Below are 134,824 nucleotides of genomic sequence, written 5' to 3'. Positions count from 1 at the left end.
TCTTGGAGTTTCGTTTGTTAAAAAACAAAATCAACCAAGTAAACTTGAAGATCAATTTGGCTATATTAAATAATCCAGAAATTGGACAGCATCCAAGGACTCTGGAGAGATTGTACAAGATGAAAGGGTTTTTTTTATAGGAAGCAGGGTGAGATAAGGGAACTATTAACAGAAGAAAATAAAAAATTATTTTTAGAGCAACACTTCTTGGGGATGGGGGAGAAGGCAAGGGTTTTTTATCATGTAAATTGCCTCTTCTTTCCATGGGGGAGTGAAGTAGAGAAAGCCCACATGACCAATTTTCCATTTTGAACCTTTTTCTTCTCATGGCACAATAAGCTAATGACTAAAATTCTGCAGCACAACAAAAAGTATATTTTTTGCCAATCTGACAAAATAAAATAGGTATAATTTTGACTCATTCACACCAGACAGCAATTATTATGTAGGTGGTTGTCATTTTTTTATTTGACTATCTAAGGGAAAAGAGGTCAGTGCCCCTGATTAAATAGATACTGCATGTTTTAAAAATTCCTGTGGCACACCAGTGTACCTCTTGCAGCATACCGGTTGAAAGTTGCTGAATTACCTCATAGGTGTTTACCAGAAAAATTCAGACTGGTTCACTAAAATTATATTTATGGGAGAGATTGAACTAGCAATGGGTCGGGTAATAAATCTAGGTTTGGTATTATGAGCTTTAGCACAAGTGAGGCCATTTGGGGCCTGTGGTTTTTCTCTTTAACAGTTTGTTTTTAACAACTGAGTTAGAACAATGTCTCAGAACCATGCTTTATGCATTCTAGGGATGCATGAAAATCATAAATAGAGCCGGTTTATTTTACTCTTCCAAAGAATTTTTGAAGATACTGTTAAGGAGAAAACCACAGATCCAAAATGACATCATGTAGGGGAGCTCACTTTAGATGCAATATGGCTCCAGTAGCAAAGGCATCTGGGAAGTGTTTCTGTTTAACTCTCTGTAGCCTCAGGCTTGGCTGACTACCCAGAACACCAAAAATAAACATCGTGCCCCCAGGAAGGTTAGTGAATGTACAGAGTGTGATAAGTGCCTGTTGTTAACTCAGGAATGCATTGTTCTTTTTGGTGGTCTGCTTAACTACCCACCCTACTCCCTATAAAAAGGGATCCTTTCCTAAGAGGGTGTGGATTCTTTCAAGCACCCTGGGAGCAGCTGCTTTGCCCCAGTACATTTCTTCTATAAAAACTTTTATGAATTTGAATAAGGCTACTGTCAGTTCTTTGGAATCGACCCTGAATTTAGACTTTTGGGACTTTCTTCCAACAGCATGACTCATGCTAAAAGCCCATAATACCAAACATACATTAATATCTGATTCAACTGAAGTTTCAACCTCTCCCAGAAACTATCTTAACCAGTCTGGAGTTTTCTGGTCCAGCACCAGCAAGATGATTTTTCACCTGGAACCTCTCAACCCCCTTAGAAAGTAGAGGGAATTTGTGTGATAAAAACCCTTCCCATTCTCTTCCTCAAAGAAAAGACGTCTGAGCCAAAATAATCCTTTCTTCTCTTTTGTTAATAGTCCCTTCCCCCACCCTCATTCCTATAAATACCTTCCATTTTGTACAACCCCTTGGAACCCTCCTGGTGGCTAGGTGGGATACTATCTGATTTATGAATCACTTAATACGACTAAGTAGATCTTCAAGTTTACTCAGTTGAAGTTTGTTTTTTTAACAATAGTCTGACAAAGGAGCCAAGATCCCCAAACTGGCTCGGGCTCTATATTCCTTCCAATACCATTTATGAGAATGCTGAGCCTTTTAGATAAAGAAGCACATAAAGCAGTTCCATTTTTAGCTTTTTGAGGAAATTCCAAACTGTTTTCCACAGTGGCTGCACGAGTCTGCATCCCCACCAACAGTGTACAAGGGATCCCTTTTCTCCATATCCCCCCCAGCACTTGTTTGTTGATTTGTTTATGATGGCCATTCTTACTGGTGTGAAGTGATATCTCATTGTGGTTTTAATTTGCATTTCTCTGATGGCTAGTGATGCTGAGCATCTTTTCATATATCTCTGGGCCCTCTGTATGTCCCCCTTTGAGAGGTGTATGTTCAGGTCCTTTGCCCATTTTTTAATTGGACTGTTTGTCTTCCTAGAGTGGAGTTGTATGAGTTCTTCATATATTTTGGAGATTGAACCCTTGTCCAAGGTATCATTGGCAAATATATTTTCCCATACGGTTGGTTCCCTTTTCATTTTGCTGATGTTTTCTTTAGCCATGCAGAAGCTTCTTATTTTGAGGAAGTCCCGTTTGTTTATTCTTTCCTTTATGTCTCTTGCTCTAAGGGAAATACCCGTGAAAATATTGTTGCGTGAAATATCTGAGAGTTTCCTGCCCATGTTCTCCTCTAGGACTTTTATGGTGTCACAACTTATATTTAAGTCTTTTATCCATCTCGAGTTTATTTTTGTGTAGACCCAGCAATTCCTCTCCTGGGATTATACCCTAAGAATCCCAAAACGCCAATTCAAAAGAACTTATGCACCCCAGTATTCAGAGCAGCACAATTTACAATAGCTAAGTGCTGGAAGCAACCTAAGTACCCATCAAAAATGAGTGGATCAAAAAACTATGGTACATTTACACAATGGAATACTATGCAGCAGAAAGAAAGAAAGAGCTACTACCCTTCATGACAGCATGGATGGAACTGGAGAGCATTATGCTAAGCGAAATAAGTCAGGCAGTGAAAGAAAAATACCATATGATCTCACCTGTAAGTGGAACCTAATAAAAAAAACAAAGACGCAAGGAAAATATAACGAGCAACACTGAAAGAAAAAACAAACCAGCAGTAACAAGAGGGAAGGAGGGAGGGGAGTAAGGGGTGACTGAGAGGGAAGGGTCAAATCAAGGAACACGTATAAAGGACCCATGGACAAAGCCAAAGTGGGGAAGGATTGAGAGTGGGAGGTGTGGGTGGGTGGGGCAGGGGAAAATGATGGTGGGAAAATGGAGACAAATGTATTTGAACAATAAAAAATAAATAAATTAAAAAAATATGAAATGGGAAAAAAAGATAAAAGAGCATATAGTTTAAATTAGTAGAGTATGCAGTAACTTTGGAGAAGAAAATATCCTCCAGAATAACTAACCTTATAAAAGATCTGTAAAGTATATTTGTTTCCCACTAGAGAAAACCTTTTTTTGTATCCTATGTAATAACATGGAAATGTGTCCCAGGAAAGGGACTTTAAATGGGAATCAAGGCAGCTCCATTTTCTTCTTCATGCCCTGCCAGCTCAGCTCAAGTCCTGCCTCAGCTTTAGGATGATTCAAAAGCCTTTCAAGAAACAAAGTGCTTTCCAATGGCGCACAAAATGGTATTTTGTATAACCACAGAACCAGCTCCAACTGGTCCTATCCTGTTTTTAATAAGACACTGAATTGCTTTTCAGAGGATAGACCAAACCTGAAAATCATGCCAAAAATGAAGCACATACAGTGGAGAGAATTGTACCCAGAACCAAAGTTAACCCCTCAAGCCCCCAACATCCATCCATGAAACCACAGGACGAGTATATGACCAGAACTTGGAACAGCAGAACCCTTTCAAGGAGCAAAGGGTTCATTGTCCAGAAAGATCCAGTGCTGAAGCCCCTTATTATATCTTACCATGAATGTTCCAATCCTAAAACCCTCTTATTGAAACCTACCCACAAGCACTTCCACATACCAGCCTTGTCCCCGCAACCCCTTAAAACTCTCCCGAACTGAACCGTGGATCTAGGTGACAGATTTGAGCCTTGCCTTCTGTCTCTTTGCTAGTCAACATCACAATAAAGCCTTATCTCAAAAGTCAGTGACATAGGATTGGCTTCTATGTACACTGGGCAGCAAGACCTTGCTTGGTAACACTTGGAGTTTCTCAATCCATAATCATAAGATTATGGAAGAAAATGGAGCAGGAAATAATGGTAAATAAATGAGAGCAAGCTTTAAGGACAGCAAAACAACTTAGTGGGTCTAGTCTAAATATTTTGAAAGACAGGAGAAGGATTTTTAAAAAAAATAACAATTTTCATTTTTCAATAAGCCAGGACGTAAATCAATTGTGAAATAGTTCTTAAGTAAGCATAAAATATGGGTTACACATTTTGAAATGCTTGAAATGCTTGAAAAAGTACAATATAATGAAATTAATAGGTAGAAACACCATTTTCCCTTCTACTCTACTTTCTTTTGCTTTTCTTTATACCCTCTCTCTAAGATGTACAGTGCTTCAACACCTCTGGGTATCATCTCAACCTTAGGTGTTTGTAGGCCCCTATGTCCTGGATGTAGGTAAAATAAAATTAATTTTATTATGAGGGTATATATTTGGGTGAGAGAGAACTGTAAGAGGAGGAAGCCACTGCTTACTCATTGTCAAGTTTCAATGGTTGGGCTTCACAACATAGCCTTTAGCCCAGTTTCCGTATTTGGGATCTTGGCTGGAGAAATGTCCTTCCAAGGCTTATTGGTCAAATTGCCTTTGGGCTTGCAAATTTTCCCTTTTCTGTTACCCTTTTATTTATTTTTTTGCTTTTTTTTAAAGGCAAACCAGAAAAGTTCGTGCATCGACAGGTTACTATATGAGATAAAATATGTCTTGGAGAAAAATGATTTGCAAGGACCCTGTAAACGTTTAGGAAGCAAAAATATCTGTAAATTATATTCCCAGAAAAAATGCATTCGGTCCATCACCACAACCCTTGATCTTTTAGCCCAGGGTAACTTTATTTCTATTTAGGCCACCTGGAAACCTTTCCATTCTTCATTCTGTGAGAAAGGTATTATGGAAATAGATGCCAGAAAGGTGTTATTTGGCCTAATTATAAAGACCTGAAACTGAATTCCCCATCCTTGGTCATGTATCTTTAAGAATAGACAGGCCAGAATCTGTGTTACCAGAGCATAGGATAAACTCACCAAGAGAAAGCAGTTCTCCAGGAGCAGCAGCTATGAAGGCTGCCAGAGCAATTGGAGCAATGGCCGTCTTAATGTTCTGGCTCATGCTTTCGAAGACAAAGCTAAAGGGGCCGCGCTGGGCATCATGACTCCCCCCCAACTACCAATATGTCACTTTTGCTCTTCAAACCTGTGTTGCAGATTACCACCAGTAAAGCCTTGTGTTAAAAAAAAAAAAGAAAGGAAAAAAAAAAAAAGACAAAGGTAGACTCTAGTTTTGGAATAGTAACTTTAGCTAGACAATTTTATCTTGACATTCAGTAACAATTGTACATTCAAATGTTAAATCTTACAGCTGCACTTCAGATTTTTCTACTCTTCATTTAATACAATAGTCAAGTAATATCATTGTGGTAAACTGTGTAAGTTAAAGGAAGTTTCCTCATACTTATAAGTTAATTGGACCTTGAATTAACTTATAGAAACTTACTGAAATAACTGGGCTGATTAAAAATTAATATGGCATATTTGTCCGACAAAATATTTACCTTTTCTCCCACTCTGCACCCCCAGAGGCTAACAGAGAAAAAGTTTTCTAAAGCATGATCATGAAATACAAAATTTTGCAGTTTTGTTTCAGAAAAAAAAAATATTAATTTTTGAGGGGAAATTTTCAAGGTTTCCAGTTCTTGATATTATTCACTAGTCATGAAAACTTAGATATATAAATTTAATCTTCATTCCTCATTGGAAAAGTAGATATAATATCTGCATTGCCTGCTTTACATTGTGAGTTTGAAAAAATGTATAAAAAGCACTTTTAAATGATGAAATATAAAATAATGTTTGTTTGCACTTTACAAATGTAAACCCTGGCCAGTTACAAACAGATACTTACTTTCTTTATTTTGGTCAACTCAATTCCAACGACTCCCACACAGAGCAATGTGACTGCCTTTATACCCACTCTGCACATTCCATTTCAGCATTCCTACGGACTTAGTCCACCGCTGTGCTTGTCTGAAGACACACCTTTATAATCCAGGATAAAATTCACTCCCTTTTACTCTTTATTTTTCAATAAAAAATTTGAATTATATGACATTTTTATTTTACCTTTTAATAAGACATTTTCATATATATCATTTTATTTCTTCAAGCTGCCTGTTTCTAAGAGCAAGAGGTCGCTTGTGAACGCAACCCACCATAACAATCCCTCTTTACATCCCAGCCAAGTGTATGTAATCATCACAAATTCTCTATGGAAGTCTCAACCAAAACAGTGGCATATCCACATTTCCCTAAGGTGCTGTTTATTTTTTTAATTAGTGTTTTAAACAAAAGTGCTAACTTTTCTAGACTTACTTTATGCCATAGAAAGGCTATTTTATTTAAAACTCTAATATACAATTCCCAGTCAGGTTAATGATATTAGAAACAACAACAAAATATCTCGGGAGTACTCTTCGATTTTTATTCTAATTTGATTTACATTCCAATGGAAATTATAAAATGTATTCACTTTACTTTTAAAATGTGACTTAACGTCTTAATGCAAACTATAGAACATGATAAATTTGCAGATCAAAATTGAGCTAGTTGCTTAAAGTAACAGTTTTTTTAACAAGTTTTTAAACCACCATCATCTACCTCCAAACCAAGCATAACTTTCTAATTAGTGATCAGCTGTGCTGTAATAGCGGGATAGCGCTGGGACTTGAGTGACAGAAAAATTGCAGAGCTTCTTCCAAGCCCAGATCAAGCAGCTTTTTATGCCTTCTCATAGTGGCGAACAGCAATTACATCCCCAAAAGTAAGAGTCTGAAAGATTTAAACCAAAAAGTAAGAGTCTGAATCATTGAAAGCAAATCATTTTAGACAGGAACATCAGTAGCTGAAATTTTTAAAAATTATCATATTTATGATTTAAATAGTATGCAACAGAATAATGACATTTACAAACATTAAATGCTGCACAGGCTCTTCATTTCTTAAAACAAAAATGAAATAAAACGCTTCTATTTATTGAGTAAATAACATGTATATATAGTTCATGTCTGTAAAAGGAAAATGAAACAAAAACTGAGATTAGCTATCTAGACTGAGTTCAAAAGAACTCCTTTTGCCTTAAATTATCAGTGTACTTGGAGCGAATTTGCTATCTGTTATGATAGTGAGTGAAATTTTAGTAGGTTTTCAGTTCATGGCCTAGATAACTTTCAAAGAGGTTATAGAAAGTCCAAATTATTTGGACAACTGGTATTTGTTCCAAAATCAGCAGGAAATGGTAAATGCACAAATGTTCTCGTAGCTTTGGCTGCCTTTGGCTGCCATTGGCTGCCATGTTTCAGCCTATGTGACCCTTGGTTCAGTGGATCCAGCGTGGAAGGAACATGGTTCTTATGTCAAATCCAACTTGAAGAATTGCTATAAAACCTCTTTACAAAATTCAGAGCTTTTTAAATGTTCATTATTTTCATGTATCAATATGATTTTCAAGAGGGTGCCTTTATTTATCATCCATTGCTTTAATCTTTTTCGAACTTAGTATTTCCTGATATCACAGTCATACAGCCAAAGCTGAACTATCCACTTTTCTATAGTAGGGGTAAAAATGGAGATAAAAGCATAAAGGAAAATAAAGATTGAGTTTTTCAGAAATGAATCCTTTCTTTTGATAATCACTGCAAAAAAAAATGTGGGCAAATATTTGTTAACATGAACAAAAAACTGTCCCTCTGCTCCCCACTTCAAGCCATGAAAGAAGTGTGAATGTCTAAACACAATATCTCAATCTAGAACAGCTCCGATTGTACTTAAGGGAAAGAGAGTAAATAACAATCAATTTTCTTAAATAACAAAAACAAAAAAGCCTTCTGCTATTATCTGAGAAGGAATATGTAAAGCAACCCTACCCCTCCAAAATAAAGCAAAATAATACATTGACTGTTCCAACATGATCAAAATATCATTATTCAGTTCACACACACACACACAAGTGTCTGGGATGCTAGATTACAGCATAATATTTTTCCCAGTTTATAATGGTACACATAATTAGAGAAATTATTTTTAATTATTTTCTATTTTATAATTTTTACATGACTACCAGTTTTGAATAGGTATGTGTAATCTTATACATTAAAAGAAAGACTGGAAGTAACATCAAGATGGTCCTCTCTGAGGAGAAATTAGAGAAAGCTTTTACATTTTTACATTTGTTATACTTTTGTGTTTTATTATAAATTATCTGCACTGAACTTACATAACTTTTATAAACTAAAATATAAAATGTTTTAATATCTCTTATTTATTACAGGAGTTGTAAAGTAATTTTTTCTGAGATCTAGTAAGCTTGATATTCTTATAGGAACATCAATCATCTTTATATGTATTCATGATTGTTAGTTTTATATTTAGATATTATTTGAGGATTAAGCATTCATTATAATCCTACAAAAATTCTTTTGACACAAAGTTTTAGCTAAACCAATGGCAGCATTTTTTTTTTAACTACACTAAGAATTTTTATCTTTTTCTATAATTAAAGAAGCACAGTTGAGGAAACAATTATCTAGGATGTGTTTATTTCTTCTGTTTTAGACATGGGTAAAGAACCTTGCTAATGACTTAATGTTATTAAAGAAGGGAAGGTGGGAAGAGAGAAGGGGGGAGGGAGTGAAGGAAGCAGAGGGGTTGGGAAGGGGAGGGAGTGAGAGGAAAGGAGATTAGTAAAGGGGGAGGGGAGAATTGCTTACCATGACCATTTTGCCGTCCTTAATTTCTCTTACAAAATTTGTTTCTTTGCCATCCCATTTCTGTACATGAATGAGTTTGTCTCCATCTAGGCTAACAACAGACTGAGAACAACAAAATGCAGAACATAAAAATAGTTACAAATTCAATTTCTGATATAAAAGTCCAATGAAGTGATTTTTGAAAGAAGTCGTATAATTGTGAGCATCTAATTATCATATTAGTAACATATTCCCTGTTACAAAAGCTTCATATATTAGAAATAAAATTCTGAACTAGTGCTTTCAGGCTACTCACCCTTCTCCTTTAAAAAATCCTTAGAATGAGTTAGGCTTTATTTAGTCTATGTTTATTTAGCTTATCTAGCCTATTTATATTTAATTTAAACGGATGCTATTTTGAAAAACAGGTTTGATATATAATATGAAAACATATGGTAAAAAAATAGATTAATGTTTTGAGCAATAGCAAATTCCTGTAGTTCAGAATGTAACTTATACGTGCTAGAATGCAAAATTAGCCCTGATGTTCTCTGAATTGAAATACTGAGAACATTCCCTGCATCCCAACATCTAAAAAATAAATAAATAAATAACATCAGGAATCTCTCTTTTTTTATTCACTCCCCCTTATCCTTACCTTGGCGAAGTGGCTTCTTACCTTACAGTTTCTGTCATCTGCAGTAGTTTCATCAAACTCTTCTCCCAGATGGAAACTAATCTCTGTGTTCTTGAATGTGCTTTGAGTCCTGATCAGCACTTTATCCCCTTCCTGACTGATGATCACTGTTGGTTTAGTCACATTTCCCACCTGCCTAGTGGCAAAACCCACACCTAAAATAGCAAAGAGAAGCAATACAGTCAGCAGCAACTTCCAAAATAGTTCACAAAGCAGAAAACTGTTTTCCTATTTTGGAATCCAGGTCCTAAAGTATAAGTTTCGCTAGAGTGTGTTTAGCCCACTTATCACTCAGTGCAACTACTGAGCTATAACAATATAGAAGATGCACAAGAGAAAACAACAAAGGCACGAAACTTCCCATCCGCTACAGACTATCAGATGCACCATTATTTGGCCCTGGGCAAGAAAGCAGGGAACTGCCACCTTAAAAATCCATTCCCTGGGAAATGCCCAGCCTAGCATCTAATTATGACAATGTGACCTGTCTTTATCACCTGCCAAACTAATGGGTGAAAGAGGAATCTGCAAGTATTTGACACTGCAGGCTAAGAACATGTCGTTTGATTTTTACCCACCTAGAGCCTTCATATACTCATCAAAGTTCTGACTGTCCGTCAGCTTCCAGGTAGCACAGAAAGCCTCCACCATCCTTGCCCTTTTCCCTTTAGCTTTGAAAGCTGATTAAAAAAAAAAAACAAAAAACAAAAAACAGGAGCGAGGATTTCTGAATCCTATTGCAATTCAAAAGACCCCTTTGCACCTCACAGCAGCTCCAGCCTTCTTATTTGGAAAAGTGGCGGGCAGAAAGCCAAGGACTTAAATTGCAAACACACCCCTCCAGTGTGCGTCCCAGGAGGCTGCTGCAAGGGGAGGGGTAGGAGGGGAGGCTCAAGGGAGGTTCCGATCCTCTCTGATTGGCTCAGGCCACTGGGTTAGCGGAGTAGGTCGAGGTCCTCTCCGTCCTCGGACTGCAGCCCTTCTGCCTGAGAAAGCTCGGCGAGGATTCAGTGGAGCTGGAGGCAGGGGACGAATGGCAAAATAAGAGAGGGTCTTTCAGGTTCCGCTCGAAAAGTTGGCAAAGGCAATTTCAGACTGTGAGGAAAGAAAAAAGATGAACAATAGGACATTCAGATTGATTTCCGTTAATGGCAAAGCTGGTTCCACAAATGAGAACCCCCCTTAAAGAAAACCACTGAAATGCCAGACTTTTCAGACAAAGAAGGCTGAATAGCGTCTTTTATTTTCTCTCATATTTACAGGAAGAGCAGAATACAAACTAGGATATGCCAAACTAGGAAAAGAGGGGGAAAGTCTGAAATGCCTTTTCTAGATTGTACAGCTAGAAGGCTATTCTGACTATCAATGGGACACTAAGTTTGGCTGCTTCCCAACACAAAGTGAGTTAATTTAAAGATCCCATTTTCTTTCTAAGAATGTGAGAACCGAACTGAGATGGAAAGGGGACCCAAGGAAGATTATGGTCATAATTCACTAACAAGGTATAAACATAAAGAAAAGAATGTTGTTTTCTTCCTTCAACAGATTATATAACGCATGTGGAAAAGTTGGACAGATCATTTATTAAGATTTTAAATAACCTGCATAATAGAACTTTTTTGATTTTCTAAAGCTACAATTACATACATGCAATCTACAGGTAAGCTGGGAGTTAGCCATGGGGGAGGTTAGGGAACAGAGGAGCTGTGAGAATCAGAAGAGCCTTGACTTCGCGTTGTCCTGGCTCAAGGCACTGCAAGATTGGCAAAGGTCCTCAAGAGTTTCAAGTAGAGGATCTAAAGGAGCTCTGGGCCTCCTCTTCACATAGACGTTCTTCGTGCTCTGCTAGCATCAACCACGAATGAAAAGCAGGCTCCCTTCTTGCTTTCCAGAACAGGGAAATAGGATTTGGCAATCCCTGCTCTTCTCTTTCCTCCCTTTAAAATTCACCCACACTGCCTTTCACTTCTGTCCACAGCAAACACGAGACAAGGCTCAGGACCCGTCTTACTCTAGCTGCCAGCTCCATAAGCCTACTTTGGTATCTCAAAGGTATCTCAAAGGTATCTCAAAGGTGCTCATTGAACATAAACTCAATCCTTCCCCACTCCTAACCTTCCTTGCGGCTTCCACATGTTTGTGAATGGGACCATCAGCCACTCGACTGCATAAATCAGAAAACTTGAAATTATTTCTAATACATTACCCTCAAATCAAAGTCAAGGCCTATCTATTTTGCTTCCTGAGCATTTCCCTAATTTGTCATTGTCCCCCATCTCCACAAACACAGTCTTTTTTTCCAGCAACTGCTCTCTTTTACTAGTCCTATGACAATAGCCACTTAACTGTTCTTTCGCAGCCACCCTGGATCCCCAGTCCTTTCGGTGCACTGAAGTCTAAGTGACTTTGTAAAGCATAAATCAGCATTTTCTTGGTGACAACTGGTACTGAGCACCTTTTCACGTGCTTCTCTGATGTTTACATATCTTCTTTGGTGAAGTGACTGTCTAGATATTTTGTTCATTTTTAATTGGGTTGTTTGTCATCTTACTGAATTTTAAGAGTCCTTTATATATTTTAAATACAAGTCATTTGTCGAGTACGTGTTCTTCAAGCATGTGTTTCTTTTCCTTTTCTCAACTGTGATAACAGTTTCATTAGTGTGTCAGAATTTATCAGTTATGCACGTTAAATATGTGGAACTAATTTGTATCAGTTATTCCATAATAAAAGTATTTTTAAAAATCTGTATTTTCTCTTATCATTTTCCTGTTTAAACTCCAAATGGCTGTTTCCTGTTTTCAGGTTAAAGAGCAAAATTCCTAACATTGCCCAATCCAGACCTGCCCCTAACATTGAAGGACTTCGAGTAAGAATCCAAACAAAAGTTCACATGCCATATGTCTAACCAATAAAAACTATAGATCAAAGGATGCTAATAACCAGCCAGGACTCAAAGCTCACACTGTCACCTGTTCTGACAGGCCACCCTGCAGCTGCCTGTAGGACTGAACATTAACACAGATGTGGTGGGGTGGGCAGGCAGGAGCATGTCTGGAACCCAGGGTTGCCACCCAGTGCCTGAAATCCCCCTACACCTGGGTTTGGGACTCATTTGGACTTGATGTTACTCTGACCTGAATCGGGAGATGCCAGAGGCCACCGTAAAAAACCCCGAATAAAACTATTCACACCCTGTGACATTATCTGAGCCTTCGAACCAAGTCCCTGAAGCCATGAATTTTTCATAAATTCTCTTTTTTTAAAATCTAGATGACTACTTAATTCATTTATGAAATCCATTCTCTATAGTAGAGGTCTTCAGACCAATTTATTTTCTAATATCAAAATATTCTTATACGTTCTATGTAGTGTAACATGTTTAAACAGTAGAATGTTTAAGTATTATTCTAAAATATAAAAAATTATTAATTTTTCATAGTCTTAAAATGTAAGATCATCAAGAGCACAACCCATGTAACAGATATCTTCATCTTAGTTACTTATAGATTGTGGTACCGAAATATTTGTTCATAATCCTTTATTCTTTCTATTCTTTAGATAAGGAATATTAGCTGATGATCAATTTATTCCAACTTAAAGCACACATTCCTATAATTCTGATTCTTTCATATTTTATATAAAATATAAATGCTCAGCAATTCAAAGACAGGTTTTCTTTTTGTTTTTATTATTTTTGTTGTTTGTTAATTTAGTAATAAATGGAAGAAAATATTACTATACAGATTCCTAAAGTAGAAATTTTAGCAAAAACCACTTAACTACATTGTAATTCTCTGAATTGACACACTTAACCTTACTATTTTTAGTCATTCTGTAATCAATAGATTTATACCTAAGAATGGTTGTTTTCAAATAGTAAATTTGCTCTGATTATTGAAGATTTTAATAAAAGAGAAAGTGAAAAAATAGAGAAGATACTGTTTTTGTACTAAGAAGATTTATACTAATAGGTATTTTTTTCCCAATTTTTCCTAACTTAGGAGCAATTTATGATTGTTTTTGTGGCTTTTATAATACAAATGTACCTAAAGGCTTAAAAAGGGAAAGATTGTGACAGATGGACTCTTTTCTCAGGCAATAAGGACTCTCAATAATCCATTGTAAATATTTTTTTAACAGCGAAGTAAAAGTAATAAATAAAGAGTAGTTGCTTTGGGAAATCTCAGCAAAATTTCCATATGGGGCTGAATCTCCTGACATCTGCTTTATGACGATTTTTCCTTCTTATGAAAACAGAAGGTATTATTAAATTTTTATCACTGTTCTTGAGAAAACGAAGCCAAACAAAGCCACAACACTTTCTTATAAAATATCCAAGAGAAGTTAAATGACATTCAAAGTACTTGCCTGAGGTTCTTTTTCCTACCAGATTATACAATAAAAAGGGTAATAGAGTATTTCTGTAGTTGGAAACATATGATTACATAATATGATTGCAAACTCTCTCATGTTAGACAGTAGACAAGATCAGACAACCCCCTTTTCTGAGTGAGCTCAGTTGTCTGTCTCATGCTCACTCATCCTTGTACTCCCTACACCAAACAACAGACCAGCTAAACAAGCTTTAGGTGCAAGGAGTGATGATTCCAGCCTTCAAGTGGGGGTTAATGCGGTATGAGTAATGGAATTGGATGAGAGTAGGGGGTGTGAAAAAAAACAAAACAAAACTTGTGAATTATGTCCCTTGATGCTGTGAAATTTTTATATTATTGCACTTTTTAAAATGCGAAGTAGACCAGAGAGAAGATGCACCTCCAGGTGTGGCATTCTTGAAGAACATTGTTGTACTTCTCTACTGGAGGATGAAAAGCTAACAAAGACAATAGGATGAAGTATTGACTACCTTTCCTATACCCTCATTGTTTCTTATTGTCTGCGGTTTTTCCTCCTTTTATTTCCCATTAACTAAGTATTCCACTTCCCATTTTTTTCTTGGGTATAAAATGTAGAGGAAGTCCTGGACCTGCTTTTAGACCTGACAAAGTGACTTGGTAGAGAAGTTTGTTCCACGTTTTTTATGCAGAAGTTTTAAAACCTTCTCTCCCCAGCTGTTTGCTTATATTCCACTATTCTGACAAGAAAACTCCCTTCTCCAGCACTGTAGTGAATTTATACTTGTTTTTTAGAGGTTATCTCAAATATTATTTCCTCAGGGAAGACTGTTTCAGAATCTTAATTGTGTCACCCCATGGTTTTATTTATGTCTTTTTAAACATACTTTAATTTTAATTAAATACTTCTATAATCAGTTGTTTAATATCTTTCTCCCCCATTAGGATATTAGCTCTCTGTAGCATCTATTTTAGCATATTTTTTTATTCTCCATTGTGCTTTAAGTCCATTGTCTACAAGAGTATAAAATCCACAATGTTTGTTCAATGAATGTTAACAGTATAAACCAATATATAGAGTGAACCCAAAGAATCAGGGTATTTCAAAAAAAAAAAAAAGCAGGAATTTGAACTATTGTCATATGATTTTTTCCAAGTTTCTATCTCTTCGCAACATACAGCATATAATCCGCCAGGAAGGATATCTAAACTTCTTCCTCATATCTCTCTTGTTAATTTTGGGAGAAAATTAAGGCTCGTTTTCAGGATTTTTTTCTTTGAAGTAAAAGCTCTTAGGGTAGTCTGAGAAAACATCCAAGTACATAATGGATTTACTAAATGCAAGAGTAGGAGACTTTTGTGACATGCTGTATATAGAAACTTGGTGCCAACGAGTATGCATGGAAATTGTACTTTCAATGGACTGTTCAGTCTGATTATTAAGGATTATTATCACTTGTAAATAAAAAATTTATAATTTTTTTTTGGTCGGGGGGGGAGCTCTTGAAATCTTTGAAGGTCTCTGTTGTTAACTCTGCATATGAAATGCCAAAATAGGCTTTAAGTAATGATTACCAGACAGGTAGCTAAAAAAAGAAGGTATTAATCTGGGATTAGTTGAAGATTAAAGCAACCACTCTAGCTAGGTTTAATTAGTACAAGGCAAAATACAGGGAGTTCAATCCTTACAAAATTCTTAGAAGAATTGAAGGGCTAGGTTTTATGCTGAGTTGAACTTTTGGGAATACTCCCAGAACCCTCCACCACATCACAGAAACTGACCTGTGAAGGAAACAGCTCTCTCTACTATAATTACGAAGCTCAGGAATCAGGAAACTGTTTTCCTTCCTGTTGGCTCCAGAAATACCCTCCTGTAACTGTCGTCCAGGAATGACAGAGCTTCACTCAGAAATATTGATTCAGAGCCATGTCACTGGGCTAGATCCCAAAAGCAAAATTAATATCTGGGGTACATTTTCTCTGAACACTAAAATGAATTCTGAATTCAAATCTTACACAAGTACATATATATGACAGGCATGACCTAAATCAAGTGTAGGTATAGGAGTTTTGGAACTGTTTCACTATGCTCTCTCTGCAAAGCAGAGAGAACCACAGAAAGCAGTGGGAACAGAGATCAGGTGAGTCAATTTATCACACCCCATCTGCTACTCAGAGTTGATTGAATACATTTTAATAAGGGCATTTTCTAAGAAGGGAGAATTAAAAAAAAAGGATAAAGATTTTGTATGTCTGGCAGTATCATACAGTAGTTACTAAAACTGAATAATCATTAGAGTCACCTGGGGATATTCATAATAATACATTTTAAAGTTTTCCAAGAGATTTTGATAGAGGTAACCTGGTGTAAGGCTGGACATTGTAGTAAAAAAAATAAAATCTTGGTTAAAATCCTATGTATGCTAATACATTTAATGCCTTATGAGTTATAACATAAATAGTATATTTCAGCCTGTCAGAATCATGTGAGCAAATGTGCATTCTAAAATTTCTTCTATGCTTAAATACAAAATAAATATAAAAAGCCAATAATGCTGCGCTTCCCTGACCCTACCCATGATTCCAGCAATGGTGTGTAATTCATATACCAAGGATGCCTCCACATGAAAAATAATGTGTTAGGTGCATATGATAACCACTACCCATAGACACAGACAACAGTGTGGCGATGGCCTAAGGGAAGGGGTGAGGTGGGAAAGCTGGGTGGAGATAAGCTAAGGGAAGAAAAATGGGGACATCTGTAATAAAGTTAAAATAATAATAATAATGTGCTGTATGTTATTCAGGAAGAAGAAACATGACCCAGTTATCCTAAGGATAAAATATGTAAAAGAAACCTAACACATAAAGTTCTGTGTTGCAATGGAGCATATCCTAAATCATAATACAAATTTCCAGGATTCAAAAATTTAATCAACTCTCTCTTAATTTATATTGAGACATTTCTGAGAACATAAAAAAGTCTGTCTCAAGACAGCATATTGTCAACCTGCATCTTCAGATGAGGAAATTTTCATACTCATTTCATAGAAGAAACATAATTTTAAGCCTTTCCAACATATTATTTTCAAGATAATTTATTGGAACAGCTCTTGACATAGTGTGATGAATAATACTACAAATTGAGCCATTGAGATTTGTGCTATTTTTTTCACCCACACTTATTGGAAAACATAGTAGTATAAGCATATCTTTGAATGCTAAAGATATAAAATTAAAATAAAATAAATTTGGGGTAGAAATTCTTAATTTTTTTTATTTCTGAAGCAAGTATTTATGCTGAAAATATCAATTGAATACATTGTTATCATTGTTATTTTTATTGTTGGTTTTGCACAAATAGAAGTAACTTTACAAATGTTAGTACCCATAAATTTGATGAAGTGTGAGACTCCATTTGAGATTGTCTTTAAAAAAGCCAGAATTTCATAACTGTAACACTTTTTTTATTACTTTCTTATCCATTTGGAAATACTTATTATTTTAGAAATAACACTTCTGACATAAAAATGAATGACTGTGGAGAAATTGTAGTAAGTTAAGGTGTTTCTACAACTTAAATACTCTCACCAAATACATACATACATACATACATACATACATACATATATATATATATATATTTTCTGCCATTTTGGTACACATAAGAAAGTGCTCATTATTGAAGAATGAAATGACTCTATGTAAAATAGGTATAATAATACATTGTGTATATTGATATGGTTTTATAAATAGGGCGTACAAAAAATATAATTGTATAAATAATACATTATAATTTTTCTTATAAATATAATCTATAAATTATGAAAAGCAGAAATGTGGAAAGACTATTAAATTGGGGATTATTTGCCACTTGTATCCCTAACCTGTAATATTTAAAACAAAACTGAAGGTGGAGAGATAGCATAATTTGGAAAGACTTTTCATGCCCTGTGGAAGTCCATGTCGTTGTGATGGTTACCTCCAGATTTCCTGAGATGAGTTTTCATGGGTCACTTCCAGATTCCTGTTGCTGTCAGCCATAGGAAATTTCAGTCTATGGCCTTGTAATCCTCATGCGTTCAGCGTGATTTATATACAGTGTGTCAGATAAATGCAGAACCGCTCTTTATTTCCATAGAGAAAACAGCTGAAAGGAGACATTTGCAAATATGGCATTTTCCTAAAGTTTTGGGAAGACAAAGTTCACATTGCAAAAAGTTATGTTTGAATGCTATAATATCCTCACTCCTTTCCCCATTTTTTCCTACAATGAATTCGTATTCATTTCTTTTTTTCATGTACATTAATATTTTTTAGTTCAATTTATTGGGGTGACATTAGCCACCTCTTTTATTTCCTTGACACCTGTCAATCCATGACTACAATGTTAATTACTAAAGTATTTCCCAACAAAAGTCAGGTCCTTCTCTAAGAGAAAATTCTGATGCAATCTTGTTATTATCTGGAACACAAAGTTTGTTTATACTCCTTGGTTAATGTCATAATCTTATCATTTGTCTATGCAGAGCCAATTTTCATTACTATAATAAATACGCACGAGTAAACCCTTCACCCAAAACAAAGCCTAACATTTGACAACAGCAAAATGTTATTTTTGCATCTGTTTTCCTGCTTCTTTCTATTAAAATCCCCCACCTTCCTGAATCTCATGTTAATCATTTCCTTGCTTTATTTTTAGTGTATCTATATATTTTCCTAAAATATATATTAGTGTCGCTATTTTTATAAAATGTGTTAACACCATTATATAACATCCTGGAAATTAATGTTTATATCTGCAATATTTTTGTTTGTTTTTGTTTTCTTTGGTTGTTTTACACATAGCTTCAATTGTAATTGCTGGGTTGTAGGTTAGCCTTCAGTTTTAGACAACAAAGTCAAATTGTTTTCCAAATAGGATTCGCCCATTTGGGCATTCACCAGTGGATTCACACCTTACCCATCACAGTAGTGATAGACTTATAATGTTGGCCAATCAAAAGCATATAACTGATAATTAGATTTGTTTTGATTTGTATTTTCCTAACCACTACTAAGGTGAACATTTCTTCATGTGTTGTTTCTTCTTCCATGAAATGTCTGTTTATCTTCTGCTCATTTTCATGTAGGTTGTGTTTCCCTTATTGTGTATTATTGATCATCATTATCTCAGAGTGTGGGTATCATGATTATTTTCTTCCAGTCTGTAACTTACACTCTCTTTTACATAGCTTCTGATGGCCAAAACTTCTTTCTTTTAATATTGCCAAATTTATCAATGCTTTATTTTATAGTCAGTGTGCTTTGTGTCTTGTTTAATAAAACAGCCTACCCAAGGCCCAAAAATAACCATCTATATTTTCTACCAAGAGTCTTAAAGTTTTAACATTTGAGTCTTCAACTATCTGGACTATTATAGTTGTTTCCTCTTTCCTGAACTTTCTGTCTTCCCCCTCCAACACCTTAAAATTAGAAAAGGATCAAAGGTAGCATATTGCACCCTAATAAGTATGGTTACATATACTTAAAACCACTTACAGCAGTATTTTATGAATATGGTAGTTTTTCCTCCTTATATATCAAAAACAACAGAGTTAGGCAGTAAGGCAATGAAGAATATTTCAACTCATTGCACAGTTTTTTCTCAACTGGTAGCTCTTCCTAGCATCCTCTAGCTAAGTCAGCCAACCTGAGAGGGGGGTTCTACCAGTTACCATCTGGGCAGTGCGTTTAGTTAAAAAAAAAATTAACCCCCATGGTGTGTAACAAATCCCAGGTCTGGATAAATGTTTCTTTTCATTTAAAAAAGAGAGGCAGAAAATAATCTGTAGCATGAAATCTGTGGGCATATATACTAAAAAAGTAGAGAGCCATTATCTTGACGATAGAGAATAAGAGTACATCCCTGAAAAATGACTTATCAAAACAAATAGAAGAAAAAATAGAAAAATATCTATTTGGAGTATCAATAGGTACAAATGGCTTCCATAGAACAAGAGCAAAAAACAAGTGGAATTAAATAGATTGAAATGAAAAGATGATCCAGATGAAACACTTTAAAAAGACTAAATTAAAAAATAAGCTGTATGTAATCATAAGACCCAAAGAAATTAATAACTAAATAAAAGGAATTAGATCAATTGAGGAGACAGTAATAAATAGAATTATATTGTTTAAAGAGAATTTTCAGAATGAGGAGACATTATGAATAGTGGAAATGATAATGTTAGACATGAAGAGAATGTAAGTACAGCCTGATAAATATAGATATTACTAAGAAAGACATGGAAACAATTGAAGTAAGATATGTAAGAAAACTATAATTGAGAAAAGCTTTGTATATTTGAAAATAGGTGTCAGTATATAGATCAAAATGACACACCACTTATTATAATGAAGGAAAAGAGAACCAAACTCTTTAATTCTAGCAATATTTTTGAACCAAGTATAATTCAAAGAAATAAATATAGAAATAAGGAAAAATGCAATAAACATTCAGAGAAAAAGATGCTTAAAATGTTATAAGAAATATAACTGACCATAGTTTTTTTCCATTGTAACATTTATATACCAAATAAATATAAAACAATGTTAGAGTTTGGGGGGATAAAGTGTGTCTCAATTTTTCATTGCTATTTGTAAATATAAAAGAGATTTGCTTTTTTAAAAAAATTAATCAACCAGTCTCCTTATGATAATGTTTTCATGTGTTGCCTGTCTTCAAAAAAAAAAGAAAAAGAGAGAGAGAGAGAGAGAATACATTCAGCAATGAACTTGAGAACTCAATTTACTCTAATTATATTTCTCTTGCAAATTAGTACATTCTAATTGTATACTTCAATCTTAACAGCCTAGTTGACTTGTGTCTGCCACTGAGACAAGATCAAGCTTTGCTCTCAAATCATGTTTTGAAATCCTCAGGATCAAGTATAGATTCTGAATAATGACAAGCACTTTAATTAAGGCATGGATTTTCAACTTACAGGAGAAATACCCATACATATCCCCTCCCTAGGGGGAAGCATCTTGGGTATAGGACTGGTGGATGTGTTCAGTTTAAGGAACCATGATTGCCATTGTTTTGACTTACAGTGTCAAGGGAAAATATTCAGTTTTTCTCAAAGAAAAACAGGTCATATAGATTGAAGGAATATCTCAGTTCAGGATTTTGTAGGGATCCTTCAGCAGATGATTGTTCTCTGTGTCTTTAAACATCTTTTTTATAAACTTTAACATATCAGAATTCAGTTAAAATTTATAAATTTTTTTCAGAAAGGATTGAATCATTATTACATGCAGTCTTTCAATTTAGACACCAAACGTTTTTAGCTCCAAGTATTCAAAAGTGTAATACTTCTTTTAGTAACATATTTATTTTCAACATTTATTCTGTGTTCTTAATCCTTTTATGGTCTTCAAGATAGCCTTGGGTTACAAAAATAATTAAAACAAAATGAACCAAAACTCCACAACCCAGGGATTAGCATTCTTAATTTGTTCAAATCCAATATTTAAATAAATTAATATAATAATCTCTGACTGCCCTATATTATAATATTATGAGAAGATCCTCTTGTTTTGACTTGGAAAGGTTACTAGTCAGGTTCAAAACATAGGATTCCTTCCACCGACTACCTTGTTATTTATCCTCAGATATATTATTTAATCACTTTAGCATTTGAATCAGTCTGGAAATGATGGTTGTTGGTCTGGATCAGTTTGTTTTGAGATGTTAACAGTCACCCAGTCATTTTGAAGAGGCCTCATGTCTCACACCTCATGAAGTAATCACCCAGATGCATTCAGTATTCTAATGTAGGGCAAACAAATATATAGATAGATAGGTAGGCAGATAGATAGATAGATAGATAAATGAATAAAATTCTACTAAAGTAAAACTTTGAGATAGAAAACACTTTAAATCTTCTGAAGATGGAATTGGGAAAAGGAGAAGGAACTAAATAGCTATGATTGATTTTCTTGGGTAAATCAAGTTAGATTTAACATGGAAATTTCATAAATTTGCTTCAATGTGAGTTTTATTGAAAATCTGATTAGTTAATAGGGAACTGTATATTAATCATTTGCAAAACTACAAAAGCATTCATTTTAAGCTGTGGTAGTGATATACACTCAATTCACTCTTACCTTTTAAGTATTATGACTAACAAAATGGCCCTAGTAATATCAAAGAAAATGCTCATCAAATACTAATTTTATTGTTCATATCAATTTTGAAACAAGTAGTACATTAAGGAAGCCACATTTACAGTTTCACCTTTCATAAAATTCCATCTTTTCACTTCCGATATTTTGTAGCTTTTGTTATATCCACTTTGGCAACCATAACATAACAGTGTTATTTAATTTAGATAAAATCCTTTCAATGTAATGTCATAACAAATTAAGCTATTCACTATTATTTTTAAAAGTCACTTATAAAACATTAATTACCCAACTGACCAGTTTAATAATTAATATTAATTAGTCATCACTCACATTTCTGTAGTTGAAATATGAAGTAAAAAGAGGCAGAGCTAAAATATTTTCTTCAGTTAGTACCCCCCCAAAAAAAAAATAGAGGGAAAAAGGAACAAAGAACAGATGGAGTTGGACAAATAGAAAACAAAGAATAAGATGGTAGAATTTATATCTATCCCAAGTATATACTGTCCATAAAATAATGTATTTAACTATAAAGTCACATATGTTAAAAGTAAATGATAGCAAAAATATCATGTAAATGCTAATCATAAGAAAGCTGAAGTACTTAGTTACTATGAGACAAAGTAGACCAGGACAAAGAAACTTACCAGGGATAAACAGGGACATTTTATAAAGATGAAAGGGTCTATATTTCAATTACTATTTCTTGCAAAGGAATTAGTTTGTTGGACATACGGATGTATACATTTGTCAAAACTATCGAACAGTGCACTTTAAATAGATATATTTATTGCATGTACATTATACCTTGATGTAGTTAAAAAAGAAAAAGAAAATTATGGACATTTGCCAACTGAACCATAAGTAGGTTAGAGTAGTAGTATACTATAGTGATTCAGAACATAAGCTCTTTGGCCAGATTGCCAGGGGTTAAATCCTCCCTCTACTCCTTACTATATATAAAATTAACTAAATTAGTTAGCTTATCTGTGCCTTAGTTTGTCTTTAAAATAAGTATTGTCATAGCTAAATGGTAATTGAAAGGATTACACAAGTTGATACAAATGAAGTGCTTATGATAGTATCACAGCAAATACTCAATAGTTGTTAGCTATTATCCTATCCTATATCCTCTGCTTAACCCTGATTAACAGTGGATTCTTCTGACAATCAGTAACTGTTTTAGTGCAGCAAAAAGAGAAAAATAAAAGACGAGGAGTAAGAAATATAGCTCTTTATTGGAAATCAGTTTTTAAACTAGGAAGTTACTAGAATTAATTTCCATGTCTGGATTTTTTTAGCTTGAGCAATGACAAACTTCTTCTTGTAATTTGATTTGCATAGTTTGCACACACCCTATGAGGAAAGATGGCAACCAAATACAACTTAAAATTGTTGCCAGGAATTCTTATAACTTGGTTGAGAAACTCTCAGGAGGAACCTATGGGCTCCCCCCTGTCACATTCTACACATAGGATATGCTCAGTATGTATGTTTGAATAAATTAATGAACAAGAGAGTGTGGGAGTGATTCAAAGTATGTGACACTGGTGACCCTGCTTTATGACTTTACAAAGGAAAAACACCAAAGGAGAACAAAATGCGATATTGGTCCCAGGGGGCTTGTTTCTTTAAGAAACTTCTTAAAGCACTGTGTAGCTCTAATATTTTCCACTACAAGACACAGAAGCAGCTCTGCTGTTCTAATTGCTGTCCTATTGAGTGATGGTTTCCAAATATATTTTATTTTGTACCACATCAATAAAATATTTGTCCATGTCATATATGTGTATTTATTTATTCATAACTTATTTGTACATAACACCCTATTGGCATATTATGAATATTATAATGCATATAAAATGTAAATTGAAAACAATGAAATGAAGATAAAATAAATAATATTTGTATATGTTGTCTTGTCCCCTATTACTATTAGCTACTATTGTATATATCTCCATATTACTGTTACCTACTATTCCAAGACCAAATATAGATATATACTTTGGATTGATGGTTATTTTTCATAATAATAGGTGCAATTCATATTTCAAGTGGTCTTCTTGTAAATTTTGTGAACCTTAGCTAACTTTTTCTGCTAAAATTATTTTTATGTTTCCAATTTATACCTTAGAATGTGGCTGACAACTCATACTATGAGTAGAACACACATTAACACTTACTTTTGTTGTTAGCTTGTACATTATTAGTAGTATTCTAAATCCTCAGTTTTGTAAAGGCATTTTTCCAATCTCTTAATCTCATTTTATAATGCTTAGTTTAAATAATAATAAATAACATTATTTATAAATTCACATAATTGGGTCCACGCACAAGATAGTGAATCATGGTAAGCTGAAACAGGATGAAAAATGAGACTGCCACTATGGTGTGCTCCTTCCTCAGGACACTTTGTGACAAGTGACTGTCTGACACGTCTGAGTAAATGATTCATGTCAATCTGTATATAAACCTTAGCAAAGATTAATATATGTTTCATTTATATAAAATTATATATGAATGTGAGTACTAATATTTTCTTTTGGAAGCTCAATAGATCATTTTGCAGGCACACTGGGATTCATGTCACCTATATTCCTTCAGAAAACAATCAGAAAAGAAGGCCCATAGCGACATATAAAAACAGAAGCCTCAAAGATAGTGGGTATATATTTGCAGTCCAAACCTAAATATAATAATGTATATCTTTGTTTTTCTGTAAGTGAACTTGATTATTAACTCAACTTTTCATACTTAGCTAGTTACAAAAGTTTTTATATAGTCACCTTTTCTACAAGCTTGGTGAAATTTGTGATTATTGATGCATTTTAGGTTTTCATTAAGTCAGTTCAAGGATTCTCACTTCTTACTTCTTGAGACTTCATCTAAGATCTGAAGACAGGAGATGAGATGACAGAGCCAAGGGCCAGGAAGGAACTGGTTGTCACGTCAGTATCACAAATATCTAGTCCTCAGCCACCTTCTTTGACATTGACACTATCCCTAGTACATCTGATGCTGATATTTCCTGTCACACATGAGAGGAAGCACAGTGTCAAGAAAGTTGGTTGGGGCAACTTATTGAATTGTGATTCCATTCAGTGCATTGAGGAAACAAAAGAAAAAAAATTGGATTAGAAGGAGTGAATCAGCATTTATCTTTTATAAATGGTAAGTTTAAGATGTCTATTGTGCATTCGAGGCAAATGTCAAGTAGACTTTAAATATGGCTGTCCAGAACTCAGAAGAGAGGTTTATGGTTAAAATATACATTCAGGAGCCACCAGAAACATATAGTTGATCTTTAAATCACGGGACTCAATCAGATCATCTAACTTTTAAGCTCTAAGGAGTGAATGTAGAAACACAGATAAGTGATTCATTAATAAATCAGTTGAAGTTCCAGACAAGGAAGCTAAGAAGTGGCCAGTGAAATGGGAGGAGAACTAAGGCAGTGCCATCTATCAGAAGCCAAGGGAAGAACCTCAAGAAGGTATGACTGATTAATTTTGTCAAATGTGGGTGAGAAATCTGGAGAGATAAAAAGAATTTAAATTCAGATTGGGTAACATGGAATTCATGGATACTTTTGGTAGGAGATATTTCTGTAGACTAGGTGCCAGTAGATTCACCCACTAAGAGAAACTGAGGGAAATTAGATGCAGTGAGTATAGGAAAGTCTTCTAAAAAGTTTGTCACGCAGATTGGTGCAGCTGATACAGAGATCTGATGAGATCAGTGGGAAGGAATAAGGATGGGCTGTAGGAGAGACAATGGTAAACAGTCTAGGATGGGATTGGCTGGGAAGCTGAAAGCCTCCAGAGCACAGGGAATTTTGGGCAACAAGATTTGAAACAAAAGAAGTATTCTTGGGCTCTTGGAGGGGCGCTGGCTCTCCCTGTCAAAAGTGACAGACAAATACCACATGATATCACTTATAAGAGGAACCTAATGAACAAAATAAACTTTTGAGCAAAACAGAACGAGACATGGAAACAGCGAACAGACTGCAGCTGCCAGAGGAAAGGGGGAAAGGGGGAATTCTGGAAAGAAGGAGAAGGGACTAGTCAAAGAACATGTACGAATGAGCCATGGACGTGGTGAGGATGGCCTGTGGGAGCAGGGGGTGGGGCAGGACGGAGTAGGGCAAAGGGAGAAAACTGGGACAACTGTAAGAGAATAACCAAGAAAAACTTTAAAAATAAAAAAAAAGTTTTTCATATTGGGAAAGTGGTTAGGAGATTATATGGAGTTATGGGAACTGTTGTTTTATTTTGTTTTTAATATGAGTGTCATTGCAGCATGCTGGTGTGCTAATGAGAATTGTACAGTAGATAAGGAATGATTGTAGGAACAAAGAACTTAGGTGAGCAAGTGAACACAAGGACATAATTTATGACACACTGAAGAAAGTATAGCAATAAATCATGGCGTATAGTCCAATTATTGATAAAGTAAAGAAACAAGAGGGATAAGGCACAGGACAGAAATGGTAGAGTAAATTGATTGGGGGTCCCTGGTGGTTCAAAGGGTTGTTAGGTCAGCAATATTAGAAGTAGTGAACTGGAAAGAAAATAAATGATTGTTAGATAAGATGATGGAGTATATGAGGGTTTTGCTGATGATGGACTGTGAATTCCTACAGGCTGGTACAGTGAAGTTTTAAGGGATTGCAGAAGCACTATGTTAGAGCCATAAAGGATGAGATATGAGTTATAAAAGATGATCAGGGAGGCTTGGACACCATAGGAAGTAAGGTCACTCCTAATGATTGTCTGCAAGGAAAGTCAGTTTTGTCCTTATTAAAGTCTCTTGGAGATGATATGTTTGATTATTTGTAGAAGCAAAAAAGCAGAGTGATGGCATGCAGTGGTGGTCTCAGCAGAGGTACTGAGCACCCCAGAGGTCTGCCTTCGAGCCTGCTATGGGCGAAGTCAAAGTTCCAGGAGATGCAGTGACGTTGCAAATCAAAACGCAATAGGATAATACATTTTGTACTGTTTGACCAATATGTTTTTCATGCTGCAACTTCTCTTTTACCCCATTACTCTTCAAACTAGACTTCAAAGCACCTCTTTCTACCACTAAAAAAAGGAGGGCTGAGGGAATGGGGTGAGACCAAAAAAAAAAAAAAAAAATTAGACACTAAGGCTTTTGAGTTGAAAAGCCTGAACTTTTGAATTGCTTGATGGTCACAGGGAAAAATTAAGAAAAAGGGTATAATTTCAGGACATAAGACCTTGAGAAGGAAGAAGGACCTGAGAACTACAAGCAAGTGAAGGAGGTGTCTTAGGAGTAGTAGGGACATTTCTATCATTGAAAGAGAGGGAGAGGGGAGCATGCGGGGGGCTGAAGCAGGGAAGCTAGTGGACTTGATGGGAGGACATGAGGAGATATTTGCCTGATTTTCTTTATGAAATATAACAGATTCATCAGCTAAAAAAAACCTGAAATGCGTTGAAATTAACTAGAATTAAGATATTATTACTTTGTAGAACTCCTATTTGAAATGTAGATGAGAAAGGGATTCTATGGAAAGTAACCTCATGGGGTGATCTGATCCTAAATTCCTCACTGGGCACGTGGGTGAGCATGCCCCAGGCATATAACTTCTTTAGTGAAAGGTTTATCTTTGCCTAAAGCAATCCCTGGTCATTGTCTCTGCATCTAGATTGACACAATTTTGAAATGGCCCTTTTTAGGCACCTCCTTCTCATATCATGTTAACTATCCTTTAATCCAATTCCCACCTTGCTTTTTCCCACCTTCTTGTAATCCTCTCTAAATTTCTGCCTTCAGTTCAAATGTGTGAAAGAAACTGCTGTTATTTCTCTGAAGCATTTGAGATCCTGCTCCCTGGCCTGTGTCATAAATTTAGTTCAAATAAACTCTAAAAATAAATTCTCTACAGGTTTCCACATTTTTTTCCATCAGCAGGAACTGAGTTTGAAATTAGCAAAATAAAATTACATTTTTTTTTAGTACAACTGAGTCTTGTGGACTAATAGTGGTAGCCACTATACATAGGAGCCTTTCTCTAATGAATGCATGCATACGACAGAACCAAATTACCTTGAGGGATAGATGGGAGGGAATTTTCATGTGGGGGTGAGGCAGACTCCAAAGCCAATATTAATTTCAGATAAACCACTGGCTGTGAGCAAATTATTGAATGCTTTAAATTTTCCAGGTAGTGGTATAGGAATCTCTACAAGGAAAGAAGCCCCAACAAAGCCATATAAATTACTGTTACAGGTATTCAATTCTCTAAATCCCCAGAGAACACCTAGGAAGGAGTGCAAGTTATATATAGAGTCTACTCCTTAGGTTCTGATTTCCTTTAAGAGCTGTCTACAATAACACAGCAAGACAGAGAGCCCCAGTTACCTCATGGAGCTGCCATCAAGCAGTGGCCTGGCGTCAGCACTGGGAGACAGACCGTGCTTTGGAAGGGGAATTTGGACTTGTGGTAAAGCCAGAAAGAATCACTTAGTCCCAGAGAGAGAACTGCTCCAGACAGCTGCTTAGCATTTAGTATGGAGTAAGCATTTTTTGTTTTGTTTGCCTTTATAAAAACAGCATTTTGTTCTTAGTTGAAAGTCTTAAAAAGAAACCACAGCTAAAAACAACAGAGACCACGCAGGCTTAGGAGGACTCAACAAATCAAAGAGGGGCCAGTGACTCCATGCAGCCGAAGCTCAGCCAATATTTTCTTGAAGTGGACAACTGATAACAATAGCCTAAGAGCCTGGGCAGTCGTCATGTGGATGGAGTGGATCTGGTTAGAACTTTGGGTTGGGAAGTCAGCTAGATTGTCTGTAAACTCTGAATGCCATAAAGCTTGGTTGGCAGAGTGGGAGAGGGATTATCCCAAATCACACTTACTGTCCTGGCATAATTATTAACAATGTCCCCTTTCACTTTCAAAAGTGTCAGAAGCTAAGGCAAAGGGTGTAAATCACCCTATCTATAAGCAAAGCCAACACTCATGAAGGACGGCTTCCGTCGGCATCATGGCCAACGTCCCTATAGGAGGGAGGACAGAGATGGGAGAGGCCCAGGCCAGTTAGAGAAGGGCAATCCCCTGTAAAATGACTGGCAATTCTAGTCAAAGGGGTTGCATATGGAACCCACTATTTAGACTTAACGCTGGAGAGGGCAAGAAAATGTAACCAAGAGAACCACCTTTTTCATTGCGTAATGAGGAAGTTACTCCTCTTGTGAAAGAAGTTCTATACAGAAAGCTGGTTCTTGCCTTTTTTTATTACAGACAGAGCAAATGCATCTAAACCAGAAGTCATTTATTTTTCAGAACACAGAGAGTAACTAGAATAAGATAATATTTTAAAATATAAGTTTTGGATTCTTTTTTTGCTCCTTGGCCTTTCTTTCAATCAAATTAATAGGTTTCCTATTGGTCAACTAAGTCACCAGGAGATGTTTGCCCACAGGAAATCATGGAGTGGGGTAGGAATGGAAAGCTGGGATGGAGCAGTGGATTTGCAGTTACAGAAATCAAATAACTTGGGTTTGGGTCCCTGCTGAAGCCCCATATCCCCTACTATCATCCTCTTCTCCTCAGGCTGAGTCCTGTGATGTAGTACCAGCAGAAATCCTACAAATGATTGGAAAGATCTGAGAGACTAGGAGTTTGCTCCTCATTTCTCAGGTGGAGTGAGAGGTGGTAACAAACATCGTTGGGTTCCCAATATACTCAGCAGCAGAACAGAATTTTAGAAGAGAGGTGACCATTTGCATTACCTAAGTAGATGTGTCTGACACAAAATTTTCCTGAGTGAAATATGTTCCAAACAACTCAAAGAAGTGTGGAAATTGGTAAGTGTGAAGTGAACCCAGAAAGGCCTTGGAGAGGGCATGGAGGTAGAAACCTCAGCAGAAACTTGAAAGGAATGTGACTGCTCAGCCGGCATGCACAGGTGATGAAAATCAAAGAGTAACACACTGTCACCTTACTTTGTTCCCTCAGGAGCCACCATCGTAACCTGGAATGCGGCCCAACAGCAAAAATGAGGGTGGAGGATGTGCTCCAATCAGGGACCAAACCCACAACCCAGGGATGTACCCTCCCTGGGAATCAAACTGGCGACCTTTCACTTTGAGAGACTATGCCCAACCAACTGAGCCACACTAGTCAGGGCCATTTTATTTAATTTTAAAAATTTACATAAATTTTATGTATGTCAATAGAACTAAAACTATTCAATTCTAGCATCCAGTCTTCACCCAGTTTGAACTGGAAACAATTCATGTTACATCTAAAAGTAACATAAATTGCTTAATGTTATAAAATATTCTCCAGCCATCAAGTGTAGCTGTTGTGAATTGTTATAACTTATGGTTAATGCAGGAACCACAAGTTATAACATGCAAAGAAGCAAGAAACAGTATGTCTGATATTAAGGGAAATGATATTTTATAATGCAAGAGTCTACTGTAGTCTAACTGCCTGTGAGACAGAATTTGACAAGTGAATTTGTCTTTTATCTTGGTTAAATGGTCCTCCTCAAAATCTCCTGCACTCAACCATTGTTTGTCTCTGTCAATGGCAAGGAAACAGCACACAAACATTCATGGAAGTTAAGCATTGTTGCCTTTCATTTGAAGAATATAGGCTATAGACAACGATATCTGTGAAGAAGTGATACCTTGGGGTCTGTATAGTATTAGTCATGAGAATGATATTTAGGGTCACAAGTCATTCTACTCCATCTGGAAGCATCAGATCCCTAGAAATAGAGATGTACTTCTTTTTCTCTAACTAACATGGAAACATTCACATATACACACATGTAGAGAAAATACTAGTGATCATTTAGTTTCCAGTGTTATCATCCTGTTCATACATTCTTTAAAAAAAAGTGTGCAGTATCACAAAATTTTTTTAATTCAGGGAAATAAAGTTTTTGCTTATTTTTTGTAGACTTTCTGCTTTAATCAGTGTAAGTATCAAATTCTCCTTCAAATGAACTTTTCAGGGTTCAGAAGGCAACAACCCTCTTTATTCCTTGCCACAGCAGGGAAACCAAGTGTCAGCCATTGACAATCCAAGTACATTCTTTGTACAGCTAGAGCATTCAGTACAGGAGCATGTCTCAAAGCAGGCTGACCAAAGTACTCCAGGAATTATTTGCTGGAACTGTTGGGGAGCAACAGTCTCTTTCCCCTGTGGGATGTTTAAGCTGGGAGGTAGGAGTGCAGGGTTGTTTGTTGCCTTGTCAGTCACATGTCTAGTCCTAGTGTGAAAAATCAAGCCAGGGAGTGACAATCAGCACCAAGAGTGACATGGCTTGACCTCCAGGACAGAGCCATGAATAAGTCAGATACAGAGGGCTAAGAAATGTAATAAGAGACCAACAGCATTATTGAATGTCCTGAACCTCCATTTCCAGAGGTAGTACCTCTGGACTTAAGGTTACATGAATCAATAAATTCTTTATGCTCAAATTCAGACTGAGTGTCTGCACCTTGTAATCAAAGAGCCCTGATAATATTTTAATCTATACTAACTTGATTAAGATGATTAAATACAGATACATACAATAGGTACCATCTAGACATGTAAACAGTAGGTGGAGGAAGGAGAAGCAGTGGTGGTTAGTTCTGTCCTTAGTAGTGATATGAGATACAAATTGCACCACCATAAAAAGTGTGCATTGCAGACCTCTCACAGCTAGCCGTATCAAGTGATCTGTGAATCTATGCCTGCACCTTCTTATTGGTTCATGCCTTCCAGAGAGCTCAAACCTTGGGCTTGTGGGAAAAGTTGCAGTATTCCAATTATTTTATTTTAAGAGTGAGATATTTTTAAATTGTAAGAAGAAAATTGAGACAATAATCTCTATGAAAAATAAAAAATATTTGGGGAAATTTAAATTATCAGGTTGTGTGAGCATTTCCACATATGTAAGAAATAGTAAAATAGAATTAAACTAGAGATTTTTCCCTTTTTTTCCCAAATCATTACTACCAATCATAGACTATTGAATCATTAAATTTTTAAATTCTGGTAATCAGTTGCCTAAAAATATATGTAATTCCAACAATAAAGTTGAATTATGGGACTTTTGTTCAAGATGGCAATAGGTAAACTCAGCTTACCTCCTCACACAACTATATCAAAATTACAACTAAACTACAGAAAAAACACTATTCATAACTGCCATAAATAGAGCTAAATGGAAGCCTTACAACTATAGAATTAAAGACAACACACATGGAGAATGATAGGAGGGGCAGAGAACAAGAATGGTCTGGCCCCACACCCACGTGTGCAGATAAGAATTGGATGGATATATCGGGAGTGAGGGGTTTCTGCTCCCCCACTAGGACCCATAGGAACACATAGCCCAGGGTTCCAGTGCCAGGAAGAGGAGTCCTCCTAACTTCTGGTTGTACAAACCAAGGGGGATTGAGGCTGTGGAAGAAAAACTGCTAGACTCCCAGGCAGTTCCTCTTAAAGGGTCTATGACTCACTGAGCTCCAACATGGTACAGCTGATTAACACGCACCAGAGGCATATGGGGAGAAACTGAAGTGTCTGGCATCCAGGCAAGAGCTGGGGCGCGGCTTTCTCCCAGGCAAAAGTGCTGGCAGAGGCTATTGTTTCTTTTCTAGCCTTCTCCCAATAGAGTAGGCAAGCAGGTGCCATATCTGAGACTCCATCAACCTGGTTCACACTGTATCTCCCAATCTGGTGATTCCCTGAGGCTCTACTCCACCCAACTTTTGGACCCACCCAAGCTGTTTCCAGTGGCTTTTCCATGCAAATGGTTTGTCTTGGTTCATGCTTCAGATTTTCCTAAATTCTCTCAAACAAGCAGCATCTGGCCTTAGCGTGCCCTGTGCCTACTGCTAAATGGCCCTAGGCTCAGCTCTAGCGGTGGCTGCCCTTGGTTCACAGCTTGGACCTGCTTGTGCACTTCCAAGTCCAGCACATGTAACATCCAGCTGCAGATTGTTTTGTAGCTTATTTGGGTGGCCCTGGACGGAACACAAGTGGCAGCTGACCTTGGACTTACCTCCCGGCAGGCTCCAGAGCCTGCATACCCAGTGGACAGACACAGACCACGTAGGAGCACCACCACCCAACCACCTGCACAAGTGACACACTCAAGGGATGGACTCAGTGGGCACAAGAGCCTTGCTGAAGGATGTTCTGCTCTGTGGAGTGGGTCCCTGCACAGCTGCTCCTTCACGGTGGTCAGAAGTGGGTGGTCAGTGGTACCAGCCAGTCCTTGCAGCTTATTGGCCTCAGTAAATCCCTCCCATTGATCTGCTAACAGCAATCAAGACTCAACTACAAGAGTGGGGTTACACAGCCAACACAGTGGGTGCACCTCAAGTACCCAGTTTCGGTGATATGTGAGGCTGCGCCACTGAACCCTACAGCACACTTATTACATTAGGCCACACTTCCAAGCCAGGATGTTATAGCCATTCTACATAATACATAGAAACAAATACAAGAAGGCTGCTAAACTGAGAAGACAAAGGAACATGGCCCAAAGGAAAAAAAAAAAAAAACTCCAGAAAAAGAACCAAAAGACAAACAATCTATTAGATGCAGGGTTCAAAACACTGGTTATGTGGATGCTCAGTAACGTTAGTAAGAACTTGAACAGCATAAAAAGAGACATTGAAACTATAAAAAAGAAGTAGTCAGAAATGAAGGATAAACTAACTGAAATGAAGAACAATTTACAGAGAATCAACAGAAGATTGAATGAGGTCAAGAATCAAGTCAGAGATTTAGAATATAAGGAAGCAAAAAATACCCAATAAGAACAGGGAGAAAAAAGAATCCTAAAATGAAGGTAGTGTAAGGAGCCTCAGGGACAACTTCAAACAGACCAACACTCACATAATAGGGATGCTGGAAGGAGAAGAGAGAGAGCAAGAAATTGGAAACTTATTTGAAAAAATAATGACAGAATACTTCCCTAATTTGGTGAAGGAAATAGGCATGCAAGTCCAGGAAGCACAAGAGTCCCAAAAAAGATGAACTCAAAGAGGCCCACATTAAGACACATCAAAATTAAAAGGTCAAAAGTTAAATACAAACAGATAATCTCAAAAGCAGTAAGAGAAAAGCAGTTAGTTACCTACAAGGGAGCTCTCATAAGACTGTCAGCTGATTTCTCCATAGAAACTTTGCCGGCTAGTAGGGATTGGCAAGAAATATTCGAAGTGATGAAAAGCCCAGACCTACAATGAAGAGTACTCTACACAGCAAAGCTATCATTTAGAATCAAAGGACAGATACAGAGCTTCCCAGGCAAGAAAAGCTAAAGGAGTTCATTGTCACCAAACCAGTATTATTAGAAATGTTAGTTTTCTTTAAGAAGAACAAGAAGATTAAAAAATGTGAACAATAAAATGGCCATAAAAACTTATCTGTTGATTATTGAATCTAAAAAAACAAAATAAGTGAAGATGAAGAACAGAAACAGAATCATAAACACAGAGAACATTTTGATCTTTGCCAGATAGAAGGGACATTGAGAGGATGGATGAAAAACGGGTAGAGATTAAGAAGTACAAATTGGTTGTTACAGAATAGTCACAGAGATGTAAGTATAGCATAGGGAATAGAGTAGCCAAGGAATATAAATACATGGCCCGTGGGAATGGACAGTGGCACGGGGACTGCCGGAAGGAGTGCGAGGGGGTGGTCCGCGTGGAGGTAGCCGAGGGAGAAACACTAAGACAACTACAATAGTATACACAATAAAATATAATTTAAATGTTTTAAAACTTGTATTAATTCACTACCAAAGAGCCAGAGGGAAACATACATTTGAATAAAGTGTTTAGTTATGCTATATTGGAAATCAAGATTTAAGTCTTTTCACTACTTTAAAGGAATTAAGAACTACAGTAGAGAAAAGTTTTACATATTAGAGCATCATGATAGCCAGCTTTTTTATAAGTATGCTGCCATTCTTATCAAATATTTAAAAAACTTAAACTAGGTAACTCTTACTCATTGGAATCTTTTATTCTGATCATGTTTTCAAAAAATTCTATAATATACTCTGAAGATAGCTATAGGTAATATAAAGTGATGTATTATTACATGGTGTTTTTCTGTTATTTTGCATAATTTATCAAATATAAAAGTATTTTTTGGTTAAAATGTTTTATGTCTATTATCTGTATTTTTTGGAAATTATATACTCTAAGTAGCTATAGATTTATTGTAAACATGTTAAATAACCTAGAAGATTCTCCAAGAATTTTATATAAAATAATAAACAATATGGTTAAATCATATAGTTATTTGAATAGTAAAAATATTGTGGGTTTTTTGCAAATAAATATATTTATTGAATTTAAGCATAAATTTATAAGCAGTTGTGCTTTTAAAACTGCATAGCTAGAAAATTTAGAGACCTGAAGCATTAACAAATTTTTTTTAAAAAATTATTTTACCTCTAAAGTACACACCTGAAATAAATTTCTTAATTTTCAAATTTCAAATTTTCAAAATAAGATACAGAATTTTAATGAAATGATAATAAAACATACTCTAGCAAACATTGATCAGTTCACAGCTTTTGCTAAAGGGGCAATCTAAGAGCATTGAATTTATTGTGGGTCTCGAACCGGGACTGCTAGATTTATTTTCCAATGTTATTGAAAACTGTATGTTAAGGACTACTTAAGATTTCATCAATACATGACCCAACTTGCTTATTAAAACATGTCACAAAAAACATTTTCACCAGCATGAGAGCAACAATAACATATTAAGGTTAAACTCTTGATATATGCCAGGAACTATGCTAAGCGTATTAGAGTAATCTTACTGAAATCATCATTAATCACCCTGTGGGTAAGTGTCCCGCTTATTCCCAGTTTACAGTGGGAAAATGGAGACTTGCCCAGCGCTTGCCCTCTGTGTGAGAGGTACGACAGCAACACCCATCAGCTCCGTGTGCTGCACGGCTCATGCTTTTCACCTGCATGCATATTGCCTTAGCTTGACTAATTCAACAGTCAAAAATTAAATCTGTATTTTATTCACATTCTCTTATAATTTCTTCAAACTTTTGTTTTTCCTCCTTTGTGAACTATTTTCTGGGATTGCCACATTTCTTTTTTAATCTGAACACTAATGCTTTTCTTATTGTTTTAGGTAATTTTTTCCCAAATTTTTATCCTTCATTTTGGTATAAGAAATTCTTTCTTAAGTAGTAAAACTTAGAGACTTTTTTCAGAATAAAATTATGAGAAGTGCATCTAGGCCAATTCCATATAATATTTGAGGAGAATCAAGGTCATACACTCATGTAATTGCTTTTTTAAATTTTATTATATTTAATTGATTATGTTATCACAGTTGTTCCAATTTTTCACCCTTTGTCCCTCCTCATCCACCACCCCCCACTGTAACTTGGAAGGCGGCAGCTAAGAAATTACTATATTACCTGTTAATACAAATTTGATTGGAATTTTCAGAATTATTTTATTATAATATTATTCTCAAATTATATTATTTTTTAGTCTTTTGTAAGGTTTACTTAGAATTAAAATATGTGTCTGTCTTGCTCAACTAAAACATAAAGACCTAAAAAATGTATATGTACATACATGAACTATGCCTAAGTGATTTAAGATATGCAGAGATATGATATAATATGTATATCTGACTTTTCTTTCTGTGTTACCTAGATGCTGTAAAATAAATAAATACAACCAAGACAAAAACCCAACGTATTTTTTTGACTTTCTCTGCCCAATTTCTATTTTGGAAAATATCCTGGCCTTAATCCAGATAGGTGGACAAAGGTTAAGTATTACATTTGTTTTACTGTTAGGCCTGCTGTGAACTTCTCAGATCATACTTTGTTCTATGTTAGATGAAAGTAAGTAGGAGTAAATGATTGACAAAATGAATTCCAAGGAGGAAGTTCAAACATTTGCCAAAAGCCAAAGATTTTTTTTTTTGTTTTATGCTGTGCCTTTCCAATTTGTTGTCTATAAACATAAATACTTACAGTCTAGGATTCATTCTATCCTGCAGAATAGAATATGGTTTTCCCTTATAGGAACACTTGTGTTAATGTGAAGGAAAACTTAGGTTCTGTAATTGAAGTATGTTTCCAAAACATGCTTCATTTACAAAACAACAGCACAAATTCTTACACTCTTAACTTGCATTTTTGTTTAGGAAAAAGAGATGGTGTTAGAAAAATAACTGAGTTTGGCAGCTTTCATCTCGTTCCTTCATTTTGCATTATGAAAACAATCTCTAAATCTGGTTGCTCCCCACCCCCTCCACACTTCTCTAAACACACACACACACACACACACACACACATTCACAAACCAAGAATTTAGCCCAAGATATACAATAGAAATGGCTTTATTTGTAAAGATGTAATATTAACGTTTCCTGAAAGTACAGTAAACTGTAGGAAAGCCAAATTTAAATAGGAGCATTCAAGCATTTTTTAAATGCTTTTTGTTTGTTAGCATTCTATGATTAAAAAGTAAACAGTAAAGTAGAATCCATAGAAGCTGCATTCAAATGGAAGATAAAAACTGCTTTGTAATGTAAAATTTTATTTGTCTCTCTACTACATGACCTCAGGTATATCAAGTTCTTTACATGGAAAAATGTCTTTCAACAGCACACTTGACAAACTGTAAAGATCACCTCACATTGCCAAATGGACTTTGAGCTGCTTCCTAATTTACTTTTTCCACAGTTTGTTACTCAGTGTTACACAAACTAATGTCCCATCCTAGACTAATCTGACTTTTCAAAAATTTCACCATCCTGTGTTTCAATTTTACTATTCCTGTACTATTACCCCCCAAAACTGTCGAAATCAAATTCTTCTACTGTTAGGAAAAAAAGTATAATATGGAAAATATGGTGCTCATAACTATTATGTCTGAAATGTGTTTGTTTTCCAGTTGATATTGGCAGAACCAACTGACTCTAAATGCTGTGTGTTCTTCAACATTATTCAGTAGAGACAGAACCACTCCTGGTCAAGTTTCCTAGGCAACCATTTGGTTAAAAATCTGTAATTATATTTTTTCTTTTTCTTTCTATTTTTCTAGCCTGACTAATTACTTCTCCTTATTTTCTAATATCCATTCCTCCTCACATTTCTCTTTATACATTATCTTTAGTATTTCTTCTCCTCTTGCTTTTCTCTTAGTCTCTTTGTTAGTGTAAGTAGACAGACATGAGCAGAGTAAGAATGATAGGCCAGGCACAAAAGGTCACTAGGGTGCGAAGCCCCAGGCTGCCTAGCAACTGGCAAAACTGGGAAACAAGTATTATGGGGTGGAACCTCCACCCAAGGGTGACTATCCCTCCCCTAGCATATTTCTGATCATGCAGTTTAGAACCCCTAACCTTTCATATTGCTGGTCATGTGGTTCAGACCCTACCCTGACCTTTCCTCCCCTGGAATGTTGCTAGTCCTGTGGTAGATCCTCTTAGAGGGGGAACAAGGGGGCCAGAGGATAGCTTCATACAACTCCCAAACAAGCCCATGCACAAGCACTCCGTTATGCATTAAGCCCTCAAGACAGCGAGGTTCTGGCCCCCATCAAATAATCTTAAGAACATAGCCTTGGGTCTGTTGACCACGGAGATGGTCGAACTAGAGATAACATCTAGACTTTAGCTGAGTGTCAGCTTATGGCCCAGAAAAGTAGCAAAACCAAACTAAGCAATGCCATGGCTGACATCTGGGTCAGCTGCAATGACTAATGGCCACCTACCCTAGTGCAAACCAGTGAATAGAGACCATGACTGAAAGGACACATCTGCAAGGCTGATGGATAGCCTTTTGCCTCCCCCGAGTCCTCCCCTCAAATCCCCACCTTTGGAAACCAGATAAAAGTCTTTAAGATGAAGGACCCAGTGCTCTCTTCCTCTTTTTCTCTAGTGCCTGTGCCTTTCCTCCCCCTTTTTTCTTTCTTCAAGGCATGTACTTTTACTCTCTTTCTCTTAAGTTCCAAGGGCCCTTATTTTTGCCTCTGTAACTTGTTTCCTGAGTCCATACAGCCCAACCGCCTCATTTCTTCTACTCCTGTGACTGTCTAAATAAACTTTTACTTGTATTTGAGTTGTTGACTCTGAATTCTTTCTTAGCTGAACTCAGGGACCAAGGTCTAACTCAGACAGCAACTTCTGGTGCCATTCACTGTTAACATCTTTGCTTCTATTAATTATCTAATTTTTTCCCTTTAGGAAAGAGATCAAAACAAATATTTGCCTTTAAAGTTAGCCTGTCAACTATCACCTGGTCACCCTTTTGTTTCTTTAAAAATAATCAAAAGTCGACCTTTCATGATTATGGAAATCATGTTCATTTAAACTACCAGAACACGGTTGTTAAAATCATTTTTAAAATCCAGCTTATTAAAATGCAGAAGTCTTAATTATAGAGACAACAGTGATTCAGATTCTAATTTCCACATCTGCCTGATTCTCTGAAGGCTGGGGGAATGTGAAATGCTATTTCTTAAGGTGAAGAAATTTTCATCTGAGGACAGGCTGCTTTTGTTAGCTGATTACCAGCTAGGGTCAGTCAGATATGTAAGGAACACACAAAGTGTTCTGGGAAGGGAATTTGTGAATGTTGACTAGTCTTTTGTATGGATTTGGGTTTCTTATAGCATACAGACCTTGTTCTCTGATGTGGAGCTCTTTTTGATGGAATTGGCTAGATTTTGTTAGGTGCCATCCATTTATAGATTGAGAATAAAGTATGAAATACTTTCATTTACCTAACTTAAAAAAAATAAAGATGTTTGATAAATTTTATCCTGCTTCATTACTCAAAAAAATTTTTTGAAACATTCCTATTGCCTGCAGTGTAAAGTCAAGATGCCTTCACCTGCTTTCCCCAGGTCTCTAGAAATCTGTTCTGAATCTCATTTCCAGTTTTATTTGCCACATATCTCACTACTCTCTGCACCTCAATGTCAACCACACTAGCCCATTCCTCTCCAAATATGCCTGGGGCATTTCTGCCTCCTCTCAGCTCCTTGGCCCCAGCTGAAACGCTCTCCCAGTCTCACAAACTGTGCTGTACATCACCTGCAGTTCAGCCTGTATTCAGAGAGGAAGTAAGTACTTTGTCCACAAGAATGCTCAAAAAGGCAGCCACAAATGGTTTCCCTTCCTCCGTTTTCTGACTATTGTTGCCAAAAGCCCTCAAATGTGGTAACTCCAGAGCCACATGATGAGAGGAGGAGGAACAGGAAGGTTATTTTGAGAGATGAAAGACTTAAGGGAGAGAAGTGTCCTTATATGGTCACTGGCCACTGAGATGAGGTATTTTCTTACCAAGTGTAGTATGGTGTTTGGGGACATATAGGTAAGTCAGATAGGTGTCTATTGGAGCTGCCCATTTCCACCTCTTAAAAGAAATGGTGAGGAGAGAGTGAGAACAGCTTTAGAAAAGGACACAATTGAATGAAGTTTAGTAAGTAAAAGTTGTATATAGTATTACTTGCTATATAGGTTTTGATCATTTCTTCAATTTAATACTTAAAAGTTTTATTATCACTCATTCGCTAATACAGTTGTGAAGACTGCATTGTCCAGTTTGTTTCTTCTCAGCCGGAAAACTGAGTGGCACAGAAAACTGTAAAACAAACAAAACAAAGTATGAATTTGCACATATGCTACCATTGCTTATATTTTTATTGTCAGTTTTAGTCTCTCAAAATACCTCTTAAAATTTGTCCAAAAGTTAGAGAACATTAGAATTAGGTAAATTAAGGGGGTTTCTCAGTAACTTCATCCTGTATATAAGAAAACTGAAGTTCTAAGAAATAAAAAATGTTATTTTGCAAATACCTGTGAATGGAAAGAAAGAAAACACTCTTTCTTCTTTTGGATTTTCTGTCAGCCCTCATGACAGAATCATGAGGCCCCTTGGCCTTATTTTCTGCTAAAGGATGAATATGTTATCTCCCGGATCTTTGCCCTTCAATGGAGGAAACTTCTCCTCACACTCTCTCTTGACCAACCGTCTAAATGTGCATTGCTTTAGGGAGGCAGGTATTCTCATTGAGAGAGTGGATTTTACTTTGTTAATTACAGTAGAGGGAACAACATTTGGGGAGGAGTCCCAAGGCCAGTGTGTCTGTGAGGGGAAAGGGGAGATAGATAGAAAGATGCATCCACAGAGGGCAGGATGGTGTTGAGAAGCAGGTAAGCTTCTGTGAAGCTGCCCCAGAACCTTGTTGCTAAAGTAGCCATCTCAGAATTTAGCTTTCAATGCAGAGGAAACTGGTGTTTCTTGTTCTCCCTCTATATTTAGTGCCTTTTTTTTTTTTTTAAATCCCAGACTTGACCAGAGGCACCAAGAGAATCTCATCCTTGCTTAAACAAAAGCGACCAGAAGAAATGAGGCTTGGGGGCAGCCTAGAGGGGTGGCATCAATGGAAGTAAGAGAACCTCAAGAGAAAGGGGAAAAGGAGGAGGAGGTCAGAGCTCTTCTGTACCCTTTGCGTGTCCTTCAAATAGATTTTGTTTTAAAGTCTTATCTTTAAGCACATCCTCAATTTTCATCACTATCTTAACCTTGCAACTGACCTGTGCCTCAGTTTCTTCACCTGCAAAATGAGGACAATGCCTACATGTTGATATCATATGAGAAGACTTAATATGGGGAAAGCGCTTATTACAGAATCAGTATCTGGCACCTAGGAATCACTATGAAAATGTCTGCTCTTATTTAGGGAGATGATCTAGGTTAGTGGTAAAAAGCACAGATTCTGGAGTCAATCTGCTTTAGTTTGAAACTCGGTGTGACCTTGGGCAAAGACTTCTCTGGGTCTGTTTTTTCATGCATAGGGCTATTGTAAGATCTAAATAAAGCAATAACACATGCAACACTCAGAACAATTTTTAATGCACAGTAAGCAGGATCCCCATCCCCTCTGTACTCACCCACACGTGGCCTCTCACCGCACATGGGCCTTCCTGTTCAGTGACAGCACCCCAGAGCGATGCAGAGGCTGCGCTCAGGGCCTCTTGCCCCCGGCAGGTACTTTGCCAAGATTCCTTGGCCAGCATCCCCTTTGTGCCCGCAGCTTTCCCACACAACAAACAGTGGGATTTGTGGGAAAAGTTTCCCATTTCTGTGCCTGCCCCTGGAAGACTAGGAATAATCACTTAGTTAACCTCCATTCTGTTTTCATGAGCCTTGTCTTTCCCCAAAGTGGAGGAGGAAATTGTTAAGTGATAGAAGGTAGTTTAAATTAAAACAAGAAAAAGCTATACGTTCACATACAATTTACTTGGGTTCAAGGTGCAGGGGGCTTTTCAAAGTCTCACAGTCAAATTCAAAATAGTACCTTTATATTTAAAACCATCAAAGGAAAATTTTAAATATAAGATTGTAGATTAAGAGCCATTTTTAATTTGATTTACTCATTTGTGTACATGACTATTTAAAATTTTAAAAAAGGAAAGAATTCTAATCACATGGAAGTAAATATTCTAGCCTTTGCCTTCCTAAGATATATACTTAAAAAAGGCATTAAAGCACTCTCTTTTGTTATTTAAAAACATAGGGTATCCTAAATAATCAATAGGCAAAGATTAGCACACTTTTTATCACTTTCCATTATAATTTCCTTTCTGTACACCTCTCAGAAAAATTGTGGTTGAAATACTATAGTTTGTGTTTGTTCTATTTTGTTTTTGCAATAACCCTGGTCAACATGCCTAGAAGAATTGGTAAAACAAAATAAAATAAAACAAAGCTAAACCTTAGGAAACCTAATTGAATTTGACTTTTGTGAAGTCAGTCAGAAGTATAATGCCAGCACCACCTAGTGTCTATTTGGAGTAAATCTCATAAATGAAAACTAAAGGGGAAAATAATTTATTCAAAGGCATACAGTCAAGAGTAGGTTAAATTTAGGTCAAAATCCTGGAATAAATCTACATTTATTGACTGAAAGTCCCCTGATTTTTCATTGTTTCCCACAATATCAAATAGAGAAAATATTTAAAAAGCAAATTTAGTCTGCTAATCAAAATTCAAGTTAGGTGAAAATTTATCATAGAATAGGAATGTTTGAATGTCTAATACATATGAAGAACCATGAGAGCCTTCACAAAGCTGCCAAAGTTGATTTCTTAACACTGTAAGCCGTGGCAAGGCTTTTTTCCCCAATTTCTTGCCTTGAGAAGAACAGGTGACCCCAAATGACTACCTCTGGTACTTCTCTGCTAGTCTGTACTGCCAAACATTCAACCTCTGAAGTATGTCTATGTGGAGCAAGGGATAGGATTCCATCTGCCTATGTGGCCCTACTTTTAAGATATTTATAGTTAGTTCATGCCAGATTTATTCTGCGTTTCCTGCAGAAGATCGGCGCGCCCTTTTGAAAATCATGGTTGAATGTGTTGTCTCTTTTCTTTCTGGTTCAGCTTTTATCTCCTTGCCTCACTCTTCACCCCCCGCCCCCCACAGAAGATCTGCCAGCTCCCCACCGCTTTTCCATCCCTTCAGGGTCCTGCAGGTTAATGGCTAATTACGCTTACCATAGAAAATCTTTTCCAGAATAAGATAAAAATATGAATGAATGAATGAATGAGAGAATGAATGAAAAACTCTCAAAGAAAGAAATAAAATTGCTGTGCTAAGAAATACAATGCCCCATGACGGATTATGTGCTATACTACCTAGATAAAACTTTTCAATTTCCCTAGGAATCCTGAGTGAAACCCAGATAGATTTAACAATTGAAATAAGCCAATAAGAGAAAAACGAATACCATATTATTTTACTTATAGGCAGAATCTCATGAGCAAAATAAACAAACAAACAAAACAGAACAGACATAGATACAGAGAAGAGACTGACAGCTGGCAGAGGGGAGGGGGGTTGCAGGGCTGGGTGAGAAAGCTGAAGGGATAAGCAAACAAACAAATGACTCCAAAATCTCATAGACAGAGACAACAGTATGGTGATTACCACAGGAAAGGGGATGAGGTCTTGTAGAAAAGGGTAAAGGGGGATAAATAGTGACAGAGGGAGACTTGACTTTGGGTGGTGAAAACACAGTATCATATACAGATGATGTGTTACAGAATTGTGCACTTGAAACCTATATAATTTTATTTGCCAATGTCACCCCAACAAATTAAATAAAAATGTCTAAAACACACACACACACACACACACACACACACACACACACACACACACAAGACTCTAGGATGTGATGGTTTGGGGCAAAGGGCCTTTCGGTGCAAGGGTGCAAGAGACGCGGCACATTCTGGATCTGAGAGCCCAATCTCAGGCCGCTGCTGCTGCTTTCTTACTTGCATGAATTCTCAAAAGCAATCCCTAAATCCATTTTCTTCATCTGTAAAATGAGAAGCATTAACAACTGTTTTGCATGATTATTATTATGAAGCTTCAAAAGAATCTACTAGGGTGTTTAGTAATCACCAGTCACACAAAGTGTAGCTATAACAATAAAATTATTCTTATTGATGTGTGCTCAATAAAAAATTCGTGCTAGGATTTTAACAGGTAGCAATAGTACCTTCTCTTAGGCCTTTGTTTGAACCAACACTTCCATTTTAAACAGCTGAAAATTTTTGTTCTCAGAGTTGTTATCAATAACTCTGAAAAAGAAAAAAAAATCCACTCTAATTAGTTCTAGTTTTAGTTAAGTAGTTGCTACTCATGGAAAGGAAAGAAATCAAAGAAATAAAAGGAAAATCTACTTTGATAAATAACAGAAAAAAATCGACAGATGTAGGACATTCACCTCAAAGTCACTACCACTGTTTTCGCTCATAAAATTAATAATAATAGTAATAATAATAATAACTTGCTATGTATCAGGCACGTTCCTTAATGATTTATCAGCATCACTAATTTAATTTCCATAACAATTCACCATTTTTTCACATTGAAGAAGTTGAAGCACAGAGAGTAAAATAACCAAAGTCATAAGAACAAATGGCAAAGCTGTAATTTGAACTTGAGGTGTCAGTTTCCATTGATAAGGTGTCAGGCTAGTGTACGTCAGTATTTCTTCCTCTTTGTCTCCCCCATCATCTGTCCAAGGTGCTCAAGCCTCCTGAGTAGCAAAACTAGAGCAAATGGACCATTTCTTTTTGCCTCCCACTGTAGTCATTCACATTCTAAGGAAATTCAAATCTTTCCAGATGATCACAAAAATATCATTTGGCACATGACACAGAACAGTTTCTTTTTGTTCTTCTTTCTCTTTCTTTGTACAGAATCAAGTTTGCAGATAGCTGGTTTATAATCCTCTTTTGCTTTGGTTTATCTCACAGTATTAATTATGACTTCACAATCACTAACTAAAGCAAGAGGCTTGTAAAAAGAATGGCAAAAATGGTCATGGAGATTTTCTTTAATGAACCACAACCAGGTAGCTTTGTTGAAAGTGTCTTCTTGCTATAAAAAATACTGCACCATACATTCCCCTGAATAGCTTGATGTTTGAAAAAAAGTTGGCAGGTGAATTCAACTTCTTTTTTAATCCTCCCACAAGGATATATTTATTGTCTTTAGAGAGAGAGGGAGAAAGGAGGAGAGGGAGGGAGAGAGAGAGAGAGAAGCATCAATATGAGAGAGAAACTGATAGATTGCTTCCCTTATGAGCTCTGACCAGGGTGGGGTATCAAACGCACAACCTTTTGGTGTATGGGACAATGCTCCAATCAACTGAGAAACCCAACCAGAGCAACTGTTGATCTCTTCTTGTTTTTCTTTGTCTGAATTCCTTCCCAGAAAAACAAATTCTGTTGGCAAATACTGAACAAGCTTGATGCCTTGTGTAATACAAAATACTTATGTATATAATGGGATGTTTACATGTGCATTGGGATGAATAAGTGATTCAGCATATACAGCATTCAGAATATATGTCATCATAGTAGTAATGAGGAAAAATATGGCTTCATTTCTGGTCTTCCAAATGAGAGATAAGCACTAAATGACACTGTGACCCAAGAGATATGTTGCTTTTATTTTCTTCTACATTTTCATGGAACAAGTTACTCACTTAGATACTGACACGAAATTCTGTTTTGTTGCAGTAACTGTCATAAAACATTAGTGAATGACTCATTATTAAAATATTAGCCACTCATTAGCAAGACTGAATTGGCATTAATGTGATAATTACCATGAACTGTCAATTTCCATCATAGTGTCTTCTTTGTGTTATAGCAGAGGAAGGCAGAAGAGAGCCGAAAGAACAAATCCAACTGCCCACTGCCTTCCCTACCAGAGAATGATGATGAAAGCATCTGGAAGAAAAATGATGGTGGTGATAGGTAATGTTTATTGAATAATTGTTCTTTGCCAGCAATTAGTCAAGTGTTTTACATATACAGTAAGTTCTCACTTAATCATCACTAACAGGTTCTTGGAAACTGCAACTTGAAGTGGGATTATTTGTAATGACATCAAAATCCATGGGCTAATTGATATAAACAAGAGTTAGGTTCTTATGGCATATTTCTGGTCACAAAAACATCGCCAGACTTCTAAATCAAGACCCAAAACACTGCCCTGACTGGTGTGGCTCAGTGGGCTCGGCATAGTCTCCGGGGCTGAAAGGTTGCCAGTTTGATTCCCAGCCAGGGCGCATTCCTGGGCTATGGGCCAGGGCCCCCAACTATATCTGTGTTTCTCTCCCTCTCTTTCTCCCTTCCCTTCTCTCTAAAATTAAACAAAATCTTTTTTAAAAAGGACCCAAAGCACTTTTAATGTTAAACATTGAAATAAATGTGAGCTATACATAACCTTCAGACATATTAATAGAAACAATTAAGAATTATTTTCCAACTCACTTGTTACCAGTTCAGGGGTACAGGTGGCTGGAGTCTATCCCAGAAGCTCAGGGCACAAGACGGGAACCAACTCTGGACAGGGCGCCCTTCCATTGCAGGCACCATCACACACATCCCCTGCACTCATTTGGACTGAGACAATTCAGATATTCGAATTCACCTAACGTGCCTATCTTTGGGATGTGGGAGGAAGTGAGAGTACCCAGAGAGAACCTACAGAGATGGTGAGGGGGAGATGTGCCAACTCCACAGAGAGAGTGGCCCTGGGTGGGAATTTTATTCTTTCATCAACTAGCCCTATAAATGATGAACTATTATTAATACCATTCCAAGAGGATAAAATTGAGACTTAGAAACATGATGTAAATTGCCAAAGATCACACAGGTGTGAGTAGCAGAGCTAGAATTCAAAGCATGATGTTTAGCTGAAGCCCAAACCCACGTGCTTGGTGGTTAAACTGTACCCAGGATGTCTCAGCCTCAGCGCTACTGACACACATGGCCAAGTGACTTTCTGATGCGAAGGCCTGCCGTATGGGACTGCAGGATGCTTAGCAGTTTAGCAACATCCCTGGCCTCTGCCCACTAGAGGCCAGTAGTGCCTTCTTTCCCCAGACCCCTCCCCTGCTTGTGGCTGCCAAAAATGTCTCCAGACATTGCTAAATGTCCTTCAGGAGACAAAATTGCCACTCCGCCCAGGTTGAAAATCACAGTGCTACTCTATGCTTTCTTTACAATGATTATATAATATCGTGCGATTAAATAACTCAGAAATATAATTTTAATGGCTAAAATATATTTTATTGAATGTTAAATTAGTGCTACACCTAAAATACTACTTTTGATTTTGATTTTTTTTAAATCCTTACTTGTAGATATGTTTATTGATTTTTAGAGAGAGAGAAAGAAACATGGATGTGAGAGAGAAACATCAATCGATTGCTTCCCATAATCTCCCCAACCAGAGATCTAACCTGAAACCTATGTATGTGCCCTGATCAGGAATCAAACCCATGACCTTTTGGTCTATGGGATAATGATCCAAACAACTGAGCCACCTGGCCAGGTTGGTACTTTTGATTATTTTATAAGGAAAAATTTATATTTTAGAACTTAAAACAATCAGGTTCTTTTAAATCTATCTCTTTGGTGTATTTTAGACATAAAGGTAAACTTCATCAATGAAATAGTAAGCAGGAGGTGTTTTATACTGCAAGGACTATTAAAGCCCTCCTTTAAAATATGTTGCCATTTTTCACCTGCTATCCTTTAGAAGATAAAAATGAAGGAGACTTGTATCAGTAACAGATTTAACAGTGAAAGAGTTTATTTGATTACTGTATACAGACATGGCCTAAGTTAGAATAAAATAAAATAAAACTGCATGCATAAGTACTTGAAAATAAAAATAAATTCATTTTTTAGTTTTTTTCCAAAAAAATCAAATTTTAAAAAAATTTGTAATTTTATTATTTTTCTAAAATGTCTAATAAATCAATGCTAAGGCTTTGGTTTTGGGCTTGTTTATTTTAAAATATGTACTTAAATATATATTAAAAGCAAGTATTTTGTTATTTCTACCTATATCAGTCACCAAATATTGTAGTGCCTACTCTTATGTTACCTACTTTAGGAAAAGATATAAAAATTAAGGTCTGCATTCCTGAGAAAATTATTTTAAAAACAAGTCATATATACACAAAGCCTTAAGAATAAGAATAGACAGTGTAAAGCAACTAATAAGGTGTTTTACATAATTCACATTAAAGAAAAACATACACATACACACACCAAAGTTAAGGAAGATAGTGAAATTCATTTACTAGGCATGTTACATATAAACTATTTGTCACAATTTTGCATTTTAAGAGTCCACATGAAAAATCACAGTATGTACAGACTAGAAACAATGTATACCAGACAAAAACATCCTAGAGAGGTTTAGCTTGTCAAGCTTTTACAATTTTTTCCCCAAATCATTTTAGGGTTTGGGACCAAAAAAATGGTTAAAAGCAAACATTCTATCCTTGTGGTTTTGACCTATTATTCTTTTTTACCATAAAATAAAACAAAACACACACAAAAAGAATAATTTCCTACAAATTTCACAAAGTTTTAAGTTAATGATGTTTGGTTTATAGTTACTGAGAAATGTTTTATCCACTATCATAAAAAACAGAATTAAGAACACATCTGGCTAAATAAATCCAAAAGAGAACAGTAGATTTTGTTGAGTTTATAGACAATGATAAGTATTTAAGTGACCATACATTTTTAACCTTTTCCTTGGGTACAATTTGAAGGTAAGCTGCCTTTTAATAACCTACATGGGACATCATGGTTGTGATCCAAGTGATTAGCATCACAACAAAATTATCTAATACACACACGTTGCTTAGGGCTGCAATGTTACCATAGTTACAACCAGATCAAACATCTCAGGAAAGCAGAACCACTAAAGTCTTTCAACTTGCAGAAATTCAGCACTTTTGATAGGTTATAAGCCTTCATTTTCCTTCATTTAGGGGCTTTTCCAATTGGTTTTGTGTTGTTTCTTCGTCTTTCTTTTTTACATCTAAAAAATAAATAATTTTCATTCATATATTGAATATATTAATATATATTTTGTATTATATTATAACAAAATCATTAGTTTTTTCCCTTGATGCACCCAATCATTCTCTACTTAGTTAAGACATACTTTCCAAACATGGAAACTACACAAACAAGTCAGACCCCAACTTTGGATTTTATTAGCAATTTGAAATGATAAATTTTTAAACCCTTAATAATATTTGTAGTTAGATCATTAAAAATAGACCTTATATATGCTTATTTATAGCTATTAAAAAACATTGTCTATTTGTCCATTTTTCTATCTACACCTGTAAATGCATTTCCTTTTGTATATTCTTTAACATGTCATGTTATATATTGATTATATTTTTAGTATTTTAAGTTTCTTAGTTGATGTCTTTGACTTTATTTCAAAATGATTTAAAGGAACATATAAAAGTAGTAAAAATATTCTCTCAGATAATAGTTTCTTTTAGAGAGAGGGGAAGGGAGGGAGAAAGAGAGGGAGAGAAACATCAATGTGTGGTTGCCTCTTGTGTGTCCTCTGTTGGGGACCTGGCCTGCAACCCAGACATGTGCCCTGACTGGGAATTGAACCAGCAACACTTTGGTTTGCCAGCCAGCACTCAATCCACTGGAGCATACCAGCCAGGACAGATAATGGTTTCTTAAGTGACTAAAATAAAATGATGAAAACTACTAACTCTCCTACAGTATATTTGTTCTCTTTTCCTTAACTAAGTAATGTCAACACATATTAAGGTTTGTGTGTGTGTGTGTGTTTATAAACTTTAATTAGGCCTTTTGTATTAACAAGTAAATTCTCTGCCTCATTAGCTGAGGATGGCCCGTCAACAGCTACATCATGTTCAGATAATCACACAGCAGTCCCCCCTTATCCACCCACAGTTTCACTTTCTGCAGTTTTAGTCACCAAGGTCCAAAAATATTAAATGGAAAATTACAGACATAAATATTCATAAGTTTTAAATTGCACATTGTTCTGAGTGTGATGAAATCGCATGCCATCCTGCTCCATTCCACCTGGGACATGAATCATTCCTTTGTCCAGCGTCACCAGGCTGTACACTCTTCTGCCTGTTAGTCACATGGTCGTCATCTTGGTCATCGGATCGTTGCACTATTGCAGCAGGGCTTGTATTCAAGTAACCCTTATCTTACTTAAAATGGCCCCAAAGCCATTCCCATAATTTTTATTCCAGTATATCATTATAATTGTTTTATTTCATTATTAGTCATTGTTGTTAATCTCTTCCTGTGCCTAAGTTATAAATTAGACTTTACCATAGGCATATATGTTCAGGAGAAAACATAGTACGTATAAAGTTTGGTAATATCTGTGGTTTCAGGCAACTACTGGGGATCTTGAAACATAGGTCCTGTAAATGAGGGGGAACTACTGTTATATGACATTTTCAAACTTACAAAACTAAAAACATTACACATGTTATTTTTCTTTTTATTTTTTCCATCTCTACTTTTGTCTTATGTGTACACTTTTTTACTTTTACTCATAGTGAACTGCATGAGAAATGCAATGGCTTTTAGAAAAAGGGGAGATACCCATGGGACTCCAGGATCAGTCCGCAGTCCCTGGCCTAATGATAATATATTTACTTCACAGGGATCAAACCAGGAACATTTGTAACTTTAACAGGTAATAACTTCCTGAGGCAAAGAACCAAGAGCCCTCTTCTGGGGCTCACATTAATGGGGTAGATGTGCAGAAGCTTCTGGCTCTATTTGCCTCATTGCCACCAGGAATAAATTTCTACATGCACATACAGATCCACTTTGACATCTAAAATGGGATGATCCAGCGATTCCACTTCTAGGAAAACATTTGGAGAAACCCAAAACACTAATTTGAAAGAATATGTGCACCCTTGTATTCATTGCCATGTTATTTACAATAGCCAAGATCTGGAAGCAGCCCAAGTGTCAATCAGTAGATGAGTGGATAAAAAAGCTGTGGTGTATTTACAAAATCGAATACTATGTGGCTGCAAAAAAAGTAGGAAATCTTACTTTTTGTGACAGTATGGATGGACCTGAACAATACTACGCTAAGTGAAATAAGCCACTCAGAGAACGAGAAATACCGTATCATTTCACTTATATGTGGAATCTAATGAACAAAATAAACTAACAAACAAATTAGAAATAGACTCATAGATACAGAGAACCAACTGACAGGTATCAGAGGGGAGGGGAGCCAGGGAGCTGGGTGAAAAAAGTTAAGGGGTTAAGAGGAAGAAAAATAAAACAGGCATAGATATGGACAACAATAGGGTAATTGCCAGAGGGATGGGGGGTGTGGGAAGAGGTGGAAGAAGGCAGGGGGGAGACAAATGGTGCCGGAAAGAGACTTGGCTTCGGGTGATGAGTGTACAATGCAGTGTACAGACGATGTGTTATAGAGTTCTATGCTTGAAACCAATGTCACTCCAATAAATACAATTAAAAAAAGAAACGAAATAAAAAAATGAAATGGGGTACAAGGCACAGATATTTTGGTAATGACTTAAAACTGAAATTATCTTTAACCTCTTTGCGTGTGTTTTTAAATGAAGAAACTCTTTTAAACCTTTATTAAAATTATTATTTTATTTATTTTCAGAAAACTAAGCTCTGCAAGCTGCATGAACTGTGTGTAAACCACGGGAAGAAAGAGCCGACTTTCTCTCATTGGCTTGACAGCTCTCCTTTTTTCTTAGTTCAACTACTGGTTGAAGAATGATCATCTTTTATACAAATACCTTAAAGATCTCATCTCTAGTTGATAAGTAAACTTCTTCTAAGAGAAATCACTAAGTTTATAGAATACTGCAGTGAAGCAGGGGCTTCCAGAATGATTTGTCAATGGATGGCAGAAAAAAATTATATTTTTTCTGAGTACTTCTTGATTAATTTTATAAGTTCATTGAGGGAAAGGATAATTCCAATCACCAGCACTGTGCATGATAATACACATCCAATAAATTAATAAGTGTTCACTTTCTACCTACACACCATGAGATAAAAAGATGAAATTGCGCACTTTCAGAAAGCCTGAAAAATCTACCTAGCCTTAAACAAAAGATGAAATATTTTTGTAAACAGCAAGAAAAAAACAAAAACGCTTAAAAGGGAGACTTCCAGAGAAAATAATTAAAGGAGCAGTATTGCTGATTTTAATGGAATTTTGCTGTTACCTTCTTTGACGGAGAGGGCCTGCAGTTTGAGGGGCAGCTCTGAAGTTCCACCTGACTCAGTGGGACCCTGGATGTCTGCGATAGCATTCCGGCGGCCTGTCCTTGCTGAAGATGCAAAATTGTTGACCACAGCTTCCACATCAGTCATTTCTGATGAATCTGTCCTCATAGCATCTACAAATAGAATGTGCACATAGACAAAAGGGTGAGCCTATTCTGAGGCAAATATTCACACCAGTGGCTGAAAGGCATGGGGTGATCAAATACACAACAGCCTTGAGAGCCTAGTTGTTGATCGCACCCTGCATCTGTATCTAATGTCCTGGTGCTGGAGTTTCCATCTGCACATTTGCTGAATAGAGCAGGAAGTTCTCAGTGTGAGCCAGATTCCTACAGATAACCCCTGAGCCAAAAAGAGGTAGTTGGATGTTTTAGGGTACAATAATCTCTTGCCATTTGTTCTGCTTTTCTACCGAAAGATCAGCCAAAGGGGGCTTGGAAGGAAATGAACACTGACTTGTTTGACCATTTCCCATACAGACTCTTCCCGCCAGGATTTTCTTTGGGTACTTGTTAAGCTTGAAACCAAATTACTGTAATTTGTGGGGAGCAAACAAAACACATGCTGTTCCTACTCTTTAGAAATAAGAAATTCTACTTTATCTCAAAGGCTTTTTCCCCCAGTGACAGCTGTGTATTTCTATCTGTTCTCTCCCTAGACCTAATTTTCAATGCCTCATATTCATGTTGGGGAGAGTAGGACCTGTATAATCTTCTCTTGCCTTCAAGTGGACATGGTAATTACTAGTACTTTCCTAAGCAATATTTTTCTTCCCAGCATCTGCCTGTCTCTATGAAAAGCTTCTCAAGAGATCATTCACTATACAGGGAAGGAAGTAGCAGATACTGCTTATTCTAAAACTCTTTCATATGATTTTTTTCTTTTTTTAACCTTTAAAAATTAAATTGCAGTTGATGTACACTAATATATTAGTTCCAGGTATACAACCACATGACTGGACATTTATACAATTTATGATCACCTTGATAAGTCTAGTACCCATCTGACATCATATATAGTTAAAACAATGTTATTGACTATGTTTCCCATGCTGCGCTTTACATCCCCATGACTCTTCTGTAACTGCAATAGTACATCTTAATTCCTTTGCCTTTTTCATCCATTTCTCCAACCCCCTCCCCCTGGCAACCATCAAAATGTTCTCTGTATTATATGGTGTTTTCTAATGAGTGTTTCCTAAGAGGTCAACACTAAACACTGTATCAAAAGCAGGAGGAACAGGAACAAGCACTTACTGATAAGCCATGAAGTGTTAGGCTCTCAGTGGGGCATCGAGAGTACAGAAGAATGACATATGCCCTGTTTTTAGGGGACTCGCACTCTCAAAGGGGAGAAAGAAGGCATATATGCAAAGACTCATAGCATCATAACACAGAATGTGCTGAGTGTCAACCAAAGGATGGATAGTAATCATTTGTGGCACTCGAGGGCAGAAATATGTGAACCTTCGCCTACACAAAGCAAATCAAACTTCTCATTATAGCTGGAAGAGAGCCCTTTCCAAGCAGTTAACTTCAATTCAGGAAATGCTAAAAATGAAGGGAAATAGTCACAAAATATGGTGCACTTGATATGAAAAAATGCAATTCTTTTGGTCTGTAGTACTCAAGACATGCACGTTGAGCTTAGCATTGGCCTGAGGAACCCAGGACTAATTTAGGCTACTCTCCAGATATTTTCACCCTTTTAGGAATTATGGAAAATTTGAGAACAATGCTAGATTTTCAGACACAGTTCTGAAATCAATTAGACTTTTAACTGTTTAATATTTGCCAACCGTCTGGCATTGGCAGACAGTACAAGATAATGTACAGAGCACTGGGCCATTACTCAAAAAGAACATTACAGGCTCACCAGGTGATATTGGTTAATCCATTTAATTTCTCTAAGTCATGGTTCCTCCCCCATATATTGAGTGTAAAAAAATGGCCTGACTGATTCACAGGATTCTTGTGAAAAACCTGAGATAAAGGATGTAGAAACTCTTTGTAACTATGAAATTACATGGTTGATTATTGGCATCGCCGTTCATGGCTCACAAAGTTTTATTTACTCTACCACTCTCTTAGAGTCCCCTTTAACTATCTTCCTACTGGAAGACCTGTTAAGTTTTCTAAGAGGGAAACCAGCATTTATTCAATACTGCATGACTATTTTCATGTCTATTATCCTCATTTAAACCTTCTAAAAATCCTATGAGGTGGTAAGGAATAGCCCTCACTACATGGATGTGGAAACTGGTGCTCAGGGAGGTTAAGTGACTTATTTAAAGTCACACAGCTGCTAATCTAGCATGCGAGGATGTAAACCCAGTTGTTGTTGATTCTGAAAGCAAGATGACATAGATGACCACAAAATTAACTTTCTAAATCTCTGAGATATATACAAACAGCCACACGATAGCTACTTTAGATTCTGTGCTACATTGCTTTTTAAAATATATACATAAATAAATGAATGTGTGGTTATCTTGTGAGCACCCCCATGATGCATGAATTTCAATGAGATCTCTTCTCTACTTGGGAGCAGTGTCCATCACCAGTTTGGAAACAGACCTCATTTGCAGGCCTCTACTCTGTCCTCAGCCAATTCACAGCACATCAGAAGCCATGGCCATGATCAAATGTTAATTTCTGTGCAACACCTTCCTGTATAACTACAAATAAGTTAACTCTGCTAAGCCTGAAGGAGCAGTGCCATGAATACCTTGATTATTTGGCTGCAGAGTCCAAAATCTTAAGATTGAAGATAGAAATAGATATTTAAAAAATTAAGATAAATAATTATATGCCATATAATTTATGTTAAATAAAATGGGTAAATTTTTTTTAAGCAAAATGGTATGTGTTAAAGGAGTATCAAGTTAACATTTGCATATTGAAAGAAAATTTCCAAAAGGTGGCCTATAGACTAGGTCATCAACAAGAAAGAAGAGATTCTGGGCTCCAAATTTATTTCAAGGTTTCTTTGCTGCTGGCTGCTATTTTGGAAGCTTTTGCTTTTAGCTTTGTTATTTTTCTAAATTAGTTCTTTTATGGATTGGTGTTATAGAACAAGCTCATCACAAAACTAAGATTTTGTCAAAGTTAACTCATTAACTATTCTTTGAAGATAAAAAAACAAAACTGGATATGCAGGGAGGCCAAGCAACAGGCTGCTTTTCTCCAGAGCTTTATGTGGTCATTTCCCAGCTCTCTCTTGGCACCATCTTCCTTTCAGAGCCCAGCGCTGGCGCAGAGTGACCAGGATGTCCTGCTCCCCAACACGATGAGCAATTCACTCAGCCCAGTCCCACAGGGCTATGACAAGAGGAATCTGGCTGCAGTGAAAAGTCATCCAATCTTCCCAATAGAATGTATCTGTGACTTAGAGGTCACTGGCAGGAGCATTTGAGCCCACCAGGTGATTCTTAACTGGGTTCTTTTAATTCCCTGGCCGGGAGGATTATTGCAGCATTGAAAATCATCTGAAAGCCCATAAAGGACAAACTGGTTAAGAAAGCTGTGTATATTATATTGTGGAACATTATACAGCTTTTAAAGAATGTATTAAATCCAATTAGATCTACCTGTGGAGATGTGTTCATGATAGATTTTGAAATAAAACAAGTTTAAAAATTTTTAAATATTTACAGTGAGTCTATGTTGGGGAAAAGTAATGAATATAATGTGATTTCAACTTTGTAAGAAAAATAAAATCGTAGTTGGGAATATGAGAACAAGGAGAGTATTAACTATTTTTAGTACCTTCTTACTAAATACCTTATTACTATTTAATAATAATGAGCATATGTTATTTTTGTAATTTAAAAGAATTAAAACATAGTCACCTGGCAAAATTATGAATACACAGATATTCTAGCACAGAAAGGTTCTAAAAACAGCACTTTAGTAATTTAGTCAAAAATAGAATATCTCTAATTAAAAGCCTCTCTGTCTTCCAAATAGTCATCTTACTTGTCTGTTATTATCCTATGTAACAAAGACTGTCTATGCTTGATATATATGAAAATTTCTCTCTTCAAATGCTTTGTGTCACTTTGTGTCATTTGAAAAGTATATGGCCTATAGGAAGATGAGGAAACACTCTTAAAAAAAGAGAGATTAACTTGCAGGTTCTTTTAATTTTCTGAGCTCAAAAAGCTATGTTTGTGTTTGCTAACCAAGACAGCTGACTCACTAGCGACTCTTCCTTTTTATTCTACAGAATTAGCAGAGGAATTTGGATGGGTTCTGCTCTGTCAACCATGGCTGCTTAGAGGAGATAAAACCATTTAGACATTTGGAGATTTCTCAAAAGTCCTCGCAGGCCCACAACAAGGTAATGTGGTTAAGACTGCCTATGACATACTCCTATATGTATGGAAAATACACAAATTTCAGATGCCTTAACAAAAGACCATTACGTACATATATACACACATACAATCCAGCATCTTTGCAGTCTCTGAAGTATTGAAAATGCAACAACAGCACCACTGAAGAAGACAAAAATGTTTAAGCTAAATGGAGATCTGGTTTATATATATATAAAATCACTAGTCAGCTCTCAGAAGACTCAAAAGAGCCTGCTATGAAAAGTGTATATTATATAAACATACTTTTAAACAAATAGAAGGTTTTGCAAGCTATTTTCTTCCCAACTGAGACAGTCCATACTTTGAGCTCACAGTTATTCTTTACTGAAGCTTCTTTACTTGAATCCAAGCCTGCAAGGAGAGGGATATCTCTTTTCTACCCTTTGAATCCATAGCACTTACCCCATCTCCCCCAGTGAAACCACTACTTATTCAGCATGTCCGACTTGCAATCAACTTCTTATCCTCTGAATTAGTTCTCTGGGGGTATGGGTCAGGCTATCTCAAAAAACACTTAAGGTAACAAATGAAGAAGGAAAAACGTGCATTTTGGAAAGTCAGTGTTCTTCCTGGACCAAGGACAGAGACAGATACCGACATACACCGGTCTCAGTGGGTAACTGTCTCCAGCTTTTAATATCCTAATACCTTATGCTAGACTCCTTTAGTTCTCTGCCTACAGATCACTCTTTTGTATGACTGTTTGGAACATACAAACCTCTTCCAAACAAAGAATTATAATAATTGCCTCTTAATATGGACCAACAGAGACATAATTGTTTATCTAGTCAACATTTATTGAGCTCCTACTAAATTATTAAGTGCCAAGCCCTGTGCTAGGCCCACAAGCTACAAAGGGGAACCCACAGTCTAGTGAGATCAAACACATTCTGATCTTTTCAGTGACATTTCTTGAACTCAACTCTTATTCTTTGCAAATAAAGTAAAATAATCCATTCTAAAATGTGAATCCTTCAACATATCTCTTATTCACTTAAACATGAAGAACACTTTAGACTAAATAGAGATTACATGGAATGTGTGTACACGTATAAAAATTATTTTTTAACTTAGAGACCTTCCTCTTTTTAAAAGTTCCTCTGTATATGGCATTGCTCTGATTCAAGTAAATGCCAAAGGAAATTCTACCTTTTGTCTGCTGACACATATACTTGTTTTTCATGCTTAGGTTCTTGCTTGATAATGACTTAAACAGACCCTTCAACATACAACCAGTGGACCTATGGAGGCAATTTTCATCACAGAAAATCTTTGATACCTCAAACTTACAAAATTGAGAGTGGAGAACCAATTGATTTTCCTATAATCTTCCAGGTAAAGTAATGAACAAATATGACCTCCTCTACGCAATGACACCTATTACACTAAGATAGGGTCACTCGGAAAAATCATATGGATGGATGTGAACAAAAACAAAAAAGGTTAACTGCATTAAATGGAGTAACCCCCTTGAGCTTATGGGGATGGGGGTCACATTTACCTGGTCATCCTACTCTCCTTAGTTTGCTGCTAGAAAAACTCCTTTAATACATCAAGGGTTGTTAGCATTTATGTTGTCAGAGGGCTTCTCTTGACCCGTTGCAACTTCCCAAAAGGACCATAAAACTATTCCCATTATTGCAGGATTTTAATTTGAAAGGATCTTATAGTACAACCTTTCAGATCTTAATACTTAAGTGATGCATCAATATTGCCCAGCCAGTTTGTGTCAAAGTCTTTCCTAAGTTCCCACAGGACTCTTTCTACCATCAGCATGATTTGCCCTGCTCAACCTCCAAAACAGGTTTCCCACTTTATGAATATATTATTTCAGGGGGAGGGGGCGGTAATACATGCATGCACACGTGTGTGTTGTGTCTAGTGGGTGATATGGGGATACAGAAATTGTTATAAACCATAGCAGGGAGCATCCTTCCTATCTTACATCTTACATAGTTTTGCCTTTTCACCTCCTACCTTTTCACTTCTATCTCTCTGAGAGGTCAGAATTGAGAGGACTTAGTATGGATTAGAAGGAACCATTCTCATTCTTTTTTTCCCCACCTACCTCCAACCCTTGCTATTTGACAATGTTCTCTCATTCTCGTTTATTTCTCACATTATCCTTTCTAATCAGTGACTCAAATATCATATGTTCTTTTTTATTAAGCTCCTAGAGCTTAGGAAAAGAAGTATTTGGATTTAGCTCAAAAAGTACTTAATACCAACTCTGTGCAAAACACTGTACTAGTTACTGCGAAATTAGCCACAGTAAGGAAGGACGTCCCCTGCCTCCACTAAGAGATGAGGAGACTGCAGGCCAAGCAGCGACTCACAAGCACAGGGGAGGGGTTGGTTAATTCCAAGAGAAAACGGAGTAGGGCTGCCCAGGGAACAGAGCATTTGAGTGGGGTACCAGAGAATGAATAAGCAAACCTCAGTGAGAGAATGCTCTCAGAGCATCCATTTCTCATCCTTGCCCTCCTCCTTTGAAGGCAAGGTTCCTTTTGAAATTTAGGAACCATTTTGGACACTGTTCCTAAATTTCAAAAGGAGCACAAAGACTCTCCAAGCTCACAAAAGCCCAAGAACTGTTTCTGCACTAGTGAGACAATGATACAATTTCCAGGTTCATATGACTTGCTTGCATCTTTCTCATCTCATAATGAAAGCAGGGAGTTTTCAATGCAAGATCTGAGAAGTCAGTTCCCTTTTTAATGAGACCATGGTTTTAAAATGATGTCAAGAGGAAGGAGAAAAGGAGAAGTTAACTCTGACCAACATGGTCACCCTAGAAATGATCTGCGTGGTATATGGACTTTATATTCACATATAATATAATGTTACAATAATAATACTCTATTGAAAATAGAACATATTTGACAGCAAACTGTTCTGAATTAAAAACTGTATGCCCCAACACCATACATAGTTGTTACAATGTATGATGTTACGGATAATGTCAGGTGAATACTAGACTTACTGAGGGGATCACTTTGAATTATATGCCTAATCACTATGTTTTACACCTAATATAATGTTGTATGTCAACTCTATTGAAAAAACAGTAATTGTTAAAAAGCTGTATGCCCCTTTTAATCACCCATCTTTTTGTACTCAGCATGACTTCAGGTGCTTTTCAAAGCCTCCTTATGTAATTTAGACTTGCGTATGTTCAGAAGAAAAGCTTTCAAGTGATGAGTTAAAAAAAAAAGCTTTGAGCAATGACATTACTAAACTACATTAATACACCCTTGGAGTGACAGGCCTCAAATTAGTCCCGATGTGTTAAACAGTCTATACATGTAGTGCAACAGAAAGCTTGGTTGACTAAAAGTGAATGTACCTGAAGTTGAATCCTAAATTGCCTTCTAATAGACTTGTGACTTACAGTAAGATTTCTCTGTTAATTAAATTTCCACATTTATTAAAAGTAAGATTTAATATTATCTAGTTTACCTAACTTGTAACCAAACAAACTGATATACACGTGCTTAGTTAATCACACAGATGAAATTTATTTATAAATCAGTCATATAAAATTTGTTTAGAAGTCAATTATATTAATTTATAGGCACTATAATAGATTATCATTATAAACATCAATTATCTTGTTAAATTCTGGAGTCTATGTGGCTTCAGAGACAGCTTCTGATATTGTGAATTTTAAAGACAAAAAGAAATTAACATAGAGACATTGCCAGAAACTTGGCGTTCAGGAAAAAAAAAGAGAAAGCATTAAAAAAAAAAATCATTTACAATCCTCCCACCACACACACACACTCACACGCAAATACCGCATTGGCTACTTTTCTGCAACATCTGCTCCAGATGAGCCGCCTCTCCTAGAGGGCCGCATCTCCCTGCACACTCATCAGAGTTTCTTCCCCAGGGTGAACCTTTCATACACTTTGAGCAAAAACATGTTTAAGTGTTTCTTTAACGGTTAAAATGGGATTAAACTTCTGAATTTCTTCATGATGCTTGAAAAACAATTCTTAATCCCAGGATTTGTGAGAAAACTCTGCTTTCTCACTGAGGTTCACCCTGACTCCCCCATTTCAAAAGCGTCTCCTCCTGTAGCTTCTGATCCCTTTTTCCTTGTTCTGCTTTCCCCTAGGACTTAGTAGCTTTAACATATATGACTTATTAAGACTGCACTTGCTTTCTAATGTTTGTCTCCCTCCACTAGAATGTAAGCTCCACAAAAGCAAAGGTTTTGTACACCGTTAATTAGGGCAATTAAGAGAGACTTCACAGAAGCTGTAGAACACATCCTAGACCTTAATATATGGAAGAAATTTCTACAGGTAAGAAGGAAATTGAAAAGGCTTACCAAGGCAGAAAAATACCGTTAGCTAAACCATTAAATCGGAAGTGTAAAAGCAAATCCCAAATAAAGGAAAAGGAAACATCTGATTGTAATAATGTTATGCCATAGAGAGCTGGAAAAATATGTTGGACCATAGTCATAACTAGAATCCATGTTGCAAAGAAAATGAATACTATATAAAAATGAAATTTCACTTCTTCTTGTGAGCATTGGAGAACAATATAAATTTCCAAGTCATATAATAAAGGTGTATATAAGATGAATTGTCTGAGAAGAGAACTGATGTGAAAGACAATCATTAGAAGGTTATTTAAAAGGGAAGTTTCATAAGCAAATCCATCATAACAGTGATAAGCTGATTACAAAATTTATATGTAAATGCAACAGACCAAGAATAGCTTCTTATTTAAAAAAGAAGAAAAAAAGGAGGCCTTAAATTATCAGATGTAGAGATTCATTATAAAGTTTTGAAGCCTTACACTTTCAACTATAAAGATTCATTATAGAGTATTAGTTAATAAGATAGTATGGTATTCTTCAAAGATAGACAAGTAGAAAAATGGAATAAAATAGAGACCCCAGAAATAGACACACATGCCATGATTTGTGACAAAGAGTGAAACTACCAATGTGGTCCCTGAACTATTTCTAGTGGTCTTGGAAAATTCACAGAGACGAAACACCAGAAAACTAGATATTGATGGGAAGAATATCAGTCATGGAAAAAAACATGGAAAGTATATTTATAACAAAATTCTAAGATTACTAAATAAACACTTTTGAGTTTTAGTATCTTCCCTTGAATTCTGTATTTAAATATTTTCATACAGCAAAGTTGAAAGAACAATGTATAATTTTCACTTGACTTCAATCATTGTTACAAGTTTGTTCTTTAACCTCTCTCTCTACATACACATGTACAATTTTCATTCAAACATTTGAAAGCAAGCTGCTGATAACATGATACTTCACACTGAAATATTGTAGCATGTATCTCTTAAGAACTACATTATTCTATCTATCCATATTACCATTGTATTTCCACAGCATTCTTTTTGTCATGTTGTAATTCTGAGATAAAAAGAACCTTTTTCTCTTTAGAAATTCCTTTGGGAGAATTATTGTTTTTTCTGTCTGAAAAGATCTATTTTATCCTTATTCTTGCAAGGTATATTACTTTAGATTTATGTTACCTTCTAAAAGCATGTCACAATACCATCCTACTTTATTCCATTTTTGTTAAGAAGCTACTGACTGTGACGGTTAATTTTTCTGTGTCAACTTGCCTGGGCCACAGAATGCCAAGGTATTCATCTGAACATTGTTCTGAGTGTGACAGTGTCAGTATTTTATGGATAAGATTAATGTTCGAATCAACAGACTGACTAAAGCAGATTGCCCTACCAAATGTGGATGGGCATCATCCAATCCACTGAAAGCCTAAATAGAGTAAAAAATTAATTAAGGGAATATTTGCTCTCTCCGCCTGTCCTTAGAACTAGAACATTGGTCTCCCAGTGCCTTCAGACTCAGATTATATCACCAGCTATCTTGCTTCTCAGGCCTTCAGACTTGGAACAGAATTACATCATTGGCTCTCCCAAGTCTCCAGCTTGCTGGCTGCAGGTCTTGGGACTTCTTTGCCTCCATAATATGTTGAACTAATTGTTTTTAACAGATAAATATGTATCCTTTTGGTTTTGTTTCTCTGGAGAACTCTGAATAATACATTGAGATACAACTATTTTTTGTGTGTGTGGTTTATAGTCTTTTTTCTACTATATTTTGAAGATTTAATATCTTTGGTGTTTCTGAATGTCTGGATAGATACCTTTTTTTCTTCTTAGTATTTGTTAGGATACCTAAATTTGAGACTTTCATCAATTCTAGAAAGTCTCAAGTATTATTTGAATATTACTTTCCATCCTTTTTCTGCTATTTCACTGGGAATTTCAATTAGACATATGAGATAAATACTCTCATTCTGCTGACCAAGTATCTCAACCCTTCTTTCATATCTTCCATATCTTCTGTCTCTCTGTACTGCATGGAGCATAATGTCTTTCAGATCTATCCTTCTGTTCACTAGTTCTCTCTTCATATGGGTCTAATCTTCATTAGGTATACACCAAGTTTTAATTTCTAATTATATTTTTCATTTCTAGACAATCTGGCCCTTTTTCAAGTCTGCCTCATTTTAATATAGTATCTTATTATTTAGTCAAATACACTTAAAATATCCTCATTTATCCTTTTCAAATATATTAAACCCATGTTTTTATATTTCATTTAATTCAAACTTCTGAATTCTTTATAGTCTGATTCTGTTATTGTTTCAGTATTGTTTCCAAGTGGCTTATTTCCTTGCATGTTTTTTGATTTTAGGTTGGGAGCTTATTTTTTTTTAAACTTCTGTGAAGTTACCTGGGATATGAATTAAAGTGTTTTCCTCTCCGTGAACATCTGGGGTCATTACCAAATTGGTTAGCTTTCAGTTCTGACATGGAACTTTTTAGGCTACACAGTTTCAAACATTGGAGGTTCTACTTCTGGTAATAAATGACGAGTAGAGCCTTTTCCCCTATTTCTACCCAAGGCAAAGCCAGGACTGACAAGTATCCTTACTGCCTTTCTTTGAAAGTTAGGGTTTTGCCATGTCACCCTTTGGCTGAGTATGTCGCTCTTCAGCAGTCTGAGTCTTATCTTGAGGACCCAAACTGATTCCATACCTTGAGTGGGTCCTAAGTTCTTCTCTTGTCCCCAAAACATGACTCTTTAAAACAGAAGTTTTGAGACATTAGGGAACTCAAGGAAGCCTCTGAGTATAGCACTCGCCTGCCTCTAGATTTGCATTTCTTGTTTTTCTGAGTTTACGAAGTATTTTCATAATTATTTACCAACATGAACATTCATTTAAAAAGAGTTTTGAAAATATGTTATCCTACATTTTAGTGTATTGTGTACTAGGGCTTTTAAAAGGACATTAAGTCTTCCATAGTTCCAAAAAAGAAAGTTCTAGCTAAACTTCAATAATTTTGTACCCAAGTGATATCAAGATACCCATTTTGTGCAGTCACAAAAAACAATGTGCAATAATGTAACTGCATTAATTTTAACAGAACTTACTTTAACTCAGAGCGCTCCATTTTTCCTTCATAGCAAAAAACCAGTCATATGATTCAAAGTAAAATCATTCACTTCCACATTAATCCACAGGATTTATTCCTCCATGTGGAGTAAGATCTAAAATTAAGGTTTAATATTGCATGCTGCCCTGACATCTAGTAAAATTGAGAGTGTTCCAAATACTGCCTCTCAAGTCAGCTCTCATGGATAAGGTACCCTAGCCAAATAACACCTTCTTTTTTTAACCAGAGATCAGACACAGTTCCTGCTTATTCCTGAGCAGTGCTTTTCAGGTTCTTTCCAGCTTGCATAATGATTCAGACAAGCTGATCTCATCTTCTTGTCGGAATTAGGAAGCACACACCCTCTTGTTACTACCGTTTGCTTCCTATAACCCTTGGTTATTGACTTTGTTCCTAAGTACAATTGCCATGTGCCTCTCCCTGCATGACTTATGGTGTCTTCCCTGGGTTAAGAATATATGTGGCTAATAAACTACTGTTGGTCTCATTTGTCCAGTATCAAGTGTTGTGTGTTTAACCAACTCCATACCCCCAGGGCAGGAATCTATCCCTCACCAACATGGTGAATAGGAGCCAGTAAAAACTACTGGTGTCATACTACAAAGTGTATGACATGCTCGGTCATGAACAAGGACCCCTGGCCAACTTTAATTAACAGCTCCTGGTGAACTGCTTTTGTGATCTGGTGAATGCTGCCTGAGATGGCACCACTAATGCTGGCAGGCTGGAGCTATGTCCTGTGTGGCACTCTTTTGTCTCTGTGAGCCATTGTCATCACCTTCTACTCTAAAACCCTCTTGCCCCCCAAACAGGAATGACTGTTATTTGATATTCCCTGGCAATCCCCGGTGCTGTCAGGTTTAGTCTGTATTTGGGAGGTGGTCTCTGAGGCTCCCACCTGTGAAGGCAGTGGAAACACAGTGCCTTAACCAGTCAGAGCTTCAGCCCTGCTTACCAAGGGTTAGGTTAGGCCACTGCATCTAACCTGGTGACCATCACTGGCTGCTTGAGGAAGCTATACAAACACTGCTGGTAATTGTGCACCTTTGGAAGAAGACCAAAGACAGTCCTCTGTGAGGCTAATGCAAAGGAAGGAGATGACCACCCCAGAGAGAATTAAGCATGGCATCGCCATTGTTTTCACACAAGGGTAGTGACCTTGCTGATCTCCTGTGCCGCTGCTTCCCTTGCTGCTGTCGCTTGCACTCTCCTGACCCCCACAGGTATCGAGATGCACATCCATGGTGGCCTGTGGCCCACGGGCTGATAAAAACAAAAAGGGTAAGGGAAGGAAGGAGCACTGGGTACTCAACTACTCTCCTAATGCAAAATCCATAGCCAATGGACCTAAGCTTTTTTATTTAACCCTTCTCCACAAATATCAGAGATAAAAGGTAGGGGAGATTATGTCCACAATTCAAATGAGATGACAAATTAAATTTTCTGTATACTAGGAACTTGCTCTAAATTAAGAGTTAAGCCCTGTTATGTGTGATTTAAAGACATGAGATATGAATGATTTTATTACCTTGTGTCTCCTCTAGAGTCATAGACACTAATAAATTTAGGAGAAATTAAAATAGCACAGAAACACCTAGGCATAAACTTACGGGAACCCAGAAGCCATGTAAAACCTACTATGCCATCTACCATATGCATGAGTCACTTCTGTGAGAATATTTCTTTCATTGAACTACATATTCTCCATAGTGTTTAACCAAACTCAAAATATTGCTCAAGCATTTATTTAATATGAAAACTCTAATTCAATTTTGAATCTTAAAAACAAAGTCATATGATTGAAATAATATGTACAACTTTGAATAGAAATTATTTTTTGTTTTCTTTATAATTCTCATTAACTGTCATATAATATACATAGACAATACAACTACTAATCTGTGAACACACATATTCAGGTGCCTTAAAATTCTCTCCCAAAATAATATAGAAGCAAAGTCTTTTTAGCTGGTGGTGTAATTTTATCTACGGTCTAATTACTGTTATTTTCAGTTATGTTAGTTTTAACTTTCAACTAATCTGTAATGACACAGCAATTAGCATTGAATATAGTTAAGATATCAACTTTTGTTTAAAGATTCTAAGATTTTTTTGGTTTAATTTTAGACTTTATCGCTGCATTTTATCTTTGCAGTTTTTTTGTTAAAATATGAAAATAAATTTGCATTTAATAGAATGACATTTTCTGCTAACAAAGGAGAGAAGGCCCCAAAGAATGCAGCAAAGGAAACCCAATATTAAATTCCCTGGAGGTAACTGACTGTTGACTCCACTGTATTTATCATAGCTTTTAGTCATTTTTATACAATAAGACAAATAAATATGCATTTTACTATAAAATTTTGAAATTTCCCCTTGACAGCTATAATTATGACCTTCTCCAAGCTGCCCCAGCTATCTACATCTTGGCCCAAACGTCCTTTTAGCTCAGTAGCTGCTAAATGAGCAAGCACTCAGCTTCATCCATCTGCTCTAACAGTGACCTCTCCCAAATTGTTTTAAATAAGCTTTGATATTTTCTTTTTATAGCTTTGCCAACATAATCATATTACATCCTGACACCGGGCAGTGTAAATTAATTCCTCTTCTGTCTTATGAGCCATGCTACAGAGAACTAGATTTTTCACCTTAACACTTAATTAAAATGTGGAAAGGAGCAGACAAAAAGGTAAGGTCTCTGGAAAAGTTTCTGTCTATGCCAGCCTGGGGACTAACAGAGTGATTTTAAAGTAAATTAGCTCTTTTTATGATTTAAAAAAAATCTTAATGGCCCAATTAGCTGTGGGTGGCTGATCTCTGCTTTGCTCTCTTGGTGAGGAGCATGGAATTTTGCAGCCTTTTTAACCTGTGATTTTTTTCCATCAGTGGCAGTAGGGCTTTTTCAGGAGATTGCTGTGAGAAAAGCATTTCACGCACCCACGCATGGAAGATTGTGGTGTAGCAAGATTTATTTGGGTGGAAATAGAAGGCTGCCCCTGAGTCCCCTCTCCGCCTGTTCCACCATGGAAAAACTCCAGCTGTGTCTTCAGTAAGGCCAAAACAGAGGGCAGTGTCCAGAGGTCCTGGCTCATTGTTCTCGCATTAGCAGTCTCAGTCCCCACCCAGGTAGAGTAGCACTGTTACCAGCTGCCTTGCTGTACGCAGGCTCCTACTTGAAGCCTGTGTTTGGAGTCCATGCAGCCATTGGTCAGTAGACCCACATAGTTACACTGGAGAGAATGCAAAAACAGAGCGAGCTTGGTTCACTGAGCTTGGGAGGGACCAGAAGCTTTTTACAAAATAACCAATCAACTTCCCAAGCTTCCAGTTGGAAGGCAACCAATCCATTGTTTCTCCATAGACTGACAAGCCTCTATGGTTGCCATTTTGGCTCCTATTGCACATGTGTTTACCTCTCCCTTTACTGTTTTATTCCTTCCCTCAGTGATCTTTGGGGCAACTGGTGGTTCCCTGGGGAGTAGTGAAGCTTTAACTTCCTGGTGGAACAAGTAGGCTTATGTTCCCTGTTGTTTATGCTCATCAATGTCTGATTCCCTATGCTTCCTTCTTTTATTAATAACTAGCTAATTGCTTTTGGTAACACTATGACATGATTTATGACATTTTAGCCAATTAATCACATCAAAGTGAGAAAGAGTGAGTCTATTCTCCCACTCCTCATTGGTGATCAGATTAGGAAAGGGTGCATCTGTGCTGCTGGTGCACATGCCCAGAGAGGGTGTCGGGGGAGCTGGCTTCCCTCTATTAGTTTAAACCAAAATGATCAGAGGGAAGAAAAGACTGAAGAAATAGAAAACAAATCTTAATGGAGGGGGAAAGAAATAGAGAAAGAGTGAACAAGAGTGGGTAAAAAGCCTATAATCCTATTCTGATGAACTAGAGCAGTATTTCTCAAACTTGTCTGCTCAGGAAGCTCACCTGGGATATCTGTTAACAATACAGACTGGTAGTGCCTTACCTAGAGCCTTCTATTCAGTGTGTTTGACACCATATGCATTGGGAGTACTGTAGGAGATTCTTGTTTTCATACAAGTTTGACAACAACTGAACTGGAGTAAAGGTTAGGTAAGATTCTCCTCCATCTTTCTCTAACAATATACTGAAAGAAAAAAATACATAAAACCATTAATTATTTTCTTTCAGGTTCGAACAGTATGTATTGCCCAAAAGAATAAACTATTTACTGGTCATTTTAGTGAAGTATACCAATGCATACACACAACCTGGGAGATCGACTCATCCAATTTCAGATGTATTCAAAATTGCCTTGCAGTAAGTTAAAAATTAAACGAATCACAAAACTACCTTTGTCCAGACCTGATAACCAACCCTGAAGTTCACCACTAAGTCAGTTTACTATGTTCTTCACTAAACATTATATGTGGGTGACTTGTTTTATACCCCCCTCCAGAAGACCGTACCTCCTGAGAGGCAAGAACAAATATGTTCTAAGTATAGACAGTGAACAGTGGGTTTTCAATGAGGACTTTCTGAATAAATTTCGTATCGATCTGACTATGCAGTCCGCGTCATTCAAAGATCCTGCCTATGAGGATGGGAAGCTTATGTTACTGAGCGTGAAAAAACAAGCTGCTATTTTCAGTGAACACCCCAGGTTGGCGGTATATCCGGGGAAAGAAGGACCTTTCAAGTCATCCTGCCACTGCCACCCATGTCCCATCAGATTTTTCACGGTCATCCTCTGACACTTGATTAAGGATGCTGAAGGGTGTGAGTTGAAAATCATCTCCCATAATTCATCGTAATTAAAATAACTGAAGAAAATACTAGAAAGCTGACACCATTTGCCATAATAAAAAATTGGTATAATTGCAGACATTCTCCATGATCCTCAGTAGCAAGCGTGGATGAGGAGTAAAAGAAGTACGGATACACTGAAACTAGCAGGAAGAATCACTCACCGAAGCTTTTTACCCCTGGCGCGTGGGCCTGAGACGCCAGGACATCCTGGGTGATATTGACTAAGGTCTCTCTGGGTATCTCAAAGATACTGGAAAAGAATTAACTAAGAAAAAGGTATGATTAAAAAGCTCATGTAATTCAACTCATATTTGGGGGTCATCCTTGATAGATGTTCATCTTCTGAAAGAAATCAGAAGCCATTTTTTGAAACACCATCAATGTAAAAACAGTTATTGGTAATACAACAAATACTGAGAATGAATAAATAAAGGCAGTGATGTAAAGATGGACAACACTGCAAGACCACATAGGACACACTTTGGAGCACAATATCTTTACAGCAATATGCTCAGAGTCCGGTGAACTGCAGTCTCCCAGACCGATTCCTTCGCACCCTTCGCCCTCTTCTTTCATCAATGGTCTCTTGTACCCCTCTCCAGCCCCGCCCCACCCCACCCCACCTCCTCCATAGCGCTTGCAATGCCCTCTCTCTCTTCATCTTAGCCAAAGCAGCCCTGGGAAACTACAGGGGTTGGCAAAAGTAGGTTAATAATATTAATACATAATATAGTAATTAATAAATAATATAAAAATAAACTGTTTTGCACATCACAACTGTAAACCTACTTTAGCCCACCTCTGTATTAATTCATTCACAGGGGTATGCTCTATATGTGGTCCCCTACAGGGAAAACTCCAGACAAAGTCTTACACCAAAGAAGCAAGTCATTACTGGTGGATGACATTTCCACAAATTAATGGGAAAGGAGTGTTATTTGGCAAAGATGAGAAATTTTTCTGAATCATCAACATTTTATCTTCTGCCTATTTTTAAGGTGAGTGGGGGTGTTGGAGTCAAACAGGCATTCCGAGAACCACCAGTAACATAGCATCAAGCAGATCTCCTAACCTTTTGGAGCCTCGGTTTCCCTAGTCTTTGTCATGCAATGTTCTCTTAATATCTAAAGTATCCCTTCATATTCCATTGGCAGTGTATGCAGGGGAACCTAGAGTTTTTATAGTTTTTTTTTCCTAGTAATTAAGTACCTTTAGCTATCTTGTCTTTCACTTCTCTTACCATACACATATCTACTTAAATAAAACTCACCTAAATTTCCCAATCATTCATCAAAAATAACCAGGAACTAAAGAGGAAAGTAGTGGTCCAAGCATATTCTCGTTCATTTATAACTACTTAAAAGACAATTTATTTCACTTTGAAGACTTATGGACTAGGTGTACTCATTAAAATAACCTCAGAACTTGGAATTTCCTTAGCTAGATGGATAAAAGTGGCTAAAAAACAATCTTACTTGCATTAAAAAATATGAGTTCAAAGAAAAATCTAATCAGTGTGTGTGTGTGTGTGCGCGTGTGTGCGCGCACGCGCGCGCACGTGTATGCGTGTGTGTATGAATCATAGGTCTTGTTTCATTTGAATGAATAGTGCTCTGGTTCCAGTTACTCTTGTGTTACCAGGCAACTGTCCCTAGGCCTTTTAGTCTCGAAGGAGTTGATTCTTAAATTCATACTACACACTCCACCTTATAGTACTTGCGTTCGGGGATCTTCAGGGCAGTGAAAATAATAATACATCACAGGGGAGCATATTGGCATTTTCAGAAGCCTCTATGAAGAGTGTGGAAATAATAAAAAATGATACAAATGTTCATTTTTTTTGCTTTTGTTTTTACCTATTTGTGTGTGTGTGTTGCTTTACTCAGCAAATCCTCAGCACAGCATGGAGAGAAAGCAGAGATGTCTATCTCTTGTTAACTTGAATTGCTTCTATATTTTAACGTTGTATAGCCAACAATACAATTCAAAACCTGTGGAAAATAAATTGTAAATTGGAAGGCTTTCTGAGTTTAAATCACCATGTTTTTTTAATGTATTTTTAACTTAAGATAAGCTAGTCCAGTCATAGCAAAATTTTTTCCCTGAGTATTTTTTTTATAAGCATTGTTCTACTGAGGCCACATAGAGTGGTCATTTTACTGCTGTGTATATGCAGGAGGTAAACTCTTCTGAACCTGAGAATCTTCTCTTTCTTGTAATTCTACCTATAACTTGCCTCCAGATTTATCTGGGAAACACCTATTGAGTCATTCTCATCTCATATACATAGCAGTAATTACAACTATAAATAGAATTTTTAATATTTTTAAAACTGAAATTTTAAATATTATCTGCACTCTGGCCTGATCTCTCTGATTTATTTTAGTGGTAACTTCCATTTTTAAAATTAAGAATAGTGATGGAAACATGATTCAGCTCCTAAGTCTATCACCATCTGTAACTGGGGTCAGGTGACTAACTTTTCAAATCACACTTTTAACAATCTGTGAGGTTCAGTAGCTGGGTGAAGATTAATGTGTGTTTTTTTAATTTAAAAATATATAGAAAATTTTTTTAATTTTCATTGTATTTTTGTTGAATTTATTGGAGTGACATTGGTTAACAAAATTATATAGGTTTTAGGTGTACAGTTCTATAATATGTCATCTGTATATTTTTTTGTGTGTTCACCACACAATAAAGTCTCCTTCCACCACCATTTAGCACTACTTCATTACCCTTTGGGACAGCATGCATGGACTGGAGAGTATTATGCTAAGTGAAATAAGCCAGTCAGAGAAAGGCAAGTACCATAAAATTTCATTTATATGTGGAATCTAATGAACAAAATAAATGAACAAACACAATAAATTAACGAACAAAATGGAAACCAAATCATAGATACAAAGAAGAGACTGACAGCTGTCAGAAAGGAGGGAGGTTGGGGAGCAGAGTGAAAAAGGAGAAGGGACTAAGAAAAAGACATTCATAGAAACATTTTAGTAGCCTAATTTTTAGAGATTGAGATGTACTGTTTTGCAAAACTCAAATGTCTATCCGACCTTGACCACAGCAGACCTAATCCAGCTTCTTTTTCCTATTTTAAAATTTCATGGAATTAATGCAAAGTCAAACTAATCAATCCTAAAAGACAATCAAGAGAAAAACAGAACAATTGACAATCCATAAGTAACTTGGAGATATCTGAGAATTTGGGAGCTAGAAAAACCTTTAGTCATCAGTATACTGTTAAATAAATAAACAAAAAAAAAGCCATGATTTTAAAGATAAGGAAGAGACCAGATTGTTGGTTCAATAGAAATCTGGTTAATTTCTGAATCAAGTTTACACATCATGTTACTGGATATTTGGGGGTTTCTAATTTTTTAAGGATAAAAATCACTTTGGAACAGATCATTTGTGTGGACATGGTACATATAATTTGTAAAGGGAAAAGGCCCAGTCTTGGGGGTGGAATGGGGAGGGTAGACCTTCCGTCAGGTATTCATGTGCCTGGAGAATGGTTTCTGATTTTAAAGTCTAAGAGAAAGACATGTCCATATCTTGACTTTGAGCCTTGTTTAGAAGTCAATCTGTGTTCTAAAGTTTTATGAAAAAATCAGTCACCCCTTTAGTTGGCAAAGCTCTCTGTCTTAGGAGTAGATTGTTGGGGTGGAGCAGGCTTGGTTAAATGAGAACTGCACTTTATAATGATGAGATTCAGACAATAACAGTTACTTACTGTTGTAATTTAAAAGTTGTATTCATTGGAATATGAATTTTGTAACTGCTAGACTATAACAATCATTAACAGATACTAATTTACTTATATTCAAGGAAAGGAAGTTTAGCTTAGATTCCGAGGAGGCAGGACAAGACTGAAACCACCTTGCCTGTGGAATGTGGGGAGACACATAAAACAAAGTGATAAGCCAGACATTAAGGAGAGAGCCAGCTAGTAGGGGACTCCTGTGAACAGACAAATTTAATGGACACTAGTAGTAATGATGTTGAATATCCAATTCAAAGTGTCCTATTTCTGCACTATAAGTCCCTCAAATTACCCTCATGATTTTGTTAAAATTCACTATACACCACAATCATCTGCTATCTCTGCTTTGGGCTACAAAGGGAGAACCCTGAGGACAATCCAAAGGTGATGTAGCCTCTATAGAGGGAGCGACAGCAGCATCAAAAAGGTTCAGGAGACAGTAGGGAGCACTGAGCAGAGGGGCCAGAACATCAGACCAGAACAAGTGACAGGTAGTACTCAAGATAGATTTATGGTATCTAAGGATCTCAGAAATACTAGATATGCGGAAGACAAAAAAATATTGTACATCCTCTAATATTGGAGCCATAACTATGGTTTTTGAGATTCAAGATGACCCTTAAAGGTTAAGAACCTACATTTTTTACATATTTGTTGATTGAGAAAATATATGTCAAATGAAAAGTTATTATGAAATAAATATTTTAAAAATTCTTATTTTACAGTAATCTATATTTTAAAAATGGTAGAGTATATATGATATGTGACAGTATTTATTCAGACAGATACATGGCTTTGTGGACCCCTCTAATAATTTCATGGAATCCTAAAAGACCATGATCCCATGTTGACAGACACTAGACTATGTCATAAATCATCACTCTAGTGGCCAGCACCCTGTCCTCTGTAACAACAATAACTTTAACTTCTAACACGTAAAACTTCTTCCATCTACTTTTAATTAACACCTTCATCCATTTAGACTTATAAACTATTCAAGCTAAAAAGAATTTTTTAGCATTCATCTAATCTAATTCCTTCAGCTGGCTCTTAGAGATTGGAAGACAACATAAAATGACGATCAACGTTCAGTAGACAGTTCCAGGGGATCTCAGAAATATTATGTAGAAAATAGAATACAAAAATCTTCACACTGAATTCCATTCCACACGCCAATCATATGTTCAGTCTAGAGTCCTGCGAGCCAATTTTAAGCACTGCCAGCCCACCTTCACTTCAGGGCTTGGGCCGACGCATTAGTGGCATCCTTCTTGAGGCCTTATCCAAGCCTTAGACTATGAGAGAGACACTTGGCAGAGAATCATTCTTGAAGGAAAAAAGTACAAAACAAAATATCACCCCTGAACATTCTAAATTATTTTCAGCAAAGCTAGGATGGAAAAGTCTCATTTAATTAGCAAGTGCAATAAAGACGTGATATTTAAAAACAAATTATAACACATTTCCATCCTTCATTGGTACAATGAATGATGACATATTGTTCTTTTATAGTTGTCATTTCCAAGTTTTAATTGCTTTGGTTTAATTGGTATAATCCAAAAAATGTCAATTTGGTAATTACCCCTATACTGTTGAAATTAGCTTCATTTATCGAGCAAACGAAAATTGACTTCAGAAAGGGAAAACAATTATAATATCATACCAGGGAAAACATTTTATTATTGAGGTCTTAAAAATCAATGTTATACATGACTGAAACTCAGTTTATTTTATAGGAATAAAATAAAATGTTCTTTTTTTTCAGCTCTAAACAAGAATATACCAAATAAATAGTCAGATATAAATTAGTTAATCCTGAATCACTATCATTCATTTATAAATTTATTAATTCACTTGGAAAATATCTATTAGGTGACAATTGTGTGCCTGGCAAGACAGGTATATAACTGCTTTTACGGAATGTAATAGGTGAGAAAAAATAACCAGCACAAATCTATGTATAAATACAAACTGTGGTAGGTCTTAGATGAGACATTATAAGGTGTTGTGTGAGTGTATCAGAACCTGACTCTGACAACAGGAGCTGAAATACAAAGGAAGAAAATGCATTAGCTAGTACAGAGACAGAAAAAGAGAATTTCATACAAAGGAGAAGACCACAGGACATTTCAGGAACTAAAGGAAAACCAATGTGGCCTGAGCACAGAGAAGAAGGTAGAAAATGGCACAAGATGAAGTAGATCAGTTAACAGGGCCACATCACTGAAGTGTGGTCAGGAGTTGGTCCAGCCTAATAGCAACTGGGAAGACATTGAAGGTTTTAAAGCTATAGGGTGATGATCAAAATTGAACTTCATAAAGATTACTCTGACTGCAACAAATGGGATAGATTTGGAAAATAAGAAGAGGGCATTCAAGAGAAGAGTTTGAAGGCAACTGCAGTATCCCAAATGAGAGAGAGTGACAAATTAGAAAATACAGTTTATGCCTTCAATTTAACACTCCATAAAGACTAAAGTTATTTGTGTTCTACAAGTGACCTATTTTCACAGAATTATTTGTCAGAGCTAAAAGGAAGGCAAAGTGACATAACAGAAGGTACAGGTGCTGTAGAAGGAAATACAACTGGCTTAGCACACAGATCTGAACTTTTGGCTCCACCACTTATTAGCTAAGAGATCTTAGGCAAGGCATTAAGCTCTCTGAGCCCCAACTTCCACATATTTTGTGGACATATAATAGTATCTCCCACAGTTGAGAGATTAAATATGACAATGTGTGTGATATTCTTAGCATGTAAAAAGGCCAGTTAATATTGACAACCCTAGGAGAGATCAGCTGTTCTCATCCACTCATGTTAGAGATCTTCATCTTCCTTTTAAAACCTATTCTTCCTCCTGGGTTTTCTTTCTCAGTATACAGCTCTCTAATCCACCCAGTTGCACAAGCCATAAGCCCAGAAGGTATCCTTTTCCCTCCCACCTCAGAGTCATCAAGTCATGTAAACTTTATTCTCTAAACAGCTCTTCAATTGATAGACCAACTGCCCTGCTCACCCTCTTTGACCATCCGAAAGTCACCACTCTCTCTTTATTAGACTATCACTGATTATCCGGCCTGTTCCGTTGCCCTTTAGTCCATTTTTTACATTGCCAAGCAAATCTCACTATTTAGTTTCTTGTTCACTCCCCTCATGCCAGAAAAAAGTCACCCAGTTCTTTAATCTAACAGCATCCTACATGAGCTACACTCCGCTTACTTCCAGGCTCACCTCCTTCATTCTTCTCTGACGCAGCAGTTGAAAGAAACTGCTACCTATTCACCTCCAGGTTCAGGCCAATGGATGGATGCAGCTCCTCCTGGCTAGAGGGTCACCTTCCAAAGCTTCGCTTCACCAGGGCAACAACTACTCCAAACTGAGGCCTCCGTTCAGACAGCACTTTGTCTGGGAGGCACTTTGCCTCTTCCTGACTGTATCCCGGGATGCAGGAGGGCCTATACTATGAAATACATCGTTTGAATAAATTGAATGAGCAGTTGCATGAGGCTTGGGGAGTCTGACTGGAGTGCCGATGATCACGGAGCCTGGGGGTGGTAGTGTGAGGAGAAGACCCAGGCCTCCTGCCGCGTGCTGCCGTGTCTCTTTCTCCCCAGGATGCTGGCACCTGCCTTATAAATCTCAATTGCATCAGTTCTCTTTACTAAACCTTAGAAACATGCTCTTCATGTGTTTCAATGTGTTATACATATACACTGTGGGCTTTGATTCTGGCATCCCAAACAGACCACTGCCACCTCCTGGCCAAAGCCTTTTTGACTCCCCCAAGACGAGGCTCAAGGCTCCTGTGGGACCAGGTGCTTCTGCAGCATTTTCCGTTCAGTCCTCCTCCCTGTGATACTGTGAACTCTTCTGAAACTAGGACCCTGCTGGATTCATTTTGCCCAAGACTGTTCTCAGGATGAAATAGTACTAACTATTTGTTGAACTTAATGGCACTCAGAGATGAATAGGGTCCAAATAAAGGCAACTAAAATGATATAAAAATGCAAGGATAAAAAGATAGTTCATAATGATGATGGTGCCGCCATTGAGAGACATGGAATTTGAGAAAAGACCTGGAAATTCTGGCTATGGAAAAGAATTGAGAAGGTGACAGAGAAGATGGTGCCACTGCAGGAACAGGCTGCTTCTCCTGGTGTGGACCTCCGCGCCCTTGGTGGACTGCCTGCCTCCTTTTACTCATGGCGTTGGAAAGGAAGAAGTTCTCACTTTCAGAGAGCTGGTCGATTAAGGAGGGAAGCTCTTTGCTTGCCTTGAAGATTACAGCCGGCACTGAAAAAGCTGTTTTCACAGGTGTTGCAGGTTCTTGAAATGGCAGAACCAGAGCCAACCAATTGTAATGGAAATGAAACCGAGCTAGGGGCAGAAGCCCAAGTGTGAGTGCAGGTCTTGCCCTGTGGCCTTGGGCAAATCTCTGAGTCACTCTTTTCTCCTCTGTAAAGGAAGAGGTTTGAGATGGTCTCTAGCAGTCCAGGAATTCTGCAATTTATGGGCTTGGCACTTATATTTACTTAAAGCTGAGATACAACCAAGGGTGAGAAGCCTGTCAGTTTGGTTAACGCAAGCAAATGCAGACATCCAAACTCATCCTTTTCATTCCTGTAATCTTGATCTGGACTAGTTGAAATACATACCCATAATGATTTCCCCTCATCCACATATGGTAAGCACAGTCAAAAGCTTTATCAAAAAAATTTACAGTGAGGCTATAACACAGTGGTTTGCAAATATCAATATCAGCCCCACAACTTTTTGCAAACACAAATTCCAAAGACTACCATATCAGAATCTCTAAGGCAAAGCCCTAGGAATATACATAATTTACAAATTCCCAAGTGATTCTGATAATCAACTGTTGCAACTGTGGTATCATTTCTAAAGAAAAGTTAGTGTTTTTCAAATGGTAGCCTGAAGATCACTTTCACCCAAATTATCTAAGATACTTATTAAATATATCTGGGAATATGGCCAAGAATCTGCATTTTTAACAATTCTTTCAGTGATTTTATAAACACCAACTTCATATATAGGATAGCTTAAGTATGGTGATAAGCAAGACAATTGTGTGGATAAAATGTCAAATCCATGAAACAATATAGTAAAGAGAAAAACTTATGATTGTAGCTTAGGCTTATTTCATCATCATCATTATTATTATTATTATTTAGATCATATTGTTTTACTATTTTATTTAATCCCCATAAGAAACCTATTAACACAGTAACGAAAATGCCTGGTAACATAGACAGTTTTACCTTCATTTTGCTGACCAAATGAAGCATTAGGGAGTTCAGATAACTTTCCCAAAACCACAAGATTCACAAATATATGCGTTGGAACAGAAAATTAATGCCACATAGCTAAAAAAACAGCCCATATTGCTATAGAATAGGTAATTAAGAGTTCAGTACACCTTCCAAATAAACAGTTTTCTGAGATCTTATCTGATGAAGCATGTTAGAACTCTGTCTCAGTTTCTGTTGGTTGGTTTTATTAGCTACTACACAAATATTAATGTCATTATAATAATCCCATATTAAACAAGATAAAATAACTATTAACTACTAAGCAACAATGTTTCAGGGGCTTCCTGGAATCAAAAAATCATCTAAGCTACTCACCATTTCTAGTCAACAATCTTCAAACACAAATATTTATTACAGTTGAGAAGCTCAGAACTGCCCAAGGTCTTAAACACATACTGAGGAATCCACTCAGCTCCAGGCCTTAGTTGCTTAACTCTGCTTCCCCAATCTGTTCTTATATCGCAGGCCCCAGATTCTATGCTCTTCAACTCGATATGCTGACTCTTCGCTTTAGTGTTAGAATAGGACTGCGTTGTCTTTGAAGGATTAAAATATAAAATGCTATTATTATAGATACATGTTTAGGATGAACCTTGTTTTCCCCCTCACTGGTTCTTCTCAATTCTTCTAACGAAATATCTATTTATGGAAAGATATGCTTGCCTTGATTTCTTGTTAAATTGAATAGGAAGGATTTCCCAGATTCCCCATTACTGAGATGACCGTTTTGGGGCTTAGCACAATAATAAGCATTTCAAAAATGTGGAAATGAATGGACCTTAGTTATCATGAGACTAAGCTTTTAATTAAAAAAAATTCACTAAAGTGTTCATGGAAGGTACAAAGTTCCCCAATGCCATATAACTTTTAGCAGAATACAAAGTCTTCCTTATCTTGTGTTACACTCTGTACTTTTTCTCTTCCTTCCCTTTGATGTTACAGACTTTCTAAAATATGTGGACACACAGGTATTTACACAAAGAAAAATAAGTAATGAAAATACCATCAAGAAGAGAAATTGCAAAAAAAATAAATCAAACCTTCACTAGATGTAGATAGACTTGGGAAGTTTTTCTGATTGAAGTTTTGTTCTGTTTTGCTTTTTGAGGAGATTTTTGTGCTTTTTTTCCATTCAAATTTTGCATGCCAAATCAGATTGTATAGCTATATCCCGTGAAATGTTTTACTGAGGGAGCCATTTCTTCCACAAAATCAATAGTTAATTTTCCAATAAAGAAGATAAAGATACTTACAAATTGTTGATTAAAATATATTATTTCTAAGACAGGTTTAGGAAGAAATTCTGATAAACTTTCCTTCCTGCAAATTAAAAAATATTATGAAGAATCAGGAAAAAGTAAAAATCTAATTAGATTGTTAAACTTTAATTTTTTTTTTTTTTTTTTTTTTTTTTTTTACTGAGTTAAAAGTGATAAACACCATGACTTGACTTACTTTCTTGGGACAAGCAAAACCTCCAAAGCTACATTAAAATTTTCAATTAGAAGTTCAAAAGGGCTTCATTTCAAGCAACAGCTATTAGTAACTAGGATTACCAGCTACAAAATGCAGCATATAATTACTTCATTAATGCTTTGAGGGATTAATGTCAATTGAGGAAGCCATCCCCTAAAAATGACTGACCATTACTGCAAACATGTGTAAGCATAAAAATATGACTCTTAAGAAAATACTGGGCTCAACAGATATTTTGTTTTTTGAAAATAAAATTTTATGATTTTATAACAATAATAAACAGAAAATACTTGACTACACGTTTGGGAGGTCATACAAACATATCACACTTTTGGAATATGACTGTTGAGAATTTTTGCATTTTTTTGTGTTTTCCTTAAATCCCCTGACACAGTGGACCAATACTCCCAGCATCCACACCCACCATGTGGAAGGTATCCAGTCATTTTGCTCCTAGAAACCAAAATAAACTACACAAATGTAATTCCTGTTCACAGAATGGACCTGTGTCTCAGGACTTAGCACCTGCCACAAGAAGGACAAAAAATCCTAGGAGTATGAACCATCAGTATTCACATTAGCCACTCAAGTAAACAGGGCACTTTACAAATTCCCTCCACCACACTATCGCTTCCCTAGCTCAGCCTGCCATTTATTCTTCCTGGACTACTGCAACAACATTCTAAAATGATTTTCTTGAACTCATTCTTGCTTCCTCTAAGTCCATTCTTGACACAGACTGCAGGTGGAACTATTTCAAAGTAAATCTACTCACAATCATTGTATAATTAATCCTTCACAGCACCCCCATCACCTACAGGATCAATTCCAAGCCCTTCACAGGATGCATGGTGAACACCAGGAGTTGTTTTCCACCCCTTTATATTCAACACTGTTTGATCTGCACCAATCTTAAAGCTCTGAAGGCACACCGGTCAATGACACCTGTGTGCTTTATTTATTGCCTCTGAGGCTAAAATTCTTTGCCCTCCTCTCCCTCCTTATTCCCTGGCTAACATCTAGTCATCCATTCAGGGTTAACCTGGCATCCTTTTCCCAGAGGCCTTTTCTGTCCCCATGGGTTAGGTAGCTTCCCTTCTCTGGGCTCTAAAATACTCTGATATATCTTCATTGTTGAATTTATCATATATATTATAAATTTCTGATTATTGCCTGCCTTCTCACCCCCACTTCACATGTTTTTTTTATTATATTTTATTGATTATGCTATTACAGTTGTCTTGATTTTTCCCCCTCTACCCAGCATCCCCTACTCCCTCAGGCAATCCCCCCACCGTTGTTCATGTCCATGGGTCATGCGTATAAGTTCTTTGGCTACTCCATTTCCTATACTCTACTTTACATCTCCATGGCTATTCTGTAACTACCTATTTTTACTTCTGCATCCCGTCACCTCTTCGCCCATTCCCCCACACCCTCCTCCCATCTGGCACATAAGAGTTGATTTTAGCCTTTTGAGGGCACGAACTGTGACTCATTCATCAGCACAATGCGTTGCACATGGTGGAAGGAATGCAATAAATATCCGTTTGAGTGTCAAGGTGCTGCTTTTCAGACTCAGAGGTGCCTGAATGCACACTCTTTCATCTTGGGAGAATTTAAAATTAAAAGCAGATATTTTTCAACCTCATTCTTATCCAGCTTCCCATATGGTTTTCACTGTTTCACTCTGTATCTAGGACTGTTTCCCTTCAGTTGAGCCCTATTTCTTCAGGTTGAATATAAGGAACTGAGAAGAGGAAGAGAAACATAAATGAAAAAAATCATATGGGAAGTAGTAAAAATAAAAATTTATCAACTTTAAAGTTTGTGTAATATAATACAAATATGCACCCCCAAAAAACAAGATTAAGAAAATATACTTTTATAGTCTAATTTTTTCACACTTGCATACAACCCTTGGTAAAGATCTAGTAGAAATGACAAAGAGGAATCAGTTTAAAGTCATTTAGATAAAGCTAAACATTGTTACTTGCGTCTTTAAAATACATGTTTAAAAAAATCCCTAAAAGTGTTAAACTTAGCCCATGATTAAACTTGTGTTTTGGTTTTGTGAATTTCCACCTAACTCTGCTCATAGCAATAGAGCCAAAAAACAAAAACAAAACAAAAAAATAGAATCACATAGTTATTTTCCCTCTCCACTTCTTCATGTTTATATTACATCCAAATTTACTTATGCAATGGACTTTGAAAATAATATTACATACATATTTTGTATTACTCGCACATATCAAAATTCAGATCTATAAGGGATATGCTAAACCTAAATATGCGAAAGATGAAGACAGTCTCTACTCATCTTTTAAGTTATCAGTTACCAAAAATTTTACGAACCAAAGAGAAGCAATTCCTGAAGTGGTTCAAGAGGAGTGGCATGCCCCTAACAACAACAAAAAGTTACTTGGGGCACACATCTCCTATTTATGAATATGTACTTTTATAAATTATAAGTAGTACTATACTAATAGGCATTCTAATTTATGTTACATTATAATTATCATATGTTAAATACATTAACAGAAACTTTAATTAAAATAAATACAACTAGGTGTTCTGCTATACAATGCTCTTCCTGAACTTTAGTATAGAATGCAGATTTTGCAAGATGTTGCTACTCCACAAGGTCTAGTATCCTGGAACTAAATTTAAATCTAGAGAAAACTTGGTGATATATATGACAGCTATGAGATATTCAAGCTAGTGGTCTCACCAAGGGGTGGTGCCTGCCTTGCAAGGAGAGCAAATTAAGGTGTGAGTGGATCAGCAGAAATTCAATGTCTCAGAAACACATGCACACCTAGAGCTGTGAATTAACAGAGATCTTGAAACTCATCTAGTCCAGCGATTTTCAACTATTTCTTTTTTAGATGAAGAATTTTTTTTAATGACTCTTTAGCAGATGGCCAATACATAAGACAGATACAAACAGAACTGCTCTGGATAATACAACTTCAGGGCCTGAAGCTCTACTTGCTCTCTCTTCATCCTTCCCTCCTCCTCCTCCAGGGGTGTAGTTTGAAAACTACATGACCACATGGCCATTTGGAAATAAGGCTCCCAGGATGGAGGTGGAAAGAGAGCAGCCCTTTCGGGACAATGTAATAAAGTAGCCAAGATTATTAATCCTGGGAGTTTGTTCATCTTCCCTTTTGACCCCCATGCCTTGTTTTTCCCTGCATATCTGGTCCCAATTGTAAATGTAAATAATTAAACTCCAATCTGATAAGAATTAAAGTAATTTTTGTTTATAGGTTTTGGTAAAATAATAAATACTTATTTTCCCCAATTGAAATATATATTTTCTAACTTGTATGTTTTAATGACTCACGCAACCAGCCACGTTAATATGCAACTAATTTGCACAAAGGAGAAGGATCCAGTACCTCAAACACAAGAGATTTTAGCAGGTCCCCAAAACCTCAGAAATCAAGATAAATAATATTTTAGTGTGATATTTTTTACAAATCAAAATTAGTACAAAAAAATTCATGAACAAAATATCAAAATTTAAATATAGATTTGATCCTACACTTGTACAACTTAGCCTCTTGTACCTCAGTGTGGCACAGAACCTGGTCCAGCAACTTCTCTGGAGGAATGAAGAACAAATATAAAAATATGTTGGGTTAGTTGTGTTATGTACATGTCTGCCTCTGTAATACCTAGGGTTATAGAAAGAGAATAAAAATGTAGTTTGGAGAACAAAGACCAGTCAAGGTGAGTTGTGTGACATAGATCTTTACATCTTACCCTGTAGAACTGAGGATGAGGTTGTTTGGAGACAAATAAGCAGCTAGGAAACTATAACCCATGAGGTAAATACATTGTCCATGTTTGCATTTGAGCAATTTTACAAATGAGCTACTAAATCTAGTTAGAGCTGCTCCAATAGCTGTCTTCTCTATTTTTGTTTTGTTTTTAAAGGCAAATCATAGTTCTAAAATGTATAAAAATCTAAAAGCTCAAAATGTTGGATAACTACCATCTGACTCCAAAAGCAAATTAACCACTTCAACTGCAAGATCTAGTCTAAAAAGACTGTTCTTAAGATGCACTTAACCTCTCCAGCACCACAATGGTGAAAGCAACCATCAAAAGATGAATCATTGTGACGTCAGAGAGCACCGGCATTCATGAGGATATCTTCTGTCCACAGACCCAGATGAACTAGCTTAGGGAGTCAGATGGCTCCTGCCTGCCTAACATATAGTAGGCACTCAACAGATGATAAATAAATGAAGGAAGGAAGGAAAGTTGAAGAAACACTGGGAACAGGTAGAAAAGGACAAGATTATAAAGAGCTTTGAAACAGAGGTACTGAGCAGAGGTTTAACAAGAAAAAAGTAACTCTTTAAAAAAAGAAAGAATGGGTGAATTGATAATGAACAAACAGTCAGTCCAGCTATGAGTCTCCAGAAGTAATCTTGGCATTGGACAATAAAGGCCCACCAAAGGGCAAAGACAGTGAAACTGGAGTAAGGAAGGTGCGACAGAAATGGCTGGTTGACTCCCAATCGTTCTTCAGCCCTTCTCTAAAAATATAAAGTTCAGCTGGGTACATAGCTAAGGACCATATTACCAAGCTTCCTGTGCAGCTAGATAGGACCAGAAAACTGGGTTTTGTCATTTAAACATGAGCTATGGGCAGAAGTGATATATTCCATTTCTAGGTTACACCCTGAAAAAGAAGGGAGTGTGGACCCTTCCCTCCTCTTTTCCCCTTCCTGAAAAGTGGACTGAAGCTATGGGGGTGAGCCATCATTCCTTAGGTGGACAAAGACAATACCTTGGGGATGGCAGAGCAACAAAATAGAGGGAGCCTACATTCCTAACATGGTCGAGGAATTATGCTATTTCTGGACCATCTACCTGGGCTGTATGTAAGACAGAACCAAACTTACAGGGTGTTTAATCCACTGTCATTCCAACAATGCCAAAGGTCTATGCACAATAAGTAACTGAAACTATGGGCCTGGACTTCAAGCAATAGGAGAAAATTAAAAATGAAAATTTCAGTGAATTTTTGTAGCGTATATAGTTGAAGAGATGAGAATTGATAGACTTTCAAACTAAAAAACATCAGAGTGTGTCAAAAACGGACCAATAGTGTCCTCATGGAAGGTAAGAGGAGGAAGCAGTAATCAGCAAAAGAAAAAAAAAGGAAAGGAAAACTTTATTATCTTAATAAGGTAATGATTAAAAACATGAAACAATAGAATTAACCTCAGTTCAAGAGGGCAAACCCAAAAGGACTTTGATGTGGTCTAAACTTCTTAAATGTTTTAAACAATCATTTCTTGAAATAGAAATGCATTAATCACAGTTCTGAACAAGCCAGGTCTCAATCACTTTATTTTCAATTTAACTTTCCAAAATGCCCAGAGAGCAAAGAACGAACATCAGGAACTTACATCATTCTCTCCTTTCTTTCTTCTCATAATAGAAGAATGAGATGAGAGAAATAAAAGGAGGTGGAAGAAGAAGTGTTTTGCTGCTCTTCTCAGCCTTTCAGAATGCTGATGTTTACAAGTGAAAATGACAAAATTCTCATCCCCAAATTTACGAAGTTGCATTCAAAGATACAGGGGAATCTCAATTTCACATTTATACTTTGAAGCTGATATAAGGCTGGCAACATGGCAGTCAACAGCTACTTAGTTTTATCTATTTGATAATTTTACAGTAAGTCAGTCTCATTAATTCTGATAGTTATCAATGATGCACTTTCCACAATGACATTTAGATGAATGGCATTTTTGGTCATTGTATGGCTTTTTACTGTTAGACTAATCAAAATAACTAACAGGGACAAGAAAGAAACAGCAACGTTTCAGATTATGTATAGTTATGTAGCCATTTCAGAGTTTCTTTGAGATACAACGCTTAGACTCATTTCTCTTTATAATTAAACTTTTGTTGATTATAAAATGATACCAGTAAACTTCTAAGATTCTGAGTTAGCAAGGTTCAAAACCATTTTGTGAAAACAAGCGAACTAGTAGTAAAGCAACAACACTTTTACTTTAGCTACAATTTCTCCCTTTCCAGTTTGAGAAATCCAAACCAGTTTGCACATCCGGTTCTGAGAAAGATGCTCACTTCCAGCAGAGAAAGTGAGCAGCGTGGGCTGGAAGGTGATGGCTCTTCACCCCATTTCCTTGTTGAAAAATAAAATATATTCTGTACCTAATTTATAAACAAGCATTTTATTTTCATTGTTACTTATTATTTAGACATTTCCTTAACACTTAAATTTGTAAAGTTAAGACCACTTAAGGGTACAGTTTTAGAGAAATGGATATTTCAATAACTCACAGAATATCTGTGATCTTTCTATAACAGCTTCAGTTCTGTGCCAGCATTTCATGTATTTGAATATAAGTTAAAATTATCTTTATTAAATAAGAACAGACTCATTAAAAAAAAAAAAAGCAAGCATTTGGAAATCTGTGTCACTTGCCAGACGCATCCTAATTACTAGAAGGTCATCAGCATTCCACAGTATTCAGGCAACGTTGCTGCACCAAGCACTCCAATAGCCCTTGTGCCCCCTGGCCTCACCCATCCAAACTGAGAGGCATTTTTATGAAAAAGATTTTTGTTGTTCATTGCACTGTGCCCTACGGACTGACAAAGCTCACCATGTTAGCTTTTCCTGAAAATTATTTTCTGTCTAGCCTTATCCTGCAGGCTGTATGTTAGAGCCACCCAGGGGACATCAGGGAAAATTCCAGGATTCCTTACCACTGACTACATTTTCATTGAAACCAATCATACCAATTCACTTTGTATGAGAATTTGATATTCCCTTTTTTCCTTCGAGCAAAAGTCTGTTAATAATCTCCTGTTCCTCTTCACGTGGTGATTGCATTATCTACGGTCTTTAAGCTGCTTCGGGGATAGTTTTTGTCCTTGTTTTGAGCATTATATTGAGTTTAATAATAACTCCTTTTTTAAATTATTAGTACTGTTCTGAATTTTAGAACACCCTCTCTTCACCCCCTCTTTTCTTTAACATACTGACCAGATATCACCATTCTTCCAAGTAAATCAGGGTGGGAAGGTCTGCTTTACAACAACCTCTCCTTTGTAATGCTTTTAAACTACCCTAGCGAAGGTTGCAGTACACCTTTGAACTAGCTGGAGAAAGAAAAAAGCTTTTTTTAAAGTTAGTATGAGGAAAGAATGTCTGTGTGTCAGGGGTGGGAACAGGAAGGGGAACTGTGTTTCTTGGCACTTAGTATTCCTCTCCTAAAATTGCCGTGCTTCACCCTCCTCTGTTCTGCGCTTCTTCTCAGGTGTGGCTTGCGTGGTTCTAAAATTCCTGGCATTTAACATATAATTTCAAAGCCCCTCCGATCATTCAGGAAAGCCCCTTTTTCTACCCCTTTATTATGCATCATATAAAAACCACAGCACCAAAGCACCAAATGAACATTTACTATGAACTACTCATTGCTTCTTAAAGTTTGCTTGCAAAGCTTCAATAAAGGAAGTAATTTAAAATTTTTCCAACAGTATTAAACTTCTTAACCTATATTACTTTCTTGCCTGTATCATAATCCTCAAATACCAGGAAATCAGCTCATAAGCCTCAGACGTGTTCCATGTGGCTTATAACAGTTTAATAGGTATATCTGGGGCTAAAGAGAAAACCATTAGGCATCACAGTTAAAAAAGGAATTGTGATGTTAATAATAAAATAGAGTTAAATTTTTAAGTACTAACCCTCATGCTATTATATTCATACTAGCAGATTTAGATCTGGCATTCAAACATTTTGCTTGCAAAGAAAGCCAATGAAAACTATATTGTACAAGAAAGTGAATACACCAACTTGGGAGGGAAGGAAGCAAACAATTGCTGAGTGCTCATGATTTTCCAGATGTGATGTCTTAAATATTCCCTCAATGAATCCTTACCAAAGTCCTAGGAAGTAAATAGAATACCATCAGATGCCTCAGGAAGCCTGAGGTTTTTACAGAGCCAGCGCCAAACAACGTCCCCATTTCGGCCCAGGTCTGCCTGACAAACAGTCATACTTTAAGTAGCAATGCTTAAATAGTCAACTCATAAGAGCAGCAAAGAGCAAACATGTGGGAAAGTAGAGTTGATGAACTCTACTTCAGAGGTCACTTTGGACATGTTAAGTGGTTTTTGTAAGACTTCCTATTAGCATTGTAACAACACCAGATGCTCCATCCCCACCTTGATAAAGTCAGTTACCTGTTCAAAGGAGCCTGATCTATTCTCTAAAAAGCACAGAAATGTCCTTGAAGGCAGTTCAGGACTAGCATCAAATGTGTTGTCACTTTGCATATCTCTCAGGATGTGATCTGACATATTCCTGGAGTAACAGAGGTGGCAGGTGGGGAAGCACTACAAAAATAACAATAGATCCCTAATTGTTAAAATTGTTTTTGAAATAAATATTATGATAGCATGGTACTCTTTCGGGTAAGGCAAGATGTTCTAAAATGGGCACAATTTTAACAAAACATTAATCTCCTTGGACTTTAATTTCCATATCTTCACTCATGGCTTTTAGGAGCTTTAAAGGCCTTTGCAATGTTAACTTTCTTTAGTCTGTTTGAGAGGCACTGTCAGTAGTGACAACTCTGGGCAAAGGAAATCAGACAGTCATTAAGGTCTGGTCAGAGAAGGGTACAGCTGGGAGAGATTCTAACACTAAAGACAGTGTAATGCTATACACATGAACTTTGGGGCCAGATTGGCTCTAGAAAAATAACAGCCGTTAGTTGGACAATTTCAGCCCAACTTTCCTTATTTATAATGTGGAAATAAAACTTCTCCCTCACAGTATTATAAAGACTAAATGAGACAATGCCTGAAAAGTACTTAGTATAATGCTTAACACGTAGTACTTAACTAATAGTCATTAGTTATTGACTATTAGTCAATAGTTATTAGACTACGTCAATAACTAATGACGTAGTCTAATAGTTATTAGTCAATAACTAATGACGTAGTCTAATAGTCATTATTAGAATTTCTTTGTACTAAAGAAGAAACTGCACTGTAGAGGATTAAATGACTAGCATAAGATCACAGACCATTTCTTAATTGGGGAATAGGGAGTATAAATTCAGCTTCATCTAAAACCAGATTGCCTCTAAATAATGAATTACGAGCGCTGGACCAGAAAAGGTCTGTGAAAATTTCAAATGCATTTTAACGTTGGTTTTTTTTCATTAATAAAACTGATTTTATAGCCAACTTTTTATCGCTTTTTCAAAACTAACTGAATTCCTTTGTGTTTTGTTCCTGTTATTTCTTGGGCTGAAGGTCTGCTCTTGAATCTACTTTGACCTGACATTGTCCGTCATTGCTATTTCCTTCTCCTGTAGTCTAAAAGAGCAGACATGAAAGAGGAATGTATTAGAGGAATCTTATTCAGGGGCATATATTTTTGCTATTTATTTAACATTTGGCAGATGTAGATGCTTCTGTGTAAACAAGATAGATTATTAGTTTCAGATTTTGAATCACATTAAGAAAACATGAAATAACACTTTGAGATAAATCCATTTTAAAGAGTCTATTGAAGAGTGACTCTTGGGCACTATCTTTAAGAACACTCTCTAAGAAGTAAACTGACTGAGTTAAGATTGCATAATTAGTTCACCAATAAAGAGGCTCATTTCTGGTTTTCCTATTTATCTTCACTAAGCGATGAAGCCTGGCCTTGTTTCTATTTTGCCATCATTGTTGTCATCATAGTCATTTTGAGATTTAAAAAAGTCCAGGAAAATTATCAACTAAAAAAAAACAAAAGCCTTCTCTTTTCTAATCCACAATCCATCCAGAACTGGAGAGGCAATTACAGCAGACCACTGCATGAGGCTGAATAGACTGTGCACTTCCCAACTGCTATTCCATTGTCGTCCGAGGGACACTCATAGCTGAACTTAAAAACTGTTCACATCAGTAAAGTCCACATTTAGAATGAAAGTCTTATACTTTTTACAAGGATATATTTTACTAGTTTTTATTAGGCACACTAAATTCCTTAGATTAAATATATTTGTTTTTTAGAGATGAATTAATTTATTTAGATATGCCTTACTTCAAGACATCAAATTCAAGACAAGAAGTTATGGACAGTACAAAAAAAGAGACAAACCTCAACAAAAATATACTTAATGTCAAAATTATGTCATTCTTTGAATTTGAGAATGACTACATGTCCCATACTCATGCCAGTGACACTCATTACTAACCAAATTTACACCTCCTGTAACAGCAGCTTGCTCATGTCAAGATTTCCCTGGCTCAGAGAAAAATGGCAGCTGCAGTGGTGATTCATTAAAAGCAACTCTCAGTGAAGGAGCTGCTGCTGAAACTCTGCTCTACACATCAATCATTTGCTAATTGTTGCCGCTAGTTCAGTCATACAATCTGCTCAGTCCATTGATTTTGTGGTTGTTGATATTTGGATTGTAGTATTACTGTCATCATATCATACTGCACTAGTTGAAACATCATCATCTTGTGGACCTTCAAATATGAAGAAATCCACATAATCATGAAAATACAACCATTTTGAGAAATAAGTGCTGAAAAGATAATTCATTCATAAATGCTAAGAGACTAACTGATTTTCAGCAGAATAATTCCACTCACCTCCATGCTTCTCTTAGGAATTGGCTTCCATTAGTCATACTCCAGCAGTAACACAAATACCAGATTTGGTATCATGGGATGAATTGTGTCCCCAAAGAGATATGTTGAAGTCCTAACCCCCAGTACCTGTGAATGTGATCTTATTTGGAACTAGTCTTGGCAATATGAGCAAATTAAAATGAAATCATACCTGCATAGGTTAGGCCCTTAATCTAATTTACCAGTATCCATATAAAAATGGGGAGCACAATATGTAAATAGACACACTCAAAGAAGATGATATGAAGTTGGAGGCAGAGATTGACATAATGCATTTACAAGCCAAGAAATACCTGGGTCTACCAGAAGCTTGAAGAGACCAGGAAGTATAATGCTGTAGAGGCTTTGGAGGGGCTATGGCCCTGCCAACACCTTAGTTTCTGAGTTTTTAAGCTGCCAAGTTTGTGATACTTTGTATGACAGCCTTTTGGGGGTATCCATTTGGCAATGGTGAAGGAATATTAACAGCTCCTTGAGAGCATGGGTATAAATTGTGTTGACCCAGGAAACTATATTGACTTGATAGACTCTTCTTTCAGTCCACATTTACTCAGATTAGAGACATTTCTCAAATTAGAGCAATGCTAAGGGTATATAGAAATTCCTAAAATAAGAAAAATCAGGATCAGACTAAAATTCATTAGATTAAAAATACATGAAAATGGCTTGAGATAAACCAATATCTCATAACATCATGTATTTCTAGTGTTCCCTGGTGCTCTCTCTTATGACCTGTTGCTATTAATAGATACAGGGCAAAGGAAGTCAGATAGACATTAAGATATCACCACATTTATCATGCCCAGATATTGCAACACAGCCAAAAGAACAAAGAGATGTACTAGAATCACTAGGGTACCTATTTTCATAAAGTTTTTCAAAGCAAAGGAAGTACAGAAGGAACAGTACAACCATTACAAGGGAAACAGCAGAAATAAGCTTAAGGGATCGAGCCATTAAACCAAACTTTCATGATTCTTTGCTTAAACTTTTCTGTTGGAAGGTAGCAAGACTTAGAAGCTAGACTCAGGCACCTTGAGTTATGCTAGCGCCACCAGTGAATAGCTCTGTGTCTCTAGACAAGTTATATACCCTCTTTGAATTTCATACGACCCATTAGTAAATAATTTATAATTCCAGAAATTTTATAAATAAAGTATTTTGTGATTATTAGCAATTATTGTCATTATGAAGCTTAATGCCACTTCACTCATGGAGGAGATGTTACTTCACAGCTCAGCTTCCTGTTTTTAAGCCATAAAGAAATGAAGCCAGTTGTAAATGGGTCAGTTTTTTAAAAAAATTGGGATGACTGTAATAGAATAAACAATAAAAAAGGTATCTACAGAGACATAGCCTCATTTGGACTATATGCAATTGAACAAAAATAGAATAAATTCTTTGCAAACATTGCTGATAAAATCTTTCTAAAATGTTTTAATCATTTTCTCCTGTTTGGTAAATAGAAAATTTTTTTTAATCATTGAGACTCTTGTAATTTTTGATGATCATTGTTCTGAGTATCAAATATTATGATGATCTTTCTTACATAACATTTTAAAATGATAATTATATTCATCCTTTTTACATTGATTTTTATTTTTTAAATTATATTTTATTGATTATGCTATTACAGTTGTCCCAATTTTTCCCTCTTTGCTCCTGTCCACTCAGCCCCCCTGAATCTCAGGCAATCCTCACACTGTTGTCCATGTCCATGGGTCATGCATGTGTGTTCTTTGGGTACTTTATTTTCTATGCTGTACTTTATATCCTCATGACTATTCTCTAACTACCAATTTGATTTCTTAATCCCTTCACCTCTTTGGGTTCATCTTATGTGGGATTCTCTATGCTTTCTGGACTTGTATGTTTATTTCCTTCACCAAGTGAAGGAAGTTTTCTGTCATTTTTTTCAAATAAGTTTCCAATTTCTTGCTCTCTTTTTTATTCTTCCAGCTCCCCCATGATGTGAATGTTGGTACATCTCAAGTTGTCTCAGAGGCTCCTTATACTATCTTCAGCTTTTTGGATTCTTTTTTCTTCTTGCTGTTCTGATTGAGTGTTTTTGCTTTCTTTTATTCCAAATTGCTGATTTGATTCTCAGATCTACCCACTCTACAATTGATTCCCTGTAATTATTTTTTTTAATTTTAATTAATGTATCCTGCATTTCTGACTGGTTCTTTTTTTAAGGATTCCATGCCCTTTTTTACATTTTTGAAGTTCTAAGTTCACTGAGAATCCTTATAACCAGAGTTTTGAACTCTGTATCTAGTAGCTTGCTTATCTCCATTTTGTTTGGCTCTTTTTCTGGAGTTTTTCTGTTCTTTCCTTTGGGCCATGTTTCCTTGTCTCTTCATTTTGGCAGCCTCCCTGTGTTTATTTCTATGTATTAGGTAGAGCCACTATGTCTCCCAAGCTTGGTAGAGTAGCTTAATGTAGTAGGTGTCCTGTAGGGTCCAGTGGCACAGCCTCCCCTATTACTCAAGCTGGGTACTTATGGTGTGCTCACTGTGTAGTCTATGTATACTCTGCTATTGTAATTGAGACTTGATTGCTGTTGGCACATTCAAGGTCAGTCACTGCCTGTGTTCTGTCTGGGGTCACACAACATAAGCTGCAAAGTGATCTGCAGATGCCTGCTATTTGTGCTAGGCTTTGAGATGGCTAGGTGAGTCCAAGCTGTGAACTAAGACTGGCTGCTGCTAGTGCCAGGCCTAGGGCCTCTTAGTGAGAGATATGGAGCTCGCTGAAGCCAGATGCTGCTTGTTTAAGATAATTGAGGAAAATCTGAAGCATGGGCCAAGACAAGCCATTTATATGGAAAAGCCACTAGAAATAGGTTGGGTGGATGCAGAAGTAAGGAGGGGCAGGGCCAAAGGGATCACCAGGGTGGGGTAAACACTGTGACCCAGGTTGATAGAGACTCAGATATGGTCCCCGCCTGCTGGCTTTGTGGCTCTGTGGAGGGAGGGGCCTCTGCCAGCACTTCTGTCTGGGAGAAACCTGCTCCCCAACTTCCATCCTGGTGCCAGACAATTAAGTCCCTCCCTGTATATCTCTGATGCCTTTCAATCTGCTGTTCCTGCAACAGAGCTCAGAGGGAGTTGAGTCTGACCAAGTCCATGCATGAACACTTTGAAAGGAACTGCCTGGGAATCCAGAAGTGTCTTTCTTCCACAGCCTCAATACCTGCTGGTTTTAACAGCCAGCAGTTATGGCAACTTCTCTTCCTATCACTGGAACCCTGGGCTGGGGAGCTGGTATGGGGCTGGGACCCTTCGTTCCTGAGATGCTCCTCCAGATTTTTATCCACCACACATGAGTATGGGACCAGCCCTTTCCATGTCTCCACCTCTCCTACTAGTCATATTATAGTTTCTTCTTTAATATTGTAGTTGTAGTACTTCCTATTCAGCTCAATTTCTTATGGTTCTCAATGATAGTTGTTCTATAGCTCTACTGCAATTTCGATGTGGTTGTGCTAGGACATGAGCCATGTTTACCTATGCCTTGATCTTGACTAGAAGTCCATACATTCTAAAATAGCCATTTATAGTGTACAAAGCAGGTATATACTGCTCAATCCATCCAATATTATCCTATTCTTTTGCTTCCTTTTTTTCATTTTTCTATGTGAATTTCAGATATCTAAAAACAGTGCTATGGATATTGTCACTAGAGATTTTCCTCTACTTTGCAATAGATTGATTCAAGAAAGGTAGGTTTTATAGATAGATTTTGGATCTGAAGACCTAATATGATTAAGATGACAATACTTCCCAAATTGATGTACAAATTCAAACACAGGCCTCATCAAAACACCCAACTGCTTTTCTGCAAAATTGACAAACTGATTCTAAAATTCAACTGGAATGCAAAAAACATAATATAGCCAAAACCATCTTAAAAAATAACAAAGCTGGAGTTTACATGTCTCAATTTCAAAACTTACTGCAGTTATAGTGATCAAGACAGTATGATATTGACATAAGGACAGACATGTAGATCAATGGAATAAAATTGAGAGTCTATTAAAAAAATGAATTCATGACCAATTGATTTTCAACAAAACTGGCAAGGCAATTCAATGGGGGAAAATAGTCTTTTCAAAAAATGGTGCCAGGAAACTGAATGTCCCTATGCAAAAGTATGAAGTTAGACTGACCCATATCTCATGCCATGCGCAAGACTTAACTCAAAATAGATCGTAAATCTAAATGTAAGAGCTAAAACTCTAAATCTTTCAGAAGAAAATTGAGAGCAAAGTTTCATGACTTTGGGGTAGTAAATAGTTTCTCAGTTATGATACTAAAAGCACAAGTGACAAAAGAAAAATAAGTTGAACTTACGCAAAATCTAAAACTTTTGTGCATTAAAGGACACCATCAAAAGTAAAAGGTTAACCATGGAAGTGGAGAAACTATTTGCCAATCTTATCTGATAAGCAACTTGTATCTAGAGCGTATGGGCTATTACAATTAAATAATAAAAGATAAAGATAAACAATGCAACTTTAAAAATGGTCAATGACTATTAAGACATTTCTTCAAAGAAGGTATGCAAATGGTCAATAAGCACATGAAAAGATGTGCAACATCATTAGTCATTAGAAAAATGCAAATTAAAACCACAATGAAGTATCATTTCACACCACCAGGATGGCTGTGAAAAAAAAAGACAGATAGTGACAAATGTTGACAAGGCTGTGGAGAAACTCAAAGGTTCATTCAAAGATGATTAGAATGTGAAATGGCATAGATTTGTTGCAAAATAGCTTTCTACGTCCTCAAATTGTTAAACATTGAGTTACTATATGGCCCAGCTATTCTACTCCTAGGCATATACCCAAATGTCCCTCAATTGATGAATGCATGGACAAAATGTAGTGTATCCTTATAACATATTATTTGGCAACAAAAAGGGATAAAGTAATGATATGTGCTACAGCATGGATGAACCTTAAAGCCATTATGCTAAAGGAAAGAAAACACATGTATGGTTCCATTTATATGAAATGCCCAAAATATGCAAATTTATTAAGATAAAGTAGATTTGTAATTTCTTAGGGCTGGTGGGGTAGTGGTTTCAGGGAACTGGGGAGTCAAAGCCTGTGATTTTAGGGTTTCTTTTTGTGGTGATGGAACACCACATGAATGTATCAGAAACCATTGGATTGTATACTTTAAATGGATGACTTTTATGGTATGTGAATGACATGTCAATAAAGATGTCATTTAAATAACTTTATTGTAAGACATCCTCAGAGGGTGTTAAAGTTCACTGTGAATATTGGAGGGGGGGATTAATGTACAACATGCCAATCAAGCTAAGAGCCATTTATTCACTAAGCATTTTAAAAATCACTTTGATAGCAGATCCCACCTTGAATTTTTCTTTTTTTCTAAACACGAAATATAGATTTAAGATGCTAGTATGTTACATTTAAAATATCTTGTATATCTCCTACCTTCTGTTGTTCTAAAAAAGAAATGCCTATGTATAAATATTCATTTATAAATATAAATGTTTTGTATATAGAAAGGTTTATTAAATGGGTAGGGGTTTTTAGATAAATGGTAATAATGATTTCAGGAATATGACAATCACTGAGATCTTCTACTTTACTTATATCTCAGTTACAAACCTGTTTTCCTGAAGAAGTCACTTATTTCTATACGAAAACGTGCTCTCTTTGGCTACTTAATTGACACAGTCATCATTTACATCATAAAATAACATGGAAGGGATGTTGCCTCATCTTATTCTAATCAAGAATATGTGCTTGATGAAATTGGAATATTTTAGTGCAAGTAGCCATATTCTAATTCAATTCCAAGATTCATGCCATTTATGTTTTCTAGTGATTATCATTCTAAACATATAACAAACTTTTGGCCATGAAGTCTAAGCAAGGTGGACATGGCTGCATCTATGGTTTAGTTTATAAAAGAACATAACAGAGCTACACAGTGCTAGAGTTAGAAGGTGCCTCTCAGAGGAATATATTGAACTCTATACTCTCAAACCTCTTACTTTCAGAACTGAGGCTCTATATGCCATAGTCTCTGAATGAGTTGCCAAAATGAAGAACACAGGCAGAATTAGAGGCCTGGTCTTCTGAGATCCTTCCCAGTGTTCCTTTCATAACATCATATGGTCTTTTCAGTGCAAAAGGCAACATGGACTTCTTTGCTATTGTCCACCTTCTCAACAATGAATGTGCATACAAGTGTGATAAATCCACTATGTTTCCTGAGGCTTTTCTTATGCATTTCAGAGTCCACTAGGTTCTGCTGTGCTCAGAAAACACCTGCAAATGATTCAGTGTTTAGTCTCATTCATCCAGAAAATTGTTTGACATTTCCAACTCACTTGTAAAGGCAAGCTAAAGTAGGTAATTAATGTTCATGTTCTTTCAGTATATTTTAATATCATGCTGCACAGAATAAACGTTTTTCATTTTTTTCTTGTTTGTGCAACTCTTTCTATTGTTGACTCTCATTTTCTCTATCTTATCTAAAAGGCTGTTGGCTTTTCCTTTTTTCTTTATTTGTGTCTTCAAAAGACAACATAAGCAGAAATCTCTCAATTAATAGATTTTCAAAATACTTCACTTTTGCATTTACAAATTTATTTTGCTACTTCATTAAATCAATGCTAGCCTCATACATAAACAACTTTACTCACTCCCCCAGAAGTTTGAGGCAGAGTTTACTAAATTAGAATTTCAAATACTAATTAAAAATGTTTCTCTTCAAACAGTGAAATCCTTGCCATGAGCCTCAGTGATGACAGAATAACACTCTCCTTTACTAAATTAAAACGTATTCAGTGCTTGTGTGGGAAAAAACCAAGTTCCTATAGATAAGTTACGTAATAGCCAAATGGTCTTCAAGGATGATTTCACACTTAGTTTGATTTATCAATAGATTCATCATTCACAATGTCTTTTAAAAGCATTATAAATTTTGTATCATATTTGAGGGAAACAGCATGGTAAGGGCTAAATATTCCTGATGCCGGCAATTTTGAAAATATATACCAACCCTCTATCTAGAAATTTAAAAAAATACTCAGATGTTTTTTATGTCTGTATATAAAGCCTCAATAATTCTGACATGTAAGTTAATAGAGTAAATAACATTTTAACGAGAGGTAGAGATCTTCAAATTTGTCAATAAAAATTATTTTAAAGTATTAGATACATCCATTTCCATGTAAATAATTTGCAAATAAAACATCTTTGTTCATTTGAAAAGTCCATCTGACTTCTGTTTCATAAAGTCTAGCTTTTGTTCCTCATGAAGCAATTTGATAACCTATTAATTCAAGCCTATGGTTTAATATTATTATACAATGTTAGTTAGATTTGGCTACGATTCTGTTGTATTTAACACCATGTCTCCAGTATCTAGAAGAGTGCCAGGCAGATGGTAAGTAGGTGCTTGATAAAAATTTTTCAAAGGAATGTCAAGTAAATGAAAAACTGTTATTGTTAATATAAACATCTAACATTACCAAGTACTTCAAATGAGTCAGGAACCCTATTTTGTTGCTTTTTACCCTTAAACAGCCCTGTTGGAGAGGGATCAACGTTGTCTCCATTTTACAGATGAAACTAAGTTCAGAGAAGTAAGTAAATACCCAAGGTTGCCCATTTAGAAAGTTTGGGGAATGAAACCCAGTTCTCTCTGACTGCAGAGCCTAAGATTAATCTTTATTCTATAGGAACAATAATTTTACTAGCAATGATCTAATAATAATAATAAGCTCTTCCTACATGCTATATACTGTGTTAGGCCTTCACATATATTAACTCATGCACTCTTCACAAAAATCTTATAAATTAAATACTACTATTCCCAATTTATAGATGAGCACAGAAGTATGTTACTCTGGTTTTCCTGCAATTCTTTCCAATTATCAGGCTCGCTTTCATTATAACCCTTTCTGAGTAATAAGTGAAAGAAGATAGGTATAGTTTGGCCTTCCCCAAATTCTTTCTTTGGAGTGAGTCCTGCTTTTCATGGGACCGCAGCTAAGCCATAAACTTATTATAAAAATAACTTCTACTGAGGAACTGAAATATGCTAGGTAATTAACATGGATTATTATCATAGTCCTTCTAACATTCTCAAGATAGATCTGATTGTCCTCATTTCATTGACAAGAAAACTGAAGCTGGGAGGGTCTGCCCAACCACAAGCTGGTCAGTGCCAAGATCAAAATTCAAACTCAAGTGTTGAGTCCAATTCAAACTCACTAACCAACTATTACTAGCTCTTCTCATTCTCTTGGGATAAGGATTTTCCTAGAGCTTTGGCAAACTAGAATTGACCCATTCCTGGATCTGCTCCCCCAAAGCAGCCTTTTATCTATGATCCTCACCACTGTGATTTCAATAGCACATCAAAGCAATAGAGACAAAAGGGACACATATTACCAGGATCTTTTTCATAGAGGACCCAGAGTAGTTCCTGGACAAGAAATCCATTGATGGTTACCTGAGTTATTTTCACTTCATCTTCTCATTGAATATAAACCCTTCTGTTTGACTTGAGTAATGTTAGTGCCTTCTGGTTATGATCTTGCCTTTTTCATGTTTTATCACATCCAAAGTGGACCAAATCCATTCACAGGAATATTTCCTTAATTCCCACAACTTTTTCCTGAGATAACAGTATACTCTTTTTTTTTGTGATGAATAGTAGAGGCAAAGGCACAAATAGAATGAATGCTGAGAGTTTTGCAACTAAAGAGACTGCTGTTTTTTTTGAGATAACTTCTCTTCAGCGATCCTGATTCAGATTTAAGGTGAGATGTAGCAGCCGGCCATGATCCTGAGTGAGGTCTGCTCTTGCCAGGGACATAAGGCTCTCCCCAGGCCTTAATTTAGAAAGGGTTCTTCACAGAGAGGGCCCCTAATCCTAGGGAATTCAACCTCACTAAACTTTTACGGTGATGTGCACAGTACATCATGAGAGCAATAACTGTAAGCTTCATAAAAAAAAAAAAAGTGAAAGAATGTACAAATGAAAGAAAGCAATTAGACATGGACACGTGGAAAAGAGTGACAGCTGTTGGAGGGGAAGGGTGTGGGGAGGGACTGGATGAAAGAAGATGAAGGGATTAGCCAAAGAACGTATATGAATAACCCACAGACACAGATAACAGTGTGGTGATGGCCAGAGGGAAAGGCGTGCGGGCTGGGTGGAGGAGGGCAAAGGGAGAAAAATGGGGGCATCTGGAATAATATCAACAATAAAAATTAAGAGAAAATACCTTTCTGAATTTGTAAATTGAAACCGACTCATCATTCAGTAAGGATCATTAAGTTATGATAACTACATAGTAACTAATCAATGTCCATATGTGCAAATGTTATCAAGGCATAATAATAAGTGACTTCACTCAAACCACTTTTGCACATAAAATATTTAATATTATATCTAATATTTCCCACTAATTACTCCAATGTTAGCACCAAAACAACATACTCCAAAAACATTTTAGAGCCTTTCAAAAGATTACTAAAAGTACATAATATTTCTAATCATTCTCAATTAGTATTAGGATCCTGGCAGTTTTTTCTTTAAAATTTGCATGAAAGATTAGTAAATTTAATTTTAATGTATATCCTAATCAATGATATAAAAGAGCTTTATCTAGAGATTCAGGACAAGAGCAGAGAACTAGAATTTGTGAGTGTTTCACATATCTGATATTTGACAAAGCCCTTATCTTTAGGTATGTCCTTTCATTGCTCTAGCAAAAGCTGCATGATTTCTGCCTCTGTGAACAGGCAGTGAGAAGACTTTTATTGGTTATATGAGTACATTGAGATATGGGTGAAAGCCAATGTTTATATTGAATTACTCTTTAATCTTTCAAAGCTTAGAAACACACAGCTTAAAAGAGCTCAGTAAATATCAATACAGTTTGCTGGAAACAGCAATGTAAGAAAGATCCCACGCAGCCCTTGCTTAACTCTGATGAAAAAGGAAGCAGGCTGTAGATCTCCCCAAAGCAAGAGACAATCCAAATACTTCTGTAATCATTCACTGATAAATTCCTCTCACCATTCATTTTATATATTACCCTAAAATGAATGCTAAATTAGTTCCAAAATATCATCCTAACATTTGTCTTTGGTATCAATAAAAAAGTAACTAATAACATGAACATAAATGATGATACTAAATTATGAAGATTAGCTTCATTTTGGGTGTAAACAATCACCAACACCTATTGTAAACCAAAGGAATAACCACCCTAAAACACACACACACACACACACACACACACACACACACACACAAGCATTTCTGAACATTTTGGTGATGTTCATGAGAGCTCCAAAGGAGTAAGTAGCCAAGAGCTGCAATTTTAGACTCAAGTTAGATAAAGGGAAAAGCCAAGAGCAACCAGTTGAAAGCTTAACCTGTCGTTCTTCATTTCACAAGTACGCGTTGAACAACTAGAAGCTATTTTGGGGGTAGATAACATAGTAAACAAGAAAGACAAGAACCTAAAGACTAAGGGAGATCACAGAACATATATAAGTAATCAAATGCATAATTTACAGTTGTAATGAGGACGATAATGAGGGTAAATTAGTTGTTAGAGAACAATGAGAAAAAGGTACATTAGATGAAGAAATCAGAGAGAGCCTCTCTGAAGAGGTGAACCCAGTGAGGCTGTACATGACAAATACGGGGGTGGGCAAAGTAGGTTTACAGTTGTGAGTACACTAAACACAGAATTTATTCTTATATTATTTATGATTGTATAATTTTTCATACAAATATCTGTATATTAAGTGTGCTTTGGAGCAAACATAGATCGCCCATGACGTTCATCATTGATAAAGTGATTTACTTTTACCCACATGCCAGTTCTGCCTCTACACCGTCAGTACCACATCTAAAATTAAGGGTTGCCCTTGTTTCTCTTCTCTTCTACTTGCAGGAGTCCCAGCTTCTCCTTCAACCTCCTTGCCCCACCAGTGCTCCCGCGCTGGGCTTCTTGCTGGCTGGTTGTATGTCTAAAGCTTTAACTTGGTGCTCCTGCTGCATTACCCGGCCAGGGTGGGAGAAGTAAGAACCAGCCAGCTGACCCACAAAGGAATAAATCTCAGCACTGAAAAATCAAGTTTGGCTAAGAAGCTTTCTGTGATATTATAGAAACAATTTCTCACCACAATAGCTAGGCAAATTTATTTTTTCCAAATTCAAGTTGTATATTTAAAATCTATTTAGTAAACAAATTTTGTTTATTTCCCTATGAACTGATTCCTTCCCATTATTTAAAAATATTTAAGGTCTCAGTGTTCAGTTTCCCAACAGTGTGGGGATTTCTGGGGGAAGGGGAGTATAAGAGGACTAAATGGTAATGGAAAAAAATACAATAAAGATTAAATTTTTAAAAAATGAATAAAATAAAAACAAAAAATATAAAAAAATAAAAATGAGATTTATGCTATTGTTGCTGGTTTTTAAAAGTTCACTTAAAGTTTGATGATATAACTTCTAGAAAACAATATTTTTTATGTAACAGATGAACTGCATCTGTTATTTAATGGAGATAAACATTATCCCGGTCGGATTCTGTTGGCATGGACAATAGCTCAATGACCAGTTGCTGTTTTTAGGTATAAACATTTGCAGGTGCTAAACCTGAAGATTCCTAGTTAGAAAAAAAAAACAAAACTCCTAAGAATATTACAAACCCAGGCAAACAAAACTCACAATACCATGAAAGATAAATTACTATCAAAGGTAGAGCAAAATACAAAAATATAATACTGTTGTCACTGAGCTCAATTTTGCAATTTTGAGCACCTTAAGTTTCAAAGACTTATAGCTGGACAGAACATAAATGTTTTGCAGTGTTTTATAAATAGAAGACTATAACCTAAAATGACTATTTTCCTATTAACTTTCTTATATAGACTAAATTTTTTAATTAAATTAATTTTTAGCACTATAAATAGTAAGTCTGTTCTGTTTAGCAATCCACCTTTTTTGTATAATACTCATTACAAATTAGTGATTATATATATTTCTATGTTTATTTATGTCTGTCTTCTCTACTATATTATTACTTTCCTGAAGGCAGGAACCATTTCAATTTTTGGTCCATATCCTCAAATCTTCAGGATTAGAACTAGGGAAAGATTGGGAGAAACAACAGAGGGAATTTGGCTTCAAGCACTAAGATTATTTGGCCTAAAATAAAACAGAAGTGATGTCAAGCTGATCACAAATGGAGACAAGGAAAAACACCCAGAGGAAGAAGGAGCTGCTGACTGCCAGGGAGCTCTCTCCCCATTATGAGTCATCAAGAACAAGATTAAACTATTGGACTGGAGCAGTGGTTTCCCCAAGGATAAAGAAATTCCACCTATGGTCAGTGACTTCAATTTCTGCCACAGTTTCCATCCTGCCAACTTGCCCTATAGATTTTGGACTTGCCTAGCCAGCCTCCGTAATCACATACAGCATAATCATAGAATCTCTTTGTTGGTCAGTTGCTCCTAAATGTGCTATAGGAAAAGGAAAGAAATCAATGAGCTTTAGTGCCTGAAATTCTCAGTTTAAGCTCTACACAAATGGCCAATGTGTCAGCCCACAAAGAAACTCTTACCTACTGTAGCTGTAGGATTGAGATTTCGAACCCCAAATCTTATCCTATAAATTGCTGAATTATAACACAAACTGAATTCCCAAACTTGCAGAAATTACAGTGAAAATGGCTGCCACTGAACTTGAATTTCCAAATGCAATGGGGATAATTGGATGCCAGGATGGCAGGGGCCAAGGAGCAGCCCTTAATCACCAAAGACAAGGTAGCTGTGGTTACCATAATGGAGAGCAGAGTCAGAGCAGTAATCAGAATAGTCAGACTTACAAAGAGAGACCAGTGCTGTTGGCTAGTTGATCATAGTGACCCTAGTTGATAATAGTGGCCCTATAAATAGATGTGCAATAAAAAAAAATCCTTACTTGATCTGCATAAGCATATGAATTGTAGGATCAGTGAACAGATGCCTATTTTGAATTATCAAAACAGAGTCACAATCTCTCAGTCAATTCAGTCTTAACCTACTTTCTAACCCAGAACCCCTTAAATAAAGGTAACCTGCTGTACTGTCAAAAATTCATACTATTGATCTTTCTCCCAGACTTCTCCAAAAGAATCTACACCCATATACTAGGGCAACTGTGCATTGAGGGAAGGAAAATAATCAGAAGTGGCCCAAATGTCCATGACCCCTATTATATGACCTTCTCTCTCCCACCTTATCCCTACCTATTGCCTCACGGGAAGTTCTGTAAAACTTAACTGAGGAAGAGACAACTTGGGCTTGGTTTACAGATGGTTCTGTACAATGCTCAGGCGCCACCTGCAAGCGGACAGCTGTTGCATTCCAGCCCCTTTCTAATATATCCTGAGGGACAATGGTGAAGGGAAATCCTCCCGGGGGGCAGAACTTTGAACAGTGATGTTAGGTGTTCATTTGATTGGAAGGAAAAATGGCCAGAGGTTAAAAAAAAAAAAAAAACTGTACTGACTTACAGGACGTGGCTGATGATCTGACTGTATGGTCAGTAATTTGGAAAGAAAAATAGCAGGAAAATTGGTGAAAAGAAAATCTGGGGAAGAGGTATACGGATATACCACTCTTAATGGGCAAAGAACATAAAGATATGTGTGTCCTATGCGGATGCTCACCAAATGGTCGCCTCAAGCAGGGGAGGACTTTAATAATCAAATGGCAAAGATGACCTATTTCGTGCATACAGTGCCTTTTCCACAGACACTACTGTGATTCCCCAATGGGCAAATGAATAACAGCCATCATGGCAGAGGTGAAGATTACACGTGGGCTCAGTAACATGGAAATTGCTCTCACCAAGGCCGACCTGGCTAGAGCCACCGCTGAGTGCACAATCTGCCAGCAACAGATACAACACTGAGTTCCCAGAATGGCACCATTCCCCAAGATGATTAGGCAGCTATCTAGTGGCATATTGATTATACTGGACTGCTTCCATTATGGAAAGGGAGAAGCTTTATTCTTACTGCAATAGAAACTCTGGATATAGATTTTCTTTACTGCTGCCAAAACTACTATCCATAAATTTACAGAGTGCCTTACTCATTGTCATGGTATTCCACATAGCGTTGCTTCTGATCAAGCAACCAAATGAAGTCAATGCTCATTCACTGGGATTACCCTGTGTTCCTACTGCCCTTCAAAATGGGCTTCTGAATATCAGGTCTCAGCCACAACCCCAGCCCCAACAGCCCCAACCCTGGGCTCCCACTATCTGTGATCAGAACTCTCTGTTTATCTGCCTGGATATCTATCACCTGCTTCCAGACTCTGTGTCACCACAGCCCGCCCACATGCTGGGACACCATCTGTCACACCTAGCTGGTTTTGCTGGATTCCTCTCCTATGTCTGTCAGGACTGCCTCCTCCTGTTGCCGTCATCATTCTCTCTAAATAATAAGCCCACTAGCTCGGTTGGACTTTCTCCCATCAGCCGAAGTCAGTTCCAATTTCAATGGCCACTTTCACACTGGTGGGCATGTCCTGCCTTTAACAGACAAAGTAATCCATCCCTCCACCACCGCGCTCTTATTCTGAAGTTAGACTGCTCTATGCCCTGCAAAATATTTCATTTTAACAGATACCAAGCTCAATTAACAGAGACCAAATTGTTTAACAAAGAGTTATGGGTGTGAGATAAGTCAAAATGTACCAAACTGTACTAAAGAAATCTGATAAACAGTGAAGTATTTTTGCTCACACTACAGAGGTGAAAAGCAACTATCAAATTGTTTCCCAAAGAGCCTTCCATCCAATAGCATATTTATAAAGCCAGAAATTGAAAAATGAAATAAATGACATTAACCTTTTAGGAGGTAAACAAATGTCCACACAATGTGGAAACAAGTCCCAAGACCAGTCATAGAGGCTATCACAGTCTATCCAGTTATGGGATACTGTATTTTGCCTAGATTTTAAAGCAATTTTTTAGTTACACATGTGCCTTAAGTTAAAAAAAATGACAAAAACAATCATCAATGGTTGAACATATAGCCACTAATACTCTGCATAGAAACAATGCCTTTACCAGCATAAGTTTAGTAAGTTAAAGGTGTGTTCAGCCCTGACTGTTGTGGCTCAGTGGATTGGGTATTGTCTCACAAGCCAAAAAATTGTCAGTTCAGTTCCCAGTCAGGGCACTTGCTTAGGTTGTAAGCCAGGTTGGGAGTGTGTGAGAGGTAACTAACCGATGTTTCTCTTGCCTGTCAATGTGTCTCTTCCTCCCTCCCTTCCCCTGCAGCAGCCACACCCACATATATGAAATAGTTATACACTAAAGACTTTCATAATGATCAACAGCTGAAACATTCATGATGTCTTCCAAAAAATTTAAAGATACATCATCTGAGACAAATAACAAAAATCAGCTCAGGTGCAGCTTTGGGACAATGATGTCATCTTTCAAAAGTTATATTCTTGACCTTTTAGGGTTGTGTTTAAAAATAACCATAAGCACTTTTCTTCCCTACCAATAGATTTTTATTTTTTATTACTATAGTTACAGTTTCTATGCTATGTATAATGTAGGACAAGAGGCTGATATTAAATTAATCAAAAATAGTATGTGTTCTCAACCATCTGTAAAATAGGATTTTACAGGCTGAATTTATTTGTAAAATAATCAAATTACTATAATTATACAAAGTGCATAATTAGGTACTTGATACTTAACACATGTTGAATCTTTCAATGTATCATTTATCTTACATAGAGTACCTTAGCAATTAAATTATATTTCCAGCAGGTAGTCAAGAATAATGGTTTTATTTATCTATAAATGTATAAAACATCTTTGAAAAACAAAAACAAATTTGAAATGAATAAAATTTAAAAATTATTTGCAAGTCTTTTACTCCTAGGAGTTATATTAATTTAGAAGCTTAAAATAAAAATGAAATGATTACTTATTTGTCCTAACTTCATGTACCATAAGTGACATAATCTCAATGCCCCCCTACTAAGAAAAATGCCTGAGACGGGGCCTCATAAAGGAAACTGCAGAGCTGCGTTAGAACCAAAAACCCCTGGTTAATTGATGAGTCAGTTCTCTGTCTTCCGTACAATCTTGGCACACCCAAACCTTGCAGAAACAGATATGTCAGGTTCATTAATTAGCCAGCTGTTAACAAAACAATTAGGGCAAAGCTAAGCGGACAAGTAACTGGAAAAAAGATGACTTTTGGTCCCCAGTGAAACCAGACTTACCTGGCCACATTCTGCTACCTATTGTGACAAATGGGACTTTATCTAATGGAAAAAGGCAGTTATTAGATTTATCTGGACTGAGAGTAAAGCAAGCGTAAGAAAAAAATGATGGATTAGAGCCATACTGTAACTAGCCATTCTGAAGGCAGGCTATCAGGCATTTCTCTGATGAGGTGGCCCTAAGATCCCATTAATTTACTTTTCCACATCTTTTTTACACATAAGAAGCAGCATGATGAAAAGAGCAATGGACTGGAAGGCTATATATCTTCTGTGTGTTACCCTATACAATTGTTTGCTTTTGAGATTTGGGCTGGGTATTTTGAGGACTGCATTAAACCAAGCATGCAATCCAGAAAGTCAGTTCACTCCCACAACCTTGTTCTCTTCACATGCAGGCTAATCCTCCATTGTAACTTGCCTGGGAAAGACCTAGTTTACTTATATTTTCCCAACTTCCCATCTGGCTTAGCTTTTGTCATTTCAAAAGTTCTCAGTGTTGACAATATATAAAAACATAAATTAGAATGATGTTTTCTCCTAACTCATCCGGCAATAACACCCTGTCATCCACGGGCCTAATTTAGGAGTAAGGAAGGCCACCAGATATGAGTAACAAATGTCTTATCAAAGAAAACACAAATTTCACCAGGGAGAATGGAGTTAGAACTATATATAACTACACAAATCTCAAAAATATAGTGTTGTAAAAAGCAATGTGATCTTATCTTTGTAAATTTTACACAACCAGGACTAAATATTGGAATGGTTACATAAATACATGGGCAAAAGTAGAAAATGGATTTGAACAGTATACACTAATTGATAGATGTTTCTGAAAGGAATCTTAACTAATTGTAGCATTTTATTTCTTTCAAAAGACTTTAAGCAAATATGATAAAATTAAGTGTCAATTCTGAGAGGTGGGAGTTGATTTTTACTCTTTGTTCTTCTCTGCCTTGTTTTAATTTCTGAATATATAAATATAATAAAAAAATAGGAAAGGGACTAGTGAATCAAAGAGAAGGTGGAGCTAATCAAGAAAGACCTGGAAAAGTGAGCAGAGTAATTAAATGACTCATTTGTTGCAGCTGGTGAGCACAATTCACAATCAACCACAATCTGTTGAGTTGATGTTACAGGCAATCACTAATTGTTTTATTCACTTATGTTGGCATAACCCAGCTATAGCACAACCACCTGAGGTCCTTTGGCTTTCTAAATGGCTAATTCAAATTATTCAATGGTCAACACCAACAACATAACTAAAACCCCAGAACTGATTGCAACACAGATAGTTAGTTACAGCCAAAGACCAGTAACTTTCAAATTCGTGGAAGTGCATGAGCAGGCTCTCCTTGAACAGGTCATAGAACATTGTCCAAGATCCTTTTTGATACAACAAATGGAGGGTGACAATACAGGTTCCCTAGCATAATTCAAAGAGGTACAGACTGAGCTAAAAGAAGAAATCTTTCCAACAACTAAGAACAGACAAAAAAAAAAAATGCTAACAAAATGGAACACATGGCCTGATGTGTTTTACAATGTCATGTGCTTACTATTTTTCACTGTACATTTTAGGAAGATTGTTTTTACAAACCCCGGGACAGGGAAAGACTTACCACATTTATGGATATCATTTTAACTTTTTGGATTGTTTAAGGCAGTCCAAGGTTTCCCAAGACAAGACTCTGGGTCCCTGGAACAACAGTACCATTTATCAAGTGACTGTTATAGGCTAAACATTATAAATTAGTTCATTTACACTCATTATTTTATTCAATTCTCACCACAGTCCTGTGAGACTTATACTATTACTATCCCCATTTCTTTGATGTAAGGCTCAGAGATGATAAATTTGGCCAAGATCTACAAGTTAAGTGCAAAGATGGCGGGCTTGTTTCCAAAGAAGCCTTAAGAGTCCCTCATTTTATTGTCTCCAGGGAGGCCCTTCCTGTCAATGAGCTCAATAACAGATCCTGGAACTTTTGTTCTCAGAGATGAGTTCATTACCAGCCCTCCAGCCTTAACCCCCGATAGATGAATCTCCTGTGCCACATTCCTTCCTAATAGCACCAAGCTTCTGGAACCATCTTGGTTACCAGAGGTAGCTTGTTATAATTACAGGCAGCCATTCCTTTGATACAATAAAAATGTCTTCCTCTCATTCCCACCCAATCAACCAATCTTTGCCTTCTCGATCCTACATGAACAAATGACATTCCTCATATAATTGAAGAAAGTTAGCATGTCATCCCTAAGACCTCCCCAAAGTACTCAATGTCAGTCACTCCTGCACTGATGCTCTTTTGAGTCCCTCACAGACCTGCAGTCAGCTTTTCTCTAGATTAGCATTGCTCTTCCGGCAGTTCACCCTGGGTTATTGCAGTGTCTACACATCTGTATCCACAGTGACTGAAAACGTGCCTGGCACAGGGGAAATGAGGTGAGTGCTCAGTAAATAGTCACTGAATGAAGGAATGAGAAAGAATTTTGCAAATGCTACGAACATTAAATGACAATTACATTTTGATCAGTACCAATTAGTGCTAAACTGTCAATGACCACTTCCAGTCTTTGAATGTATTCTTTTATTCTCTCCTTTACAAGGGTGTCTGTTCTACTCTTTTGTTTGTTGGTTGTTTTATTTGTTTTGTCACTCATTTTATCCTCCAATTCATCATTTTCAATTAGCTTTTTAACAGTTTTCAAAAAGTGACAGTCTGGCAAGCATAGAAGTTAACAAGAGGTATTTCTTTATCTCTAGGATTGTGTTTATTTGATTTTGTTACTCATATTTAACACAAAATGTCTAAGCCTCTTTTGCTTTTATACTCACGAGAAGAAAACAATTCATATATTTCTTTTGGCTACTTCCAGGCCTTTTATCTGAGGATGGTCAATTATACACACACACGCGCACGTGCGCGCGCACACACACACACTAAATATATATTTATACACAAATAAATATTCATGCCTAAACCAATTTTGGTTTAGCAGAGGTGCTGGAGTTAGGGTCTAAGCCTTACTATTATCATTGTTGTTGTTGTTGTGGTTATTTAAATTCAGACATTTCCAGGCATGTCTCAGGAGTCAGTAAGGTGGATCTGCCAAGGATGTAACTTCAGGAGCCCTTATAACAAGAACACTGATGAGTGCTGTGAGTCAACCCTCAGGACCAAGATCTCTAAGCTTCCTGAGAAAAACCCACTTCTTAACAGTCCCAGAGGCAGAAAAACATCTTTAGAGTTGTTGGATAAAGAGAGTTAAAGAAAAAACCTGACCCAAGGGCAATGGTCAGGTGAGAAAAAAGGGAAAAGTGGCTGAATGAAGGATATTGGGCAACTGGAGCCTGGAAACAAAAGGACACCACAGATGAGACAGAGGTGGGGGTGGGTGGAATCCATGCCACCTGAGGGACCACTAGCAGAAAGGCGTGGAGCACAGTGAGTGACCTCAGGAGGAATAGCCGTGGCCAGGAATCAATGCATTGCCAATGAACATAGAGACAGATTGGAGGTGAACAGAAAAACTATGAAGTTCAAAGGGCTTCTGGTTACTCCTTTCATGAGATATTTGGAACTTGGAATCTAGTAATTTTCCTAATAGAGCCCAAGACAAAAAATTTACTGTTTTGTTAGTGTTCACATGAATTGATCATCATAGTCCAGGCTGGTATCACAAAAAACAAAAACAAAAAAAAAACACACACCTTTTTTTCCTTCATTTCATTGTTCAGAGATTATAATAAATTCCCCTGTTCCACTTTTTCTAGGGCCCCAAACTGAAAAGAGCAGAGCTACTCTAGAGGGAGAGGAAAAACACAATCTTTCCTGTACCATACTCTGCAATAAAACAGGAAATACTCCTCTCCAAATCTTACCATTGTGTCACTCTGCAAGTATCCACTGCAGAAGTCAAGACAGGAAACTAGAATTATTTCATTTTCATTGGTGGTAACATGTTTTATAGCACATTATAAAAATTCAGACATTACTCAATGATGTTGTAAATAACTTCTACTGAAATGAGATGCCCTGGCACATGTAAGAATTATAATACTGTCTAGTTAAAATCCTTTACTCTCTTGGATGCTATAACTCAAATTTAGTTGACCTTTTTAGGTGAAACAATCCCAATTTCCAAGACATCCTTTGGTCTCCTCTAGAACCCCACCTTTATTTTTAACTAGGACATACCTCATATTCACTCTACAAAAATGTCTGTGATGCTCTGTACCTGCAGCAGGTACAACACCATGGGAGTAAAGCAGGATGGACTCTGCTTTATTAAGCCTTCAAACTGTAGTGTATTTGGCTCATTAGTTAGAACTCCAATTTATTAATTCTATCCCCCAAAACGTCAAGGAAAGGATTTTCAAACACATTGTTAGGCATGCTGCTCAAGTCTCCTTTCTGTTTATATGTACAGAAGTTTGAATATGTCTGTATTCAAGTCTATCAATCTTTAATTATTGTTTCTGCCCTTGATGTCATATTAGACAAGATTATAAAATTATTCACCAATCTATTTTCCTTTATTTATGTCTCATTATTTTCCTTCTTCAATTAATCTGATATTTATTAGTATATCATATGAATAAAAATCCAACTTTACAATTTTTCCTAACATTAACCAATTACTGAAATTGTGTTCATGTATTAGTACTTTCTACACTGACATAAAATTCTATCTTTATTTTACACCACCTTATTGTGCTGAAATCCATTTTGGAAATTTTATAGCTGATTTAGCTCCCCTTAGTCTCTATTTTAGTAAGAAATACCATATTGTCTTAGTAATTATAACTTTATAATATTTTTAATGCTTGGAATAGTAGTTCCTTCTTCATATTCAAAATTTTATTTTTCCCAAGCTGTCCATTTTTCCAGATGAATTTTTATAGCCATTTTGCTGACCTCTCCCTAAAAATTTCTTTTGGTTTTAAGTTGAATTCCATTAACTTTATAAATTGATTTGGGGAAACTAATATCATTACAATATTTATTATTCTCACCCAGGAATACAATCTAAATCTCCATTACTACTATTTTGTGGTTCTCAATAACATGTTTTATTTATTTAATCCTTGTACATTCCTTATGTATTTTATTAATAGACATGATATTTCATTGCTGTAATAAATGGGATTTTTTTCATCATGTTTTCAGTTTGTAGCTGTTATAGGGAAGTCAATTCATTTATACACATTTATCTTTTGTATGGTCACTTAACTGAAGTCTCTTATTCTAATAGCTCTTCAGTTGATTTTCTTGGCTTTTTAGTAAATATATTTTTAAAGAAAAAAAGAGTTCACCTCTTTTCTAAGAATTATAACTTTTGAAAGGCAGCATATCATGCTGTCAAAGATTAAAGACTCATGAGTTAAGCCACTTAAGTTTTAATTCAGCTCTGCCACTTACTAGCTGTGTGTCCTTAGCCAAGTTATTTAGCTTTCTGAGACTCATTCTTTTGATTTGTAAAATGAGGATGACAGTAGTCTATATCTCCTAGGACTGTTGTGAAGATTAAATGAGTTAATATTTGTAAAGTATTTAGAACTGTTTCTAACATATATAACAATTTTTAAATTGTTAGTCGTTTAAAAAATTAATTGTATTGGTTGTAATTTATAGAATGATGTTAACTCTAAGTGATAAAGTTTGGCATACATTAAGTCTCTAACATTTTTCTGTCTTCTTGAAATTAATTTTTCATAATTCAATAACTTTTCTCTATTCCTAAATTACTATGTTGTATGTGTGTTTTCTTAAAAGAAACACAGTGGCATTTTATCAAATGTCATTTGGAATCTATGAGGAAGTAATAAAATAAGGGTTTTATTCTTTAGTCTATGACTATAAAATTATTTTAATAAATTTCAAAATATTGAAATATTTGTACATTCCTAGAATATACACCATTTTTGTATTATTCTATTTTGTTGATTTCTGTATTTCTGTATCTAGTATATCAATTAAATTTTGTAATTTTCTTTTTTGTGCTACTTTTATTAGTTTTTTATGTTTTTAGTATTACATTTTCATTAAATAAATCAGTAAAATGTTTCATCTCTGTAGATTTTATAGAGTATAGAATAATGTGTTCCTTAAAAATATACATTTTCAATCACTCATTATAAATACCTTATGAAAACAAGATAGTTTGCTCATCTAAACAGAGTACTTTAACTCCTGCCAAATTTTCCTATCCAAGCTGATCAAGGACATAAGCTTAAGCACCAGACAAAATTTGGCTAAAATCCTAGCCTCCCCACTCAGTAGCTAAATGTGTGCCCTTGGCAAGGTGCACTTTTATCACAGGAAATAGCCATACCTTCCTTAAATTCCTCACAAACTGTTATTATGAGGATTACATTAGGTTATGTTTATAAATTACTATACACTCCACCTCAAATAGGTTCAATAAATTGTTTTATGGGTTAGTTTTTAATTTTCCTTATATTCAAAATTAATTTTGATAATTTTACTGGCCATTTTTCTTAGTATGGAGATTGTAGTTGTTTATGTAGAAATAGAAATGTTTTTGATAAAATTATTTGTGTGAAATAATAAAAAAAGATCTCAATAAGACATTATTTTCTAGTGACATAATTTAAAAGTTGACATGAAATACATGATAACACATGAAAATAAGCCCATTGTCGAGTGTAAATGAAATCACAATGGTTTAATAGGAAAACTGCACTATTTTGAGAAAACCAGGCAATAAGCCTAAACCAAATCGAATGTTTTCCATTCTTTCCTGTTCCCGAGGAGCTTTGTTCTCATGGAAATCCGAGAGTGGGAGGAGAAAGGTAGTGCTTTTACACAGGCTGAGGCTTACTCAGTGTTCTCTGTCCGGCCATCTGACCTGCAATAGGGGAGCAGGTCTTTCACTCCAGGTACGAGGACTCAGCACTAAGGGATTGGCATGGCCTCAAATACAAATCCTACTGAAATTTTGTGAAATATTAAGATTGAAACACAATATAGCCTCAGTTTTAAAGGACACATAATTTGTATAGGTGGATGGGAATATATAGGCATACAGATATATGCAGTATATACAGTAAAAGGTGTATATATAGAGTAGGGGATATGTAGGGTAACAGTTGTGAGTACACAAAATGCAGACTTTATTCTTGTATTATTATTTATTAATTATTGTATTATTTTCTATACTAACAACTGTATGCCTACTTTTTCCCAACCCTGTATATATGTAGTATATAGAGAGTATATATAGTACATACACATGTGAATATAAACAGACTTAAATATACTCATAATTGATATGTCACTTGTATACATTATTGTCACATATATGCCATGTGCATATACACACACACAAAGGGATGGGCAAAAGTAGATTAATAATAATAATAAATAATACAAAAATAAATATTAACTGTATTTCATGTACTCACAACTATAAACCTACTATTGCCCACGCCTGTATATAAAATATGATCTATAGAAGGATATATAGATATATATAGAAACCTGTTTCTCAAAAGAGCATTTGAAACTTTGCCCATTTTCTGATTATAAATCTTTTATTGTGTATATTTGGTCTGGTTACTTAACTTTTCTGGATAGGACTAGACTTCCCCATATGTAAAATGTCCTTAATAGCACCTATTACATAGAGTTGTTGGAACACTTAAATGATGTGACTTAAGTCATACAGAACAATGGCACATACTGTATTTAATATGTTTTAAATGTATTAATACTCTTAATACTCTTCTATTAATAACAAGAATAAATAGAATGCTCCTGCCAATGATACGTATGATAAAAAAATAGTAAAATAGATCACTTTTAAACATTAAGTAGCTTTGAATAAGTCATCTTAGAAAAACATTTAAAGTTTCTATTACTATTGCCATATCTCAAGAGTATACTCTAATTGGATGACTTAGACACATTAGTAGGTATACACGTATGTGAGTGTAAAACAAGAACATGTATGTAATTCTTGAGAAGAATTTTAAGTTTTTTTTAAATTAAAGAATATAGGTCCCTATTAAAGATTGGAGACCTCAATGCCAACAAAGAAGGTTCCCCTTTGTACCTGGAGCAAAGCTATGCTTCCTGAGCCCTTTGGATCAGTAGGCAAACAGTTACTGTCTGAGGCCAGAAGTGAAAAGGTAGGAGGGAAGAAGATAAGAAAGGTTTATATCATTTCTCTCTAGTTGGCCAGTGTTATTTCTCAAATCTAACAGTTGCATGTTTCTCTACTTTACACTTTAATCTTCGATGCAACTGTGTATTATTCTAAGATACTGAAAGAGCTCAATTTTGGCTGTTCAAATATGTGCCTAGGTCTTCAGGAGAAGCCATTGCTCAACACTGGCAACGTAATTCGTGAAAGAAGAACTCAAGCCTTTTTACAAGAGCTGACTAGTTTCAACATTTTATCAACTCACCTGAAGAGTCATTTATGGACCCTGTTAAATATTAAAAATAAAATAAGATGTAGTCCTGGTGAGTTATCTCCTGTTTTTTTTATTCTTTTTTTTTTTTTTCAGTCCTCACCCAAGGTTATGTTTTTACTGATTTTTAGAGAGAGAGGTGTGGCGGGGGGAGAGAAAGAAACATCAATTGGTTGTCTCCCATACACACCCCAATAGGGATTGGAAACCACAACCTAGCTGTTCCCTGACAGGAATCGAACCTGCAACCTTTATGGTGTATTGCACAACACGCCAACTGACTTAGCTACCTAGCCAGTGCACTCTTGACTTTTTTATACAGAAAAATTTCAAAGCAGTATCTCAAATATCAGTAGCAAGTTCTTGCATTGATATTCAGTCCTACTTTGCCATTTCAAGTCCACTTGACAAGACCAGAGTTAGCTTGCTGGCTTTTCTCAAAGGTAAATATTTGCTTTGGCTAAATAATGTTAACAGGAAAAGTTACACATTTAATGTGGCATAAAGAAAAATTATTTTCCGTTGACCCAGAAAATTTCCCTTGCAACTAAGGCTGAAGTAGAAAGGAACTGGAATGAAAGTACTTGAAATGAGAACTGTAGCTGCCACAACTACCTTGTGCCAGGTTCATGTTTAATTGAATTTACATCAATAATTTCAAACATTGCTTGCAGATTCATAGAACATAGGTTACCGTCTTTGATTCTAAGGTCAAATACTTACTGCTAGCAACCCTCGTGCCTCTCAGGGAGGCTTATCTCCCTGCCAGACTGAACTGCTTCTCCCATGGTGGAGAACCGCAACTACTGTGAAAATCCATGGGGGATGATGCTCCACCAGGAGCCCCTGGTTGCTCAGCAACAACCCCTTATGACTGCTCCACTAGGACTGCTAGGCAACAGCACTGAGTCTGACCCAGCTGCTCCCAGTGCACTGCCTCTCAAGAGGGCCAGGTTAACAGGAGGCCAGGGGCCCTAAGCGACTAGTTACGTAATTTATACGCATTTCTCAGAATCCTCTCCAACTGTCGCTAAATAAAAATTAGAGCAGAGTTAGTTTCTACCCTAAAGGATACCCTTGAATGTATTCTTAATTTAAACTCTATCCTTGGATCTTTAGAGAAGCTGACAGAAAATTAAGGCATCACAGCCAAAATCTATGGCAAAAAAAAAAAAGTATGTTAAAAAAAGCACATGCACACATTAAAGGAGGCCATTCCTTTTAAAATCATGTTTAAAATATGACTTCCAAAGCTTTCATAATTTTAAAGAGTTTTGCTACTTAGATATTGCCTGTTAAGAGACAAAAAAATTGGAAAAACATAAGAATTAAGCCAAATTACTCTTATGGAAAGCCTGTTTCTAAAATATCTTACCGCATATCTCTATTAAAGTATAGCAATTTCTAAGACAGACCTTCAATTCTTGTTTATAGTTAAACCCACATTTACATCTTCAGTCTCAATGTCTCCATAGTTCTAGAATCTTAACTCAAACTCACCAAATTTAAATTAGTCAGTTTTTCCCATCCATGTCTGACCTACCACTTAGGACAAAGGCAACAACCCAGTCAACCAATCTAAAAACTTACCCACACATTTTAAAACATGAGTCTAGCCTTGCCCTATCTCCCCTGCTGCCCCTTACCTCTCCGTGGTAAATGAAGAGCTAAATGATCCAGGAAACATAGACTTGCAGCCAGTACATAGCAGTACAAATAAGATTCCACTGTCCACTGATTCAAAGTAGTCAAGTCCAAGCTATTTAGCATGACATGCAAGGCACTTGTGCAACTACTTCCCATGGAACTTCCAGCCACATATGCTGCCACATATGCTGCCACATATGATTTAATTAAAGTTTCCTAAACTCATCACATGCTTTAAGTCTCCTTCCTCTTCCTAGCACACATTCTTCTTTGACTGGTAAACTACTGGTTATCTTTAAAGATCTAGCAATAACATCACTTCAGAAAGCATCTCTGATTTTACAGTTACTTATAACCACCTCTGCACATCTTTATACCTGAGTCACACTGCTATGGTGGCATTAGTCATATTGTGTTACAGTCGTTTACCTACTCAGTATCAGCCCCGTGCTCTTCAATGGCTATAACCTTTTTCTGGTCACCCTGGTCTCCTTGGAACCTGGCATATTCCCCAGCATTAAAGACGTATTTATACTATTATTTATTAATGAATAGAGAGCTATACTCCTAGGCAAAATTATAAACTACGTGAGGATTGGTCATTTTAACTGCTTAATTAACCAGGGATGGATAATAAATCAATTCACCAAAAAACAAAAACTTAATATCCTTCGTCTGGGCTAGTCTTCTTCTCCCTAAACTATGTTTAATCACTGAGGACAAATAAATAGCAGATCCCTCTGCAGTGATCCAATGCATCCAGCAATATAGCTAAAATAATCAGTTGGCCTGTGCCCCTTTTATTGTAATAACATGAAACTAAGGGGAGCCATATGGTCAGGTAATCAAGTCACTCAAAACTATTCTGGAGCTACTCTAAAGGAAGATAATTTCCCGTTCAGATTGGCAGCTGTTAAAGCAGGCTTTGCAGGAATCTTGGTGCTAAAGTAGGGAGGAGAGTATAAAAGAAACAAAAATTAGGGCTAAAGAAAAAACAAGTAAACTTATTCTAAGTTAAAACCTGCTAAAATAATACTTCATAAAACAGCATCTACTCAAAATCTTTCTTCCTTAAAGCACTAATTAAAAAAATAAATAAATAATAAATAAATTTAAAAAATGAGTAAACAGCACACAAAAGGCCATAAATGCAGCCTCCAAGCCTAGTATCACAAAGCCACTCAATTTCTTTCAATTTCTTACCTCACCACTTCAGGAGCTAGAACTTTGGCCCCCAATTTTCAAGTATAACAATGTTTTTATGCTTTTTCTATAACTTCTTAGGTTCACGTATACGTTTATGCCACCATATATATACATATATATACACACACATATGCAGAGTTAACTATTATAAAGTAGAATGAAAAATTATAAGGTGAATATAGAATTTTAAAGAATCTTTGCATTTTTCTATGGAGCACTTTGAATTATGCCTCTAGATTTCTGGGAACTCTTTGGTGGAAAAAAGTGAGAAGGCCTTCTCTTGGGGATTCCCTCCTAGAATATGCTGAGGGGAAGATTTCTTCACTTTCATGTAAAAGTGACAAATAACTTTGGCTCTCACCTATTACTATCATTGAACTCAAAGTGCTACTCCACTTAGACATACTATTATTTTTTTATTGCAGCTTAATCTTTGTAACATCTTTTTTATTTTGTGGTGAAAATCTTTCTTTCTCCAATATTAGTCCTAAATCTTCCTGCAGATACCTCACAGGACCAATGCAAACCCCTACATATATAAGATAGTCCTTTAAATAGAAAAAATGGTCTCAAGTAATGGAGGGTGTACTCCTCCTGTACTGGATGCCAGGAAATGTGCTGGGTACTTGACAATCATTAATCATAATACTCAAATTGCAAGTAATTTAGTTGCAAGAGAGAGAGAAACAGAGAGACAGAGAGAGAAACAGAGAGAAACTAAGCCTACATAAAGATAAGTACACCCAGCTCTAACTTCAAACCTTCTGCTTGTTTCTCACATTTACATGTTTGCTTTTCCTAGTGTTCATTTCTTTTAGCTAAATATCTCTATTTTATTACTATTCCTTCTACCACTTTTACAATAACTCACCATCCTGAACAATGTGCGTGTGTGTATTCATTTGTAGAATAAGAATGTCCAAAATAATTTGACTATGACAGGAAAGAGTTGGGCCATCACTTCCCCTGTTCTGAATAACATACTGCTCTTAATACAACTTAAAAATATACTACCTTTGATAGATAACAAGTTGATATTACCAATTCATATTGAATAGTCCATAAACCAAAATCCTGTAGTATTTTTGAAAACAGAGTCTATTAGCCCTGGTTGGAGCCTCATTCTGTATGCCAAAAGATTGCAAGTTCAATTCCCAGTCAGAGCATACATCTAGTTTGTGGGTTTGATCCTCAGTCAAGGCATGTACAGGAGGCAACTAGTAAATGTGTTTCACATAGGTGTTTCTCTCTCATACTGATATCTCTTTCTCTCCTCCTCTCCCTTCCTCTCTCTCTGAAATCAATAAACATATCCTTAGGTGAGGACAATTTAAAAATAATAAAATAAAATAGATCCTGCTAATAACAATTTCTTCCCTATTTTTCTAAATGTATACAACTTATTCAAAGAAGAACTAACACCCACCCTTCACAAACTATTCCAAAAAATTCAAGATTCCCAAACATATTTTCCCAAGCACATTTTATGAGGCCATCTTTATCCTAATTCCAAAACCAGATAAAGATACTACGAAGAAAAAAAATATAGGCCAATGTCTCTTGTGAACATAGGTGCAAAAATCCTTAAAAAAATATTAGCAAAAATGAATCCAGCAATACATTAAACAGATCATACACCACAATCAAGTGAAATTTATTCCTGGATGCAGGTTAGTACAATATCTGCAAATCAATTAACATGATACACCACGTATACAAAATAGAATAAAAAATAATATGATCATGTCAATAGATGCAGAAGCATTTGACAAAATCTAGCACCCAACATAACAACCATATATGAAAATCCCATAACTAACATTATACTCAACAGGGAAAAAATTAAAAGTGTTTTCCTTAAGATCAGGAACCATATAGGCATGTCCAGTTTCATCATCTTATTCAACATAGCACTGGAAGTTCTAGCCACAGCAATCAGACAAGAAAAAGAAATAAAAGGCATCCAAATTGGAAAGAAAAAAATAAAACTGTCATTATTTGCAAAATAACATGATACTGGATATAGAAAATCCTAAAGATTCCACCAAAAAACTACCAGAACAGATAAATAAATTCAGTAAATTATTAGGATACAAAATAAATATTGAGAAATCAGTTGCATTTTTATACACCAGTAATGGACTATCAGAAAGGAAAACTAAGATAACAATCCCATCTACAACTGCATCAGAAAAATAAAATACCTAAGAATAAATTTAACCAAGGAGGTATAAGACCTGTTCTTGAAAAATTATAAGACACTGAAGAAAGGAACTGAAGAAGATACAAATAAATGGAAGCATATACCATGCTCATGGATAGGAAGAATTAACATTATTAAAATGTTCATACTACCCAAAACAACCTTTAGATTCAAAACAACTCCTATCAAAATACCAATTATGTATTTCACAGAACTAGGACAAATAATCAAAAAATGTATATGAGACTGTAACAGACACCAAATAGCCACAGTCTTGAAAAAGAAGAATAAATTTGGAGGTATCATGCTACCTAACATCAAACTATACTACAAGACCATTATAATTGAAACAGCATGGTACGGGGGGGAAAAAACATATACATTAATGGAACAAAATAGAGAGTAATAGAAATAAACTTATGCCTATAAGATCAATTAATAGATGACAAAGGAGGTTAGAACATACAATGAGGTAAAGACAGTTTATTCAATAAAGGGTGTTGGGAATATTGGGTAAATATATGCAAAAAATGAAACTAGGCCATCTTCTTATACCATATAAACTCAAAATGGATTAAATACTTAAATGTAAGACTTGAAACTATAAAACTTCTGGAAGAAAATGTAGGCAGTAAATCCCTGACGGATCTCTCTTAGCAATATTTTTTTCTGATATATCTCCTCGGGCAAGGGAACAAAAGAAAAATGAACAACAGGGACTACATTAAACTAAAAAGTTTTTGCACAGGAAAGGAAACCATCAACAAAACAAAAAAATAACCTACTAAATGAGAGTACATATTCCCCAACAATACATCTGAGGAGGAATCAATATCCAAAATTTATAAAGAACTCATACAAATCAACACCAAAAATCAAACAAACTGACAAATAAACAAACAATCCAGCTTTGGCTGGGCGGCTCAGTTGGTTGGAGCGTTGTCCCATACAACAAAAGTTTGTGGGATTAATTCTTGGTCAAGGCACATACCTAGGTGTGGGTTTAATCCCCAGTCAGGGCATGGACAGGAGACAACCAATCAATGTCTCTTTCTCTCTCCCCCTTTTCCCCTCTCTCTGAAATCAATAAACATATCCTCAAGTGAAGACCAAACAAACAAACAAACAAAATACACAATCCATTTAAAAATTGGGCTGAGGACCTGAGAAGACACTTCTCCAAAGAGGGCATATAGATGGCCAATAGGCATATGAAAAGATGCTCAATGTCACTAATCATCAGAGAAATGAAAATCAAAGCCACAATAAGATATCACCTCACATCTGTCAGAATGGTTATCATCAATAAATTAACAAACAAGTATTGGCAATAATGTAAAGAAAAGGTAACCCTTGAGCACTGTGGGTAAGAATGCATATTGATAATTTAAAAGACTATGTGGACCCCTATGTTCATTGCAGTGTTAATTACAATAACCATGATGTGAAGCAACTCAAGACCCCATCAATAGATGGCTCATCTATGGCAGTGGTACATATATACAATGGAATATGAGCCATAAAAAATGAAATGTTACTATTTGCGATGGCATAGATGGACCTAGAGTATATTATGCTCAGTGAAATAAGTGAGTCAGAGAAAGGTTAGTGCTACATGATTTCACTTATATGTGGAATCTAAAGAAAAAAATAAATGAACAAACAAAATCAAAACAGAATCATAGATACAGAGAACAGACTAACAGCTGTCAGAGGGGAGGAGAGGGGGACTGGGTAAAAAAGTTTAAAGGATTAAGAAGTACAAATTGGTAGTTACAAAATAGTCACAGGGGTGTAACATACTGCATAGGGAATATAGTCAATAATATTGTAATAACTATGGTGCCAAATGGGTACTAGAAATGTCGTGGGAACACTCTGTAAAGTATATGACTGTCTAACTACTATGCTGTATACCTAAAACACAAAATAATATTAAGTGTAAACTGTAATTGAAAAATAAAATTAAAGATAAGAAAGCTGCAGGAAGAAAATGCTAGATATAAATAAAAAGTAATGAAATAGGAAATAATGCAATAAATAAGACCAGCAAAAATGTATACAACTCGTGTTTATTTACATATAAACAAGTTGTCAAAATAGCTTTTCACTCATAAAGTACACCACTGATTAGGTGACTCCTTACTCAAAATCATTCAAGGAAGCAAAGTAGCTACAAATTTAACACTGAAGTCTTCCTCCCATTATATCAGGTTCTTCTCTACAGCTCCAATGTATCTTTCTACCCATACCTTCTCCCACTCCCTAAAATTCTACATAACTCTATTTCCTCCTTTCCTGTATTTGTATACTTGTTTAAACTGTTCTTCCAATCACAAATGTTTTGCCTACTCATTGAAGTTCCATCAGTTCCTCAAAGACAATCCAAATTACTATATCCTTTCTAAAGTCCTTCTGATTAATTTCAAAGTTTACCTTTCTCTTCTTTGAAATCCCACAGCACTTTTTACTTCTTTTGTAGCCACCTATTACAGTCAGCCTGGCAGAAATGTTATATGTATTATCTTCCTTCATCTCCCCCAATCAGATGGAATTCTAAGCTTCCCATAGAAAGAAGAGAGTCTCACTCATTCTTGCACGCAGTGTATCATTAACACAAGCAGTGAATCCAGGAGGGTGCTTTATTTATTTATTTTTCTTCAAGAGGGTGATTTTATTTTTATTTTTTTATTGTTATTCAATTACAGCTGTCCCCATTTCCCCCCATCATTCTCTCCTGCCCCCACCCACCCCTACAATACTTATTTATTTGATTTTGTTAACTATTCGTCTCAGAGATGTATGTATTGAGTTTTAAAATTCATTGAAAACTTAAATAAGACATCATTAACCATCCACAGAAATGAACCTGAAAATAAATGAGCACAGATAGCACTAAAATATGGAATTACAGACTCTATTTAGGATAATAGAGGTATTTTTTTTCTGTGTACTGATTTAATGATGAAGAACTGAAATCATATTCATAATTGTGTTGACAAAAAGCTGAAATCTCAAGAGATCAGGAAACTTCTTCAGGTTCACATGACTAATTAAAAGCTGAGTTGGCCTCATGACAAAGCTTTTTAATTTCTATTTTAGTTATTTATTCCACTATTACCATTCAAGTCATCTATAGATATGTTTTTAAATGTTAGCTGCAAAAATATTCATGTAAAGAAAGATTACCTTTTTTCTTCTTATTTATCTTCAAAATATTTAAACAGGCAGGATATTTAAAAAATCCACTAGTAATGATTAAGGAGAATTACATTGAAACAAATTTATTTATACAAAGCTTACGTATTTTGCAACTTAACTACAAAAAATACAGTCAAGAATCAGGATATTTAAAAAAATATCCTGTTCAGTTAAAATAAATGTCATAAAACCTATGTACTAATTGTGTTGATCTTCTTTACTCATAAGGCATTGTTATAGGTTTAATCAGGGCCTGTTTATGCCTCTGTTTTGTTTTTAACCTGTTCGTTCACCAGTTTGAAAGGTAGTAAAAATCTTGCCTGTCCAACACCCGTTTCCCCTTTAAGGAGCCTTCCATCCGGTGTTCACTCCATGTGATTCCGTTGTTTCCAGGAATGAAGCTAAGACCCAGACTTGATGTATCAGAGCTCATATACGTCCCTAGCCACTGTGATTAGTTCAGAAGTGGTGTGTGACTCAAACCCACCCCAGCAAGCTTATGATGTTTCTCTAACCCAGCAAATGTCTAGAGTGGGTACATAAAGCAAGTTAGTCCACCTTAAGACTGGTGCAAACCTACTAGGTAAAGATGTTTTTTCTTTTTGAATTTAAACTTGAGAAGTTAGACCTGGACCTGGTGATAGCTAGTCTGTCACTAAGCAGAGCCTGAGAATAAAGCCAAGTTGGAGGAGAATAGAGCCAAGAAGTAGAAGGAAATTGGGTCCTTAAAAAATAATTTGAGTTCTAGGTCAACCTGTGACTAAAGTCTGGGTTACATAAATCTGATCAATTCTCCCTATGTCATCAAGCCAATTTGATGCCGATTTTCTATGATGGGCAACTATTACATTCCCAACTGATGCGCTTGGTTATCTGAGTTTCTCAATCTCCACTAGATTAAAAGGATCATACAGAAAAAGAAGGCGAGGGAACAGTAAGAGTTATCATATACCATAAGTCCTCACTTAACATTGTTGGTAGGTTCTGAGACTTCAAGCAAAATAACATGTAAGGAAACTAATTTCACCATAGGCTAGTTGATATAAGTAAGAATTAAGTTCCTATAGCGTCTCACCAATGGTATAACAAAAATGACATTATTCAAGGATCTGTTGCACTTCAGATGAACGAATAGCTTAGAGCTTGAAAGCGAAGATGACATGTAAAAATAAAATAATGAATTTTGAAAAAGTGAAGTCTTTATGTCAAGGACTTACTCCATGTGGCATTCTGAGAAACCCTTCAGTCCCAGGAAAACCAGAACAGTTGATCATGCTACTTGGAAGTATAAGGATTTTGCAATAATTTGTATAAACAAAAAAGATAGGGGTCATAATGTCATAGAGGACTCAAGGCAGGTGGTAGTGAGACTGAGGTTGCTGTAGTTGTAGGGGGGAGGGTGGTAAGGTTCTGGCAAGAAGCACGCAGAATTCTTAGGTTCTCTATTGACTTGTGCTGATGAAAATGGAATGCACTGAGAAATATCTGACTCCAAGCATTAAGAATATGGAGAATGAAAACAGATGGGCCAAATTATTGGCCATCCCAATGAACAAGCATAGGTGTGAATTTCTGGATTGATGTAAGGAAAAAAAATAATAAGATGCTATGTCCAGAGAGTTTCTGAATTTGAAATTTTAGAAAGGAACAATTTCACATGACAGCAAGCCCAGGGTGTGGCTACAGAAGTGGTTAGGTGAGGAGTAAAGAAGGTTACTGCTTTAGCTGTGGAGGTCAAAAGCTGAGAAGTTGTGGAGTTGGATGTAGATATGAAGTCACCCAGATTGAGGACAGGAGAATATGACTGCCTATCAGTTGCTGGAGTGTTCAACGAAGGAGAGGTTTGTTCAGATGGGGAGCAGATGACAGGAATGAGCAATGGTAGAGATTAGTGTAGCCAGATGGCTCAGAAGAGCCGAGGTGAGTACAAGACAATGGAGAAATAATGGTTTAGAGATGGGATAATATGCCATGTAATCCACTTCCCTCCCCTAGTATTTCTGAACTATGATATCCAGGGGAGAGTCAAGTTTCAGAGCTATAGGGGGAAAAAAGTGAAGGTTAAGAGGAGTTTGTTGTGATTGAATAGGTGTTCCAGAGAGCACTATGGAATGATTTTGAAGAAAGAATAAAAAGAATTTAGGTCAGAAATTGGCAACACAAAGCATAATAAAATTTCAAGGCACAGAGGAAAAATAAGTAGACAAATGATAAAATCATAGAATTAAAGCATTAGAAAATTATGTTTTTCAGGGCTAAAAAAAAATGATATTTCCACACTGGTAATATGAGAATCTAGGAAGAGCCCACAGCTGTGACGTAGGACATGGATACTTTCTTCCCCTGGGTGAGGTGTGAGTGACAGATGTGTCTCAAGGCAGCCTAGGGAGGTGATCAGCGAGGCTGCTGTCAGATGGCAGGTATAGGCAGCCCAGTGAGCATGTGGGTGCAAAGTCTGTGGGACTTCACATGGTAGGGGCAGCAATAAGGAGGTTTGGTTCCAAGGAAGTGCGCAGGGAGGGACACAGGATAGTATTTCAAATCAGTAGGGAAGGAATCAGTTACAGAACAAATGGATTTGAGACAAGACTAGCCATTAAAAAAATAGCAATTATAAAGTTAGATTTCCTACTAAAATAACTTCCACAGGATAAAAATTTTAAATAAGAAAAGACATCGAAAGTACTATAAAAAGTATAGGTATACATTTTTACAAGTGGGAAAGTCCTCTCAAGAGTAACAAAATCGGAAGGATAGAAGAAATTGATAGCAGCTTTGACACCCATAAAATGTAAGTATTCTACAAAGCAATATTGACCAAATAGTTAATGGCAAAAGAAAAAAAGAAAGAAAAGAAACTGATTCAAAAATTGCAACATAACAGATACACAGAGTTAATACCCTTATGAATAAAAAGCTCATGAAACAAACAAAAAAGGATTAAAAAATAGGCAAAAAAAAAAAGCAATTCATAAAAACAAATCCAAAACATCTGTTAAACATTTTGGCCAACTAAAAATATTCAGCCTTACTAGCCATGAAAGAAATACAAATATGAGCTACCATTTCTCAGTGATTTCTAAATTTAAAATGTTTGAAACCATATGTTAATAAAACTGTTATATTGAATAGAAATTGCTATAGGAATCTGGAAAAAAATTACAATGTATCAAAAATTTTAAAAAAGTATGCTCTCACTAAGCAATTCTATGAAATTTATTTAAAGTAATTAATCAAATGAGTGTGTATAGTATATAAAGATTATGAATACAGATATCTACTATAATATTGTTTATAAAACAAAATTTGGGGAAATTGTGCATACTTACCAATAGGGATTAGTTTAAAATTTAATAAAACACTACACAGTGATTAAAAGTATATTTTAAAAGTATATTTATTTTCTAGGAAAGATATATTAAGGTAACTTATTAAATGGAAAATGGGGCATATATATGATATGTCACTTTTGTTTTTAAAAAGCTGTGTATAAGCAAAGAATGTTATAATTAATGGTGAAAATAAATTAAGATACTTTTTTAAAGAGTTGGTAAAAATAAACATGCATGAGTAAAAATAATTCGGTTTCCTCCCATTTTGCTGTTAAAACTGAAAAGTTTACATTTCCTTTCAAAGCATTTAAACCTAGAATGCAAAACATGGATTTACCGATGCTGGGCTTTATTTGAAGTTTATTATTTGGTAAAAATCACAAACATCTCAGAAACCTGACACAGATCTACCCTGTAAGGAAAATATTCTTCTTTCCCCTGAAAACTTTCTCCCAGTGCTCCCTGAGGAAAACAAATAAAAACTGTGCCTCATCCATGTGGTTAATGGGTCCCATTTCCACACTGTCAAATCCATAGGGTATAAATGAATGGAAAAACTGAAATGACCTTGTTTACACATGTACCTGGTTCAGTGGTATTTGACCATGTTCTAAAGCTGTATTACGGTGATGGCTTTACAACTTCGTAAAATATTTTTAAAAATTACTTTAAAATATTTGCAAGGGATAACTTTCTAAAGATTTCTAATTTAAATTTCTGATTTAAAATTAACCAAAGAGAGAAAATTATTGAACAAAAATCACATTTGAAGCATTTTTAAGTATCTTGTATAAGATATTCCATTGGCCTTTGATATTTTGTTGAAGTTCTGATAAAGATGAAACCAAAAAATCAATTACTAAAAGCTTTTTTCAAAAAATTTTTTTCCAAAGTATACTTCGAAATTGAATCACTTGGTCTTCCAAAACACCTATTTTGAAAAACGTATTGGTAATGTCGGTGGAGGAATATGGCCAGCAGGGGATGTACCAACAGGAAAGAAAGAGCGTTTTAAAAATGCTGGGCTTAACCAACCTTAATTCAAAACCTACCCCATTACTTCCTGTGAGCTTATTACCATCACATCTCATTTTAATAATCCAAATTTTTAGTTTTTGAATATTAAATCCCAGAAGAATTCTTTTTTTTAATGTGTAGCAATGTCAATAAAGGAAGGTATCTTGGATTTTGAATCTACATGTATACAAAGAGAAATGCAATACTCAAAATAAATCTAAGTCAATACTTTTTCAATGTCCAAATCATTAATAAGAATTTTAGTCTTTTGTTTCTGTTTTTCCTAGGTGAATGTTTAAGTGATCATCAACCTCCAATCTCCACTTTCCAGTCCCGTACAAGACTCTAATACCACCACCTGCAGTGGGTTTTTTTTTTTTTTTTTTTGGTTCCTTTCTTAATATTTTTTAAAGTGTTTCCCGTGAACCCCCACTCAGTCCAGGTGCTTTTCCAAAGGGACCGAGTCGGGCTGCGCTGCGTAGGATGAGCTCTGCTAAGATGGGACTGGCCCGTCTGCCTCAGCCTCACTCAGCAGGGACTTGCCAGCCCCAGCCAGGACAGCTGGTAACGAAGATTCCTTCCCTGCGCCTCCCCCTCCACTCAGAAGGCACTTTCAGGAGCTTCCCCATGGGGTTGCAGCAGCAGCACTCGGTCAGACTCACGCCCTCCACCCTCTAAGCCCCCGAGACCACGTTACATTCGAGTGTCTCCCTGGCGACAGCAGGGGTCCTAGACTGCCTGTTGTAAAATCCAATATCTGCCGGGGACCCTTGGGATCATCTGGTCTAATGATGCCCGTATTTTATCCCGCCCCCCCCCAAAAAAAAGGGTGGGGGATGGTACTGGTGAGGTGAGTCGACCTGGCTAAAGCCACGCAGCTCGACGCTGGCCGAGCCAGTGAGAACTCAGGTCTCCGCGGACCCCGTGGTCGCGAGCGGCTGCCTGGGAACCGGCAACCCAAGCAAAACGACGAGGCACTGCCTGCTTGAGAGGTGAAGGGCTCTGCAACTTATGACAGGTCACCAATGTCCACCTTCTGGTCAGAGTGGGCAAAGAGCAAGCGGCCAGATCTCCCTGGTTACGCCCGTTGACCAGAGCGCCCCTGTTCATTCTAAAAGCACCCTAGTTTGCATGTGAATGATGTGGTCGCCCTCCTGAAGGGGGCATCCGCTTTGAACCGTGCCGACTGGGTGGAATATGGGAAAGTTGCACGTACCACATTTTCTCTGGCTCAGTCTCCCCCGACTGCCCAAGTCCTTTCCCTCCATCCTCGCACCAGCGACGCCCACTCCCGCTGTCCCTCCACCAGGTACGCACCAGCCGCGCGCAGAGCTGCCCGCCGTGCCTGGGCCAGGTGTCCTCCTGCGCTCGGGTTCGCCCAGCTTCTCTGCGGCCGGGAGCTGAGACGCGGGCTCTAGCTCGCTGCCGCCTCTACAGTCCAGAGGGATGCGGTGGTGTCTGAACTGAGGTGCAGCCAAGCGGCGGCGGCGACTCCGGGGGCGGAGGAAGCGGCCGCCGGGACCCGCCCCCGAGCTACCGGAGAGCGGTGTCCGGCTCTCCGCTCAGCCCGCGTCGCCGTGGAGGGCTCTCGGCAGGCGCCACGGCAGCTCTTACCCGTTGGCGCCTTAAGCGGGACTCTCTTTCCAGCGTGCGCGTTAACAAGTAATCATCCTTGCTCATCACAGAACCCGTGTCCTCCCCGACCGCCCGCCCTACTGTTCAGGTTCTGTTAAGAATTTGCTTAACGTGACTGCGGGAATTTCGGTTCTCTCCCCGCTTCCAGACGCTGCAACTTGTCGTACCGACCTGTGTGCGCTTACCCCGAGGTTTTGTTCTCCAAGAGTCATAATGTTGTCCTTTGATCTAAGGATAGCTCTTTGGAGAAGGTAGAAATTGCACAGTTCGCTCATCATCGCCTGGAATGTGGGTTTTCACGTTTATTAGCAGATTGGGAAACAACATGCAACGTTGACAACTTTTGGGCAAAGCAAAGCAGAAAACAATGCATATCAAGTTTCACTTTCAGGTTTTCAGAAGAAAAATGAGGTTCCTATTATGAAGGTTTTCATTGTGACCTTTAAAACCCCTAATAAATGGATGAGATACTACTGCAAAATTTAAGGTCCTCTTTGCTTCCTGAAAACGTGGTTTGTCCTCACTGAATTCCTGAGATCACTGGTTTCTTGAAAGTCATTATTAGTGTTCAAAGTCTTACGCTCTGTGCTCATTTACACTGTGTTCCGGCTTCCAATTCAGGGACTACAATACCTGCAACGTCACGACTAACTACTTCCAGATTCTTTTTTAGGTAATGGCTATGTGAAATATGAAAATGTAATTAAGCAAATATTTAATATAAAATACTAACGGTGTTAAAATCAGATTCTTTAAATTATATATTTCCATCCAGGCAATGAAGTAATCATTATCTCTATTTTCACGTAATAAACTGAGACCCATTAAGGTTATATAATCTGAATACAGCTGAAATAGCTAGGAAGACTCCAAATCAGTTTTTGAACTTAGGTCTTTCTGACTTTAAGCTTCATTGACATTTTTTAACTTACACCATGTTGATAAAGCTTGTGATTTTTCTAATTGCCGACCAAGGCATTTTATTTTCTAAAAACATAGTTACTTGTGTGGTCTTACAGATATTAATTAAAGAAATTGAGAGTTATTTAGATTTTTAGTGTGACTTCAAAACTTATTTGACATTATCAAATATATTTCTAAGGCATATTATTTATTATATAATAATATGTAATATCATCTAAGGCAAATTATTCTTTTTAAAATTATTTATTTATTTTATTGTTCATATACATTTGTCTTCATTTTCCCACCACTTTCCCCTGCCCCACCCACCCACACCTCCCACCCTCAATCCTTCCCCACTTTGGTTTTATCCATGGGTCCTTTATACATGTTCCCTGATTTGACCCTTCCCCTTCTCTTCCCCATTATCCCCCTCCCTCCTTCCCTCTTGTTACTGTTGGTTTGTTTTTTCTTTCAATGTTGCTGGTTATATTTTTCTTGCTTCTTTGTTTTGTTGATTAGGTTCCACTAATAGGTGTGATCATATGGTGTTTGTCTTTCATCGCCGGGCTTATTTCACTTAGCATAATGCTCTCTAGTTCCATCCATGCTATCATGAAGGGTAGTAGCTCTTTCTTTCTTTCTGCTGCGTAGTATTCCATTGTGTAAATGAACTCCAGTTTTTTGATCCACTCATTTATCGATAGGCACTTAGGTTGCTTCCAGCACTTGACTATTGTAAATTGTGCTTCTATGAACTTTAGGGTGGATAGGTTATTTTGAATTGGTGTTTTGGTATTCTTAGGGTACAATTCCAGCAGTGGAATTGCTGGGTTAAAAGGCAGTTCCATTTTTAGCTTTTTGAGGAAACTCCAAACAGTTTTCCACAGTGGCTGCACCAGTCTGCATTCCCACCAACAGTGCACTAGGGTCTATTTCTTTTAGAAAGCCTATAGAAGAAAGTGATGCTAAAATGTTTGGGTTTATGAATTACACTACCATGACTGGATTTTTATGATTCTAAAACTGTGCCTTTATGTTCACAAAATTTTTTTAACTTGTATTTTGGGGTAAACTTGATAAAATCATTATCCCTCAATAATATACTTTTAAAAAATATTTTATTTATTTTTAGACATAGAGGGAGAGAAACATCAATGTGTGGTTGCCTCTCATGTGCCCCTTACTGGGGACCTGCCCTGCAATCCAGGCATGTGCGCTTACTGGAAGAGAACTGTGACTATTTTGTTCGCAGGCTGGCCAACTCAAACCACTGAGCCACACCAGCCAGCGCCAGTAATATACTTTTAAGTTACATATTTGAAATCTTCTGAACCATTTGAATGTATGCTCCATGAAGGCTTTATATTCAGTACCTAGAATAGTACCTGTACAAATTAAGTGCTTAATAAGACACTTTTTAAATGAATAACTATAAGCTCATTTCCTTCAATTAAAACAAAATAGTGACTTAAGAAAACACTATTTATATAATGGTTTTGTTTATTCACAGGTGATTGAAGTTTTTTTTAAGATTTTATTTATTTTGAGAAATAGGAAGGGAGGGAGAAAGAGAGAGAGAGAAACATTGATATGAGAGAGAAACATTGATTTCATACCACCACCCAGACTGGAGACAGAGTCCTGCTACCAAACCCGCAACCTAAAGCATGTGCCTCTCTACTGGGAATCAAACCTGCAACCCAACCCTTCACTTTCCGGGAGGAGGACCAACCAACTGAGCCTCATCAGTCAGGGAAGATTGAAGATTTTTGATAGTCCCTCATTTCTACTAAGAAAGTAAGGGGTATTATGCAATCAGATAAGCAACCTAAAGGTTAGCAGTAGCTATTTTTGGGAATGGTAAAGAGCACCTGAATGTAAGTCCAAAGACGTACTTCTGAGTCCACTGGTGGTAGCAGTAGTTCCACCCAATCATGTGAATTTGTGCCAAATATATGACTCTAAATGCAGAAAGTTTAACTACTCCAGCTTTGGTGTTTTGTCAAGTGATTTGATGGAAATAGAAGGGAAAGCTTGGCTGCCATTTTTAAGAAAGTGGTTGAAGGACAGGGCTATGAAGTTAATGTTACATAGGAAAATAGTGAAGACAAAGGGGGAGAGAAATTTGTAGTTAAAGAACTACAAATCTTGATTATATGGGAGAGAGAGAAAAATTAGAAGTTGTAGTCAAGGTGGGATAGTTTTCTTGAAGTTTTAGTTGTAGAATGATGGCCTCGTTTATGGAAGAACTGTGGGTGGGGTTGACTAATATAAAATGAAGATCAAGAAACTGGATACTAAGGTAATGAAAAGGCTATTCACACGAACACTGAAGCCACTAACAGTGAGGCTATAGGATAGAGAAAGATACCAAAGGTGTCCATGAATGTGGTAGAATGATCTGGAACGGAGTGAGTAGCTGTGTAGAGTTGAGGCAGAGGGTACATATTCATAGAGCAAGAGCCTAAATGGATCAAGGGCCTATATATAAGACACGGTACACAGTTCAGAAGCAATACTGGAGAGCTGACTCCCATGGTCCTACAGCGAGATAATGAGCATTCTACACTGAAGAGACCTCCTGTTTCCAGGAGAAAGCTGATTTCACCTAACACAAGAAGCATAGTATGAGTGGCTTATAAAGGTGGGACATTTCAATGTTGAATAAGTATTCTTCAAGGTCAGAGTGCATATATTTTGGAGGCAAGCCCACCTCATGGGTATGCAACCTGTGGAGTAGCACAAGGCACTGCTTTTAAGGAGGCCCCATGCTTGGGTTAATATACTGCTGTCCCTGCCTTGAAATTCTTAATAATAGTCAACAAGTGATGCCACATTTTCAACTTGCATTGGGGCCCAGAAATTACATAGCCAGGTCTGTTTGTAGGAAGTGGAGAAATAGAAGCTTGGTTGAAGCAGAAGCAATATACATCCACTGGGGATTAAAGTATAGGAGAGAGTAAATGCAGGAGATTGTATTTTGAGGTGAAACCAAGAATGGTGGGAGAAGGTATATGGCTGTAAGATTTTAAATGACATCACCTTTGCTCTCTTCAGGGCCAGGCTAGTTGACACCTGGGCAAGAAAGGCAGGCAACAGTCACCATCAGCCTACTCCATGTCTCTCTATGCCGCCGTATTTGTTTTCCTAGTGTTGCCATAACAAATGACCACAAACTTGGTGACTTGAACCAGTAGAATTGTATTTTCTGAATACAATTCTGAATACAGTTCTGAAACCAGAAGTTCAAAGTCAAGGTGCAGGCCAGGCAGTGCTTCTTCTGAAGGCTCTTAGGGAGAATCCTATTTTGCTTCTTCTTTTTTTTTTTTTTTTTAAGCTTTTGGTGCTTCTAGGTAATCATTGGTGCTCCCTGGCTTATAGTTGCATAACTCCAACCTCTGCCTTCACCCTTATGTATTCTCTGTGTTTCTTCTCTACTGTTTGTATTCTTCTCTTCTTAAAAGGACACTTACTAGATTTAGGGTCTACCTGATTAATTCAGAATGATCTCATCTGGAACTCCTGATCTTAATTACATCTTCAAGGACACTTTTTCCAAGTAAGGTCACATTAATAGGGGTCCAGGTTAGGACTTGGACAGGCCTTTTTGGAGACCAGCATTCAGTCTAGTACAATGAGGTCAGCTGAGGCCACAGGAATAGCCAGACTGGTTGATACTGGACACTGATAGCTTTTCAAGTCTATTTGGCAAACCAAGATACCCATAATAAATATGAAACTTCTTGATGTTTCTAAAGCTTTCCAACCATGAAATTTAATAAACATGAAATTCAGAAGATTAAAAGTGCCCAGAGAGACTTTAACATTCCTAGGAATGGCTATCTGCCATTGGAGACAAAAGGTCCTGGGGACAAGAGGCACATACCTGAGAGAGTGTTAAGCCTGGTTGCAGAGAACGGAGGAAAAGGGATCTTCAGCTTCTCTTCAGCCACCCTTTATTCTCGAGGGCACACGTGGTGCCCTGGCACTAATGGAGAGTCTACAGGATGGCCGCATTTCATCTCTCCCTAACATTTGAGGTTCAGACGGGCTGAAAGAGTGACCTTGTGAATCTGTGGTGGAGGCTGAGATAGCTTCCTAACCCATTTTTAGAGAAGTGAGAAAGAAATGTTGGAACTGATTCTAACTATGCTACCCTCATTCTTCCCCTCTAGCTACCAGGCACTCTGAGAAACAGTTCAGTAGCTGCCAGGGTCAAATTACCTCTCCTTAAAAAACCTTACATTTTTGGTCCAATCCAAAATTCTGCTCACAATAGAATAGGAACTCTAAATTCCATCAGAGGTTCCATCCAGTGTTTTCCGGGTGAGGACAGAAAGAGGATCCCCATTGTGGCAGTGGGACA

General features: G+C 36.6%; 2 protein-coding genes across 4 annotated transcripts; both read right to left on the bottom strand.

The window, feature by feature from the left end:
• Nucleotides 1-6,444: 6,444 nt before the first annotated feature.
• On the bottom strand, nt 6,445-10,143 carry FABP7 (fatty acid binding protein 7). Its single transcript, XM_054568921.1, has 4 exons — nt 9,953-10,143; nt 9,357-9,529; nt 8,699-8,800; nt 6,445-6,761 (listed from the first exon to the last, which is right to left on the bottom strand). The coding sequence occupies exons 1-4, from the start codon at nt 10,023-10,025 to the stop codon at nt 6,711-6,713; spliced, it is 399 nt and encodes a 132-aa protein (XP_054424896.1). The 5' UTR covers nt 10,026-10,143; the 3' UTR covers nt 6,445-6,710.
• Nucleotides 10,144-48,256: 38,113 nt separating this feature from the next.
• PKIB (cAMP-dependent protein kinase inhibitor beta) lies at nt 48,257-129,360 on the bottom strand. 3 transcript variants are annotated; one of them, XM_054568918.1, is made up of 3 exons: nt 129,235-129,360; nt 52,550-52,723; nt 48,257-49,332 (listed from the first exon to the last, which is right to left on the bottom strand). In XM_054568918.1, the coding sequence occupies exons 2-3, from the start codon at nt 52,716-52,718 to the stop codon at nt 49,265-49,267; spliced, it is 237 nt and encodes a 78-aa protein (XP_054424893.1). In that variant the 5' UTR covers nt 52,719-52,723; nt 129,235-129,360; the 3' UTR covers nt 48,257-49,264. The 3 variants fall into 3 exon arrangements, with proteins under 3 accessions (XP_054424893.1, XP_054424894.1, XP_054424895.1); XM_054568919.1 differs by lacking the exon at nt 129,235-129,360 and adding an exon at nt 129,134-129,172; XM_054568920.1 differs by lacking the exon at nt 129,235-129,360 and adding an exon at nt 79,606-79,631.
• Nucleotides 129,361-134,824: the final 5,464 nt, after the last annotated feature.

Source organism: Pteronotus mesoamericanus, unplaced genomic scaffold, assembly GCF_021234165.1.
Source record: "Pteronotus mesoamericanus isolate MK-2021 breed Mesoamerican mustached bat unplaced genomic scaffold, CSHL_Meso_final contig_20, whole genome shotgun sequence".
Classification (NCBI taxonomy): Eukaryota; Metazoa; Chordata; class Mammalia; order Chiroptera; family Mormoopidae; genus Pteronotus; species Pteronotus mesoamericanus.
The sequence above is the reverse complement of the archived record's forward strand: the minus strand, read 5'-3'. Positions and strand labels throughout refer to the sequence as shown.

Excerpts from the sequence above, each read along its gene's own strand:
- FABP7 (XM_054568921.1), bottom strand. The coding sequence starts at position 10,025 with ATGGTGGAGGCTTTCTGTGCTACCTGGAAGCTGACGGACAGTCAGAAC. Across the intron at positions 8,801-9,356 it reads CAGATGACAGAAACTGTAAG|TCTGTTGTTAGCCTAGATGG; the intron begins GTAAGAAGCCAC and ends TGTTGTTCTCAG. Across the intron at positions 6,762-8,698 it reads AGGACGGCAAAATGGTCATG|ACTCTTACTTTTGGGGATGT; the intron begins GTAAGCAATTCT and ends TAAATCTTTCAG.
- PKIB (XM_054568918.1), bottom strand. The coding sequence starts at position 52,718 with ATGAGGACAGATTCATCAGAAATGACTGATGTGGAAGCTGTGGTCAAC. Across the intron at positions 49,333-52,549 it reads GGCCCTCTCCGTCAAAGAAG|ATGTAAAAAAGAAAGACGAA; the intron begins GTAACAGCAAAA and ends TTTATTTTTTAG.